The sequence below is a fragment of the Ornithodoros turicata genome, chromosome 8, assembly GCF_037126465.1.
Source record: "Ornithodoros turicata isolate Travis chromosome 8, ASM3712646v1, whole genome shotgun sequence".
Classification (NCBI taxonomy): Eukaryota; Metazoa; Arthropoda; class Arachnida; order Ixodida; family Argasidae; genus Ornithodoros; species Ornithodoros turicata.
Genome location: NC_088208.1, coordinates 16,824,273 through 16,967,343, shown reverse-complemented (window position 1 = coordinate 16,967,343; position 143,071 = coordinate 16,824,273). Strand labels below are relative to the sequence as shown.

Genomic DNA, 143,071 nt, shown 5'->3' with positions numbered 1-143,071 from the left:
ACGTCACGACTAACGCCCTTGAGGAATGTGCGTCCTGGGCCGACTTCTAATGGAACTGTGCCGACATATGTCTGAAAGCCGTGGTTGGTGATTTTTCTCACGTATTAAATGCCCCACTGGAAGCAAGAGAAAGTTGAAAACTTGAAACAGTCTTCTAATCGCAGGTCACCGTTACAAACCAGTGGTCCTCGACTACAAGGCGTCCATCTATTACGGTTTCGCTGAGAAGAAGCGACGGAGCGCAAAGCGACGTCTGCTCATTGCCAGCATGCCGTTACTCGTGGCGCCATTGCTGGGACTTCTTATGAGTCCCCTCAGCATTCCCATCATGGCAGGAGGAAGAAGAAGGCGGCGAAGAGATGCCTCCTCTCCTCTTCAATTTGTGTCTCAACTTCGCGAAGCTGAGCTTACAGCTGCCTTGCTAGAGCGGCTTCAGGTACGTTGTGGGTAGTGGGTACGTACGTCTATACCATCACATTTTCCCGCGTTGTATTCCTCTTTCGTTATAGGCTTAGGGTACAGGTCCCGGCAAAAGTTTACGGAAAACCGGAGTGGTGTATATAGCCTTCGCAGCGATACCTTTGCTGCAAACACGAGCAGATAGACTAACAAACCGGTGGCAGGGTACTCCATACACCTCTCAGTAAGTGCGTCCACTCCCGCTGGCTGCTACACTGTAAACTTTATCACACCTTCAAAGGTGTGCGCTATGAACATTCAACCTGGTTGCGTAACATTGCATCTCCAGGATGATATTTTACAAAATTTGGAAAGCATTACTAAAGATCAAGTGTCAGTGCAAATCTTGCTTTCATTATGTCTTGGATATCGTAGGTACGAGCTAATGAATATATGCATCGCTATCGATAATCGAGCACGCGCAAGTGTCTACAATACCGTTGAACAATGTTCAGATGTTGCGAGACTGAATTTTTGGAGGGCAGACAACACTCGAGTAAAGAAAATTTGTGCGAAACCGTGCTCCATTATGATGTTACCAAAATTACACCTAAAAAGGCGTGCGCCACGCACGTTGTTACACCTTTAAAGGTGTGAAAAGATTTAGAGTGTATAGGGTCTCGCTCCGATCAAGAAATGTGTCGCTCTGGTTTTCCGTAAACTTTTGTCGGGATCTGTACCACCGTAATATGCGGCGAAAGGTGTCGTTCATATTTACGTTGGAACATTTGGGGAGACCGGAATAAAATGTGGAATAAAATGTACAGTGTGGATTATAAGAGAGGGTATTGTTAATGTTGTTCCTACACTTCGAAGCTCTACGCTATATCGCACACTTGTTGCTATCACTGCACGATGAATGAGAATTAAGTTAAACACATAATGACGCTACGATGCGGTGTCAGACTTGCCATAATCGGCACGAAACGTTCGTGCACCAACGAATTCTGTTCCTTCTGTATTGTTCTCAACGTAAAGGCATCGTCGATCCATCCAGTGAGGAGAAATTTCTGCGCTTTAGTGCCCCTCTAAGACGTTTTTTTTTTTTTTTTTTTTAGTTAAATTCGAGCAGCTAGATGTTTTACCTTCCTTATTGCTTTTCGGATTTTTCTGGAACCGTATCTGTGACATATGAAGTGTCTCTACGCGCAGCTGAGTGAAAGACAGAGGGACCGGGCCGTCGCTCAGTACCTGCTCTGCGGCGGATTCCTGGGCCAAGATAACAGATGCGTGGAAAGACTCGCTTGCGAGCTTGCGGCTCGGGAACATGAGACTGATGACTTCGATGATCCTGAGAGCCAACTCAGTGGCATGTAAGTACACATGGAGACAAGTAACGCCCGTATATAGGCGCTACACAGATCGCAGCACACTGGTATAGAGCAGTGTTTCCCAAAGTGTGGTCCGCGGACCCCTGGGGGTCCGCGAGAGTGTCCGTGGGGGTCCGCGACCGTCTCTCACATTTCAGTGAGGATTTTCGTCCCGACAAACACGCGCTCGTACATGATGCCCGATTTCCAAAGACCGAGAACTTCCAAAATTGCTACGAGCATGCTTCAACGGCTAGCTTCTAATTTCTGATAGAAATGTCCTGCAATGCACGTTTGTCCGCGTCATACACATACAAACAAGAAGAAGAAACCAGTCCGGAATCGTTTCTGAAGCTGTATCGATTTTTTTCTTTATTCACATCACATCACATCACATCACAAGCTGTATCGAAAGCACACAGCAGCTGACGAGGTTGCTAGTTATGCACTGGTTGTGACGGTGTGTGTGTGTGTGTGGGGGGGGGGGGGGTTCGTGAATTGGTTCTCATCGTTTCCGGGGGTCCGTCACCGCCAAAAGTTTGGGAAACACTGGTATAGATGTCTTAATTTTTTATCATTTACAGAATCTTTAAGAAAAAGCTACGAGAGCAGCACATATGTCGTTTTTGCAGTTGAGTTATACGGCCAGGCGCACACCCTGTGGAAGAGTGTGTGTGTAACTACAAGATGACTAATTACCTAAAATGCGTTAATTAACTCTTTAATTATGAAATTTTGGGCAAAAGCGAAATAGTAGAACGGGATACAATCCTCATTGAAAGCCATTCTATCTTTTAAAAAACTCCAGGAAAGAGCGCGTGCCGTGAACTGTCCATCGTTGAATCTCGGTGTGCAAACGAGCGGAAACAGAAAAAGCGGGCCTCAAGAACGCATCGTCTGCGCCGGAAAGCGGTTTACCTGGCCAGCGGATCGGCACTTATCCAATCATCTCCATCGCTACAAATCACGTGGCCCTCTGACATGAAATGAGCGCTGTGCCAACGTCACCTAGATGCAGAAGGCCTGCATATTGCCTCCTCTCCCCCTCTCGCTACGTGGACATATATAGTCGGAATTCGTCTGCTACTGCAATTCGCCGTTCTGCGAATTCAAGAACCCGCAAATGATTCCAGCTTACTTGGAACCTGCAGACCTGAATATTTAGACGAAAAGTGCAACACGCTTTCCAGAAAATGAATTTTGAAAAAGATTGGGGCCATTTTGGGCTTTATTTTGTTTGTTTTTTCCGCATTTTGTACGCGGGGACGTTCAATCACTACTCGCAGATGATGGTGGTTCGTCTTCATGACCGCGACCGGTGAAAGCACGTTCGTGATTGGCTGTCACCGTTGAAAACACAATCCTGATTGGCTCATTATTAGTTGTTACGTCACGTCGACGAATAAGCAGGCTTTCTCTATCTAGGTGGTGCTAGCTGTGCAGCCTGCGTTCCCGGTCTCCGCGGTTTCGGTTTCGGTTCCGGTTCATTTGCATGTGAAAATTCGGGGATGGACATTTTAACGCACATGCGTGTTACAGGGTTTGTTAGACGTGGAATGGCTTTCAACGAGGATAGTCTTTCATTCTGCTATCGCGCTTTTGTCCTTAATTAATAAATTTCAGGTAATTAGTTCTCATGCAGTTGCATACCTTCTTCGAGAGGATGTCCGCTTGGCCGTATAACTCAGCTACACAAACGACATCTGTGCTGCCTCTCCTAGCTTTTCTGTAATGGATAAAAACAAACGGCACTGCATTACACAAGTGTAGACATTCGGGGCCAGGCTAGACATACACCGGAAGCAAAAAGGGTGCACGTAGACGAGACTAATAGGGGCCCTGTATCCGCGATTGGGCACGATCGTGTCACGTGGTTTCTCTTTCCAAGAACGCGCCGTCCGTGTTGGGTCCCCTCCATCCAAAACCGGTTTCCTCGGTTGCGAGCTGGCTCGACTGCGCGCTGTTCTCCGGCAGAGAAGGGGAAGAATGGCGTCCCATTGCTAGGCGATGCAGCCGTTCCGGACCCAAGATGGCGCTCTCGCTCGTCGGCGTGGCTCAGTGTCGCTACTCTGCTCCCTATATTTAGCGACTCTAGACGAGACAACTGCTAACTGGAATCTGACGTTTATGAGGTCATAGAAACAAGTTTTGGACAACACAGTCTTGAAGGTGGCATACGCGTGATAACCTCGCAACACAAGCAGGGCTCGCAGGCCCCTATTTTGTCAGAGTACGCGACCACAGCGCGCCCTCAGTCAGACTGCTTCACCCAGAAGTTCGTTATGTGCGATTGACTAATCAGTCGTAAATATTGGACAGGCTCTGCGGTCGCATGCTCTGGTAATATAAGGGCCTGTGCGCCCTTCGCGTTTCACGAGGTTACCATGTGCGTGTTTCTTTCATGATTGTGTTGTTTGAAACTTGTTTCTGTTGCCTAATAAATGCCACTTGCGAGTTAGCGGTTGTCTGGGATATATTGTACGCTTTTTGCTTGCTACAGTGGCGCGCAGAGTTGCCTTGAATAGCGGAGCTGCGTGTCATAGGGCGCTGATAGACAGCTGGAAACGAGATTGGGATCATCCACTATCCCCTTGAAGGGAGGGTCGGTACGCACAAGGGATGCGGTTCCCTGGTTTCCGATACAAGCCCGTTATCAAGACCACCCGAGGTACAGCCCCCGTCAACTTTAATAATAACACCGAAAAAAAAATATGGTCGCGTGTCCGAGCGCGATTACAGCAACACTTGGGGCCACGAGGAAATGTTAATTGAACAAAATTATTCTGTCGGTTTAAAGCAAGAATTTTGTTCACTTAACAATTCCCCAGTGCCCCCAGGGTGACTATTATCGCGCTCGGAAATGAGACCGAATTTTTTTCCAGCGTTATTGTTAAAGTTGACGGGAGATGTACATCAGATAAACGGCGCCATACACGGGCTCCTGGGAAGCCGAAACGCATAGGCATCCGTTGTGCGTACCGACCCTCCCTTCAACGGGATAGTGGATCATCCCAATCTCGTTTCCAGTTGTCTATCAGGCCACTGTACCTGCCAAGAGTGTTCGCCGCCCAGCAGCCGCTACCGGCTGCGGTTTCCGCGGCTCTCCAGATGTTGACGCTGACAGTGTGCTGCAGACTGCAGGGGTGGCCGGAAGAAGAAGAGAGCGTGACGCGATCTCCTGTTCGCCACCTAAATGGACGAAGGTGCGCGGCTTGCCGCTAAAAATGGTGCATTGCGCGATACCGGGTACTTGGAAGTACCTGGGTTCGAATCCACGTGCCTGTTGTGCTGTCTGGGGTTTTTCGTGTGTTTTCGTCTGGCGGGCGTTCAGACATATGTCGTCACAGCTCCCTTAGAAGTCGGCCCAGGACGCACATTCCCCCAGGGCGTTAGTCGTGACGTTGCCCACCTCTGTGAGGCCGACAACGATGAGCCCTTTCACCACCACCGCCACCATCGTGCATTGCGCGGTCGAGGAAAAGCGGAACGCGGATGCGGTTTCTCACGCACCGCGGCAAGAATTTTCCGCTCGGCATGCGTGTTACAGTGCGCTTTTACCTTATGTGGGTGTGCGGCCCAACGCGTACGCGGAGCCGCAGTGCGGGAGAGCCGCGTTCGGCTTTTCCTCGACCGCGCAATGCACGATTTTTAGAGGCATGCCGCGCATCTTCGTCCAATCAGGTGGTCGACGGAGATTGCGTCACGCTCTTGTCTTCTTCCGGCCATCCACGCAGTCTGCAGCACGTCGTCAGCGTCAACATCTTGAGAGCCGCGGAAACCGCAGGCGGCAGCGGCTGCTGGGCTGCAAGCAGTGTTACTTTCCTCCTTCTTGCACGCTTTCTTGCCGCCCAGCGGCAGCCCACAAGCGGTTTCCGCGCATGTGTACCGCATGTGGGTACGGGCGCTTACTCTTAGACACGGAACAGGAATGCACTTACGATATACAATTCGCTAATAAATGACGTGGACGTGTGAATATGCATGCTTTTCGCAGGCTCTTAGCTCACGTCATTCGGAATCCATTTGTGCCTGAGACATTCAAGAAGAGGCTCGACCACGCCACTTACACGGGGAGAAGAACTTCAAGCTGCCATTATGTCTGCCCTTCGGAATAAAGACCTTCACGGACAATTCCGTATCACTGGTTACTCGCGTGTGAATATTCGAATTTTCCTAAGCCTTCTTTATTTTTATTTATTCTTTCTTATTTATTTGTTTATTTTTTATTTATTTATTTTTTTTGCAATTTAACGTGTGCACACAGAACCAAAGCATTGTTTTTCTCACTTTTACCCGAACCGGAACTGAAACGAAATAAATTTAGGCGGTTACCGGTTCGGCGAAACTGTTCAGACGGTAGTGCGCGCTGTGAGAGATCGGAACTACGATTTACACAGCGGATTGAGCCGCGTTGCGAAACAAATTCGAAACCGAAACTGAACAAAACAAAAGTGCAACCCAAGTGTGCGAGGTATTTGCTCCTCGCAGATATTGCGCTCGTTCAGTTGTGTTTAGTTTTGAGGTAGTCCTTTTGGAAGTTGTAGGCTTCCTTGTACGCGATTTTCGTCGTCCAGCAACCTGAAGTTTTCATTTTGGGCTGTGAAACTAACGGCCAGTCCCCGAGCAGGATGTAATGGGATGTATACGATACGTGAACAGAGGGAGTAGAGTATGGTACAGTAGCGTTGCACTGAAATGTAACACAGTGTTGCTGTGAACCGCTGCTGTGTCGGCAACAACAAAACTACGTTTCTGTTGTTTGAGAATCGTAAGGATGTGCTTGCTGTTAACTTATGGCAATCTGCTCACAAAATCACTTTCCTGAACCGGTTCCAACCGGTTTAAACCAGTTCGAACTCTGTTGGCCGGTCGATCTCCCTTGGCCTATTGCCTTTGGCTGTGCGCCACAGCAGTTAGATGAAGAAGAAGAACAATCTCCCCTGGTGGATAACGACCAGCGTCTGAGGTGGAAGAATTATCTGCTGGATTACGGCCTGTATCTGCGAGGACGAGTAAGGAGAAGCATTGCAGTAGTCATAATTCCGATGCTGTACGCCTGTCCTACACTTGGAGTGGCTGCATTATGGTGCAAAGTTACATATTTAGCTCTAATTTGCTTCCTCGGCTTGATGCCCGACACAGATGCATACCAGGTAGCGTCACCAGAACCAAAGCAGGATCGCATCAAGCTCGTCAAATATGGCATGTTGGAAAGCGGCACCTCACCGATGATGTGCTACGCCGGAAGAGCAATTTTGGGCAGCCTTTCTCGGCGGCCGACGTCTGCGCAACCCCTGGTGGACGCTGCCGGAAATCCAAGCTACAGTGGATTCATGACAATCATAGCTCGTCATCAGAACGGTGTCAACATTTTTATTTTCATTCTTCTGGTGTTCCTGCTTATCGTCATTGCGGTGGTCATCATCACAGTTGCTGGACGTTTCCTTGGTTGTTGGAGGTACCAGAGGACGCAGAAGGTGACTGGAAAGTACAGGACGGCATATATCGCATACGTGACTTGTCTCGTCATCTTGCTGGTGGCCCTCGTGATGACGCTGATTTCCGTTATCAGCACGAGGGACGGCATGGAACGAGCCCTTAAAGATAAGGCTCCGGATCTCTACAGCACACTATTCGGCAACCTGAGAGCTTACGTGCACATAACATTTGAAGAACGTGGACAGGCTTCAAACAAGTCTGGGAAGGTGCGAAAGTTACAGCGCATCAGACAACTTTTCGCCGAGGGCTTCACGGACAAATTTCAGAAGTTCATCAAGAAGAAGCTACTCAAGAGTGATAGTTGGCTGCGAGACTGTAAACACGACTTAGATAATTTGAGCAAGCAGACGACAGGTGGCGGGTCAACGCCAGTTGGGAACGTGCTTCGACCTTCGAGAGAAGATTGCACCGCACGTCGAAGGCAATATGAACGACATATGCGTTGCATAGTAGAGCACGTCGCAGAGTCAACGGCTGTTGAACGGTTCCGCATAGCTGACGCCCTCTTGCCAGCTAGTGACCTGGACGGTGAACGCAAGACCGCACTTGATGCCGTCGAGACGTTGGAGGCAAGAATAGAGAAATACGAGGAGCAACATGGTCTATATCACTTCTTAGAAGATACGTTCATGTTTCTGTTGCTTGTGTTAAACATAATGCTTCTCGTATCCGTCTGCGGATTTGCCACGGGTTTGACAGCCGGCTTGTTTACCCAGGATCTGAACGTTGAGCCGCATCGCAGAAGCGGCTTTTCTCACTTCCTGGCGCACGTCTTCTTTGCGGCGGCCACCGCTCTTACCATTTACATACTCTGCGCGATTCCCACCGCAATGTTTCTGACGCCGTATGGCACAATGCCGGAATGCTACCTATGTGCGCCGTATCGGTCTGGGAGGTACAGTATTATGGACGAAGCCTTCAACAAACTATGGCCTCCAACAGAAAGGTCAAAGCTCTTCGAGAGACTACTTCCCAGCGAAATCTACGGGAAATGTAACGGCGAATCTGCGAAGCCCATTTGGGACTCTGTCCAGAAATCCGTCGAAGAGGAATCTTTCGCTCCAGCGCCTGGGCTGCTGTCAATGGTACGTTTTGGCACGCTCTGTGCTTCTGCGGTTGGTTCCAGAAACGCTTCAAGCAACAGTAGCGTATCGACGCCTCCTGTCCCGCGAGCGTTCGGCAATACAATCAGAGCTGATGGACTCAACGTCTCGCGTTACGCGTTCGCACAGCGTTACAACACACGGCCCGATTTCATGGAGATGGTGTTACAGAATCGTACTGTCGCGGATAATAACGGGCTGGAGTCGACGGTTTCTTCATATTATTCGTCCTTCTTGAAACGCCTCATTGCTAGAGCTAGAAAATTAGTTTCGACCGATACTGATATCACCGATCCCTGCGTATTTCCTCTGAATATGTTCTCAGCAGTTTTGGATGTTACCTGTGGGATGTTCACAACAGAGCTCATCGGTCATTGGTTTGGTCATTTTATCGCTGCTTTACTCAGCTGGATAGCCGTTCCGTTGATCTTAGGTCTTTCCAAGTACTACATTAGGACGGACCCACCCGACAAGTTGACATTAGCCAATCGGGCAGTGAACGAAAAGTCGACGTCCAAGCAAACCCAAATTACGCATCAAGAGCACACAGCACTGAACCGTGAGCTACCGGTGCGGTGGTCCCCACAGTTTCTTACCGCTGCGCCTGCTCAGAGACAGTCGACCCCTACACAGGTACTTTCAGCTCTCACCGGCCCTCCACCTGCATATCTGCCCAAGACAGCACGTGTGCCTAATTTAGGAAGAGTTACACGGTTTTCGTGCAGTATGGCGTCCCCTAGAACTTCCCGAGCGCAAGTGGTCCGTTCGCACGACGAAAGTTCCTCGTCATCATCATTGGAAGCCAGCTCATTGTCTTCCGAAATTCAGGTGAACTCGATGACTGCCAAAGGGGATGGCAAAGAACGGGTTGTGAAGAACAGTCACGAATCGCCTTGCTTGCACACCCTCAACTTAAATATTGGTCACGCCTCCAACGGTGCTGGTACATGTCACTCCCAGCCGTGTGCGCAGCACTCGTATTTCGCGACGCCTCTATGTCAGCAAGCTACCATTCCTTGTCCTGCTGCGCACATGCAATCCTACCTGCAACCCCACTGTTGCACGCAATCTCCGAACACTGTTCCACCCTTCTACTTCCCGTTCACCTATCAGGCGCAGGCAACGCACGGATTCCCATTGATTCAGGAGCCTGCTGTGCCCCAGCAAGTTGTACCTCCAGTAATCGTAATCCAGTCGCCCGCAGAACAAGCTGTCCCTCAAGAACCTCCTCGACTGTCGTCACAGAAAGGTGCCTGTCAACCGACAGGCACAGACTGTGCGTCCGTGGAGAACGAGAAGGCAGGCGCGGCACGTACCGTCATCAATTTCGTAGGCGTTCCAGGGGCAGAGAACATTCGCGCATCAGGGTTTATATCGACCACAGTAAGGCAGGTCTCGAAGGATGAAAATATAACTTTTTCGTCGACGGATGCTACGGATCCGCGTCGCTCGCATGGGCATGATCAACGTCCAGGACGATCATCTTGGCACTGGCGTCGGGACAATGGTCGCGATCCACAGGACGGCATGCCAGATTAATTTTACGTTAAGTGATGACGCGGGTCGAACCTATAATTATACCAAACATTACAAAACATGCTCCAGCAATGATATTTAAATGAACTGAAACAGAATTGAAATAAAAGCATTCTCAGTACGAAGGCTGCCTGAGAACTTCCGCGAAACGCGTCTAACAGTTTAGTAAATACACTAGAAAGCCTGCATTCTTGAACGATCCTGCACTGAACCCTACACTAGAGTTGATCCTCGGGGCCGGTTTTTGATTCTCAAAAACCGACCTGAACAGAAAGGAGGATTCGGCTAGGCAACCTGACCTGAGCGCCTTGCAATGATTCCCGGTACTGAAGCCTGGGTAACTGGGTAGCTGGGAACTGGGTAACACTGGGTAGCGGTTATTTAGCTTCGGGGGGGGGGGGGGTCTCGTCGACACAAATCTTCTAACCCGCATGATGGAGAAGAATTCTGAGATGGCTATGCTTCTTCGTGCAAACAGATTGTATGCAAGTGAAGTATGTAAAGAAGAAAAGCAAACAGCTGAGATAAGTTGCTCGTTCCAAAAGTTCTTCACAATGTAGCTGGTGCAAGTGGTGTGGAGTTGCTGGCCTCACGGTGGTGATGCCGAAATCTCCATTTTATTTTTCCTTAAAATCAAATCAAATCAAAAGTTTCTGATTTCTTAGTGTGTGCTATATGGTTAGTGTCGAGTCTATTTTATTGGAATAAATATGTTTAATGGTTCGTGTCTGAATGTGTGCTCGCAGAATCCATAATCCATAAGAAAGAAAAGAAATCACATCATGTAACCCAAGATAACCTGCTTTACTAATCGTAATGCAACCAATCGGTAAATCAACCTGATCAGTGAGCCCAATCCAACCCAAAAGCTCAAAAAGTAACTCTGAAAGTACTGAGTACATTTTTGGAAGTATCCTGTAACTGGAGGCAACTGTATCAGTGTACTTTCTTCCATTGTGCATCTATCTGTAACTCAGATACTTTTAAACCCGTTCATTTGTAACTAAAAGTCAGATGCTTTGTAACTAGTAACATTAACAACCTTCTCAACCACTGTCTGTCTCATTACCAACTATCCCTGGACAATCTCCCTTGGTGGAGAATGTGAGAAAGAAGAAGATCAGTGGATGACGTTCTGTATATTTGGATGAGAGCTTATACACTACACAAAAGCCATGTTCACCAATCAACCGTTGATCATGGAGCAGTGCAGTAGGAAATATCAAAGCCTTCTAGACTCCGTCGTACGAAGGAGACGCAGACGGCGCAGGGCTGGACAACTCCTGAAACGGCTTCGACGGTTCACGGAACCCGACGGTATGGTCGCCCTAGCGTCTCTGAAACGCGATGCTCTTCGACTGGCCAAAGTGGATGACTTCCTGGACGAGGTAGTCCTCGTTTTGCACAATTATCTCTTCAGGTGAGAATTTGAGAGTCTTGCGTCCATTGTTTTCTTTTTTCGCTATTATTATTAGTATAAATATACAGGGTGTGTGCAGAAAAACATGACCCGCATTTAGGCACATAGCTTGTTGCCTACCTAACTAACGAACTTCCGGTGGCGCACGATGGCGCATTTATGCGTGCGAAATCTCCAGAAAAATTGTGGAAGCCATACTCAGCTTAAAAAATAAACGGAACAACGAAAACTTCGGCTTCCGTGCATCAGAATAGGGCAACATGGTGGACAACAGGGTGTGTGTGAAAGGGCAACACGGTGGACGTAGGAGAGTTGTGTTCAAGTACCGCTAGGGGAGCTATCGGTGCATAAATCGAAACGATGTCCCACATGGATGCTCATCGGCAGTACCCCTAGCGGTGCCTGCACATAACTCTCCTGAGACCGAAATCCACTACCATGCACTGTCATGACCGCCCTATTCTAATGCATGGAAGCCCATGTTTTCGCGCTCTGTTTATTTTTTTACACTGAGTATGGCTTCCAGGATTTTTTTGTAGCTTTCGCACGCATAAATACGCCGTCGTGCGCCACCGGAAGTTCCTCGGCTAAGTAGACAACGAGTTACATGTAAAAATGCGGGTCATGTGTTTCTGCACACACCCTGTATATAGCGTTGACTTGGAACTACATGGCGTGGATACCAAAGCGTACCGGTACCACTCTAGAAACACAACTTCGCCCCATAATTAACCACCATCCAGATATCGTTTCTTTCATGGGAGCCGTACGATGTTTGGAGTAATAATTGCCACACAGAAGGCGTACGGCCCAGTCTTCAAACCAGAGGGATAACTTTGTCCTTAGGCGCAGTGATTGGCGCAGAGAGTCTTGTGCGGTGAAGTTCTGCTTTTAGAGTGGGTACGAACAGAACTTCATCATGTAGCACGCTTCAGACTAATACACTGAATGAAGCCATTATCAATCCCGATTTGAGGAGAGAACAGGCATACGAGGCATCCTACTTTGGTAACTTATAGTGCGCTACAGAGAAGGATAAGAGGTACCTAGTGGTACAAAAGACGGTTAGCGTGACTTCCTATTTGAGGTCTTTTTTTTTTCCTTGTATAGCGCCAACGAGAATGTGGTCAAGCTGGCTCTGGACGTCGTCACAGGCCCAATCGCTCGTCACTGTTACAGACTCAAGCTTTGCAACATGGAGCACCTCATCACTTCCTTGCTGCGGACTTTGAGGCAGCAGTCTCCTGCAGAGCACATATTTCTGCTCACAAGGTCATTTTCGCCGTACAGTAATCTTACACGCTGCAAGGGTGGCGTTCTTCCCTGTTGCCTTGCGATTTCGTCGGTGAACTGGCTTCGAACATGGTTTTGATTCGTAACAAGAAAAAACCGGGCGAGTTGGCGAGGCATGATAGATGAGAAAACTCCCAGAGAGCTTAGCGCCGCGCTTTGAACTCAAGTTCAAGTAGCGAATGTTCAGTACGGCAATATGTGTTTATTGTCCCTGCCGCATGAGGAGCTTCTGTTCTACAGACTAGGCCCTGAACTGTGGCTATGGGCCAGACTTGTGCCCGTTACTCAAAAAAAGTAATTGATTACCGTTACCGTTACTTCTACGGAAAATGTAATTGATTACCGTTACCAATTACTCGACTCCAAATGCAATTGAGTAACGAGTAGAAAAGTAACGCGTTACTCCGGTCGTTACTCTGCATTCACGCAAAGTATACCCGTCTTTGTGTGCCTCAGGTGTAGCAGAAAAAGTCGAGAGACAAGTCCAATTTCTTCTCTTTTTTCCCTTACAGACAAACAAACAAACAATTAAACAAACAAAAACAAAGGTCCAACAGCGGAACAGCTGAAATAACACGAAAAACGAAAACGCTTAGGACAAGTAGATCTGTACATCTGTATTTATGACGTTGACCCGATTGTGGAAGAGCATTGCGTGGAACTTCCCCATGATTCACTAAACCTCCAAAGCATCAGGTACCACACTGGTGTAGGAAGAGATTAGGGACGGAGACCCTGAAATTACATAACGTTATTACAATGACCTACGCTTGCTGTAGTAGAATGACCCAACAAAGGTTGACGGCACAAGGGGCTTGACTTGGGGCAGAACACCTGAAAGATAAGTTAATCTCTGCCAGAAAAGTAATCAATTACTGACTAATCGATTACTCAGAAAAGTAATTGATTACTCGAAAAATTACTTTGACAGTAAAGTAACTGATTACTCGAATAATTACTAAAGAAAGTAATTGATTACAAGTAACGCAATTACTAGTAACGCGTTACGCACAAGTCTGCAGTATGGGCTGAGATGTTCTCAAACACATCTTGCCCTCCTGGGGCTCTCCGTGCTCAAGAACATGGAATCTTTTTTTTTTTTCGTATTAGCGCCGCGAAGCAACTGTGTATATGAGCGGCGCACGGAGCATAGCTATGGATACCTGGAGAGAGGACAGCAGGAAGGGGCGGGGGACAGGGTTTGGTATGTATCCTGGACCGGCTTCAGGGGGGGGGGACAACATGGAATCGTGTACAGAGAATACAATCTCCACACGTACACTTCAAGATGTTATCTCGCAGTATACTGTCTTCCTTAGGAATCGCACCGAACAGATACTAGGCAACCTCACAGTGCTCCTGGTATCCACTGTTAAAACAGAACGCCACGTAACACTGCCTGGAACCAACTCTCATTCAGAGTAATATCGCCCTCTGACTTGTTGAAAACAGTAGGGGTACGCCTTTTTTAGACAAAAAAATTCAAAATTCAAAGCTTCAAAGAGGCGTAGCCCTCCTGTCTTCAGCAGATCTTGGTGCTGGGGGGTCAAAAAATATCGTTCGGAATGATGATCGACTAAGAGAGTGATGTTATGCGTTGAAGTTTTATTTGAGCTGTATACACTCTGAAAACAGAAACGTGCGTAACAGGTGCCTAGCCAATTAACAATGTAGTAAAATTGGAAATGGTGTTCCGTTGGGTTCTTCTGGAGACCGAAGACGAGTGCATTTTTGTGACACTTATGTGGCATTTACCTCAATTGTCACAGAGAAATGTATGCCCTTCTCTCTCGTCGAAATACTGGTGTGAACGCTGTCATTCTGTACAGTGGCTGCCATCGAGGGTGTTATGTAACGTCTGAACACTTTCTGCATGGGAAGCACACTGGCAACTTTAGCAACTCTAGCAATCGCGTTCTTTCATAACACACGTGAAGGGATTATGGTGCCATCAAACAAAATCATCGTTCAAATTAGTCTTGCTTTTTTACCCGTTTTACGTAAGTGTCGGACGGGGAGCAAAATCGATGAATGACAATATACTTCCAAGACGCTGTTGTGCTGGATATACGGTGGTGGGAGGAATAGCCTGAATTACTACTCCGACTTTGATAACAAAAGCGCAAAACATTCCAGTTTTTCATACTAACAACTCTAAGAACGCTGATCATAAAAGCTTCTTCTCTGCTCCAGAAACAGGGCTATACCACTTGACACTCTCGCGTACAAACCACTTGCGACGAATGATACACTTGTGGCTTCTGATTTGTGTTATTCAGGTACCTTAAATGTCTAGAGAGCATTCCACTAGTGGGGAGGTTACAGGACGTAAAACCTTTCACAATAGACAAGTTCAGAAAATCCCAGTGCTCTTTGCGCACGCATTGCATCCTGGGCGTTTGCTGAGAGGGGGAACGAAGCATAATCCTTCACATTTTGATTTCGCTTATCCTTGACACGTCGTGGACAATGGACCGGTAGGGGAGAAATCGGAACCGTTTGGAGGCCACTCGTTTCTTTCGTATTAGTAAACTCCCACAGTTCAAAGCGGCGCTAAGCACTCTGGGATTTTTTGAACTCGTCTATTGCTCACGAAGCCAGCACATGCACGTTTGCCGTAACTCAATATACCTTGCGTTTGGAGTGGACAACCACTTCGTCACATGGTATCTCCAAACTTTACCATCTCCCTGCGCAGACATGAACTGTCTTCGCGTATTGTTTCCGACTTTGGCAGAGAAAGGCACATACTCCCTTTTGTACCTGTTATCATATATCCAGACCAGCACAAAGGCCTAAAGAACAATACCACTCTGACCTACCGTTGGTTTCCAGCGTATTATGCTACGAGGTTCTGTCTTTCTAGTGTGTATAGCATTTCTTTCTCAAATTTTTCGTCTTTATTTTTTTTTTTAGGTGTGCCATGCAGCAGTTACTGCAAGCCGAGCCGGAGATGACGACGGCAGTTCTGGGTAAGGTCCTCCGAGGCGGCAGCGAAGAAGCTAGTACTGGAACGATTGTCGAAATCTATGTCCACTTGATATCCTACATACTGACCTCCGAAGAAATCTTCATATCCGTGCTGGACCGGCTCGTGTCCGTCAGCATCCGCAGCCTGCTTCGAGACAGCATGGCGCACCGCTTCTGTGCATTTGAAGCCCTCTATGCCCTCCACTACAGGCGAGCAGCTTTCTATACTTGTATGGGCAGAAAGAGATGTACGGTGTAAACGCCAGTGATGGCCACTAACTACTCCTACAGTAGTTTAACTATAACTACTAACTACTTTGTGACTGAGTAGTTTAACTAGTAGTTCAACTACTTTTCAGGGGGGTAGTTAAAACTACTTTTTTAACTACTGCAATGTAGTTCAACTACGTCTATAACTACTAAACGTTGTCCACCAAGACCAATCCCTTGTTGTGTTCTTGGACACCTAAATATGAATCACAAGCAATAATAAACTTTGGCTCAAGCCATTGCTACGATCGTCAAATACAAAGCTTGCGGCGGGATTTTTTCTGTGCCTACGCGATAAACTAAACTGCAGAATTATTTCACAGCAAATCAAATGAGGCCTCACTAGACAAGCATTAAGAGTGAAGATTTAGTACACATGCACGACACAATTGCTCTACACCTCCGTTCTCATCAAACAAGTAGGTCAAGCTAAACACAAGTCGGAAGCACAATCGTGCCGTAAAGCTTGCGGCAAAATCGGAAGTAGTTGGCGCCTTCAGTAACCGTAACTACCGTAGTTAACTACTTAAAATAGTAGTTTGACTAGTAGTTGCCACTACATTTCTGCAAGTAGTTGATAACTACTTTTTAACTAAAATCAGGTAGTTTAACTAGTAGTTTAACTAAACTGGTAAACGCCATATCACGTGGTGGGTCCCCGCAGGTATCTCAGCTTGCAGGACATGGTGACGTACGCTGAAGAGATTGGTCTCCCAGCGCCCCTGGTGGAAGCATTGCGGAGACGACTCCAGAGACGCTACGTGCCGCCCTTCAAGGCAGACCGCCTGGTTCTTGTGTTGATGAGCGACGCCGACTTTGATTGGATCAGTCGCGGTGGAGAACCAATGTAGCGAGCACGGCAATGACTCTCATGTATTGATAGCACCTGATACACCGTGTATGTGGCACGGTGTATCGGGGTTTCGATGAGAAGTAAATAAACCGAAAGATATCATAGTTTGTTCTGCATTGCGGTATTGAGAGAAGACGCAGGTGAGATGATTGAGTGAATGCAGCGTTAGTATTGTAGACGATGTCGATGTGGGTGGCATAGAAACCTGGTAATGTAGTAATTTATACGTAAGTAACAGAGCGCGATGCGTCAGATGTTTACCCACAGGTAAAAGGTTTAATACAGGGTACAGGTGTGCCTCTAATCTTCATGATGGTTCTAATGCAGTTATTCTGGGCTACCTGGAGATTGTGTAGTGATGATTGGTAGGTTATGCCGTAGACAAGCGCACAGTATGATATTCTCGAATGAATCAGTGAGTGGTATAAACAATAAGTAGTGAGGACAAAGGAGATATGTCACGGAGCCTAAACAATACTGTGTTTGAAGAATAGATACTTTTGCATAACGAATCAATGTGGTTTTCCCAGGAAAGTTTGTGATCAATGGTGATTCCGAGAAATCTTGTATGATTTACTCTATGTATGGTCCTACAAAAAAAAATCTCTTTTTCTGTTTTAAGGTGTTTATTTTTAGGGTGGAAGATGATGTATGTTGTTTTATTGATTAGCTATCAGTTTATTTTGTATTAACCAACAGGATAGTTGGAGCATAACGTTGTTTGCAATGTTACATAGTTCATCAACGCTTTTGTTGGTTATAAAGCGGGAGGTTGTTGATATAAACTCGAAGCAATACAACGGAAAGCTATGAGTTTTATTTTTCATGCATACGGTAGATGAGTAAAAACAATATTCCGCCCTTGAAGACAAGAAAAATTTCGCGACAGAAGTTTTTGTCCGATACGTCGAGAAGCAATTTTAGATTACAGTGCTTTTCGTATCTAGAACTCCTCCAACCACGATATACGCGCCATCTTCACCCCTTTTCCTTTAAAGCAATACTCGCTCGTATTGCATCTTACACATACTTAACATACTTAACATACATACTTAAACATTCAAACTCACAACTTAGACACACAATTTGTTCATTGCTATCATGACGTGTTATTTCAGCGATTCCAACAGAGCACAAACAACACGTATTCACATAACGACCAGAGCCGCCCTCGAAAATTACGTTTCCGTGACCGCCTTCAAGCGACGTCGCCGTCAGCACCACCTTCGGGCAGCGGAGACGAGGCCACATTTCTCTTCGTAACACACTCTTCGTTCTTCGTAGTCGAAAAACAACGACGTCGCGACCACGATCTCACTTGCGTTAGCGCGTCTGAATCGCAGACGACACTGAACGCGACCAGGCCGGCCACCGCCCATATCAGGACCACCACGACGCTCTCTGTGAGCAGTGAAACAGTAGCGACGAATGCTAGCCATAGAGAGCAAATCCGACTCAGCCGTTTCATCTGCTGGTTGTTGCCAAACTTGAATGCGAACACCGAAGCCATGATGGATGTCAGTATGACCACTCTAAGCACTGTGATGGGCCATTCGGAGGAGTCCGTCGCATTGTGCTCGGGGGTTGTTACTGCAAGGACGTCATGGAGTCTTTTACGGAAGGATATCGACGCTCCGAGATCGGCTCCTGTGGCGTTCAGCTTGACGGAGGTAGAAGAGCCCGTCGATGACATCATAGGAACGAAATTCGAAGAGTACAGGAAGTCTTCGTCTTCGTCCGTCAAACGTGCATCCCATAGTGCATCGCTGTGCGCAAATGGGACCCCAGATGACGCTATTCAGACTTCGATCGGTCATCGAATTGTCATAATGGAACAATGTTCAATGGAACAGTTGTCCAACACATGTTCTGGAGTACACGTTTGGCGCATGCCCAGTACACTTACAAACGCACATTTTTGTCCTCTCACTCATAATCACAATAAGCTCTCAACGGCGTAAATACCTTATATATTTTATTATGGCTTCCGATTGGTGCTTCCGGTGATTGCCAGTTCACTTTACATCTTATGAACACAGTAGTACTGCTTGCGACGCGATTAGTGAGTTTTAGTACAGCCAATCACACTCTTTCTTCGAGGCGATCGAGTGACGTCACATTGCTAAGCTTGGATTTGATAACGCCTTTTATCGCATCGTTTTCGTAGAATTACGGCAAGCCCTTTCACCATCACCACCACCACCACCGTAGAATTACTTCGGATGCAGCGAGACCCCCACTAGGGACGCCACTGTGCCGCCCGTTGGTGGGGATCCTCGTTTCGGTTTCGCAAAAACTGTCATTTTGGAATGAAAATGCCATTTACTTGGAGCACCTATATGTCGTGTTCGTCAGGAATCACCAGGAAATATCAACGCTGGGCGGCCTCTTACACGTACAACGCCTTGATACGCAATGCAATGTGCGAATACCTGGAACCACGCCACGGTTGTAGTGCTGCTGCACTTGGTAGTTGTGACATATAATTAGACGATTTAGTACTAGGTGTCAGATTTAGATGTTGGAAGGTATCTATCATTAAACCAAATGGATTTCAAGCGTGCGGTATTCACGCAATCATTTACACGAACTGAACACAGTTGTGAAATATCTCATTTGAAAACGAAGGTGGAATCATAAAAACGACTTTTCGAAATTTGAAAAAGTTTGGCTCCCACCGAACGTCGATGGAAGTACTTCTTCTTTTCTCTGCTTGGCCGACGTCACCGTGCATTAGTCATTCCATTTCTGCGCTTTTTTTTTTTTTTTCGCTCTCAGAGAAGCAGATGACCGTTTTCTTTTTTTTTTTTTTTTCATCTGTGTCTGAGTGATCTGATCCCCAATCTTCGCCCATTGTTTTGTTCCGGGAATGTAACGCAGCGGCTACGACCGGCGTGGTATACTACACTCTTAAAAATGAACTTCACCGCATAGCACGCTCCTAGCCAACCATAACCTCGAATGATATCGTTATCTGCCCTGATTTGATGAAAACGGGAGGCGTACGCCATTTTTGTGACAATTATGAACCGCATAAGTGTCACAGAAAAGGCGTACGCCTACCGCTTTGAACAAATCACGGCACATAGCGGTATCATTCGAGATAATGGTTGGCTAAGAGCGTGCTATATGCGGTGAAGTTCATTTTTAAGAGTGTACTTGCCCGCTCCATGCAGGGTGACGTAACGCGCTGGCCTTCGGAAGGGAAAGGTTTCGCGAGACTTCTCTCCACATTCCTGTTTCGGTTTGATAGCTCGCTTATTTGAGGCATAATTCGTCACACGAGAAAGAAACAAAGTTGATGAAAGGTATACTGTTGATGTTATGCACCATGCAACTACCATGTGCAGCAATTTTTTCACCGATCGTTCCGAAGTACCCCTCACGACTTGACCCGTTTGTCGAGCATGTGACTTCATGACCAACATTTACCTTATTTAATAAATAAATATTTGATCAGCATAAACGCCATGGTTGTGAACATGGAATAGAGCGTGGTGTTGTTCTATGTAGTTCAACAACAAGAAGTCATTTTCGTTTTAACTGTGTGAGGCAATTCACACACGCAAACACAAATAAGATTTTTTTATATATATATTCATAGATGATGTCCCATTCCCGTGTTCTGGCACGACTAATTTCTTCTCTTACTATCCCTTGTGCACGAAAAATAATTTTCAGAAATGCGGCGTCTGTGAAACGTATGTGGAATAGGCGTGGTCAAATATGACATGTACGTGGAACACGATGGGAATTGATGTTCTGAGGCTGGAACACAGTAGAGAACACGCGTAGAGACCAGGGCCAGCGATGGGGGGGGGGGGCGAGTAAGGCGACCGCCTTAGGCCCCGCGCACGAAGCCCTCAACCAGGGATTACTTCTTTTTTTAATATCAAGTATGCACTTAATCGCACGCGCGATCTTACCGTCCCGCGGTTGAACGAAGTGTACATGTGAGATATGTTCCGACTTTACTGTGCAGGACATTTGACTTTCGGCCGATGCTTCGTATAGACACAGACGGCGCAGGGCCCGAAACTTGGTCTCTGCCGATATATTTGCATTGCCATTTATTCCCTTTACATTATGGCCATGGTTAATATTGCGCCGGCATTGCTGGCTGAGGTTTTCCGGACGAATGTCGGTCCAGGTCGTACACTAACCCGCGATGTCTCCCCCGTCTGTACACGTCTTTACGCCCCCATTGACACAGCTGCTTCGCGGCGCTAGCTTGGACATACAAAACATACCAGGCTCCCCTGTCTCCCAATTCTCCCTGCTGTCCTCTCCCCATCAGTCCACGTTTGTCCATGTACGCCACTCGATAGCCACAGTTGCGTCGATCGCGACGCTAACGCAGAATTTTAAAAGAGAAGCAAGCATTATCCCCGTTCTTGATCCATTTTGATCCTCCATTGGCTTACACGTATATAAGCAAAGCATAGCTCGACCACAAACTTCGTTTCCTGCGCTATCAGCCTTCGCTTTGTGGTAATTTTACCGACAACGCTTCCCTTGTCCACTGTTCAGAGCAGAGGGACTGGCCACGAAAGGCAGACAGAAACTGATATTCGAAAACTTAAACGTCGTAATTAAATCAACGTACTTGCATGACTGCTGGTGTATTACCAGTAAGTATGTTATCCCCAGGGAGTCCTGCGGAGAGGAGAACCCTCGGGGACCTGAGAGAGTTCTCACATCTTTTGCTTCCGATTTTGCCTCGATGAAACACTTCCGTCAGGCTGACGAGACCAATGCTGGATTTTAGCGTGATCTTTTGGCTAGGAAACGCACATAGTACAGTTGGCTTCAATAGGACCTTGAACATAAACAAATGTAACAATGTCTCTTTCTCACGACGATGACTCTGCAGCCTTCCCCCATTTTCTTACACAATCGATAACGTCACTCTGCCACGAGCAGATTCTTACAAATATCTAGCATTCATCTCTCAGCAAACATGACCTGGAATACACGCATTGACAGAGCCGTAGCGACTGGGATGCGAGAGGGGCAGCCGCCCAGGGCGCCCTCGCCAGAGCGGGCGCCGAACGGCAGGCCCTGGCAGGTTGGTTGGACAGTATAAAGCGGGAATGAAGAGAATTTGAATTTACGATCTCGGCAGTGCAAATAAGCGTATTCTTTTCTTTGTTTACAGGGTTTCTGACGGCAGGGGGGGCGGGGGGGGGGCGCTTCAGATTTGCCCTTCCCTGGGCGCAAACTCGCCTCGCGGCGGCCCTGAGCACTGAGTACATAATCTCGAACGCTAATCGTTCACTTGGCATTATCCATCGAACCTTAAAGCAGGCACCTCCTCACATAAAGCGTCTAACATATCTCGTTCCCATTCGCCCAAATCTGGAATATGCCTCCGATATGCCAATATCGGATCCTGCTCAAAGAACCCTCATTGACAGTCTTGAACGCTTCCAAAACAGGGCTACACGATTCATATTCAACAATTTCTGTACCACGACGTCAATAACTGAACTGAACGCTGACCTTAACCTCTCGACCTTAGCACATCATCGTACTATTTCAAAGTTATCCCTCTTTCACCGATTTTTCTGTACCATTCCCACAGGTCAACCACCAATCGTTCGTGCTCTTTTCTTTTGTTTTCTCCCAATTGCAAAATGTTCACTACATTTTATTTTGATTTGTTGATTCTACTGCAACTGTGCAATTACCGTAGTGCAACAGCAACTCCGTTTTTCCCACCCCCGTGTAATACCCGTAAGGGCTCTTGGGGTAAAATAAATAAATAAAAACAAAAATAGCCGGCATGCACTACCTCAGGAATTCCTCGACAAATTAAACACCCACGCAGGTACCATCTTTAGCCGGATTAGACAACGATTTTCGGACATATTTTGAAAACTTAAAATTGCAATTGTATGTAGGATTCATCACAGTTCATATTGGCAAAGCGCCACAGTTCTGTCACAAGGAAAGGTGTTGTCTCAGGAAAACGCAGGCGTTAAATTACCTTATAAGATAAGATAAGATAAGTTTAACTGGGTTATGGTGTATTGGAGCTAGGTGGCTGCCCTAAGGGCGCCTGCAGCTCCAGTTCTTACGCGTTAAAATATGATTGGGAGGGATGGCATTTAGAAGCGGTCTTTTACGGCGCTATCCTTTTAAGAAAGCGTATGCATTTCTATATATCTTTCCGCGCTATCGGCTGTAGGGCGCTGAAATGTATGTTGTCCGATAAGGCCGCTAGGGCTCTCAAACGCGGCACCACTACCACCAATGGACGGTGGTGGTTCTTACAGAACTGCTTGCTCGAAAGTGCACACCGTATAAAGTGAACTTCTATTAAAAGAATGGATGAGAGCAGTGACTTACAAAACATGTGTCGTTATCCAGTGGACTATCAATCGTAAATCGTTACAGTGGCTGGTGGTATTCAGGATGTTGTTCGAGTCTATTTGAGATGCTGCAGGAAGCCTGCCCCTGTGGCCGGCCTTCCATTTGATGCCAATACACACTCTCTCTCAGTGTCTGGTCTGCAGCCTTCCCCCGTTTTCTTACACAATCGATAACGTCTTTCTGCAACGAGCAGATTCTTACAAATGCCTGGCATTCATCTCTTAGCAAACATGACCTGGAATACACGCACTGACTGGCTCTCGCAGCCATGACACTGCATCTGATATAGCGGATGTGCAGAGGCGCCTGATGGCCATGAGAATGCGCTCCTGGCGCAATTTCGCAGCGCAGCGAAACGTCGAACGCTGGTGTCGGGTGAAGCATACTGCTCCCGCTTACTCCTCCGGTGCTATGTGGCAGGAAACACGGCCTCGGATATCGCCGTTGTCCGGTCAGCGGACGGCTCACTTCTCACACAACCAAGAGTCATCATCCAACGAGCCGGTGGTTAGCCCAGAGTGCCCACTCCCGGTGAAACAAATTATGGAGTTCGCAGACTCAGGGCCGCTCACGCAAAATGAACTTTTTGCCGCTGTTTCATCAATACCGAGCGGGAAGTGCCCGGGCGTTGATGGCCTACCAGTCGAGTTCTACAAACGTTTCTGGAGGGTAATTGGCGGTGCTTTAACTCGTATAGGTAATCAATGCTTGTCGCGAGGCACGCTCTGCTCCACAATGCAGAGTGGCATAATTGTCCTTCTCTGCAAAGACGCGTCAAGAAAGCAGGACCCGGATGCGTATCGCCCCATAACACTTTTGACTTGCGACTACAAAATTCTAGCCAAGGCGCTTCTCCTATGTGTTTCGCCGCAGTTGGAGAAGGTGTTGCACCCATGTCAAGCCTGTTCAGTCCCTGGCAGGTCATCGTCCTCCACAGGATGGCCATCCGTGACACCATCCAGTGGGTAAACCTGAGACAGCTAACAGCGGTGTTGGCCTCGTTCGACCAGGCAAAAGCTTTTGACAGAGTGCGTCATTCGTGTCTGTTTTCCATGCTTACAGCTTACGGCTTTCATGAAGCGTGGATTCGCGTTGTGGAAGTGTTGTACCGTGGTGCGAAAAGCCTGGTCTCCGTTGCTGGTGGTCTATCGCGTCCAATTGAGGTTACGCGCGGTGTGCGCCAGGGCTGTCCGCTTTCTCCTGGGTCTCCTGCTTGATGACAATACACACACGTACTAATCTTTCGCGGTGGAGGGAGGCGAAAGTGAGCCGGTCCTTCATATTTGGAGAAGGGCCCCTTGATAACGCGGTCCGCCCCTGGGTGGACCGTGTCTTTGAACGGTACGGCCGATAACAAGGTCGTCGGGGCAGCACCGCTTGCGGTGCTGTTCCGGGAAAGAATTTTGCTGTCGTCTTGCTTTAGGTACAAATGCCATTTTTTATGCCCTGGGTGAACCTAGCCATCCTGCACATGAGCTTTTACACAATACCTTCTTGGCCCGGAGATTCGTTTCTTTTGTTCCTTTCTACAGAATAGGCCGCGCTCAGAGTTTACAACTCCCCACTTAAAAGGGTACGTGTGTGTCATCAGTCCGTCGCCTGGTCCGACATGGTCAGTGAGGCAGTTCTATGTGTTTCTGCTGGGCGCATACTTCCAGCACTTACGTGTGCACCAGGGCTATCTGTTCCGCGTCAGATGGCGTGGCGCTACGCTACACCACAGGACGTCCTGCCACTCAGGGATCGTTTGTACCGCTATGCTCTCACCTCGCCTCGCTGTCCTTTCTGCTCTAGCCATGAAACTGCGCAGCACGCTTTTCACGAGCGTCTCGTTCCCGACGTTTTGTGGCACAGAGCTGACGAGCGGTATGGAGTTCCACAGATTCGCTGGAGCCCCATTCAAACGCTCCTTCAACTTCCCGTTCCAATCCGGGATAGACGGCAGTTCATTCTTTTAGCCGTGGAGATCAACTACCAAGTGTGGATAGCGCGCTGCATAGCGGTACACAGCGGTCGTGCTCGGGGGCCGCCACACGTTCTAAGCCTCGTTCGAGCGGGTGTTCCCCGGGTTCTACACAGGAGAGAGCAGTTCTTGGCGCTGTGGAGTTAGAAAGACGCTGGCTAACTTCGTCTGTGCTCTCCGAAGAAACTCATGGAAGGTACGTTGTCCACTACTAAGCATTACTTTCCTTCGTGCTAGCTTGTTTATCTAGCTTGTGGGAGTGCAACGTGCAGTATAGTGTCAGTGCAAAGGGGACTACCTCCATAGGTAGTTCTCCTGCTTGATGATAACACACGCCTAAGTTGCAGCGGGCAATAACCCGGTCGTCGGGGCAGCATCCTTGCGTTGGTGTTCCCGGGAGGATTTTTTCCTACGTTGCAGCTAACCTGAGACAGCTAACAGCGATGTTAGCTTCGTTCGACCAGACAAGCTTTTGACAGAGTGCGTCATTTGTATGTGTTATCCATGCTAACAGGTTACTGCTTTCATGAAGCGTGGATTCGTCTTTTGGTAGTGTTGTACCTCGGTGCGAAAAGCCTGGTCTCCGTTGATGGCCGTCTATCGCGTCCGATTGAAATTACGCCCCGTGTACTGCAGGGCTGTACCCTTTCTCCTGCACTATACGCTGCCGCAATCAAGCTCCCTCCCTGTTCTTCTCCTGGGGGTTGCCCCCTCCTGTTTTCGCGTACGCAGATGATATCTCCCTCATGCTACCAGGGGAAGCTTGCCTTGAACCTGTACTGAAGGCTTTCGATGATATTGGTAAAGTATCTGGCGCACAACTCAACCGGCCTAAGAGCGGTGCCCTCTACATTGATGCACAACCTTCTCGCGTTGCCCCCTATGGCGTACCCTCAAAAAACCTAGTGAAAATCCTCGGTGTTGTCTTCGGTGGTAGTGGGGTATCATGTATGAACTGGCTGAGAGCGCACGTTCCTCCGCTGTTCTCCGTGAACTCAAATATGTAGACCTGCCCCTCACTTTGACTGTGGTTCCTCGCTGCTGTATGTCTGCCCCCTGTAGTAATTCGAGTTGTCATAAGGCCTTTTGTTTCCTGTAGGCTGGTTCAGTTGAATGGGTCAGGACGTCACATCGGTATCTCACGCGTGATTGGGGCGGGTTGGGCGTGCCGGTTGCGGCACGGAGCGATGTTTAGCACTTCAGATCTGTGCTCTCTATGAGGCGCTTCACAGTCCAGCGTGCGCTTTGGTGACCTATTTGCTCGGTCACGCCGTCCGGTGGTTCACCGATACCAATGACAGCCGTCCGCGAGCAGAAGTTCGCCTTCCCCCCTGTTCGCAGCTTGCATAGCTGCCGTCAGACGCGTACGCGAGATGTCCCCGGACGCTGACGTTTCTCTTTGGGAAGCCAGCGATTTCTACGCCGCTCTCACGGAAGCACCGCTGGTTCCCTCCCTGCCTGGTGCCGTGGGTGGTCCTTCCGTGAGGTCACATCTGTATCTCACGCGTGATCGGGGAGGGTTGGGCGTGCCGGCTATCACGGAGCGATGTGTAGCACTTCAGATCCGTGCTCTCTTTGAGGTGCTTCACAGTCCGAGAGTGCCTCGCAACGTATCGTGGCCAGCTGGTTGGACGCTCGTCGGGCGAGCCTCCAATGGAAGCTGGCTCATGGTGTCCTGCCGCTCCATATCTGTCGTACGGATCACTGCCCGTCTGGCGGCACCTCGGAGTCGCCGGAGCACTGTTTCCGCCAGTGTCAGATTCCGTTGCTTCTGTGGAGCAGAGCGGTGGTTGTCTTTGAGCTTCCAAGAGCCGAATGGGCCATCATAAGGTTCATGGAACCACTGCCAGTTGCAGCAAGGGATCGGAAACATTGGCATGTTTGATTGCGGAAATAAATTTGCAAAGTTGGTCACGCCGGTGCCGGTTAGCCTTCGGTGACCCCGATGCGGGGGTTTAGGTCTGTTTCAGGCAGTTCGTGCTGGACTACGGGCGCTCATCGCCAGGGAACACGCAGTGCTCGGTTCAGTCGAGTGCTTCCGTCGCTGGCTTTGCTCCACTCGCATCTTCCGCTATGATCAGGCTGAGCGGCGCATTCTGTTCTAGCCAGTTTGTTAGACTTGTACTGTCCTCCGTCGCGACACTCCCGTATATCATGAATTGTTAGCAAGGCATGGCTCGTACAGCAATCTCCCTTAGGAGCGTTGTTAACTTTTGCCTTTCAGAATAGTGCGCTTTTAGTGTTTCTGTTTGTGTAAAGGAGCCTACCTCCATAGGTAGCCCTCCTGCTTGATGACAATACAAATTGCATTATATAAGAGCCTGCCTTCGTAGACAGGTCCCTTACTCTATGACAATACACGCCTAAGTTCGTTTGCGGTGTTATGGGGAGGTAGCCTCTGTGGTTAGTCTTTCACTTTGATGCTAATACAATACAAATGTCGATGTCCTCTCTGCTCCAGCCATGAAACTGCGCAGCACGATTTTCACGAGTGTCTCGTTCCTGACATTTTGTGGCACAGAGTTGAGGAGCTGTGTGGAGTTCCACAGGTTTGCTGGAGCCACCATTCAGACGTTCCTTCAACCCCCCGTTCCAATTCGGGATTGACGGCATTGCATTCTGGATCAACTACCAAGTGTGGATAGCGCTTTACATAGCCGTACACAGCGGTCGAGCTTGGCGGCCGTCACACGTTCTAAGCCTCGTTCGAGCGGGTATTCGCCGTGTTCTACACAGGGAGAGAGCAGTCCTTGGTGCTGTGGAGCTCCGAAGACGCTGGCTAACTTCGTCTGTGCTCTTTGAAGAAACGCATGGAAGGTACGATGTTCACTACTAAGCATTACTTTGAAAAAGACTGCAAGTGGCATTCTGCCACGAACAATGTGATTTTGTCTGGTCGTTTTGTTATAGGCAGGCTCGACAGTGAACATTAATCGACAATTTAGTGCATAAACAAACACTTGTGCTTAAGAGGCTAAAAAAGGTGAATTTATTCTGTGGTACAAAAAGTGATTCGCATAACTTTCATATAGCTCTCTCATTCACAGGTTAAAATAAAGCACATCAATCGCACATCATAGCATCCTTGTCATTTCTTGATTACTGCTGCTGCTTATAGAATCTCAAATTCGTCATCCGAATTGTCGAACTTCCTGTCTCGATCCAGGACTGTAAACTCTGTGTGGAAAGCGAACAAAAATTGTATCAAGCATGGTTTAAAGAAAACAGACTTTTTTTTTTTCATAAGCATTACAGTTTGCTTGCCCGTAACCATACACATGGCAAACAGCGGACAGCATTAATGAATCAACAATGATGGCAAGAGGCGCAAGCGAACTGGTGAACAAAATCCAGGACGACGAAAGCCTGAGCGGCCTGACCTAACCTAATCTAACGTAAGAGGCAACTGTGTGTTACATTACATCCTGCTGCTGCTGTTTTTGTGCCCAAGCTCAGGCTCTCATAGAGACCAATACCTATTTGACCTCCCTGGAACAATGATTTGATTAGAAACGTAGCAGGGGCAAAACAGGCAGTTATCACAAGGGTATCACCTGGAGGTACTGTTCCTGTCAGCGGTAGTTATGGTCTGCACAAGTTATGCACCTATGGTCTGCACCTAGTTAGGGTCTGCACCTAGTTAGGGTCTGCACCTAGTTAGGGTCTGCACCTAGTTAGGGTCTGCACCTAGTTAGGGTCTGCACCTAGTTAGGGTCTGCACCTAGTTAGGGTCTGCACCTAGTTAGGGTCTGCACCTAGTTAGGGTCTGCACCTAGTTAGGGTCTGCACCTAGTTAGGGTCTGCACCTAGTTAGGGTCTGCACCTAGTTAGGGTCTGCACCTAGTTAGGGTCTGCACCTAGTTATGGCCTGCACCTAGTTATGGCCTGCACCTAGTTATGGCCTGCACCTAGTTATGGCCTGCACCTAGTTATGGCCTGCACCTAGTTATGGCCTGCACCTAGTTATGGCCTGCACAAGGAAGGGTGATAGATGGTTTGCTAAATGCACTCCGGAGCCATGAGTACAGCTGCAATGCCAATGACTACACACGTCGAATACTGTGACATTTGATAAAAACATTTGGTTTCCTCCAGAGCTGGGACGCGCCCAAAAGCATGTTTTGCCGACGCAGAATTTGGCAGCAGATTTCTAACTGAATTCCTATGTTACCCTACCAACTACATACATACTGTTACATGTTCGGTTCTTCTGGAGCTATGGCACAAAGGACACAGATAGAAAGGGGGTTCTCCTATTCTCTCCCCCCCCCCTATAGCAGAACATTTCTGGGTACCGAAGTGCGTTAATTACGCGAGCAGACACATGGTACTTTTCCAAATAGACAAACAGACCAGTAATACTGTTGCTGTGCTCACCAAGACTGGCACATTCGAGATCCTTTCTCTGCTCTTCCAGCGGCGGCCAACCTGGAGGCCTCCGGTTAGTCACTTCGAATAGTGGTTGCTTCACCTTATCGACCAGGTGCTGTTTGAACACCACAATGTTGTAATTATTATGCTTTGTAGTCATGAGGATAAGGAGGCATAGTCATGAGGGTAAGGAGGCGTAGTCATGAGGATAAGGACAAGCGTGAACTGTTGCAGCGACAGTCTCGAAGCCTCCCTAGGCAGCAACAAGTAGCATGCTATCTGGCCAGTAGTTTGTGACAGCTTGTTTCATGTTCAATGCTAGAACTTCAGTGGCAATTCAGTTCACGAGGAAATATAAGGGAACCTGTTGGATTTTTTAAATTTATCGAATGTCTGACATGTGTATAGCTGGTGACGACGTAAATCATGCACTTGACCCAGCCCCCACGGAAGAACTGCTACGCGCACGCACAAATGTGGTGCGGCACGGCCAAGTGGGGACTGGGGAGAGGGGGAGAGAGAGAGAGAGAGAGAGGAGGCCAGCACTACATCGCGAAGCGGAGGCGTCGTGCAAAGGCTGGTAGCCAACTGCAGGAGCCTTCGACGGATGAGTGGGCGGTCCCAATTGTAGGACTTAAGTCATGACTGACTATAGTACATAGTTATGCGTTCAGACCACGACCTACTAGATTATAACAACCACGTCAGGCGCACCCCTCCCATGCGCCGCATTTTTGGAAGGCAGCGGTGGCGCTTCTGATCGTCCTTGTTATTGCTTCCTCAACTTCTACAATACTTTGTACTTCAGCTTACCTCAGTATTTCTGTACAAGCTGTGGACTTCCACAGATGTTTAATTCTGAGGTTGATTATTATCATCATTCTACGCGTTTTCATAGGAGCTATCGCTGTCGTCTGCTACGGTTGTCGTACATACGCTTCTGCGAGTTCAGAATTCAAATTTCCATCGTCCAATCGTGCGCCAGTCTGCCAGGGCGCGTCAGTAGCGCCGCTGGCGGATCGTGCGGACAGGCACCTCATAGGGTTTGCTGATTGTGACATGGTCGTTATAATCTAGTAGGTCGTGGTTCAGACTGTCTCTCTCAGGAGCAGTTTATAACTTAGAGAGACGATCGCATCCGGAATGCCATCTATGAAACACGTATTACCATGTTTGGCACCAGCGAGAGAATGCCGTTTTCCCGAGAGGGAATTTCAGCACACTTGCAACATCCTGTATCTGCTTTTGTGATGTAGTATTCCATCGAATAGCAGTCAAACTATGCCACTGTTTCATGTGGAATTTTCGATACCATGGTCACTGGTCAACGAGGATGGCAACCAACAACCAGATGGACCAGATGCGGGGTTTCGAGGCAGCTACGATATTTACCCGCATAATTTGCGCACTTTTTTTACCGAAAAATGACGCGAAGGTTGGGGGTGCGCAAATTACGCGAGGCATTAACGAGCCGACTTGAAAAATGTGCAAAATATGTTAAAAGATGGTCCTTTAGGTGAATAATACAACACAATCTCGGTGATAGGAATCTCACGGGGTAGCGGAAGACATTCGTATCGTCTGAAATTCGTATTTAAAAAAAATTACACCAAAATAAAAATTTAGGCAAGAAAATAGACAGTGACTGTTCATTTTCTATAACTGTCAGTGAAAGACGTCGGTCGTAAGGATTTTCTCTCTTCGTTTTTGGCCAATGCTGTAAAAATTCGCGAGATGATTCAAAAAGGCCCAGCACGTGCTTTGCAGGCTTTTTCTAAAGCGAGCTTCTCCTAAAGCACGCATGCGTTAGGTGAAGCCAGCTTGCGGAATGCTGACGCGCATGTTGCCGCCAGAAGTTTTCCTGATATGTTCCCTCCCCGTGTTCTGGTCGTTCTTTCCTAAGCCAGCGCGATGTCACACAGCTTGGCTGTTTATTGTAGTGAGGGGATAAAAGGTCAAAACAGAGATAAGATTCCATACCGGGTAATCCCTTTGATCTTATCTCCTCCACCCAGGGAGAGTCGTTGCTTGCATTACGCAACATGATGTCGGGAATTCGTGGTGAGGATCTCCCTCCTTTTTCGAAAGAAGGGGCAGCATGCGCCCCGTGATGCGAGAGCGTCGGGGGGGAACGACCTCTGTGGCGCACGAAAGTAGGAGTGCGCAAATTATGCGAGTTTTTATTTTTTTCACAACTTTTTCAGTGAAAAAGTGGGGGTGCGCAAATTACGCGAGTAAATACGGTATACGTGGTGAAGTGAACGCGAAGTAGAGAGAGGAAAATATGGCGGTTTCGGACGGTATAGGCCATAGGAAATGCATGGGGTGAGAATTTGCTCGGCTTCTAACTTTCTTTTTCTTCAAAATGATAGTGTTTGAAAAAAAATATCGATAAAACACGAGACAAACGACTATAAGTGTGCAGAGTTTGAAGCGCCAGAGACGTCACCTTCTATTTTTACGACGCGATCGAAATGTGTAACCCTTGCTAAATTCGCACGGTAGATACCTCACACTCGGTACTGCCTCTCGATGTCTCACGTTCCATTTTTTTTCTTTTCCACCCTATAATCTGCTCTCTTCACATGATGCCACCATAGGTTTTGCCCTACACCTTCTAACGTGAAACACGATTCTTACTCCCCCCAGATTTGGCAAAACATAAAATCCCCAGAATGCAAGGGTCTACTTCTATGCAGCATTCACTCACCTTGTGAGCAGACGTACACCAGCAGTCAAAATCTGTTTCCGTTGCAAAGAAAAAGCACTGAAAACAGAAAATTTCTCGTATGTAATTAACGGTCGTTTAAAGCGGACGAAAAAACTACGACTCAGAGCCTACACCAGCAGAAAGGATGTGTTGTTCTATTGTCCACACATTATTGTCCTTTGTTTGTCAAATTCCTTTGGTTATATGGTCAATACAGAGACAGCCAATAACGCATGACAGGTGACGATGCTTGACCAGAATTTAAAGGAGCACCCAACCATAAAAACAACATGTCCTCTGATGACAATGAGATGACCTGATGACAGTTCGTGCACCAGGGTTGTGGAATGGCGTCTCCCATTCCGTTCCAATTCCATTCCAAGGAATGGAGATTTGCGACAAATTCCGTTCCTTTCAATTGCTCGGAATGAAAAGGTACGGTCAGTTCCCACTCCTGGAATGGCTTGGCAACCCAATTCCGTTCCGTTAATTCCCTCAATAAAAGAAAAGGACCGGTAACCGTACTGGCAAGTCCAGCAGTGCTGGAGGAGATTGACATTACCAAGCACGGAAAAAAGCACAAAGACAAGGTTATTTCACTCTTGACCGTGAGTAGGGGCGGTGCAAGGGGCGCGAGGGGAGAAACCAGCACTTTGAAGCCAAAACTGCCACCAGGGGAACCCAGACCATTCCATTCCCATTCCTAGGACAGTTTCCGACATTCCATTCCAACTCCATTCCGGGCTCTGCTAAATCTGGAACGATTCCGGAATCATTCCAACTCCGGAGTGGCAACTCCGCAACCCTGTCATGCACTTTCTGCTTACGACAAAAAAACAAAAAAAAAGGAACGGTGAGGTCGACTTTGCAAATTCCGGAGTTCAATTCAGACAATTCAATTTTGTTTAAATTAAAATTGATAAAAGCGCTCCGAAGTTGCAGCAAAAGCTCTCCCGAGATAAATAGCGTCGACCACACAATTTTTTAGGGCTGCGCGAACATTCGAAATTTCGAATATGAAACGAATATCTGATGCTATTCGCAACCTATTTTCAGTATTGAGAAATTTCTAATATTTTTTTCAATGCGTAGTACTGAAGTAAGATCTCGCGATCGCCATTCCGCAAGTGGGCTTCGCCTTGTTACATCCAAGAGTTAGGTGACACCCGCTTCACTTTACCTCCATTCCGCAAGTCGGCTTCACTTCATTACACCCGAGCGTTACGTGAAGCCCGCTTTACACTGTTCACAAGATTCTGTCACTAAAGTCTACAAATTTTGTGAGTTCATGGTCAACACTCTACTCTAGGCAGGTTCCAGCAAATACAGATTGAATGAAGATGTAACAGATGGAAACACCATGTGCAGTTTCTAATAAAAGTGCAGGAAATTTACAATGTAAACATAGAAGTGAGGAGATGCACACAAAGCAGGCTGCATGGAACATGTTGACTAACTCTCAATGCAGTTCATCCCACTAATGCAGTCTACCATTCACAACACAGAGGGACCCTTCTCTCACAATATGTTATGCTGGATGAAAAGTCCCACATGTTTGTAGCAGAACACATCTAATGAGCACAACACCAAAAAATATTTCACCATGAGGTATTCGCCATTATTCGAATTGGGCCTTTTCTGATTATTCGGATTCGATTCACAGTACAAGCGAAATATTCGTAAACTATTCGCAATGGAAATTTTGCTATTCGCACAGCTCTATAATTTTGGGACGAATAGATTTTGAAATAAAATTTCATGGCACGTTACGTGAAACGCCCTGTACGTATATGTCAAACAAACACGTATTATATAGGTAGCAAAATATTTGGGAATTCGGGTGAGCAATATGCTTTCCTGGAGCCGTCATGTTGAATTCTTAGTTACAAGGCCAACTGGTCGTTGAACTTTATAAATTAATTAAGTTTGTAAAGTTATCATCTATGTTATAATCTTGCTATTCATTTTGCTTGTGCATTTATATAAATGTGTTTTTGTACAACTGCATGAGTATAGTGATGGTCGTGGGGTGGTGCTGAACAAAAAAAATAGGTCAGTACAATTTTGATAGGAACTGTGTAACTGAATGAAAAATTTGAGTTATAACAACAGCTACGAAATGAACAACGCCTTTGAAGTAATCTGAAGCAAACTTGTGATGGGTGCTATAGTGTTCCTCGCGTACATGTGTACATACGAGGCATCATTACCTACCAGAGCAACAGAAGGGTCAAGCTGGCCAATGTCCATTCGGCTAGCATACGGACAATGGTAGGTTTCGTCAGTGCAACATTCCTCGTCCAGGTCACATACCAACTGTGTCGTATGGGGATCTAGAAACACAAGCTCATCCCCTGTGGGTAAACAGAAACAATATGTTCAAATATAAATAACAGTACTCCAGGATAAGTACAACAGAGCTTTGCAAATTGTGCAGTGCTTAGACACCGCACAATGTAAATGTTCTGCATGGTCACTCATGATAGACTGCCTTACAAAATGGTTTTTGAGCAATGCTAAAAGCGCCATTTCATGGCTCCTTAAAGTGCCACAGTGGGCTGAATCTCGTGTTTTCAGAGTCTAACCGAACTGATATCATTGCAACCCACATGTCTCACAATGTATTGTCCCAAAACAGTGTTCCTCTATGTGAAGTAGGAGCACCATAAAATTAATATCTAGTCTTGAGAAATATGACTTCAAAGAGTGCAAAATCTGGAACGCCTCTGGCAACACTGCTCCCCAAAGGTTGATTTCCCTCTCCTCACCACAGCTGCTGGCTGAGTTCCAACGTTGGGTGAAGGGCGGAGACGTTCACGCCGTTGCTGGGAGAGACGTCAACTGGCAATGGACTTTACCTACTCTTTGGGAATCCTTGTCTATGGAGTTTTGTGTGTTCTTTCAAAAATTTACGTAAGCGTTCACAGATCAATGTTGAGAGACGGCATTTATACTTTTCGTACGAATTCTTTGCGCAAGGTTGATTTATGATTTATATTACGAAATAAAATCAAGGTTATTTTTTAGTTTGTATGCACTGTTCAGTCTGTGGCACTTTAAGGTGTCCTATAACATGTCAATACCTTTGAGCAATACATCGCCCAGGAATACAATTGTCAACGTCGAAAAAGCATCACAAGAATATTTCAACCTGAACTTAATCACTGGTCCACAGAACAATGACACATTGTGACCGCTCTAACCGAAGGATATCTTATCTTGGCCAAGGCACATAGACACAATTTAAATACTGTTCGCAATGCTTACATTGCAAGGATTTTTGCAATGATAGTTCCTTATCTTTCTTTCTCAAATCCTCCTCAAATCAAAAAAGCAACAACAAGTGCATAGAAGAGAAGAGAAGACAACGGTCTAAACGTTGGAGATAGAAATGATAAGTTCATTGTTTGGGAGCAGGGGTTCCCAGCCTTTTTTTCGCTCACAGAACCCCTGATCGACCACAGTAATGAGTTGAGGTACATTAAAACTGGGTGTAGTGGACAGTAAAACAACAGTTGGGCTGGTTGGTACAGGTTCATCAAGGAAGTAACAGCTAATACATAAGACAACTCAGGACTATTCGCGAGCGGTCCTGTATCTTGCATCGTGACTGTCCCGCTGCATCTTGGGCTGTCTTGTGTATTTGTTGTTAGTTTCTTGATGAACCTGTACCAACCAGCCAAACTGCTGCTCCACTGCCCACTACACCCGGTTTCAGAATGCCTGGGAACTGGGAGTGGGAACTATGAACTGGGAACTGGGAACTTCCAAGCAACGACTGTATCATTTCCTGTATTAAAGTGTTAACTACAGGTATCCGAATGAGAACTCACAACCAAAAACTAGACCAACATAACTTACCAGAAACTCCTATAAAGTACAGGGCATGGTTGGGCTTTCCTCCAATGAAACCCAGGGACTGCTTCATGGCAAACGTTTTCTGTAATACACATTTATCATGCACAACATGTATCAGGCTTGCATACATGCCAGCACTACAGGGGTTAATGCGGTAACAATAGTGAATATAGTTGGGGCCTTCCAGCAAGTTGTATGGAAGCTGAATGCAATAACACATATTTTGGAAAGACAGGTAATTATCAGAGTTTGGTACTGTGAAACAAAAACAGTTTTTAATTAACGATGACGTTCCTCAAGTAGAGTTACCCTATACTGTTAGGGAGATCCTTCCCCAAGCTTGCACCCTATTTAGGGTGAAACCCAATATTTACCTGGCAAATTGCCCTCACTGAGATGTCTGTAGGAACGCACACTAACTTGTTTGGCAGCAAACGCAGTTACATCACTATTTGTACCGAACAAATTGGAGTAGCTCAGCCTGATTTATCCCCAAATTTAGCGTACTGGAAGTTTTTCCACCCAAATTTGCATGAATTTTGCATGAATTTAGAGCACACGTTTATTTACCCGATTTTTACTCCCCAAATTTAGAGAGAAAAAAAATTTCCCAAAAACTTCAGGCTCTAATTATGATATTTCAACATGGCTGTATTACTGCATCCCAATTCCCTTTTTGATCAGCCATCTCACCTTACTGCAGATGTTGGGACGCGGAAGACAGGGACTGAAGGAAGCACACAAACACAAGCGTCACTCGCAACTAATATGTATTGCAGGCAAAAGAATGCTTTTAAAACACAACCGGTAGGCGACACGTGCCGGGTTATAAGCCTCAAACCGTGCTGATAGACGCACATGCGTCTATCAGCGTGCATCTATCAGCGTCTATCAGCACGGTTTGAGGCTTATAACCCGGCACGTGTCGCCTACTGGTTGTGTTTTAAAAGCATTCTTTTGCCTGCAATACATATTAGTTGCGAGTGACGCTTGTGTTTGTGTGCTTCCTTCAGTCCCTGTCTTCCGCGTCCCAACATCTGCAGTATGCTGTCTCACCAACTAGCCCAACTTTCTGCGCATCTCACCTTAATTCCAGAGAAGTAGATGGGATTGATCTCGCTAAGGCCAAGTCTCAATGGAATGAACAGCAGGAGCGGCTGCCACTGTGGTGGCTCATCTGAGCGCGCGGAGCAACTGGGCCTCTTCCGTAATGGCTCCTCCGCAGGGGGGACTGCTGCCGACACACTTTTCAGCTTGCACACATCTTCTGTAGAGGAAGTAACACACAATAAGGTGTCAAGCAGGACAAGAGTTTCTTGCGCCTACAGTGGCGTGCAGACTTGCCTTAAACAGCGGAGCGCGTGTCATCGGGCGCTGATAGACAGCTGGAAACGAGATTGGGATGATCCGCTATCCTCTTGAAGGGAGGGTTGGTGCCCACAATGGATACGGTTCCCTGATTACCGATAGTTACAAGCACTTGAATAGACCCTGAAGTTTTCGGGTTTTATTTTTTTCCAAATTCGGGGGGTAAAATTCAGGTCAATCACTTGATGTCGAAAATTCATGCAAATTCGGGCGGAAAAATTACCATCAGACTGAATTTGGGGATAAATCGGGCTCTACTGTCGAACAAACGTTCGTTGTACAGCCTATGCAGAGTATCAGACGTTGAGATCAACCGTGTATTTTGTGAAAAATTAGTATGTCATTGCCGTGAGGTGCCTAGCTTAGGTGCAGTTTTGCGGGTAGAAATCGGGTTTAACCCTAAACCGGTGAACCTCGATTCGGGGTGCAAATTCGGGGAAAAATCGGGTTTAACCCTAAAACTTCAGGGTCTACACATGAACAAGGCCACACAGGGTACATTACGGTGCAGTGCTCCTGAGAAGCCCAAAACACCAACGCATCCATCGTGCGTACCGACCCTCCCTTCAACGGGATAGTGGATCATTCCAATCTTGTTTCCAGCTGTCTATCAGCGTCCAACGACACGCGCCTGGCTGTTTAAGGCAAGTCTGCGCGCCGCTGTAGGGTGCTGTGCTGTGGTCACAAGCTGTTAACTTACTGATTTCACTGATGATGACAGTGTTGTCCATGGCAACGTGCACTGCTAGGGAACCTCGATTGTCAAACATGGCTAGTTTCCTGGAAGGAATATCATGTCACCAAGGCAGTCTGCTCGGTATTATAAGAGCCTGGTATTTTAGGGTTATGCCCTGTAGAACCGTTTTTTTACTCCGATTTGCGTAATCATCATTCCGGGTAAAACCCAGACGCCGAAGTGCAGGTCCAGCCATCCGCATACGCAATCGAGAATGCTGAAAACTTCACGCTGAGTCCACTCTCTCAGTCATCTCGGTTCATGTGAAATGTGGGAAGCTGAACCTCAAAATTTGCTCTTTCTCGTATGATACAGCCTGATTGTACCCTGTTCTAGAGCTCCTGTTGTATACCACCAAATTTGCAATGTACAAGCTACACAGGCACTGGTGAATACTAAATAGTACTACTTTGCAGGTGGTGTTTGCGCTCGCCATCGCATGCGTTTTCTTTACTTTTTTTTTTTACACCCGAAAATCTCACCTTTCACAAAATATCGCCCAATTTTACTGTTTCACGGCTCTTGAAATAAAAACAAATTATGAAAAACATAAAACCCCAAAACTCAAGGGTGTACGTATTATAAATGCAGGGAGGCAACCAACATACCTAAGGGCTTGAGCTACAGTATTTGGTCCAAACCATTCGCCAACGGCTTTTCCTTCGGAGACTCCCATCTGTGCTGAATAACAACACCCCGCGTTTCTCCATTACTATGCTGTGACAAAATGCAGCAACTTAAGACAAGACTGTACAACTATACCCAACTATACAACTATACCGGGGGTTTCTGTTTATTTATTTATTTATTTAATTTATTTAGAGCACCCCAAGGGCTCATAAGAGCGCTACATGGGGGAGTGGGGCGATACAAGCATATCAGCAACACAAAGATTATCAGTAAGTATGAAACACAATGAAAAACAATTATCAGTAAGTATGAAACACTGAACCAGTCACATTGCCTGGGTGGCACAAAATCCAAAGCATATAATAGAAAAGACATAATTAAGTAAAATAAAAATTAATTACTTAATTAAAAATTAATTAAATAAATAATAAATTAAGATAAAGTTAAATCCTCGCGCTGAATAATTTGCAGGTGGGTGCACCAATCCAAGAACTTTCTTTTTTACAAGTATCCGTCCGATAACATCTACAAGCTGCGCACCGTGTGAATGAGTGCGAGGCACTCATTATTTAAATAAAAATTCAAATGAGTTGCGTAAAAAACGTAATTTCCAAAGCAGGGCGCTGTCGGCATTAAAATGGGTACTACCCCTTTTAGGACTTTCAGTGAACACCTTTTAGGGAAAAATCTGCCACCGAAGTGGGTCATTTGTTGCTGTAGTTAATTGGGTTCGGTTTACATATTTTGTCGCGGCTGGTCGCAGCACAGCGCAAAAGGACGTAATTAACTGGTGTAAGAACATAATTGATTGGTGGATAAGGAAGTGGAAGAGCGTCCTTTTGCTTTTCTCCGCGAGCCGCCGCGACAAAAATATGTTAATTGAAACCAATTAATTAAGCAACAAATAACCCGCTTCGGAGGCAGATTTTTCTCTAAGAGGCGTTCACTGATGGTCCTAAAAGGGGTAGTACCCATTTTTAATGTCGAAGGCACCCTGCTTTAGAAATTACATTTTTGCAAAACTCATTTGAATTTTTATTTAAATAATGAGTGCCTTCCATTCGTTCACACAGTGCGCAGCTTGTAGGTGGTATAGGACAGATACTTGCAAAAAAGAAAGTTCTTCGATTGGTGCACCCGTTTGCGAATTATTTAGCCCGGGGATTTAACTGAAACACCCTGTATATGATGGCGATTGATGTTCTGAGGCTGGAACACATTGAAAGGACACATACATACATAGCCTCAAGTGCCTAAGAAATGAATGATGAAAGAAGGAAGTCACTGAAAAGGTTAGCCAGCTGTAGGACTTGACTACCCTGGACCGGTAATCCAGGAGATGTGGGTTTGAGTCCAACAGCTGGCTAACCTTTACAGTGACTTCCTTCTTTCACCCTGTATATCTTTTTGCTACCTGCCTGCCTCATACTCAAAGTATACAAGAAAAAATTGCACTTCCTGCTCAGGGGTGTAGCATAGAGAGTGGCTTATGGGACTTCAGATGTGCACTCAGGCACTACAATGCATACTAGCATGACTAACAAAATAGTGTCCTATCAACCTTTCTCACCTATTTGGTGTATCGAATATGGACATTTCTTCTTGTCTTGAAACATACGCAAAATATCCATGTATTCCCTGTCGTTCCTGCTGCTTTCGGGGTTCCATCTCCACCCTGTACCAAAACAGACATCGATACTTGGGATAAATAATTTGCTCAGTATCACGCAAAGATATGTACTGATCTACACTTTTTTGTAAAATGACCTGGTAATTAGTGTTGACTGCTTTTGAGGTTTCGTTATGTAAAAACTTTAATGCGGCTGGCGAGAGGTTACTATTTCTAAAACTTTCCGAAAGGTCGAACGGAAGTAGAAGCAAATAAAAAAGTCGAAACGAAATTGCAATACGAGGTCAGAACGCCAGTATTTGAGTGCCACTAGAATTAAAATGTTGGTTCTGTTGGATATTTGGAGCGTTTTTTTTTTTTTGTTGTTGTTGGTTTTATTTCAGAATGATCTTGTACAATGGGAAGGAATTTGTTATATTTGTATTTATTTATATTATTGGTTATACTTAGATTACAGGCTTCATTTACTTACATTTAGTTAGTCACGCTACATTTAGATATTTATATTTAGTAGATACACCTTAGATATTACACCTTTCCACTAATTTAATAAATTTTCATTCCAACAGCTGAGAAGTGGCAGCAATCTCAAACAACAGAGCTTTCAAGAAATTTTGGTTTACACGAGCCTTTACAGGATAGGACTCGTTAAAATGCTGAAATTTTTTAAGCATCTACAGACCCATCCACGATACGTCGCCTACTTGTAAGACAGTTCAACCAAACAAAACTGTGCATCAATTAAAGGCATTTCCACCGAAGCTGGAGGGAAAATATGAGCGTACACAAAACACGTGGCACCATCGCGGCATGAGGAAAGACATTAAAGTGTAGTTACCTCTACCAAGGTGACGCCTGATAAGTGCCTGTGCCAGGACCATTTGGCCACAGCGGAGCATGCAGCCCCATCCTGAATCGGAAGTTGGGCCTGTCCCACCTGCGTACACCACCTCACTGCTGAATCACTTCCGCGTATCTCGTTAGCATCGTGCCATGTCAAGCTTCTAATGCAGCTGCACCACTGCTGCTACAGGTTGTGTTCAAGTACCATAGGTCAAAGATGAAAGTCACCGAAAAGGTTAGCCAGCTGTAGGACTCGAACCCACATCTTCTGGATTGCCGGTCCGGGGCTCTACCAATTGAGCTAAGCTAACACGCCTTCTCGGCGACTTCCAGGGTGCGTCATCATGAAGGGACAAACCAGCCACTCTCTCTCTCTCACTCATCCTCCTTTCACTCTTACATTTTTGCTCACTCACGCACACACATTCATACGACGGGAGCGACGCAGGCGGCAACTGATGAACGTGAGAGAACTGATGTTCTGAGGCTGGAACAACATAGAAGAGACAAGTACATACAAAGCCTCAATATTGAGCCTATGTATTTGTCCCTTCTATCTTGTTCCAGCCTCAGAATATCAGTTCTTTCATACCATAGGTCAGCTCACCATCAGATCGTCTTTAAGAAAAGCAATGATGGCTCTCCGGGAGGAATCGCTAACTTTTGATTCGCCTCATTTTTTAGAGCAGCGTCTGATAAGCTTGTGTCATCGTGCATGCTCGTTCATGTCGATTTTAGTCCCATTCCTGTTTCGTACTCTTTGTCGTAAACTCTTCATGTGATTTTGCAGCTAGGCCAATCGTTTGAAGTGGCTCTATATACTAAAACGGGCAATAAACAGGTATGCAAGGTGCACTTTTTTTCTAACGCGGTGCGATTCGTTTCTTACAGTGACGTTTAGAAAAAAACTTTTGTCGCAAAAAAGTAAATAATGGCTCCAAACCAACCAAATATTCGCTGCACCTTTTCGCACTCATGCCCTGGCGACAATAGCCACACGTTGTTTTGACGTCACGCACCTATACATTGATTTTGTTGTAATATCGGGAGGTGAGGTCAATTCTGAACATATTTACACTCGCCAATCCCAAGGTAGCCAGATCACTAGGTACCAAAAGCCCGAATATTCGTGGAGCTGTTTAGTGCCTCTTTAATATCTACTGTCCGAGATATGTCCAGGTTTAGTCTTCTATTTCTGACACTTCCCACGATTAAAACATGAAGCAAAGACAAAACGTAAAACAATAATTTAAAGAATGGGTTAACTTCTATGTGGTGAGGTCAAGCGATCAAACTTTATTCAGCGACACCCGATAATTTCTATAGCCAGTGAAACCAAGATCCTTATTTTATTCATTTCAACTCACCTATTGCTGGGAAGTTCTTTCGATACGTCAGCCATATTCGTGACTTGACATCGGAGCGTAGTTCCTCGAGGTCTGGTTTGTAGAAAACCATGTTAAGAGTATAACAATGTTATAGAGAAGACTATAATGGGACAATACCAAGGACATATCATGCATGATAAAATTATGTTAATAAAATAAGCATCCCACTGAGGACACCCCAGGAAGGGGTCATTAACATTAATTTATTATTCATTGATACCTCTACACTTGTCGTCTACAAACAGAGGCGGGGGGGGGGGGGGGGGGGGGAGCGTGCTAAAAAGAAGTGAGAAAATTCTTGTACTTGCCATGTAAGGTGCTGTATTTTGTTCCTAAGATGAAAACAGGTTCAGCTGATGGCTGGAAATCTTCATATTCGACTATCCCCGGCTCGTATGATAGACACGCTGTAAAACGGTTTAGTGTTAGATTAATGAAATATCATCGGGACAACACTGACGCTGTTGTCGCAGACACACCAGTGCCACCAAACAAATTACAGAGTACAATAAGTGGAGGGGGCATTAGAAGGTGGGGCGAAGGGCAACCCAAACCCCACCCACACCCTTGAGCTTTGGCTTCGGATGCCTATCCCCATTCACGTATGCAGATTGGGCAGGGTGTCTGATATTAAGCCCTATCAGGCAGATTTTCACCGATCCTGCATGTTAACGCATGTGCGTAGTGCAATTAACTCTGCAATTAATTCTGTGCATGTTAACTGCATGTGCAATTTTACATACTGCTGGTAACTTTTTTTTAACCGATAAGAAAAACACTCTAGTAATCGTATAACATGTTTGTAAATATTCTGTGTTGCGTGTAGCCTGTGTCATTCTAAAACGGCTTTTTTCTACACACAGAAAGTTCCAAGTGTACCAGTCCGCGTGCACACCCCTCAACCCCATGTGCCAAGGGAGCTCTGACACCCCCGAGCAAGTGAACGTCATGCCCTTCGAAATCCCACTGTATTTGAAACATGTGTCAAAATTTCCCCATTTTTAGCTGTTATGCAACATGCGAGCATGAATGCGAGCATGAATGCGAGCATGAATGCGAGCACACCCTTCCATCCATGTATGACCACCGTAAGCATGCCTCGGGACGGTGATAGCGGCGTGAAATCACCTCGAGCCCTGCCCACCAGAAAGATAAGGGAAAACATTTTAAAATGCGACTTCTGTCAGCATAGGGTCCTTACGCTTCGGCACGTTTTCATCTGTGCGCCTCTGGATATAAGAATGTGAATGCTTCAATTATGGACCCACAGACATTGTATTGTCGCGGTGACAATACTCACAGAGTTAATGCTACAATATTGACCGTGTGAAAACGATTTTCAACCAAGTACTAATGTTACTAGAATACCATAGATCAAAAACAGCAGACATGTTCTTTACTCAACATCGAATGTGATACGTACCATGTGAATGGATATATTCGCGAGAACACACATTCATTATTTTTTAGGGACGCGAAAAAAAAATGCCTTTTGCACCAAATTTAATTTGACAAGCGCCTATTAGCACACATGGACTACAGGCAGAAAGTAAGGACACACAGTCTGCAAATGAATACTAATTTTGCGATGCAATGATAAGATAAGGGTGTCAAAAAGTAATGCCAAAAGTATTCATGCGTTAGTGGCGAAACAACTGAGCCTCCCACTCCGTTGCCATCGGCAATACTGCATTGTCCCCTCTTCCACCCTCTCCGAGAGCGAAATTTCGTGATAAAGGTATTTTGTAGATGAAGCGAGGCGCGTACAACGTACAGCCCTCAATAAATAAGGCAGGAATAGTCAGCTGATTACGTCAGCTGACTCGTGATGTCATCTCTGTCACAAGGACAACACTGCTCTGGCACGAATATAACATACGTGAGGAAGCGTTGCACACTGTTTATTCTGCGTTATGCCATAACCCATGCACACCGCCACGACTGCCCAAAGCACGTGTAAGCAAGAGCAAGAAGAAAACATCTGGAAACCGAAGTGACAAGGCAAAATTTATGTGACGTACTTGCACTGGCGTTGAAGGTTCTATAAAAATTCATGACACCCACGCGCACGACGGTCATATGACAGGTGCCTAGCCGTCCTCAAGCGAAACCGGGCCTTTAACAGCACACGACGCAATACAATAAGGACAAACTGAGACATTTACATGGTCACATACTATTTTGACACAAACGTACCATTGAAAACATCAGCCATCTTAGAACACTGGATTTGGATCGGACTGACTTTTTGAAACGTGTCGCAAAATCGCCTTCTGACAGATTCAGCGTTCGTGGTGTCTGCCAGCATCGCTGTTTCGTTTTCTGGTTTCGATTTCAAATTGCCACGGCTTGCGCACTTCTGATGATGATCAACGGCATGCAAAATGAGACGTGTGGAATTAGGTACTTACATCCCATTGCGACACCTTCACTCTTCAGAACAAAAATCGATTTTTCTCAATCAAGATATGCGTTGGTAATTCAAAGACTAGCACGTGAGGCGTGCGGATCTCGCCAAGCACGACTAGGATATTCGTTGCTCACCCGAGCTATAATGTGGTGTCCATGGTACGTCATACGATGTATTCACTGTTGTGGGGTATTGTGAGTATTCAGAGCACAATGATGTTGTCAGCTGCCCAAAAATGTGAACACGCGTGGAGAAAAACGTGCCATAAGATAAGGAGTGGCACATGTTCAAAACCAGATCTCGTGTGCATGACGTTAACTGACAACGCCAATGTGAAAGACATTCCGATTGTGACTTCTAGGAGATAACAGATTACCTACAGTACGGACACGTGCATGGGAACAGTTGGAAGCATGTGCTGTTGGGTAAGTCATGCCACTCGTCATTTCAACGCCTAAATTTTCTTCGCTTTTCCGGAAGGAAAGTTGACCAGCTTTCCTTTTTTTTTTTTTCTCATTGCCTTCAACAGTGCAGCTTATTTCCCAGGCAGCACAATGTACTGAAAGCCGAGTGCAATGGGGGTGGACGGTATATGTATCTTATCAATGTTCTTTAGTTTCACGGGTCTGTTGCTGTTCAAGGCCTTCCACCTACCCTTCCACCAGGGGCGGATTTAAGGAGGGGCGGGCGACCGCCCCTCCATACGGTCGTGTTCCCTATGTAAAAACCCTATCTCCTGGACGATGCTGCGCCGCAAAGCACTAAATTTCCTTAAGACCGCCCCCAATGCGCTCGACTTTGAGTACATTGTACTGTGGGATTATTAATGAACACTCTGGGTGGGTACGCATAGTTTAGGACTTGCCATTGTCGCTCCAAACCACGATGTAAGCACACTCCCTACCCTCGCCCACGGCGCCAGTATTCCTGCACTGACTATATAGTCCTCTACTTTAGTCTTATCCACATTCCCGCTCCGATGGTGCAAGATAATCGAGAAGCGTTGTTTAAGATTGCAGAATAGCCAGCAGAAAAGAAAGGAAAGCACAGAATGTACGCATGTGCTGTTCTCCTCTCCCCCCCCCCCCCCCCTGGGAAAGTTTCGGGAGCTCAGGCTCCCCGCAGTCGACGCCTATGCTTCTGGCTTACACCACTGGCCAGGTGTCTCGGGCGTTACACATTTCATCTCGTCTTGTAAATCATGCTCGTTGGAAGACTAAGTACGCAAAACATAACTGCCGTCAGTGGACATGGCGGACTTCCAGGCATTTTCCAAAGAACCGCAAAACTACTTTCGGACTCTCCAAGAGTAGGTGACGTCACCGGAAGCTGTGGCGTCTGTTTCCTGGCTGCAGCGCACGTTACCGCTTTCCCAACGCTACCTAGATACAGGAGGATTGCTTGATGCTTCCTCTCACTCCTTCGCACGTAGACGTACAAAGTCCGCCAATCGCAGCAGTCAGCCCAGATCTCAGCCAATCGCCGCACACGACATTGAAACGGTTTCTGCGGCTGATGGCGGCACCTTTCCATAGGTACGGCCGCAGAGTGCAGCGTCGTGCTTGGCGGACTCTTCATTGTTACGTCATGTCGCTCAATAAGCGATCGGGCTTTGTGTCTGCGTGGTGTTGGCTTTCCGCCCCACATGAAAGGAGCAATGAGGTGACATGTAGCATGGCCCCAAACCCTGGCTTATTCGTCATGTTGTCCATCAGGAGTCACCATGGAAAATATTTTCCTTGTGCGATGTATTGTCACTGCGCAATGAAACTTATGAAAACAACTAGTCGAAGAGAGCAGCCGCATACTTCGTCGCGTGACGTCCATAAGTCCCCGCGAGTCTTCTTTCTGTTCCTTTCTTCTCATCTTCTCAGCCGATGTCACGAGTCACGTGCCCCGGGATCATAGTTACGTCACGACGTTCTCTCATTTTCCGATAGGCTTTTCCAAGAGTTGAGTATCAATTTTGAAAGGTGTGCGGAACAGAGGCCTCTCTGCAGGTCACCTGTGCCCATCGTTCTTTAGCGGGAGCTCATTTTATTCGTTGCAGAGCCGTTCACGAGGAGAGAGTGGCCATTCTATGATGTTTTGCCGCCCGGAGGTGGGGGACCCGCCGTGACGTCAGAACGTCATAGCTCCGCCCACTTGTCCGAAATGAAAGGCGAGCCGCAGTGGTAGGGGGGATTTCAAGGCTGTGTCTCTGCTCCAGAGAGTGGAATGGGAGATTTCAAGGTGGTAGCTCTGATCCGAAATGTGCCACTGGCCTCGGAACAGCCCGTCGTGTGATGTCAAATGACGCGCTTTGACACAGACTCTTCCCAATGGTCAAACTCTCCTAATAAACGGCTCTGGGGGCTTAATCACTTCCATCGTTCGCGAGCCAACGAGGGGCGGAGCTCTCGTTAACACGAACACGTGACACGTTTCACGTGACGCGTGACGCGCTTTTTTCGTTAACGGGACAAAGGCGTAATCTCTTGCTCGCGCAACGACCGACGGTGTCGTCTGCCTAACGAATGTGTTCACGTGCTCACAGGCTTCATTGCCTACATGGCTCATGATCTAACGAGGCGCGAGGCACTCGGGACCTCGAGCACGTGGTGTATGACGCGCTTTTTACGTTAAAGTGACAGGGGCGTAATCTCTCGGTCCAGTTACGATCAAATTAGATCGTTTGCCTAACGAGTGGGTCTACCCACTCGTTAGAATGTGAAACATCTTCATTTGGAGATTTGCAGAAACGGAATTTCTGCAGAAACGAACATGTATTGCTCCACGACTGTGTACAAAATGACATGTTCCCCCTTTCATCGTATTTACACCAGTGGTTACATGAGGGCTGTCAGATATTCTCGAGAAGATGCAGATGAAGACGAGAAAGAAGACGAAGAAGTGACAACGACAAGCCATAGACAAACCATAGACAAACCATGCGAGCAATCCAAACAAAATTAAACATCATCATTGGTCGACCAGATTACAGCCTCGTTGGCAGCTGTAGTTGGTTCAGGGCGGTGACATCACAACACGTAACGGCTCGTTACGAGCACGATAGCCTCAACGAAGAAGCTAAACGAGGAGCAGGGATTGCGCCACAGCAGGGCGTCGATATGTTTCTTCGTTTCGTTATTCGTAACGACACGCTGACGTTGAAGCTGCCCAAGAAAGATGGCGGAGTGATTCTTCGCTTGGGCGACCACACAAGCACCTAACTGTGCCCCATGGTCGTGACGGCGTCAGGATGCCTTTCAACTGGACGAGACAGATTCTGTAAAGTTCTTCCGTCCGCCAAGAAAAGCTCTCCGCACCGTTTGTGAGGACTTGTGACCGTGTACTTCAATCCGTCTTGATAGCTACGGGTGTTGTGATGAACAACAAAGGCGAAATGGATGCATATAGTCGTGTCTCTTTAATAGTACATTGCGGACATAGTGTTGATGTAGCAATGAAAGGAAGAGCAAAGGATTCTGTGGATTTTCTGAGGTCGATTGTCTTGAATAGTTTCATAACATTCTCTTGCTTCGGGCTGCTAACATGGAATTAAAACAGTTCACTGATGTTCTGTTCAAGCTCACTAGAAAACTGTTGCACTGCGAATTTATTTTATTTTAGGCGTCAGGATGCCTTTCAACTGGACCAGATAGATTTTGTAAAGTTGTTCCGTCCGGGAAGAAATGCTGTTCGCACTGTTTATGAAGCCTGACTGTAAGGTTGCGCGTTGTACTTCCATGCTTGAAGAAAAAGTTACATAAAGTTAATGAAATAAGTGTACACGTTGAGGAGAACGGGCGGCCCCCTCCTCTTTCTTCTTTTGATACTTCTGATACCACTACGTCTTTCCTTTCTGGTCTCGGACTCCCACGTGAACTAGAACTCAGCACACACTAGTTCTCGTATCATGCTTAAGACAATTCTCACCCGACACCATCGTCAGGGTATGAAAATGATTTACATTTTTTTTGCGTGTAGCTCGACGATTATCCTTACAGTGATGAACATGTTTGTTAATTATTTTCACACGACTAGCGAGCCATATATTGAGACGGGAAGAAAAAGAAGATGACGAACGAGCCTGGGAACGAACATTGGAACGCAATGAGCATGTATGAGAGCACGCGAATGCGAGCTATCGGAACAAATGAAACAGTCCTATTGGTCAGAGAAGATGCAGCCTCGCTGCCAGCCTGCTCTTCGCTCAATGCGATGACATCACAACACGTGAGCACTCGCAACGTGCAAAATAACCACAAAGAAGAAGCTTCACGAGGAGCAGAGATTGCGACCACGCAAAGCATCGATAAAGTTGCTCGTTTCGTTAGCCTGAACGACTCGTTCAGCTGTCTCGTGCCGTTAAGTTGAACGTGTGAAACGATTAAGCCCCCTGATTCGTTGCAGAACACGACGCTGCTAATCACAATATTTTTATTTATTTATTTTTTTTTGGGGGGGGGGTTCCCCAGTGCCCCCCTTTGAAAGCCTTGTCAGCAGCTGTAGGCGAGGAAACGAGAACCGACCTTCGAGGGGCAATGTTGACAGGCGCGTGGATAGATTGAACACCCGATGACGTCATACCTCTCAAAACTAGATATTGATTTTAAGATATACTTCCGTGTCACACGAAAGAAAACAATGTTTTGGGGAGACATGAGCTTTATAGTGCCGTAGCGACACTTTAATTTCTTCGTTTGCGCTCAATTCAGCCATGCAGATCGGAACCTGAACACCAGCCCTTCTATCAGCGTTTGCCACCACCGGCAAATCCTGCGCCGCAGACCAGCACGTTGAATGAAAACATGTACGATGACGTTGCCTTTCCGGTGAAAGACGTCCCGACACCCCCGCCTCCTAGACGACCGTTGCCTCCAGTGCCTCAGGAAATGTACTACGAACCGATCTATGACGATGTGGCTGTTCCAACGAAAGACAGCAAGCGTGGCACGGAACCAGTAGAAGAACATTACGGATCACTCGTGCCTCCGGAGAACGATGAACACATCTACGAAGAGGTTGGCAAGCCTTCTACTTCCGGTGCCACCTAGCCACTACCACCTAAATAAACAAAGCCCGAAACGACGTGACGTATAGTCATTAATGGACCGCCAATCATGACCGTAGTTTCAGCGGCTGTAGCCAGTGGCGTATCTGGAGCTACCTGCGCCCATGGCAACATGGTTAACATGATGTCCTTGGGGATGCGTTTTCGTGTGGTCCGCACTAGGTTTCACACTACACCCTCCCTAGTGGCGGGTGCTTTAGATCATTTATGAATGTGCCAGGTTGAGTGCCCGACCTGGCACATTCACACCCGACCACATAATGGTGCCCCTGTTCACCTGGCGCCCATGTCACCTGTCCACACCTGCCACACCCTAGATACGCCACTGGCTGTAGCTATATGGCAAGAATAGATCTCTACCGAAGAAACGTCACCGTGACGTATTCATGACGTTGGTACAGACGTGTTGGCGGACGGAGAACGCCACTGTTGCTCAAAGCCGTATTGTTTCACGAAGTTCAAGGGTCTCTTCTTCGAGGCTGTGAACTCTACCAAGCTAGCCCGCCGACTGTGTCGGCTCTAAACGGTGGTTTTAACTTGTTGTTGGCTGTGACGTCTTTTGTATAGATGAATCTGATAGGTCCGTATCTTCACCACATATGGCACGCTGCTAGCCAAGCACCGTCCCCAATGACAACGTTCGCGCTCCTGATTTGTTGATAACGGAAGGCGGAGCCTGTTATGTATCGATTATGTACGACAAAATAGGTTCCGCTTCCCGTTTTTAACAAATGAGAACGAGAACGTTATCATTCGGGATGATGGCTAGCTAGGAGCGCGCTATGTGGTGAAGTTCATTTCTAAGAGTGTAGCTGCACACATGTCACACACACACACACAAAAAAAACGTTTTCAATAAATTATTGGTTTGGATGGTTGGCTATATGCGCGTGTTACGCGACGAAATTCTCTTTTATGAGTACCTCCGCATTGGCGTCTGACTGGGTGCCACAGCAAATGCTCAAATGACGTAACAATGGATAGAGTTACCCGGATGGCTGTACGTCTACTGGCCGGTATCCGAACGTTATGAAGGAGATAAGTATTGAACCATAAAGTGTAAATACAATTACGAAGCGTAGAATAACAATATTAACACCTACTACACTACACTCGTAACTAAATGTACCTGCAGATAGGAGTTCTTACCTCCTACACACAAATGAGGTCAGGTTTTTAGTCGCTTGTCTCCATTCGCATTCGCAGACCACCGCGGAAAGAAAAGAAGGCGCCCCCGAAGGGTTGGTTGCATCCTCTCGGAAGTCGAAAGTGTTGTAATCCTGTGCGGAATGTGGTTAGTTATTAGGACTTACTTCGTGCTCGCTTTGCATAGAGACACCACGTGCACTCCGAGAGAAGCTCCGTGCCGTTCAGGTTCCTGAAGTTGAAAGCGCCCGGTAGCCATCTTTAGAAAGGGCTACAGAAAAGAGATAGGGCTACCGGTAGAATGGAGCAGAACGAGGCCATACAACTAATAATATGTAAGGAACTGCATAAAAACCTTGCAATATGAAAATATACATTTAGACGTGGCTTTCTTGTGGCTTGCTGATTTTTTCTTTCTTTTTTTCTGTAGTATAGTTTCAGTCTACCAAGTTGGTGGCGCTGTTGTACCATCTGACGTCATTGAGTCTTTCTCTACCACGTGTAGAGTGTGTGCCGTCCTATCACGCCATCCTTCTGGACACGGATTGGACAGAACTGGTCCATGAGTGCGTATATGTTACACTGGTCGCTTCAGTGCAACGTGCGTCACGTTTCATTGGTCGTTCCGTTCGTTTCTACACTGAACCTACACCGGCACACTGCACGCATCCTTCGAACCTCAGCTCGCTCCAGCCCTGTGACGGTGGACCTCTGACGCCCATTCTCGAAACCGCGATCGAGATATTGTAACAGAAACCGAAACCGTAAATAAACGGGTGATCGAACTGGCCGCAGAGGGCGCACCGGGATGGCGACTTTTCGGCTCTTCCCTTGTACAGACGGCCCAGACGGCAGTTGGGGAGAACTAGCAGGCAAAACTGGACGCTGAGTTGGAGGTCTGCGCGTGGGCGGTTGTACACGCACGACACACGGGTGCGAGTCGAGATTTACATACGTCCGTAGCGGCGCCTAGTTCTTTCCTCGTGGCGTCCACGGAGCCTTTACTTGCGCCCCCTCCGCGTTCCCACACTTGCTCCTCGCGCGGCCAGTCCGATAACACACTCCAGTACGTGGGTCGTTCTCATAAGTGTATTGTCCTGTCGTCCTCCTCACAAAGTAGTAATAGCCTTCTTTTGCCACCGCTCTTCCGTACAGTTTTCATAACCCAAGGCGCCCCCACATAGACACGTCTGGACCTGTCGACCACCACAGCTGCACCGCCGACGCGCCGCGTCTCGCTCTCCACCCGTCCTCTCCTCCCTTCTCCCCTACCGCGCATACGCGCCGCGCCGTGGCTACAGACAGACCACGCCGCGATTCTTTCGTAGCGAGTAGAGTCGCTAAATAGGGAGCAGAGTAGCGACACTGAGCCACGCATGCGAGCGAGACCGCCATCTTAAGTCCGGCGCGGCTGTGTCACCTAGTAATGGGACGCCAATCTCCCTTCTCGTCCGGAGAACAGCGCACAGCCCCATCGCGGACGCCGAACGGCGGCTCCGGCGCGGAAAAAGGAATGCGATACTCTGTACCCCTATTTAGTGACTCTAGTAGCGATGACTCTAACGCTAACGCATTAATACATAAATAAATAAACAAAAAATGCCCTTTCCCGAAGAAAAACTTTCACCGAACTCTGCCAAAGGAGTAGGTAGCTTGAAGCGTGCAAGTTTGTAACGCTTTTGTAACGCCCACGCTTGGTCGCACTGATAATGTTTGCCACATGGGAGACGGAACGCGACATGAAGGTCGCTTCTCGGCTGTAGTTCTTGCTGTATGTTCTTGTGTACGCAGAGCTCTGAAATCGAGGCGCGCGCGTAGTTGCGCTCGCCTCGTGTCACGTGGTACACTTTCGGATTTCGCGCGCGTTCTTTCTTACCAGGAGAGAGAGAAAGGGAAAGAAAGAAAGGAAGAAAAAGAAACGCAAGTCGCACGCTGTAGAAAACAATTGCGGTGGGTGCTTCTCGTCACGCTCACAACTTTCCAATAGACCTCTACCCGAGAAACGTCATCATGACGTTGGTAGACAGACTGAAACCGAAACATATCGAAACGGGAGGGCTGGGTTCCACGAATGGGCACTTGTTCGCTGTCTCCTATTGAAAGAAAAGTAGGACCGAAGGTAGCGACCCTTTCATGAACCATCGTAATCCCCTCATGATCGTGGCCTTTGGGCGTGACCTTGTTTGCCCCTAGCTTCGAGCGTAGTTCAACTCTACCAAATTGGTGGCGCTGTCGAACAGTATGACGTCATTTGTTTACAAACAGGGAGAGGTCTATCCACATCTCGGAGGGAAACCGAAACTCAAAAAGGGCTGACTTGACGCAAGTGACCGCCAGAGGCCCAGAGGTGTTGCTTAATAATATGTCTGCCCCCATGAATACTCACCGGTAAATCACCGCCAGTAAATGCGATGCTCCGAATGTGCCATTGGTGCTCCACGTTACTATCTACAGGTTGTCCACAGTGAACTTTGTTGATGTTCTGACAAATCAGCAACATGGAGCAGTTTCTCAACACTGCAGACCAGAAACCCGATCACGTCAAACGAACGAGTCTCATCGGCAAGCTCGCTCTGCTTGCTTCTGGAGCAGGTGCATTTGGCATCTGCGCTGTTGCACTCCCATTCATATCGCCGGCTTTTAGAAGAATATGCTTGCCTTACGTGCCTGCCACGGACACACAAATCAGGAACATTGCGTCCGTGCTACGGAAACGCCAGACGAAGGTCAACATTGTGGACTTGGGAAGCGGGGACGGCAGGGTCGTTTTCGAGGCAGCGAAACTTGGTTTCTCCTCGGCTGTGGGTGTCGAACTAAATCCCTGGCTCGTCGTATATTCCAGGGTTCGGTCGTTGTTGCACAAAAGGAACGCTCAATTTATACGCTCAGATTTATGGAGGTTTTCTTTGAGTCCCTTTAGTAACGTAGTGATATTCGGCGTGGAAGAAATGATGTCCGACCTTGAGAAAAAGTTTTGTGCAGAACTTCGCCCCGGAAGCTGGGTAGTTGCCTGCCGTTTCCCAGTGCCCGGCCTGAAGCCGATTTTAACCGAGGGGACTGGTATCGATACGGTCTGGGTGTACGAGATGCAGTGAAGTGAGCATCTAATGTAGTATTAAATCGTGATATGTGCGTCCTTATGGGGGTTGTGACAATTTGATGCATGTGGTTGATTGAACCATGCATGTTTTACTGCCAGGCCAGAGTAGTGAAGGAAGAAAAAAAAACCTTTACCATACTTCTTAGCTCTGATGTCGGGGGACCGTGAGCCTTCACCACATCGTGATCTCTTCCGCAGACCTTAATTGGCAGAACTGTTAGCCGCGAGTGTGGCCAAGGGATCGTCAGTCACAAGCTTCAGCATTCTGTGTGTCTAGTTCCTACCAGAGGTTGAAACCGGAACTGAATTGTAACTGAAAAACCGTTTTTTTTTTGCCGAACCGTAAACATGTTTTCTCTCCCCTTGAACGAACCGGAACTGAACCAAAAAAATATGACGCGATAACCGGTTCGCCACACGGTAAAAACGCCTATACCTTCCCACTCGACTGCTGCTGCGCACCAGCTCCCTGCATCGCTCGGAATCTTGCCGAATTCGTAGAGCGGACAAATCGATAAACCTAGAAGTGATGAGACCGTGCACCTCCTACAGCCTCACCTCCAAAAGGTTCACGACATCCCAGCACATTTTTGTGACTCGAGGTGAAAAAAAAAAAAGATGTGCTACATGACAACTACACTTTGCATTGTTGCCTCGGCTGCTTCCTTTCATTCAGCGTCTCAGTATGAAGGTGATGTAAATTTTAATAGTTCACACCGACAGCCACAAGAAAGGTAGACGTCCTCTAGCAACCATGGGGAAGAGGTTGGCATGTGGTCAAGAGCATGGAAGACTGAAACGCAAGAGTGGCCCTCTCTTAAACGGGGAGCAGCGCGCTGGGCTGCGCATGGGACTCTGGGATGCTCCTATCCACCTCCTCCTTTTTTTCTTGAGAAATTGGCGATAGCCCTTCGCAATGGAGTTCAATCATACGCTGTACGTCATTTCCCGGCACTTTTCGGTACAGTAAAGGACGATCTGCTGTGAACTGCACTTTGTACCTATAAAGTGTACAGGCGAGGGAGGAAGAGTAAGGATGGATGAGCAAGGCATCGACGGAACCTGATGTTACATCTCGCATGTGGTACACTGATTAGCACAGCACACGTAAACCGGTTCGAACAGATTAGTATCGGTTAAAACTGTTATTTTGGTTGCGCTGAACCCGAACCAAACCGATAACCTTGAACCAAACCCCAAAAAATAAAGGTTCCGAGCCGTGGTTTCTACATGTCCCATACCCCCTTTGCTGAAAAACTTTTGTGTCATGCAGGTTCACGTCAATGCCAATGACCTGGTATAACTGGGGGTGAAGTGTGGTGACCTAAGATTCGCTGATGAGAGAAGCACAGTTCGAATGGCCTGATTGGTTGAGAACCACCCAGCTTCCTCAGCAATTACCCCTGTCACACCTTAGATCTGCAACTGGTACATCAGGAAAGTGATGGATGAAATAAATGCCAAATTCTTTCTATGAAGATACCATTACCAGATTTTTCATAGGAAGGCAACAATTACTGAAGACAGTAAGCGGTACATATAAGGTAGACACTCATCTGCTCACGTTTGAAAGAAAAGTTGCGTTTGTCTCCTGTGCACCATCTTCCTTACACATTGCGAATTTGATCATTTTCCCACAATTATCGGAAGCGACAAGTCGTTAATAGCAGACGCCAGCTGTACGCCGCTCCCGAAATTCATGCACCATGTGGATGCTCCACATAAGACACTGCGGAACTTTTACTCAGATTACGCCAATTCCTCCGGCACTTTTCGAGCAAAGGAATAACGAAGAACTGGTGTGTCCATGAAAGAGCTGGATGTAGCACACAAACCTTTTCGTAAACGACAACGGACAGCATCCGAAACAAACACGATTGACAAGCACTGGCTCCCCCGATTTTGCGCTTTATTCGTCCCGATCCTTCTCTATCTGGAAATGTTCTCTGGAGGCTGCCGGCGCCGAACAAACCGCGCCGACCGCGCAACTGCACACACAGACACAGAAACGAGATAGAAGCAACCTTCTCATCCACTTTATTCTTTTTTTTTTGTATGTCACAACTCTAACTGCGGGACCAAAACCAGAGAGAAAGGGGGGGAAGGAATACACGGTATTTACAAGTGTTTGTAGCACTGGCTCTTCTGACAACGAAAAAGAAACTGCATAGGCACAAGCTCAGGGAGATTGTGAAGAAAACGTGAGCCACCTCTTGCCCGAAGGATGGGGGCACGTTCTTTTAGACCCAACTAATCGTGCGGGCAGGCCGAGCTCCCCCAGAGTTACGTCCACGCCCACAGACGCACCGAGGGAGCCCAGTGCACCCGCGAGACGCTGCCTATTATGGATACCTAAGGTTTTTCTTCGTTACGTATTAAACTTTACCTTTCTTTTTTTTTTTTTTCAAGATAGGAAATAACAGCCACACACCTCTAGGGAAAAAAAAAAAAAAAAAGAACTCTTTCACTGGTTGCACGGTTAACAATCGTTTTGTTCGTCCCTGCACGGAAGACACATGCGGAAGTTTTGACAAAAATAGAAACATGCACATTGCACTGGCCGTGTTTTTTTTTTTTTTTTTTTTTCGCTCAAAATCGACAGACTCCTGGACGCCCTGGAGAGCCGACTCCTTTTTACCCTGGAAACAGCTGCCCTTTATAAAAAAGAGGACCACGGTGCATCTTTCCACGAGAGAGGAACGCTAGCGCCCTCTCTGCTTTACCGGGAGGGGGCACGGATACGCTAGCCACAAAACCACCTTGCTCGCTTCCCCACTGCTACACAAGTTATCTTTTTTTTTTTTTTTCACCTTTGTATCGAAACACGCCTACAGCACGAAAAAAAGAGAAAAGAAAAGAAAAAGGGAAAAGAAAGCAAACTGGGAAGGAAGGGAAACAAAGCCTAGTTGACTCTAGTCGGCTCTAGTCGACGATAAGATGTGCAGAACAGAGCGCAGAAGCTCGAAAGAGAAAAAACATGCCCCTTCGGTAATGACTAAACGCAATCCAAAAATCCAAAAACGTGTCTGCCCATTTCCCGAAGACATGGCAAGGAAACCTTCGAAGTGCACGATCGACACTGCCGACTTTCCCGTCGTCTGCTACAACGCAACGACTCGTGCAGATAGGGGAGACGTGCTCCCGTGAAGGGCAATGGGAGGGGGGCATCCGTAAGGCAGCCATCTTGTGCAAAGTCTCCGTACTCTGCTTTTTCTTTTTTTCTTAAAAAGAGGAAGATTGGTTCCCGGGGGTTTCCAGGAAGATTTCGTGGGGGGGAAGGAGAGCACGCTCGGCTTGTTATTCGGCTAGAATCGGCTACAACAGCTAGGGTGGGGGGCGCGGTTAGTCCCACTTTAGGAATGGTCAGTGCTGTTCGCCCGGCGTTGTGCTGGAAATGTCGAGGGGCTTCAGTTCTCGGATCTGCTTGATGAGGTAAGCCTTCTCGTCGTTGAACTGCTCGTCGTCCGAGCGGTCCGTGTGGAACTTGGTGAGGAAGTCGACGAGCTTCTCCTTGTTGCGGAGCAGGATGTCCAGAATGGGCTTCGGCTTGTTCGGGTTCGCCACAAACACCTGCAACACAAAGCAGCCGGGCTGTTTTTTTTTTTTTTTTATGTCTCGTCAACACACAGAGCCGATGGGTGTATTAATAGACCCTGATGTTTTAGGGTTAAACCCGATTTTCCCCCGAATTTGCACCCCGAATTGAGGTTCACCTATCTAGGGTTAAACCCGATTTCTACCTGCAAAACTGCACCTAGGCTAGGCACCTCAAGGCATTGACATACTAGTTTCTCACAAAATATGCGCCTGCCCCTTACTTCTGGCACTCTGGATAAATGGTACAGTGAACGTTTATTCTACAATAATGCCCGATTTCTCCCCGAACTCAGTCTGATGGTAATTTTTCTGCCCGAATTTGCATGAATTTTCTACATCAATTTAATGACCCGATTTCTACCCCCCGAATTTGGAAAAATATAAAACCCGAAAACTTCAGGGTCTATGTATTAATAGGGCCCTCAGTTTTCTGGTTTTATTTTTTGTGAAGATCAAGGGGAGGGGGTCAATGTAGGGTCGAAAATTAGGACCTACCAAACAGGGTAAAATCGGGTGATGTACTGAGAAATGATGTACTCCCAGTAAAAAATATATATATATATTTTTTTCGTGTTGAGAAAGTGAAAGAACGTTTATGAAGCAACAGGTGGACAATTCACTGTATCACCACTAAGGCTTGCACTGGCCCTGTTTACAAAAAGAATAAGTTGCATGTTCAGCAAAGCATCATCCATCGATGAGCGTTGAGAGCACGCTCGAGGCTCCGGGTTGATTCCGCTCTAACAAAACGCCAAAACACAAGCGTAGATTCCGCCGCCTGTCGTCATCTCATGCTCCAACAAATAATCGCAGAGCAGGGACCAGAAACACTTCTACATTTCAGATAGTATGTTAAAAGTGGAGCTGTGCGAATAGCAAAATTTCCATTGCGAATAGTTCATAAATATTTCTCGTGTACTGCAAATCGAATCTGAATAATCAGTAAAGGCCCAATTAAAATAATTTTGAATACCTCATGGTGAAATATTTTGTGGCGGTGTGCTCATTTAACGATGTTCTGCTCTAGCCTTTTCACTCAGGATAACATTATCGTGCCAGAAGGGTCCCTCTGTGTTGTGTATGGTAGACTGCATTAAGGAAACTGACAGGCAAAAATGGGAGAAGTCTAGCACTCGCAAGCGGGATGAACAGTATTGAACTCGCAAGTGGGATGAATAGTGGGATGAACAGCGTTGAGAGTTAGTCAACATGTTCCATGCAGCCTGCTTTGTGTGCATCTCCTCATTTCTATGTTTACATTGTAAATTTCCGGCACTTTTATTAGAACCTGCACATATTTCCATCCGTCACTGAAGATAACTCTGAAAGTGAGAGTACATTTACTGGAACATACTGTACCCAGAGTACAGTGTTGACCATGGGCCTCCCAGAAGTTGTAGACTTTAGTGACAGAATATTGTAAACAGTGTAAAGCCTGCTTCACCTAATACTCCAGTGTAACGAGGTAAAGCCGACGATGAAGCCGTACGCCAAAAGAACAATGGCGGTGACGTGAAGCGGGCTTCACCTAACGCTTGGATGTCATAAGGCGAAGCCCACTTGCAGAATGGCGATAGCGATATTTTGCCTTTGTATTATACGAAAAATTCAAATACTAAAAATAGGTTGCAAATAGCATTTTAATAGCATGAGATATTCATCTCATATTAAAAATTTCGAATATTCGCACAGCTCTAGTTAAAAGAGAATTTTTTTGGAAGCATACGGCACCTTAAAGACGTGGAAGGCTTCAAACTGTATGTTTCTACTTTTCTCTTTCAGCATGTTCATCATGAGCTTGAGGTTCTCTGGATTGCTGATGTACCGCGTCATGATGCTGAAGTTATGCCGGTCCAGCAGAAGTTCACCTAGCAACTGCAAGGAGTTGAGCAAAAACACTCCTGAGGCGCTACACTTCAACAGCTACATCACCTCCGAATAATTTTCAGAGTTACCCAACAAAACATAAGTTATGGGGTCCTGATGATAACACAATTTAAAAGAATGTTTAGGAGCTAGATTACATGTTCGAGGATGCATCATGGAATAAAGTTTAACATAACGCTACTTGGTACAGTTATTTGTGGACAAATCCTGGAAACATTGCCCTCTTAACATTTCCAGTGACCAAAACCGCCTCCTAGGCCTCGTGTGTATGCACGTTTACGTAGTTTCGTAGCAGTAGGAACTGTGTTACGGCATTTATCTTTACGAGTTTTTAAAATTTTGAGACATAACACACACTTCTGTTGTTCAACTTCCAGTAAACATGCCTTCTAGATTTAATTTCGAAGCATCACCGATGCCGTGACAGTTAAGGAAAAGGCGAACTCCATTTCTACGGAGTGGCAGCATATAAATTTTGTGACCAATGCGGTGCCATGCTCAGCAATTACTTGATGCTGAGTTGCTCTACGTAGAACAGCGCAGTCAGCACAACGTATATGGTTGGTGTTGAGAAGTGCAGTTGAGGTGCTGTTTCCCATACGGCAACATTATGCACAACACCGAACAACTGGGAACCAGTGATGGGCAAAATACCTCAAAATTGTGTATGAAGTAAAGTACCTAGCACCTGTTGTACTGGTCCCAACAGAAGTTTACGGAACATAGGAGTGGCATATATCGTCATTGGAGCGATACCGTTGCAGCAAACGGGAGCAGATAGACCTAGACAGGTGACTGGGTATCCCATACACCTCTCAGTAAGTATGTAAGTATGCCACTGCCACTCAGTAAGTATGTCCACTGCCGTTCATTGCTAGGGTGTCGCTCCGATCAAGAAATACGTCGCTCTAGTGTTCCGTAAACCTCTGTCGGGATCTGTACTTGAAGTACAGCACAAAGTACCATGCTACTAATATTCTTAAAGTAAAGTACAAGGTCCTTTGCAAAGTACATTAAAGTACTCATCAAGTACATTACAAACTTAGATCGTATCGCTAGACGTTTCAACACTTTGTAGTGATAAAACGTGAGGTATTTATGCTTCAACTGTTATCTTTAGAAAGTTTTCAGCTAACATTTTTGCCAAGTGCTAGTTAGAAAACACGAGATAGTTTACAGGTGACTCATTAATATTAACTGAAAGAAATGATTTTGTTCTTCGCTTTGCTGAAAAAAAAAAAGTTTTGCTAATTCGGTACTTGGCAGGAAAATACCGAAGAAATGTACGTGAAGTATACAAATTGAAATGTACTTGAAGTAAAGTACAAGTACGTACTGAGAGTACTAAGTATGTCCAATCAGAATGTAGTGAGCTCTTCTGCAATGACAGCCGCTCCAGTGCTGTGCGTCTAGGCAGCAGCGTCTCAACTCTTCACATCACCACCATTCTGATGGCTTTGATCGTAGGGATCGTACATTTCGCATTGTAACCCGCGCTGCGATGCTCAGTCACCTTGAAATCTACTCGAACTGAATCGTCTTGAGAGCTTTACATGTAGACAACATAGTGCATCGAGTTACTGTCGAGCAAGCTTTTATAGTACCCTGTATAAAAGGAGAGGAGGATTGGGGCTGAACCGTTACCTTAAGTGACTGCCGCCTTGTGACGTAGTTCTCAGAGTTAAGGAGGTTTTGGTAGTGAGAGAACACCTTGTCGTAGTTCTGCTCCAGGAACTCCGCACACATCATCTTGTGACGTGTTAGCAACTCCTGCGGAAGAAAAAAAACAGGCTCGTGACATTGCTGTACGTGTTACTACACTCCTCTCAAGTGTGCAAACAAAGGAAACCCGTAGTAGACCACCTCGATCTATCCCACATTCCACATGCATGTGCTGCCTCGTGCAACGAAGCCGTAGGCGGAGGTGTGGAACAGGTTTTTAAAGCATGACTAGTACTCTCATGTTTTTGGGTTTTATGTGTTTCCAAAAAAAAAAAAAAAAAAGTTTGTATGTTTGATGCTGCAAAATTCAGGTGATATCGTACAAAGAGGTGGTCTGATTTCAGGCCTAAAACATGAGGCTCTCTATATAAATAATACCCTCAAGACTGGTACCTTGAACGTAGAGAACGCATCCGACGCGATGTCAAACGTTGACACCTCGACGTAGTTGAAGAAGTTGAAAAACTCGTCCGAGGATAGGATGATCTTCGCTAGCGCCTCGTACCTAGCACATTCCCGCAGCATGGTGCCGCAGTTGAGAGCTATGTCCTGCTTCTCATACCTGGAATCAAGCATTGCAAACAAGATAAAACAGAAGACAAGATATAGGATGGAGGGCATCACACATCCAACAATTCGAAAGGGAACCGTACTTATTTTACAAAACATCAAAGACTTCCCGAGCGGTACTACACCATAGGGTGGAGTTAACGTTGACAGAACATAAACATTAGTAGGCGATGTGCAAAACACAATAGTTCCGAAAACACATTCCGTAACGTGAACTCTGACGACTGCAATATACTGTTGGCTTGATACCGGCAAGGCTTAAATTGAAAACTGCAGTTAAACGTGGATGATAAATAGGGCTCTTTGCATATTGTACGGGTATCACTTGGTAAGTACTATGTATATTCAAAACACACCGAAACATTTTGAATGTCTCTATGAGGTTCAAAAGGCACCAAGGCTACACCACGGTTACACCAAGGCTCTTGCGGCCTTTCTTGGGCCCAATAAACTTATTCATTCATTAAAAAAAATATATATATACATAATTTATATAGGACAAATAGGTTAATATATCAGACGGCTACGAAGCTGAATAAAAGTGAAATAATAAGACTTGGACTACACATTACAGGAATGTTAACAAAAACTAATTTATTTAATAGGCAATTTAACACAGATTAAAAAAAAAGAATGGTCGACGTTTCGACAGTGGCACTGTCGAAACGTCGACCATTCTTTTTTTTAAATCTATGTGTTAAATTGCCCATAATTTTTATATATATATATATATATTCAATAATGCATAATTTGAGTAACCATGAGACATTTCAAGATATTTCAAACGTATTTTCACACAATCCCTATTTGAGACGGATTGTATAGTTGCTCACAATAATGGGTGTGACTGCAAGCGTAGGAACTAACCCTTGTATTAGCGTAAAAAGAATTTCCGGCTTGGTGCAGATGTAGTCCACCGTGGGTGAGCGCGTGCCGATCTGCCGCCGTAGAATGTTGTTGAAGATCTGGGCCACATCTTTCTTTCCCTGCATAATGGCGAGGAAAAAAAAAAGAGCTCCTGTTAAACACACCGCTCTTACGTGCACATTTTTCTGCTACTTGCAAAGCTCAGGGAAAGAAATGCATTTGTACAGCAGCGAAGCGTAGAGCTTCCGGTGTCAATCACTTGCGCGGAAGCGCGATATCAACAAGTGCTGGGTTATCTTGAACAGAGGAGGAGGGTACAAGCAAACCGGTGCAGGTTCAAAGTCAGTGTAATTTCTTTGGGGGCTGAGGCAGAAGACAAGAACACGCTGGAAACCAGGCGCCTTATATCTTTCGCTTTCCTGATTTGTTGAAAACGGGAGGCGTACGCCTTTTTGTGGCAATTTGAATTGCCACAAAAAGGTGTGTGCGACCCTCTCTCTCTTCATAGACATGACATAGCACATAACTAGACCTCTGCCTAGACTGTTTTCTCAGGTTTTATGTGTGTTTCTTTTTTCTTTTTAAATAAGGGTAAAATCTGGATTTGATGCTTGAACCTGCAAAACAGGGCAAGCTAGGATGATACTGTATAAGTGGTTAAATTCGCGAATTTGTGAGAAGTCAGGATCAGGCAATTATTTGCGGAACCGTAAATTCGCGGTACCGCGGTGCGTCGAGCCTGCATCTTTGGGGTCCTCCACCTTGAACGTCGTTGAAGAAGCTAATAAAAAGTATCACAACTGGGTAACTCGTTCAATTTGTCTTCCTTTTGAGCACTTCTGAATGAAAGGGCTGCGATTAGGGGGTCCTACTCAGCTTGTATCTGTGTCATTGCCGAATTGACCTGTCTCCCGTGATCGCATCGAGCAGGTTAGATTGGCACTGGATAGTGATGCGGCAAATTTTATAAAGGCCTATCCGCGTGGTAGAGTGCGTACACGCTTGCTGGAGGATCCAGGCTTACAAGAAACTGGAATCACGGGACGCCTACATCCGCGCGGGATTCGTACGTGAAGGCTGGACTATACTGTCTCCAGTTGCAGCGGCGAACCGAACACTTTGCGAGCCAGTGCAGTCTAGTAGCGTAAGAAACCCCGTGTACACAAGTTCCTCAGAGTCCTGGGTCAAATTTCTGACATATTTCGTTCTCGTATTTTTCTGTCGTTGGTTCCAATACTTCGCGGGACTTTAAATTCGCGAAAAAAAGCGCGTTCGCGAATTTCGCGAAAAATAGGTCCTCGCGAAAATTACTACTTATACAGTACATTGTGAAGGAGTGAATTTGTGGGTGGAATGAAAGAAACAGAAACGGAAGAGACAAACACATGAGAGGCGGAGTCGAGTGCGAAGTGTTTAGTGTTCGCTCCTGCTCGTACGAGTGGCTGACTCCATGTTTTGGGCAAGCTCCATTTTTTAGTTTTCCAGGTTTACCCAGTGCAACGACGATGCAAATTGGAAAGTGACAACTCTCGTTTGTGACGAACAGAAGCTGCCAAAATACAAAAAGTGAATAACTCCTCCATAGATTTTTATCTTTGACTGAGGCGGTTCATGGAACGAATACCATGCATGTAAAAAAAAAAAGTAAATAAAAATAAACGTGACTGACCTGTAGAACACACACGTGAATCCTCTTATCTACACCTCCCCCACAGGCTCTCATCTACTCATTCCAGTGTATCATCTCACTTGCCCTTTAATGTTTTCACTTCCGATTACCAGTTTCTGGTATATTCCCAGAGTACTTCATACTCAGTGTTCTGCCACCATCTCAGTCTCGAGGATATACTACTGACTCACACAGCTCACATTCAGAGCTGTGTAATATCCGTGCCACACGGACACTCCAAAGGCTTGTCAGAGGAGGACATCTACCGGAACGACATTTTTTTTATTTTTTTTATTGGGTGTTAGCGCCGCGAAGCAACAGTGGCTATGAGCGACGTACAGATGTGGACAGACGGAGAGAGGATAGCAGGAAGGAGTGGGGAACAGGGGGGTTAGTATGCGTCCTGGGCCGACTTCAGGGGGAACTGTGCCGACATTCGTCTGGAAAGTCTTCGGAAAACCCAGGGAAAACCTCAGACAGCACAGCCGGCGGTAGGATTCGAACCCACCACCTCCCAGTCTTCAGCACGACCTTGGTTACCACCAACGAGCGGACGCCTTAGCCCACTCGGCCATGCCGCTGGTGGAACGGCATTTGTACATGCTGACACAGGATAATGGAGATTCCCCTTTTAGATAACTGGCCTTTTCGAAAAAGGAGATAAACTATGCCCTTTCCGACCAAAAAGGTATATCCTCGAAAGCGTCATCCGCCGATGATTAACAGATCCCAAATATTTGGCACACAGATGCCTATGTTCAGCATTTTTATCATTACCATAGCTTTGGAAAACTTACAGGGGCCTTATCATATCTTTTTCGATAATCAATTCAATAATCTCGCACCCTAAAAGTCGAGCGTACAATGGCAAGAAAGGGATACATGGACTGTAATAAAGTTATGCAAAGACAATCTAGGTGACCTGGGTGGACAAAATACGCAGTGGTGAGGTATACGGCCATATCATCGAGGCCTTTAGCAATTTTGGAGTACGCTACGAGATACACCAATGAGAGATTGCCATTGTTATGTGTTAGTGACGTGAACTCCTTTCCTCAAAGGGGCCCTTCAAAGCTGTAAAGGACGCCTACTTCAAAGAGGACGAAACCTGAGACCACGAAAAAACGCGCACGCAAATTGTGTGTGTGTGTGTGTGCCTCTTCCTCGTATCGGGTATCATCCTCTTCACGGTCGTGCACCAGCTAGTCAGCACCCTCCTACTCCTTTCAGTTAAAGCCCTGCTGGAGTGTTATATTTTAAATGTACAGTAAAACCTCCAAAGTCGGACACCTCCCTACCTCGGACAACTCCCCATGTCGGACAAGATTTCATTGCACGGGCAGGCTCCCATTGAAACTACATGGGGACGAAATTCGCTATGTCGGACACCCCCCTATCTCGGAAGTAGGACAGTGTTTTCCCTGCTAAGTCGGACAAAACCCTGGCCAAATTACCTCAATATGAGCCCACCTTTGCACCAGAAAGACCCAAAATGAGCCAGTGGTCTTGACTTTCGCCCTTTTTTTCCCCTATACTGGTCTCAGCATTTTGTTGCTTTAGTTTTTAGAGTCCAAAAACAAGTGCTGTCAGTCTACATTGTAATTCTTTGTGTAAGCACTTGTCTTCGGTTTGTCTAGAGGCTTTGAACGCGCACTGCACCAAAGCAATGAAAAGCGGGCTGACGCTTCAGAGACAAGTCGTAGCTGCTCGAAAAGCTCCACAGGTGGTGCCATTGAGTGGAATCTGAGTGGAATTGAATCTACTAAAATCAGTAATAATTATCAGTGAAGAGTGGGTAGAGGTACCACTACAACCAGTTACCACTAAGGACCATAAATTGAAGAAGGGGGACATTTCTGGCAACACAGCTGTGATCTTTTCCACTTTTTGTTTCCCTCATATTCTGTAACTCGGACACCTCTGTAAGTAGGACACATTTCGGCTGCACCGCGGGTGTCCAACATAGGAAGGTTTCACTGTATGCTGAAATCTGTACACAACAAAGAGCTATAAGAAAAATGGGAACCCTCACAGTAATGAAAGCTGAGCCTTTCGAAAGAGACAATACTGCGGACAGAAATTTACAACAGAATCGTTAAGCCAAAGGAGAAAGTAAATGTCCCCTCTGCACACTCTACAGACAAAAATGTAATTAAATAACAATTATTGTTGAAAGTATTTAGGTACAGTAAAATAATTACTCTAAAGGTAATGAGGCAAAGCGACTTAATTACGCGTAAATAATTACCTCGCAGCTCCGGTTACGTTCACCCGAATAATGTGTCAACCGCGTGGAACCTCACCTCAAAATCAATCTTGGACAGGTTCTGGATGAGGAGGAGGAGCAGGTTGGTGTTGTAGAGCTCCTGCGCCAGTTGAGCCACCACAATATCTGTCTGCGGCTCAGTGTCGCTCGTCCCGTACAGCATGTTCTTCATCATCACCAAATGCTTAGACACATCTTCTTGCGCCTGCATTCCATCATCAACACCACAAATGACAGCGGCTTCACTTTCACAGCACTCCACGTGTAGCAACGACAAATACTAGTCCAAGATGCACAGGATTCCTGCACAAGCATGCTCTAGAAGATACACTGTGCATGTCGCATCATTTATTGCTGTTGGGCCTTCAGAACAGTAGTAACCCCCGACACACAGGCAGTCTTCGATAATGATTGAAGCCAATGACCATTGAAAATGCACGTAGCGCCACCAAGCGTGGCAATGAGCACTGGATCTAATGTTCTTTGAGAAGTTGGTTTGAATGATGATTGCAGACTGCCCTGTGACCAGGCAGTCTTCAATAATCCTTGAACCCAATGGCCATTGATGCATGTGGTGCCACCAAGTGTGTAACATATCAACCTGTCAGAGTGCATTGGATTCAATGCACCTGGAGAAGTTGACACGTTACGTGTTTTGTGGCGCTACATGCATTTTCAATTGTCATCGGTTTCAATGATTATTGAAAGAAACTTCTCATTAGATCCAATCCAGAACATTAGTTCCAATGCTCCCTTACAGGTTGACCCATTACACACTTGGTGGCACTACGCACATTTTCAATGTCAGTCGGTTTGAATCATCATCGAAGACTGCCCATGCAACGGGGGTAAGTCATTATTTGAGCAGGTCAAACTGCCGTTCACTATTGTTCTTTACTACCGCAGGTCTCATTGGTTCAGGGAAAGCCCACACGTGTTCGGACTTTAAAGGCAGACTGTAGGCTGTACAGCTCCGGTCAACCTTAATAATAACACTGGAAAAAGATTCGGTCTCATTTCCCAGCTCGATAACAGCCACCCTTGGGGCAGAGGGGGAATGTTAAGTGAACGAAGTCCTTGCATTAAACTAACCGAATAATTTTGTTCAAATAAGGTTTCCTTATGGCCTCAAGGGTTGCTGTAATCGCGCTCGGGAACGAGACCACATTTTTTCCAGTGTCATTACTAAGGTTGATCGGAGCTGTACCTGTATGTTTAAGGCAGAAAAAATAAACAAATAAAGAAACAAAAAAAGAAAACGAAACTGGAGATTCAGCACGAGCGATTTCAACTTGATAGACTTCTGGCTGGCAATTAGTAGCACGAACAGATACTTTTAAAGGTAACAATTTCGTCAAACTGTGTGTATTTTGCAATTGTCGTTCTTACGCTATATACTGGTAATAACGACAGAAACCCAACGGCACTGAAGGGGTACCAAACACAAAAAAAGAAATGATAATGATTCCTCATTCTGCTCCTGACTTCAAGTATCGAACTGCCTATCACTCCACAACACCGATAAGAGAGCACATCCGTTAATAAATGCTCGCAAAATAAGGAAGGAAATTAAGGCACAGACACAATGCTGGCAGCGAGGGAACAAGTTGGAACCCAGCTGGGTGAGTGATGGCCCTCGGCTGATAAAATAACAGCACACAAGGGAGAGAGAAGGGAAAAAGAAAGAAAAGGCCATTCACGGGGAACTGCTAACGGCGGGAACCAGGAGCAACAAAACAATAGCGGGCGTCTGAAATGAATGTCACGTCACGTTTCATCGCTCCTGTCGAAACGACGACACGGAATCTCGTGCGGATAATAAATGGACGGCTCACGTACTAGAAATGTGCAGGAAATGCGCTTTATAGATGCGTGAATTTCGGCCGAGATTAGTGAGTGCTGAAATATTTTTTGTGGGAACCTCGACTTCACGGCGCACGCCGTTTACGGTTGAAGCCCGTTACAGATTTGAAGTGCGGGAACTCCGGCTTTGCGGGGAAAACGGGAATGTGTGCTTCCACAACACCACCTGTGGGGACAAGAGAGACCCACCCTTTGGCATACTCGATACTGACACTTAAATTTACGTCCGAGAGTTGACAGCGAGCGTGGGATGACGAAATCGTGTCGGGAGGAGTGCAGAATCGACACTTAGCGGTGACCGAAATGTGAGGTAGATCAATCAGAGCGGTCACTTTAACTCTGTGAACTGATGCATCGCAAATTCCTGTTTGAATATTTAGTCACTGTTACAGAGATTGTTCATATGAATTTTAGTTTTGCAGAAAAACCATCGCAAAATTTGTGAAAAGTGGGTCCTCACTACTTTTACAGTGCTCTGTGGCAACATCCTGAGTACGAGGAGATCAACGCCTATTAAAATTGTGTGGAAAACAAAAATAAATGCGAAAAATACGGCTGAAAGCCTTCTAAAAAAAAATTTAATGAAGCCAAACAATCCAAAATTGATCACACCACAGGGTGGTGAAACACACACATTCCGACTGCGCCAGAAATAATGTAATAATACTGAGATAAAAATGAACGTTATTGGTCTTGCTCCCGCACGGCTTCCCAAGATAATGGCCGATCAATCGCCTTACAATTCACGGAGATACGCACCTCCGCCGAAACCCATTTCCCCCGAAAGGCTAGCAAAAACGAGTTCTTCAATAACGTGCAAACTTGCTCCACCCAAACACGTCAAACAGAGCCCCGTCACTGACGTTACGGGAAGAACCTTGCCCCAGATATGAAAGCTGGAGCACTTGGAACACTGGCGTACATTTACAGAACTGATTAAACTAGGTTTAACCTGAGCGGTGTGTCCATGCATGCAAGCAGGAGAAGTATGATTAAGTTAATTTAAAAGGCCCAAGTGGGTATGTCAAATGTGTTGTGGGTGCACTAGCCTTTCCGAAAAATAAATAAAAATAAATAAATAAATAAAAGTGTGCAATCTATATGTCACCACCACAGCTGTTCTCAGAAGCTGTACAATATATGGAAAAGGCACAACCCAAGAGTAAGATGTCCATTAGTTACAAACACACCCTTCTGCACTGGAATACCATGGAGCATGGTTAGCAAATGTGTAGGAAACAATACGAAAATTTAACAAACAAGTAAAGTGGTAGCATAATACGAAACTAAACAGTTTGATTTGCATCCACATTTGGAGATTTTTTTTTTTTTTTCATTTCTAAGTTTCAAAGCGAGAGCAAACAACAATACAGGAAAAATTAAGAGGTACAAAAAGGAGTAATCGGCATTCTGTCCGACCACAACGTATGCCAATGCAGAAAGGAAAGTGCGACGGAGAACGACGTCTGCTAGCTTAAGGGCGAAACCGAAACCAACTGCCAGAGCAGACAAAAGTTTAGAACATGCAGGTACCTAAACCTACGTATGCGTAGCACACCCTTTAAAAAGCGTGCCTTAGGTGTTTTGTTACTTACACGGAGTGCTTTTCCCAGTGTAGTGGGCAGCTTGCGTGAACCAAGTGAGGCAATACGTTAGGCTTAAACCACGTCTACAGTTACGGGTTCAACCGTGCTTTTTTTTTTCTCCACACATTCAAGAAGAGATATATTTAACATGCAATGAAACTACAAAGAGGCAGATGATATGTGCTGCTGAAACAAACACGTCCGCGAATAATATTTACAGATTTACCGCATTAGAATAAGAGTTGCGAACAGAAGATCTCACCTTTTCCGCCTTTTTGTCCCCTCGCTCTAGAGCAAGTACCGCTTCGCGCAACACCTTTACCAGTTCATAGGGGCTCTTCTGAGATTTACCAAACAGAGGCATAGCAAAGGTTCTGCCTCTTATATGGCAACTGCAACAATGGAAAGAGAGGAAAGAAAAGGGTTAAACTACGGTGCCAGAAGAACCGTCTCTCTTTCGGGAGTTATATTTTCGTGCACCCAACGTGAGTGTGTTTTGGTTTGGATGTCAGCCCATGAACATCCACAGCATCACACGTCGCCTCGTGTTATGCCCCCCACGCGTTCACCTCAACCATGTACACAATGCACGGGACACAGCGCGAAGCTGCATGGAAATGATATTCACCGGATTTTGTTACAGAACCGTCACCTTTGACCACCAGTGCAGAAACGTCCGTGACCAACGCTTCCAAGCCGTACCCGTTCGTCAGGCTAGGTCGACAAACGGCGCATCGCACGCAAATTCGGGGGTAATAATCGCAATCTCTGTATAGAACTTATCCGTTCTCACGAGAATAACGTTTTAAGAGCAAACCTTAGGCTTAAAGTGCGACAATTATTAAGCCTAAAGTTATTTACTAACCGTACTGATGCCCAGCGAAGAGCACCTCGGCTTGGCGGCACACAGAACATATGTGCGGTCTTGAAAAAGGACCACTCACCTTCCGGAAACAGGAAATGCACAGCTTCCAGCTGTTAAATGATGCGCGAGTATCCAAATAAATTATTGGCGTAAATACACTATTACATCGCAGACTTCACCATGACTGACGCAAAGAAGCTTCAAGGATATGACGTTATGGACGATGAGTCAGCCGTCACTCGTTTGGTATTTCGACTAAGATGATTGTGCCATTGACATCACACAAAATTCCTAACTATAAATAAATAGTACCACAGAAGTTACTATAAACAGATTGTTGTCATTTTATGTCTAGTTTGAGTACGAAACTGCGACATGAAGTGGACGGCTTAGCGTCAACGCCGAGATGGGTGGAAAACAAGAAGAAAAAAGAAAGATGTGCTGCTGGAGACGCTGACCCATAAAGAAAAGGAATGTAAATGATCTCAATTAATTAAGATGGATTTACTAGGAGCACGACAAATTTTAGGCAGTACAGAACGCGTGTAGGCCTTCCGACCGTTCCGATCTACGAGAGTGTCATAGTTAAAAGCATCAATTTCAAGTAAGCGTAACTCAGATATCTATGCGTTGTCTGTGTTGTAATCGACAATCAACCTAGTGATCTTAAAACTGGCACGTACAAACACGAAAACCGGAAATTGTGCCAACTTTTGATTTCTGACGCATACCGTCCATGTAGTGAGGAGAGATCCGTTTTCTCTGCTTTGGTAGGAACTTTGCGGGGCCATATGGTTTGTATTTTCGGGTTTGTGTTTGAGAGGTGTACTGAAGGGGTAAACGATTATTCCCGCAGCTGTGGAGGAATGTTGTTGGCTGTCCGTTGTTCCTGAACTAGCGGAAATGTCCCAAGAAATTCTTCACAGAGGTAAGCACTCTGACTTCAATTTCCGCTCTGACAACCACTCTGACAAGGAGTTTTGTTAATACTGTCGAGTTTTTGAATGATTGAAAATCCTGAAAGAAGTAGAAAAAACAAAAACAAATGAAAAGTGCTCGAATGGTGTAGGTGCTGAAAACCAGTGGATAACTCGGGAGTGCCTCCTTTAAATATGCAACAAAATAAGAAAAACTGAGGACATGTGTGTTTGTATAGCCTTGATTGTGAGTGTTTTTTTTTAATTTTTTTATTCCAGCATAAGTTTGCTTTTGTGTATTTCACTTCATCGGCACGAATGTCATTAAGTGGGAATGGATTAAGGAAACAACATGTCACTCCAGGCATTGGTTCCGTTTCCTCCCACTTACTACTTTTTTTATCTCGGAGGAAAAATCCGCAAACACATTTTCCTGAGTTTGGTGATCGCAACAACAACAAAAGCACGCATGAGGTCAGATCTAGAGGTGTGTAATGGCCTTGGACAGTACCAGACGGATTCCTGATCCTATCATCCGTAGTACATATGTAAACGTGCCTCGTGGCGTCCTCAGTGCTTCATTTCGCATGCGCGCTGTACTTTTTGCTGCATTGCTCCATTTGCAGTGCTGAATGTTTGGCAGCTCCATTTCCGTAGTACCGCGAGAGTTCTCGCAAGGTCACTTCCGGTGGTGTTGCCGTGGGGGGTTCGTGTGTCCAACCCCATAACCGAAAAAAAAAAAAAAAAAAAAAAAAACTGGTACCTTTGGTAGTGCATTTGAGAGAGGGAAAACGAGGGGCATATCTTTCTGGCTTCGGTTCTGGTCACCACGGGGCTCCCACATCTGGTACACTCCGCGCACCAAAGCTTGTGACAATGGGCCCAGCTTCTCGGCTACGCTGTTCAGATTCAGATTTTTTATCATTACAGTTGTGCCTCGTTAATATGGACACTTTCGACCTAAATCGTCCATAAAGCGAATCGCCCTTATTATCGAATACCAAGGAAGTAACAAAAACAATGCTGCAGGTTTATTGAAAAAAACATTCCTGAATTTGTGCCTGTTTGAAGCAGTGTCTGGAAAAGTTACTTTGAAAAGTAACTGGTTATAGTTACAATGAACCGAGCCAAAAAGTAGTTAAGTTTATAGCTACAGTTACATCGCGAAACTAGTAACTAGTTAAGTTACAGTTACTATAGTTACAATTATAAATTACAGTTACTTTTAGAAAATTTAGTAATGAAGATGACGTATCAAGTTTTATCGCGGAGTTACTTTTATTACACATATTATCTGTACATAATGCACTTAAGGAGCAGCTGCTGCTCGAAGTTCCCGTCACTCTTAATTGCGAAAATAACCTGGCCCACGCTGAAAAGCCGCTCAACTGGGGCGCTGGAGGGAATGCCGGTGTTATATCTTAACGAATCTTCGTCTTATAATTGGGAGATCATTCTGGGCAGCTCGGGTTCTGCGGCTGCCTTCTTTCCATCTCTCGAATGTCTCGGCCTCCTGTACAGTTCTTCTTTGTCCCGTCCTGATTTTCGTTGTTTCTTTCGCGTGTAGAAACTCAAGGCGGTCATATGACACATGCTTCTTTTCCGTGGCAGCCTAGGCTGTGCCACATTTATATTCTTCAAAGATGGCAGTCCTTATTGTTTTGACAATGAGGTACTACAGCATAACCGCAGAGGCGGTCAAAAGGTCGTTAGAAAGAGAAAAAGGAAAAGAGAAGACAAATGAAGTGTCATGCGAGGTGGCTCCGAAATGAAAAATCTGCGATTTCGAAAAGCAGTTACTAGTTACTGTAACTAGTTGCCCATAAAAGTACCTAGGTACAGTTAAAAGTTACATTTCCCGTAGCGGTCACTAGTTATAGCCAATAGTTACATATTTTGTAACTAGTTACTTGTATCTAAATTACTTCCCGAGACTGGCTTGAAGGTATAATTTGCTGCACGTTAGCAAAATGTCGGCAACACGTGAAGCCTTCCGCTCGTTGTCCTCAAAGAATTGAAGAGCCGTTTGTGGTCCCGCTTGAGCCATAGCAGACGTGACCGTTGGTTCGGTGTTGCTGAAGTCGTCGACGCCAGAGCCTGACAGCTTACCTTGACAACGGTACCGCCTCTGTTCTCGTAATCTGCCGAACGACTGCACTACGAATGCAACAACTCGGGGAAAAGAGGCGCTGACGCCAGGAATCGAACCTGGGTCTTCTGATTTCCGGTCAGATACGCTGCCACTACACATACGAAATCTATTTTCGCATCAAATTTCCATCTGACCGGAAATCAGAAGACCCAGGTTCGATTCCTGGCGTCAGCGCCTCTTTTCCCTGAGTTGTTGCATTCGTTGATTTCCGGGCGTACGAGGCTTACTTGTTTGTGTCGTCCCTAAGTGTGGTCTGCCTCGGCCAAACCTCGTCGTTGACTGCACTACGTTTAACTAAAAGCGCAACTTCTTGCACGAGGGTCAATCTCATGTCGGCGTGTTCGGCGTGAGCTTTTGCTTGATTTTTAATCTTGTTTCTACATGACCATACTGCTTACAAAAAATTGCAATGAAACTTAAGACAAAATGGCTATCGGACTTCAAAGTTTGGGGGTAGGCTAAACCCCGTCTTCTATTTTTACGATGCGATCGAAATGTGTAACGTTTGTTAGACTAAATCTGTAGTAGGTCGTGGTTGTAATACTCTTAGAGTAGAGATTAATTTGGTGATACTTCCACATCTCATAGAGGAACGATATCGCGGGAGAGTAGAGTGCAACACACGTAGATCGAAATCCCATTTTTATTTATTTATTTATGTAAATACCTCAAAGAGCCCTTAGGGCGATACAAGAGGGGGATACGTACAATATATGCAACATTAGTACATAAAACAGCACAAACACTGCACAAAATAGTTAAGGTAATAACAAAATTCACACACATACAAGAGATGAAATAATGCTTTCTCACTAAACGTGTAGATATGATGCCAAGTTTCTACGGAAAGTTTGATGGTTAGGCGAGGTGACTAAGGACTGAGGAAGGTCATTCCAATCGTCAATCGTATGTGGAAAAAAAGAATACAAAAAGTGGGAAGTGTGACAAGTGATTGGTTCAACCTTACATGGGTGGTCTAATCGGCCTGTGGTCTAATCGGCCCATAAGTGTGGTACGACTCCGAAGACGCGAACTTCGGCCAGTGGCGTATCTTCAACCCCCCTCCCTCGATTGTGTTTTTCCTCAGAGTGGACCCAGCTTCAACCAGCACCACGTTCAGCCGGCGACGGCATGGAATCTTTGGACCACCAGGGGACCATCCCCAGCCGCCTTGGCGCCACCAGCTGTCACACCACTGCCAATGACATTGGCAGCAGTTTCGACCTCCCCAGGCCGACGAAACGGCGCGAACCCAAGTTTGTCCCGTACGAGCCGTACAAGGCCGCGGTGGCCCCCATCTTGCCGACTCGGACGCTTTCGACGGCGGAGAAGAAACTCGCCACAAAGTTGGCCACGCTGGAGATTCCGTTCCCGCTGCAGGCCGAAGTAAGAAAAAAGAAAGGCAACGGCGACGCCTGCCCCGTGATTTCGGTGGTGAGGGAGGTGCCGGAGGGCATGGTGGGAAAAGACGACGGCGGTGAAGACTGGCAAGGTCGCCTCGGCCTCGTGGAGAAGAGGGTGGAAGCGCTCCAGAAGGAGAAAGAGGACGTGGAAAATCAGCTGAGAGTGCAACTGCAGGTGAGCGTAGTATTGACTCGTATAGTTAATGCATAGAGCTGGTTCAACCCGATTCTTCCCCGAATTTGCGCCCCAAATTAAAGTTTGCCTCTTAGGGGTGAAACCCGATTTTTACCCGGCAAATTGACCCCACTGGGACGTCTGTAAGAACGCACACTAACTTGTTTGGCAGCAGATTCAGTTACAGCACCATTTGTACCAAACCAGTACAGTTAGTTTGAGTAACTGAGCCAAATTTCTCCTCAAATTTACCATACGGGAAGTTTTTCCATCCCAATTTGCATGTATTTAGAGCACGTCTATTTACCGTAATTTCACGCGTATAAGCCGCACCGCAGATAAGCCGCAGGACTCGTTTTTAGACACATTTTGAAAATGTTTTTGCAGATAAGCCGCACTCGCAGATAAGCCGCGGGTAATACGACGCGACTGCTTTGTGCGCTAAACCAGTGATGCACATACAAAATCAACAGAGACGCTCAACGCTTGTCAGCGCCGTACTCCTTGCCAGCTGCCCTGTTCCCGTACTTGTCCGCGAAGTCGACGACTTTAAGTTTGAAGCCGTTGTCGTGGTTGTGCCTCAGCGTTGGAGCCATGCCTCACCTCTAACTGCCGTGCCCGTGTCCACGAATGCTGCTGCTCTCGTCAAATGAGAACTGACGCTTAGCTGACCACGTTTTATCCCGATGACGGGTGTGTGAACCCTTCCTGTGGGTCTGCCGACAAAGGAGGCCGTGGGGAAGGCCATAAACCCTGTCCACTTTCCGGTGTCGGCATGATGTATAACAAAGGAGGTCAGTTCTAGTGTTCTACTAAGATCGGATTGTGCCCTTGTTGCGTGTTTTTCGTGGATTCACGGGTTAGTCCACTCGAATGTGTAGTGGACCCGCCCTTGTTCGGTATTGTTCGTGCACTGGCAGGGCGGGCCTGTTTCGAAAACCATGAGGCACTGTAAGCCCTTTCGTTTAACCCAAGGTATGGGGAAAGTACCAGGGAAAAATAGTCACCAGATAAGCTGCACCCACGGATAAGCCGCAGAGCGTCCGCGAAAAAAATAAATCGCGCATAAGCCGCGGCTAATACGCGTGAAAATACGGTACCCACTTTAACCCCACCCCCCCTCGAATTTAGAAAAAAATATTTCCCGAAAACTTCATGCTCTATTAATGCACTGGTGCATCATTTAACTCGCCCTTAACTTGGGTGGCCAAATGCTGGTAAGTAGAACCTCTCTGTGAAGTTGGTCAGACCACAAAAAAAAAAAGCTTCACTGTAGCAGTAGTTCTCGGTTTAGATTTCAACACATCGGGACTTCTGGTTCACTTTTCTATGCCCATATCTTCACTATATAGAGGTTGTACTTCTTTTCTTGCATATTTTAGTAGCACTGAATTACATGTCAGCAGCATGGCTGACAATGTACAGCTTGGGACAAAAGTTTACGGAACACTGGAGCGTCGTATTCCTCCGTTGGAGAGACACCCCAGAAGCGATCGGTTAGGTTCCGGTTCAGCTCCAAGATGGCGCTAGCAATTACCATTCAGTTCCGGGTCAGTTCCAGCTAAAAATTCCGGTTAATTCCGGGTTTCGGTTCCGGTTCCGTTCGATGCTCTGGTGCTAATTATGTGAGTGAGCGCAGTGTCTTGTATTGCATTACACAAACATTATAACTACATGGATCACTAGAGCCTGTGTAGACGGAAAAGTACTGTTATAGTTCAAGTATCTATTTGGGTCAGCAGAACAAGGAGGCTTGAATGCATAATTTATGAGCCACAGCACTGTGCAGCTGTGTGCAGTGTGCAGCACAGCAGTGTGCAGCTGTGTGTAGGATGTGTCGCGCTACTTTATTTTTGCTTAACTGATATGTACAGACTGGATCCTTGCGTGCTTACTGAAGCTGATTAAACTGTGAAGCTAATTAAACGGAAATTGAGATGAGTGGATGAAACACTTGTCTACTTTCAGAATTGGGGAAATCGATTGATTAGCGGGACAAAGCGGGGTAGTTGGAACACGTTCATGGTTTTCTAATACGCAGCATAGAAGACACGGACACAATTGGTTATGAACAAGATATGCATAATTGATTGATCTGGAATCAATCAATCAATTATGATCAATTATGATCTCATGAGGTCTATTATGAGGTCTATCAATTATGATCTGGATCATAATTGATAGACCTGGAAATTGATTGATCATTGATTTCACTGTGCACTCTAAAGGGACTGTAAAGTGAAATACAACCACCATGATTTTATGAATAAAATAGCCAGTAGCAAAATAGTAAAATTGTTGTAAAATAGCCACCTTGTAGAACTCTGTTTCGTGACGACACGCACACACACAAACAAGCCATTACGTCTCAGCTCTTCATACTTTGCACATTAATGAATTTCTATGATTGACAGCTCCACGATCTCTGCATTCACAGACGTCTACATTCGTCTACAGACGTCTGCATTCACAGGCGTCAATTTGGGACGCCCCAGATTAACGGGCAGGTACCACGTGATAGGGAAGTACTAAGTGATGCGTTTGAGACAAATTACTTATTGTTATTAAACCTGTTTAAACGAACTAGGGAAACTCTCGAGGCATTTCAGTTTAAAGGCTTGTAATGTTGTAACCAGCATGGACATCGGCGCCGTCTGTTGGCCTCTCTGTTCTTGCACGGAAACCGTGACGACAACACCACTCAGCAGGAAAATCTTGTGACATGAAATGTGAAGTAAACAACACCTCCAGGGCAACCACAGACATAATTGCTCTACACTAGGCTAGCTGCACAGTTTTTGCACCTATGGTGTCCTCAGGATACCTGCCCTGAACCTGAACCTGAACCTGAACCTTTGCATATCATCGCATCATTCTTTACCCCAGTGTGATTGGTGGGACACTTATACAGTGTAGTGGCTGCATAGTCACCAGAAATCTAGCATGACTAGCAGCACCACTGATTCCGTACACGAGAGTTCTACTTACGTGCTGCTGCAACATTTACTCTGCAGGTGAACAGTGAGCTTAAGAAGCTCCTCGTTGCATCATTGGGAGAAGATGTGCAAGCTAGGGTGCAGTTCCTCAGTGAGGACAAAGCTAAACTTGCTGACGACATTAGCTTCTATTCAGCAAAACTCGAAGAAGGAATGGAAGAGCTGGACCGCCTCTCTATTCAGTGTGATGTCTGGCGGACAAAGTTCCTTGCAAGCAGGTACAGTAATTCGAGTAAACGGGTTAACATTCGTGAAAGTCACACTTTTTATGTGAACAGACGCCGATCAGGTGCCGATCTTTAGTGGATCACTGTTCCCGTCTGACCCTTCGTACTGATTTTTTGTTAAACTTGCTTGTGTGGCACATCGGTTAGGTTTCACTAGATGCGAAATATAGAGCCAGATATAAAGGAGGTGTCAGATATCCAAAATTTTAGGCACTAATAAAATATTTGTCATCTTTCAAGTAGCTGTCAATGAGGGATTTTTTTCTTAAAAGTTTGATTTCATTCATCGATTTCACATTCGTGGCTTTCGTATAAACTGAATACCTTCGAATATTCGAGCTTTCCGCGCTCGTGACGTCAGTCTCGCGCAAGCTCATCAAGCTCTTCCGCAAACGATTTCTCGACGGCTTCTCGCCAGTCCCGCAGGATGTGCGTTGTCCAGATCCGCGCATGGGAACGAGCCTCCACTAGCGAAACCCACGCAATAGATGGCTGAAAATTTATGTGAGAAATCCATATAGAGCGCATCGGTGCATGAATAAAACTTGTACGATACAGAACACAAAACTCTGCAACAGCGGGTTGCGTGCTTGTGTGCAATCGGTATCGGTTGTCGGCTTAATTTCGCCATTGGTTATTGTGCATGGGTTTGTGTTGTGATCACGTAAGTCACCTCTCTTCATCTGATTGAGATGCTCAGATGCTGCTCCTAAACAACGTATCACTTTCAATGCCCATGACATGCCAGCCGAAGGCTGGATGTGCATTATGCGTAGAGCCTGAAGTTTTAGGGTTTTACCCGATTCTTCCCCGAATTCGCACCCCGAATTGAAGGTTGCCTCTTTAGGGTGAAACCCGATTTTTACCCGGCAAATTGCCCTCACTGGGATGTCTGTAGGAATGCACTAACTTACTTGTTTGGCAGAAAAATGCAGTTACATCACCGTTTGTACCAAACCGCTACAGTTAGTTTGAGTAACTGAGCCACATTTCTCCCCAAATTTAGCGTACTGGAAGGTTTTTTCACCCGAATTTGCATGAATATAGTGCACATGTTTATTTACCTGATTTTTACACCCCAAATGTAGGAAAAAATATTTCCCGAAAACTTCAGGCTCTAATTATGCAACATGTGAACATCCAGACTGCCAGTTGGTGAAGGCGCCGCACGGGGGGATCACCTGACACTCAAATAGCCGGTGACGGGATGGTTGCTTGAAGTCATTATTCAATTCGATATTCGAAGTCAAATATTTGCAATATTCGTATTCAATTCATATCTGACGTTTTTACTATTTGCACAACCCTTTTCTAACTTATTTCGAAGGTATGGGTTCCGTTAGCTATGGGTTCTGATGGAGTGTTGAAAGGTTCTTTGGAAGTGTCCACCAGAGTCAAGTGCAAGGTTTACAGTTCTTTTCATGTCTCATTTTGGCAGCTTGGTGATTGACGAACTGGCCAATTGGAAATCAAGGTTAACCCATCAATGTGAGGACTTCCAGGAATCCCTGCAGTGGCTCACAAACGAACACCAGCATCTAGAAACAAACGTCCTTACCACTTACAGGTACGTGCCAATCATTGAGGCATACTTGAAACTGCAAAGAGACGAATGCATGTGTACCCAGGCTTTTCGTCTGCTGTTGGGCAGGTGCCCTGCAGCCACCCTGGACAGGTTTGCTTTATGGGTTGTGCTGCACAAAGGGAGTCTTAGTCATGTGTGTACAGGTTTGCTTTATGACTTGCACTGTACAAAGGGAGTCTTAGTCATGTGTGTACAGGTTTGCTTTATGACTTCCACTGTACAAAGGGAGTCTTAGTCATGTGTGTACAGGTTTGCTTTATGACTTCCACTGTACAAAGGGAGTCTTAGTCATGTGTGTACAGGTTTGCTTTATGACTTGCACTGTACAAAGGGAGTCTTAGTCATGTGTGTACAGGTTTGCTTTATGACTTGCACTGTACAAAGGGAGTCTTAGTCATGTGTGTACAGGTTTGCTTTATGACTTCCACTGTACAAAGGGAGTCTTAGTCATGTGTGTACAGGTTTGCTTTATGACTTCCACTGTACAAAGGGAGTCTTAGTCATGTGTGTACAGGTTTGCTTTATGACTTCCACTGTACAAAGGGAGTCTTAGTCATGTGTGTACAGGTTTGCTTTATGACTTCCACTGTACAAAGGGAGTTCTGGTTCATGTGTGTATGTGCAAAAATGTCATGCATGACCACTCGCTGTAGACTGCACGTACGTGTCGGTGGCATTTTCAAGAACATGCACTAACGCACGTGAAAGAGCAACGCACTTTCATTTCTGTCTGTCCCACTACTCGCTTTATCACGTGACACGCTGCTGTAGGTGAATCACTGCTGTGCTGGGAATGGCAGATAGCAGATGCAGAGGGCGAGAAGCCTTTGCTTTAAGGGCTCATTTTCGAGGTACAAAAAACCTCTCATTATATGTGGTCAAATACACGTTGTACATATACATATTTTTATTCACGATGCAGTAATCTTCGCGAATCGCATTTGAGAAGTTATTCTCGAACATTTAATTTCGCGATTCCAAGTGTACTTCCTTCAGTGGGATCAATGTAAAGCTGCGTTCAGGAGTGGATTTTTCGCGATTTTTTAGCGGTCGCAAAATTTGCGAAAATTCATACATCGCATATCAAAATACATTTACAGCAAATGAATTGAAGTGCAACAGCCCCACTGCTCCACAGACGACATACGCAAGTACTGAAAGCCGAAAGAATTCTGTTGTTTCAGGAAGCCATGGAAATGAAATGGTTTGCAAGCATGTCAGTAAACCTTCAACATATCTATCAGGGAAAAATTGAGAGGTTTCCATTGATTGGTACAATGTAAAGAAGAGAACCCGTGAAAAAAGATCAACATGAAATACGTGAAAGAAAGGAGGGGGAAAAGAGGACGCAGATAAGAGTGGTTCTTCGTCTTTTATATTCTCGGCGCTGGGAATTTCACAGTTTTCAGATGCACTGGCAACCTGTCCAGATTTCAAATATGCTCGCATGCTCAAACACGTCCACTGTTCCCAGAATTCTCATGAAGCTTCAAGGCACGTTGCTCTCAGACGTCCACAACGACAACTCCGCAAAAATCTCGACTGGTACAACTTCACCAGACAACACTCAGCCCAGGGACCTGCTCCAAATTGCTGCTGCCACTCAGCAAATGGCTCGTGCGCTCTACCACAGGGTGCACGGAGGAAGCAATCTAAAATTGCCAGCGTGCCCACACGTCACCAAGACGCCTGCAGAGAGGTTTGCGTGTCGAGCGGAACAGGCTTTTGAGGTAATGAGGTCTCTCGTGTTGCCATTCATCAATCAATCAATAAATGGATCAATTAATGAACAAATCAATGAACGAACGAATGAATGAGTCAATGAACGAATGAATCAATTAATGAATGAACGAACGAATGAATGAGTCTATGAACGAATGAATCAATTAATGAACGAACAATCGATCGAATGAACAAACGAGCTTGTTTGTTTGTTTGTTAATGTGTCAGAAAGAATGTGCAAGTTGCACTTGAATGAACATGGAGAAGCGTAGAAGTCTGAAAGGCACGGGGTCAAGGCATGCTATTTCTTATGTGCAGAAGTTGAGCAGGGTTTGTGAAATGTGGAATGGTTGAATAATTTGTAGAATTGGTAAAAGCTTCTGGATGATGCAGGATGTAAAGTCCAATTTAGACTTTACTACTCTGAGTATAGAGTAATGTCGGACCGGCACTTGCCACTATTTACTTTTTTTTGTGACAACAATTTTTTTTTAAACGATCACCGTCGGCAACATATCACAATGCATATAAAAAAAAGTTCACCTCATATACCCGTTTATTGCCCCTGTAACCCAATTTTGCAGCTCCGGAAATAACTACCGATTTCTACACCCCGATTTTTGAAAAACATAAAACCCACAGTATACGTGCGTGACGGAATGCTCCTCCAGAATACTGTACCATCCCTCGGTTCCCACTCTTTCTTCGCGCAGGACCTGAAGTCATCATTTGCAGCTTCATCCACGATTGAAGACACCCTATCATCCAGCATCATGTCGAAGAAGTGTCACATCAACGGCAAACCGTTGCACGATTATTCTGTCATAGCCTGTTGCCGTCACTGTTCGGGGCACAAGCTCGAAATTGTTTGACGACAGTTTCGCCCTCCAGGTTGTAATTTTTATTGTCTCTATGACGGTTGCGATAATACAATAGTAATTTATAGTTTTTTATACCCTACACATTGTAGTGCATCTCGCGTGGCTGATATTTATTGTGATTTCGCGATTATTAGTGGAGATGATTGATTTTATGCTGAGATATCTACGTTTGCTGCTGGAGCCAATTACATCGTTTTACTGTGTTTCGAAGTTATCCTTCAACAGAGGCAAAATTAATGCTTCATTAGTTGCAGTGCTGTGACAAAAACAGCACTGAAAAATGATAACAATTACGCAGCCTAATTGTAAACATGTTTACGTGAAGAAGTAACGTACCTTCTGCAGACAACTTTATCGATAGCTCTTCGGACATATTTGGTAATTTAAGGAGCAGCTGAGTTTTGTACCTTGTATATTTTTTTTTATTTTTTTTAATTGTGCATATATTTTGTGTTGTGATCTGCATGGTCGTATCGCAAAAGCGAGGTGTTGCATAATTACCTCACACGGCGTATCACCTTGATGTTAACACATGTTGATGTCCCCTTTAGGGAGACAAGCACTGGTTACATGCTGGTGAGTGGGATGCATAAATTGTCATAGTCTGAAACTCGTACAATACAGGTTTCAGTTTCCATAACTTTCACTTACCCCTTGTTACAACTTCTCTCTTTGGTAAGCCATACACTCTTAAAAATGAACTTCACCACATAGCACGCTCCAAGCCAACCATCATCTCGAGTGACATCGTTCTCTCACATGATTTGTGGAAAACGGGGGGCGTACGCCATTTTGTGACAATTAACATTTCTGCATAAGTGTCACAAAAAGGCGTACGCCTCCCGTTTTCAATAAATCAAGGAAGGGAACGATATCACCCGGGACTTTGGTTGGCTAGGAACGTGCTATGTGGTGAAGTTCATTTTTGAGAGTGTAGTATGGGTCACATAAGCATGTGTGTAGGTATCTTGTTGACATTGCTCAAAGTACATGAACAACACACAATAGATTCGCATTGTAGTGTTCAAAACATTTTACATCTGGTTAAGACGTTTGTACGAAGCGTCAGTACTACACGGGGCCAAGAGCGGTCGCATCTAAGGACGGTACGCCAACAATAGTATGTACGGTAAGGTGTACAGCGTATGTTATAACGAGATGCGTATACAGCTTGATGCGTGTGAAATTTTACGCTGTCCGTACCATGACCTACTAGATTATAGCAACCATGTCATAATCGGGAACCCCTATGAGGAGCCCGCCCGCACAATCCGCTAGGGGAGCTACGCATCGGCCCGCGAGATCTACATCATGATTGGACAATGGAACTTTGAATTTTGAACGCAGAAGCGTTTTTTTTTGTCGTCTGCTACGACTACCGTAGCAGACGACAGCAACTGCTCCTATGAAGACGCATAGAATGGTGTCGATAATCAACTTCAGAAAGAAGCATCTCTCTTGGGACATCCACCGCTTGTGCAAAAATACTAAGGTAAACTGAAGTACAAAGTGTTGCAGAAATTGAGGAAGCAATAACCGGGCCGATGAGTAGCGCCACCACTAGCTTCCAAATGCGGTGCTGGGAAGGGGTGCCTATCGCATGGTCGTTATAATTAGGGCCTGACTTTTTCGGGTTTTATTTTTGGCCAAATTCGGGGGGTAAATATCGGGTGATATTTTTCATTTGAAAATTCGGGTGTATTCGGGTTAAATCCCGTTACGGCATATTCTGTCGTCAGGAATTCGGGTGTATTCGGGTGATTTTTTTTTTTTGTTTAATAAAAATTTGTCTTAACATGGAACTAATGTTATCAAACTTTATTTTAATGCACGCTTATGAGTGTGCCACGCGACCCGGATGTTTTCGGGTAGATTCGGGTTAAACCGGAATTTTACAGATTTCGTTCGGGGGGTAAATATCGGGCGGATACGGGTTTAACCCTAAAAAGTCAGGCCCTAATCATGATTGGACAATGGAACTTCGAATTTTGAACGCGCAGAAGCGGATGTGCGACTACCGTAGCAGACGACAGCAACTGCTCCTATGAAGACGCATAGAATGGTGTCGATAGTCAACTTCAGAAAGAAGCATCTCTCTTGGGACATCCACCGCTTGTGCAAAAATACTAAGGTAAACTGAAGTACAAAGTATTGTAGAAATTGAGGAAGCAATAACCGGGCCGATGAGTAGCGCCACCACTAGCTTCCAAATGCGGTGCTGGGAAGGGGTGCCTATGACATGGTCGTTATAATCTAGTAGGTCGTGGTCCGAACACAGGTTCCGTGCTTCAACTATTTCTTAAGAAACTTCATTAAAAAAGCAGAATTATCTGTTATTTGTGATGTTACAAGAGGAGCACTCAAATAACACAAGATAATGAGAGATTATCAGAAACAAATTTGATCACACAACAGTTATGTAAGAGGCAGTGCAGTGGAAGGTTGCACGGATAGAAACATGTGCCAGGTTTGAAATCCCAACTCCCTCCCCTGTTTGATATCTAAATTGTTGACGCTATTGTAGTATACTTTTCATATCATACCTACCTTGTAATCGTCGCCATTTCACAACGTAAGACCTTCAGTTGTCTGACCATCTTGGAGGCTGAGTTACTGAATAGGGGTGTACTCACGTTACGTTACGTTACTTGTAGGGGAGGGGGCGCCACTGTTGCTTGTGGATTTGCTGCCATGATGCGGGTTCAGGCCTTCACCTTCATTATATTCACCGTTCATGCTGTGCTTCTAAGTTACTGTCAGTCGTGTTTCCAGGTGTGGGGTGGTTTGAGTGTACAAACCCACCCCTCCCCTCTTTGGGAGGGGGAAATGAGGGTGAAATCCTCCTCTCCCATGTAAAATCCCCATAGAACTCCTGCTGAGATATTTTTTGGCTATGCCACTGGTCCTTGTATTATGTGGATATTACGTATACTTGGGGCCCTGTGTTTCAGGGAAAAACCTGTTTTTACCCGTCGATTTGATTTGCATCGTCGGCACTTACGGTAAAACCCAAAGACTACCTTGGCGAAGTACAAATTCCGCCACCAATACCAGCACTAGAGGATGCTATTTTCCGCATCTCGTGTTCACGTAAAACGTGAGAAGTACTCCTTTTCTTTATTTTTCACCCTATATAGTGCCCGATTTTACCCCATCGTGCATCCACTGAAATACCGTATTTTCACGCGTATTAGCCGCACCGCAGATAAGCCGCAGGACTCGTTTTTAGATACATTTTGAAAATGTTTTTGCAGATAAGCCGCACTCGCAGATAAGCCGCGGGTAATACGACGCGACTGCTTTGTGCGCTAAACCAGTGATGCACATACAAAATCAACAGAGACGCTCAATGCTCGTCAGCGCCGTACTCCCTGCCAGCTGCCCTGTTCCCGTACTTGTCTGCGAAGTCGACGACTTTTACTTTGAAGCCGCTGTCGTGCCTGTGCCTCAGCGTTGGAGCCATGCCTCACCTCTAACTGCCGTGCCCGTGTCCACGAATGCTGCTGCTCTCGTCAAATGAGAACTGACGCTTAGCTGACCACGTTTTATCCCGATGTCAGGTGTATTGAACCCTTCCTGTGGGTCTGCCGACAAAGGAGACCGTAGGGAAGGCCATAAACCCTGTCCGCATTCCGGTGTCGGCATGATGTATAACAAAGGAGGTCAGTTCTAGTGTTCTACTAAGATCGGATTGTGCCCTTGTTGCGTGTTTTTCATGGATTGACGGGTTAGTCCACTCGAATGTGGAGTGGACCCGCCTCTGTTCGGTATTGTTCGTGCACTGGCAGGGCGGTCCTGTTCCGAAAAACATGAGGCACTGTCGGCGCTTTCGTTTAACCCGGGGTATGGGGAAAGTACAAGGGAAAAATATTCCCCGGATAAGCCGCACCCACGGATAAGCCGCAGAGCGTCCGCGAAAAAAATAAATCGCGCATAAGCCGCGGCTAATACGCGTGAAAATATGTTAACTTCTCATTTCTACCCCCGATTTTCAAGAACCGTAAAACTGAAAGCACAGGACCCTACTTATACCACATCCCAGTAAGCTGCATGTTTTCAACATGAATACTCATCTAAATAGCATATGGCAGCAAACGAAAACCGGAACCGAACTTTTGCCGGACATGCATCACGGCGGCAGACTTTCCTTTTCAAAGCCGACATCGTCTGGAGTGGTGACAAGAGTGATTAAACATTCTATCATAAGGGTATAGATCAGCCTTTGAACCGATGTACCCTCTCGGATACTTAATGCAATCCCCAACACAGACGCTTCAAATCTCTGAGCATTTTTTTCCCTCATATTTCGCACCCTGACTACAGCAGCACTGCCGACACTGCTGCACGGTGACGGTCACTGTAAAATGGAGTGAGTGTCGGTTCTCCTCGCATAATTGACACCCGGCACTTTAGGGTGCACAGTGACGGTCACTGTAAAATAGGGTGAGTGTCGGTTCTCCTCGCGTAGTTGACGCCCGGCACTTTAGGGTGCACAGTGACGGTCACTGTAAAATGGGGTGAGTGTCGGTTCTCCTCGCGTAATTGACGCCCGGCACTTTAGGGTGCACAGTGACGGTCACTGTAAAATAGGGTGAGTGTCGGTTCTCCTCGCGTAGTTGACGCCCGGCACTTTAGGGTGCACAGTGACGGTCACTGTAAAATGGGGTGAGTGTCGGTTCTCCTCGCGTAATTGACGCCCGGCACTTTAGGGTGCATAGTGACAGTCACTGTAAAATAGGGTGAGTGTCAGTTCTCCTCGCGTAATTGACGCCCGGCACTTTAGGGTGCATAGTGACAGTCACTGTAAAATAGGGTGAGTGTCGGTTCTCCTCGCGTAGTTGACGCCCGGCACTTTAGGGCCCAAAAAATCCTATTTCCTTTTCTTTTTTCTTTTCTCGTATATTCCTGATTGTAGCTGCACCATCGGAAAATGACGCCGTAGTGTAGGGTGAGCACCTGTTTTCCGCGCATAATTTACGCACTATGTTTTTGGGTGTGAGTAAAAGCGGTGTAGATACGGTGTTCGGATTTCCGCCAAATCTTTCGCCAGGATTGCTTGACCCTGGTAGCGGAGAGCTGAAGGAACATATGAGATGTACAGTGTATGACATAATAACCTGTATGTACAAAAACGGAGTTTTTAGTGTGCCGATCGCATTTTTCGGGACAATGTGTTCTCTGAGGTGTGCAGCCTCTCATATGTGTGAATGTACGATCAGAATGCAACATTGTATGACATGTTATACCTTTCCTTTGTGGATGTTCGTACGATCTCTCTGCAAGGTGTTGGGTTTGCCTTCTACGCTTGTTTCTATCATTTCTACACCGTGATGCGCAACAATTCTTACAGTAATTCTTAAAGTGGAACTCCATTTATTATTGTGGCAGACATTTTTTTTGTTTGTTTTTTCTTTAAAAAAGAAACTGTGTTTACTGTGCTGCTTCTGGTCGAAATATAACTCCCCTCAGGGTGGCAAAAGTGTTACGCAAAGACGTGAGACAGGGACCAAAACGCAACGTCAGGACGATACCCGATCCGCCACAAGCTGCGTTCCGGCCATGAGATCAGCAGCGGGGCAGCAACAAACGGTTTAGCAACATTCGGTTTTAGGGCGGGTACTCAAGTGGCTTTTGGGCATCAACAAAGTAAGGGGTTGTTAGTGGGTCCGCCAAGAACAAAAACTGTGTACGGTACTCAATTACCCTATTCTGAAACTCTCTGACAGCAGAGCAGAGTGCGTGCACTTCTATGGGGACTTTGGGAGAACGCTGCACCTGTCATAGTTCCCCAGGTGGCCCCCGGGGGGTCTCAGCTTTGAGAAACAGCAATAGCAGTGGCAGATCGGGGGGGGGGGGGGTGATCGCCCCCTCCCATAAAAAAACGAACAAAAACGTGGTAGTTTAAACATTGGGTGTACCTCACTCCCCAGCACCATCCACATACATCGAGAATGAAACCACCCCCTGTCCTCACCATCCACCCCTGGGAAAAATACACAAAGTGTGAAGCTCCTTGCATCCTCTTATGTTCCTTGGCATCTTCTTGCTGGCAGTATACTGGAAGTTATTCCGAAACATATTCCGAGGCTTTTTCAAAGACCCTTTTCACATGAGTCGTTCCATCTTCCGTCGCCTGACATGCAAAAGTGTCCGGGGTTCCACTTTAATGCTCGTGACACATTCCTAGTTCAATCTTTTCTCCTTTTCCTTGTTTTAATTGTTTACGAGGTATTTATCTGCTTCGAGGCAAAGTGTGTGTTAGCATTCTCGATAGGAACAAGCCTTTTACTTTGGGTAGCATTGGTACAAGAATACTCTTTCGTCATTGGTAACCTTTCTTCAATTTTTTTTCATGCTTTGTAACCAGCTTGACATCTTTGACACCAATTTGGTATATCAGCACTTCAATTTCTGTCTCATGGTTAAACAGATATTTCTCAATCACAAAGTGCCTTAGGGAATGTAAATCACTTTTCTGCCAACAGTTCATTAAAGGAATGCCATATTGCACATATGTGTTTTATGTAGTATCAATCTACATAGTCACGCTCCTAGACACTTGGTAGGCAAACGAAAAACAAGGCACATATTTTGCTATGTACGATGACGCCTTTTACATTATCATGTCCAGAGTGTACATGCCAGAAATGATTCTACAAAAAGCCCCATGTGTGCTCGGGGAAAGGGCATTGTAGAACCGCGGCCCCTACCATCTAACACATTCGCGTGACTGTGGCATGCTCAGTTGTTCCTGGCACGTGAAAAAGTGTTCGCGAGGTAAAATGCATTGAAATATAGAAATGCGTTCCACCCGTATTGACATTTAATGCATCAGATACTGGGAATGACCAAACGCACATGGAATGTATTCTCCTAAAAGGAAATGAAAAGTAAAGGGACAAAAACAAAATATTAGGCTTGTCTGTGGACTGAATGTTACGCGCAAAGAAGAAACAGGCATCGTCCGGTGGTCGTTCATATCCCTTCTGTCCATAGAGATGCCACAGAAGCGAGGAAACACACAAATAAGGAGTAAATAGAAAATTTTTCGTATTTATTCGCATAATTGACGCACATTTTTTTAACCCAAAAAGATGGAACCACAGAGGGGTGCGCTGATTACGCGAGAAAAACTCTCTCTCCCTCTCTACGCTACGATGGCTGTCGCCGTACGGTGTAGTGCCTGAGGCAAGAGTTAACACATTCCAGTTTGGGGGTGCGTCAATTATGCGAGTAAATGCGATATATGGCTCTATAAGATGCCGCTGTTATAGGCACCGTAATCGTTAACTTAATATGCGAGGAAATGTAAGTACACGCTGCCGTTGAACTGTCACAAAATACCTCCTGTGCACATCCACCTTCACTAGCGCGGTCTCAGAATCCCCAACTTTCACTACGCCGTGCGTTTTGATAACCATCCGAAGTGCACCGTTGGATCACCTTCTTCAGTTGGAGGAACGTTGGTATTTATCTAGATTCTTCGTTAGCGCAGCGTGATGAAATGTCACAACGTTTCTTATACAGCGGTCTCACACAGGAGATAGGAGAGACCTAACGTCACCATCAACTTTACTGTTTCCAGTCTCACACGCAGGACTTGCAGTCAAGTTCGGCGAAAATTGCACAAAGAGCGTCGAGACCTCGTCGGCAACATCATAATTGCAACTTAATTCTTTCCTGACTGTTATTTTCACGTGTCGCGTCACATATCACGTGGTCACTTTTGGTAACAAACACACGCGCGATCTTGTTTGTGCTACTAGACGATGGTTGTAAGTCTTGCACGTCTTGATGGTAGTTGTGAGAAGAGTCACCAGGATAGTGCAGCGGGGAATGTCACTTGCACACGTTGATTTCCATCCAGGAAGTGCAGGTCTTGCATTCGACGAAGCAGCACCAGTGGTACCTGCAGTGACAGCGCTCTGACACCTTTTTACGGATGGTCGTATACCCTCTCCCGCAACACATGGAGTCGCATCCCAGCGTACCGGCATCCGTGCTGTTACATTTCCTGCAATGTAAATTGTCTTAATAATGGTACTCCTAAACCATCAGGCAAGTTTCTGACGGAGCCTGTAATTTGGGACCAATCAGACCATCAGGTGCGATGGCTTCAAGGACCATCAGCTCGCCTGGGGACGATAGCTTCACCAGAATGAATGTAGCATGGCTTTGTGGTCCATCAAGACCTTGATGGATCAATGGGACCACATATTTTGATATGCTACTATCAGGCGCATGTGTGCAATATATTCTTTAAACATCTTTTGTTTTTTCGTTGTTGTTGTTTTTTTCCACTGCCTTCTGCGGGATGGATCCACTACTCTACGAATACCCTCGTAAGTCCAAGGAAGCCTTAGAGAGGAAAGATTTTCCTCCCTGACATGTATCTGTATAATTCACAACGTATTTAAGAGCGATAAAACCCCCAGTGCAGGGTACAACGACTATATCATAATAATTCGGGGCTTTACGTCACGAAACAATGATAACAATGATCATGAGCTACGCCACAGTGGCCGGGTCTGTGGACCACGCGGCAAACCACGTTCGTCCTTCGCGGAAGACGGCGTGGCGCATGTGAGCAGCTTGTACCCTTCCACGAGGTTGCTACCTTCCTCGATCGGCCGGGTTTGAACCACGACCTACTGGATTATAACGACCATGTCACAATCAGAAAACTCTATGAGGAGCTTGTCCGCACGATCCGCCAGGGGCGCTACTGATCGGCACGCCACGATTGGACGATGGAAATTTGAATTCTGAACGCGCAGAAGCGTGTGAACGACTACCGTAGCAGACGACAGCGATAGCTCCGATGAAAACGCGTAGAATGATGATGATAAGCAACCTCAGAATGAAACATCTGTGGAACGTCCACCGCTTGTACAGAAATACTAAGGTAAGCTGAAGTACAAAGTATTGTAGAAGTTGAGGAAGCAATAACTGGGACGAAGAGAAGCGCCATCGCTATCTTCCAAAAATGCGGCGCAGGGAAGGGGTGCGCACGACATGGTCGTTATAATCTAGTAGGTCGTGGTTTGAACACGCGATCTTGGGATCAGCGGGCGGACACGCTATACTGACTGAGCCACTGAGAGCGGCACAACGAACAGAGACGACTGACGCGCACAACGTGGTACCTTGCACTACATGGGCCTCTGTTCCGTTTCAGAGGTCTTCCAGTGAATGACAAGCAGAGCGTCAATTTGGACACACGCTATAGCGGGTAAAAGATATGCAGTGAAATGACATTTTAGGCTCCTCGAAACGGATTAATTAACCGAGTAGTCTAGAATATTTTTACTGAGCGCTGTATTATTTATAACTGCACAATTCAGCTGAAAAAAAGGAAGAACAAAGGGATAGAATGCTATATGGAGCTGGTGTAAGCTGTGTGTGCGACATTATCCCGAGTCTGGTGTGTGCAGAGGGATCCGACGTACACAAACCCTAGTAACACATATTGTTGCCACAACGTTGCTGTAACGTTGCGAATGTTGTAAATAGTGGAGCAATGTTTTACAATATTCAACAATATTGTGGCAACGTTGCTAGATGTTGGTCAACATTTTTCGTCACACGCCATCATGTCGTCACGTCACACTAAAACGTCTACCGAATATTGCTGCCAGGAACATTGCAGCAATGTTGAACAATGTTAAAAACATGTTGTCCTTATGTGGCAGTATCATTGCAGCAACGTTGCAAAGCTAATTTAAACATTGTGGCAATGTCGGAGAAATGTTCGCATGTAACGTTACTAGGATGCGGCTTCAAAAGGACATCAGCCACGTTTTGACAACGTTTGGGGGCAACATTGCAACAATGTTCCGGCAACATTTTGTGTTGCTAGGGAAGTGGACAGGGCGAAGACTCAAACCAGCGATCAGAGAGCACAGGGGTGGCGGAAGAATATATAAGGTCTCTTTTTCGTAAAATCTTTAGTTTCTTCAGATACGTCGGGATTGTCAGCCTGTTGTAGCTTCACACATTCACACACGCTCTTCATTAGACTTCGTGTTTAATTTTAAATAATCTCACCTCATCACTGATTTGGCGCACTGACCCATAGTTTTCTGTGCCCCATAAAAAAACTCAAACCAACCGCAGCAGCAAGGGAGCTGGTGTGAGTTAAGTGTGTGTGACATTACCTTGAGTCTGGGACTCCAGACCACACCTTTAATTAAAATTGAACCTTACCATATTCGACTGGTGCAGTTTTAAAAATTAGTTCTGTTTGTCAAAACCAGTGATAGCCAGTAGTAGTTAAAAGACTAGTTAAGCTACCTGATTGTAGTTAAAAAATAGTTATCAACTACATGCAGAAATGTAGTGGCAACTACTAGTTAAACTACTATTTCGAGTAGTTAACTATACAGTAGTTAGGTTACTGCAGCCGCCAACTACTTCCGATTTTGCCGCAAGCTTTACGGCACGATTGTGCTTCCGCCTTTTACCTTGAGCTACTTGTTTGATGAGAACGGAGGTGCAGAACACTTGTGCCGTGCATGTGTACTAAATCTTCACTTTTATCACAGCTTGTGATTCATATTTAGGTGTCCAAGAACAATATAGTATGGGATTGGTGTTGATGGACAATGTTAAGTAGTTAGAGATGTTGTTAAAATACATTGCAGTAGTTAAAGAAGAAGTTTTAACTACCTCCCCTGAAACGTAGTTGAACTACTAGTTAAACTACTCCATCGCGAAGTAGTTAGTAGTTATAGTTAAACTACCGTGTAGAAGTAGTTAGTGGCACCACTGGTCAAAACTAGGGATGGGACGAATCCGGAATTTCCCGAATCCGAATCTAAGCAAGGTTCTGCGAACCCACGAATCTCGAATCTTTTGAATAATTTTTTTAAAACAAAGAAAGAAGCCATAAAAAACACTGCCCTGAAAAGTGACAAATTCACTTTCAGTTCACTTAAGTTCACTTTCAGAAGAAAACGTACCCATATACTTCCTAAGTGTAATTTATTTAACATGTTGTTCACCACAGGAAAGACTGACTTTCGAGTCTGAATTCGTTCTATAACACTAAGAAACTATCAAAAGCAAAACCGTGTTACTTTTAAACTTGGAATGTCGACGCTTTATGCTGTGGTTTTTGCGCGCCCCGTGGGCCAGCCGCCCAATCAGGCTTTAGGCGGACTCCGGAGGCACCAATTTTATAAAGAAACTAACAAACGTGGTTGGTGGGTTCGAAAGATGCGATTCGCCGTTTTGGGCACTGGGATTCGAGGATTCGCGGATTCGGTTGGCCAATCCCTAGTCAAAACAATACCTGAATGTGAAAATGTTCCAGGCGACCTTGTCATCTCTTAACTGAAATTATTTATGTGCCTTTTTATCCCCTGCATGATCATTGTTGGAACTTAATTTTTGTAACTGATGTCTTTTCAAGTTGCTCCGGCGTTTTTCTTTGGATTCCGTGTTCGCACCACGAAGCAACTGCGGCTATGAGCAGCGTACAGACGCGGACTAGATTGAGAGAACAACAGGAAGGAGTGGGGGACGGGGGGTTAGTATGCGTCCTGGGCCGACTTCAAGGGGAAGTGTGACGACATTCTTCTAAAAAGTAGCGGAAAACCGAGGGAAAACTTCAGAAAGCACAGCCGGTGATCAGGATTCGAACCTACCACCTGCCAGTATTTCAGCACGACATTGGCCACCGCCACCGAGCGGACGATTTTACACCACCTTGATACAGAAAGCCAGCGCGCTCGTCGACGTAACAATTAACAGTCAGCCAATCAGGATCGTGTTTTCAACGGCCGTAGCCAATCACGAACGTGCTTTCAGCGGTCGTGGCCATGCAGACGAGCCACCGTCGTCTGCGAGTTGTGGTCGAACGTCCACGCGTACTAAATGAGAAAACTTGGAAATAAAGCGCAAAATGGTCTCAATCTTTCTCAAAACTGTTTTTCTGGAAAGTGTCTCGCACTTTTTGTCTAAATATTTAGGTCTGCAGGTTCCAGGTGAGCTGCAATCATTTGCGGGTTCTTGGATTCGCAGAACGGTGAATCGCAGCAGACGAATTCTGACTCTTAATTGAAAGAGGCAAGGCGCAGGCTTTCTCTATCTAGGTGGTGTTGGTTTTACCCCCTCGGTCATGTGCTATGCTGGTTTGCTCAAGTGTGACTGCAACGTATTTCCCTATGTATTCCTCCTCTCCCCTACAGTGTCCCGCGACCCCAACAGGTTGGGGTTGAACAAGAAGGTTTATCGAACAGCGAAAACTATCGGGCTCGACGGCGAATCTCGTGTTCCCGAAAGTGTTCTCGTGTTCCCGTGTTCGTGACGTCATTAGGTACTAACTTAAAAACCAGAATGAGCTTAAATAAGCAAGTAAGGATTATCTTCGATGAGAGATGGATTAAAAAATAAAAAGTCTCGCAAAGGCATCGTAAGTAAATGATCACAGCTGCACACAAATGTTAGCCTCGCATTCTGATACGTAAACTGTCGCACAGATCACGTTGATTTACCGTCATCTTTAAAGCGACTAGAAACCAACACGAGCACATTATAATTCTCGCCACATACCGTACCTATTTAGCCCACATGGACAGGAGGTCAACCCATATATACGTAATGCACGGAGGGGGGGGGGGGGACGCAACAAAGAAATATACGAATACCTCCGCAACCTGCAGAACGCCCGTAAAAGCAGCCGGTATCCCACGATAGCACGCGGCAGCAAGGAACATCGCTGTAATAAAGTCTATTCGCAGCGTTCGACGCTAAATGTCAGAGTTATACAGGCATAAAACACGTGAACTTGTCAAGATATCGTTTTTCTATATTGCTCTTCTTGATAGGAGCAGACGCGTTAAGCCTAAACAGGGAACACAAATCAGAAAAACAAAGCAAAAAACGAAGCAGACGACGCAGAAGCAGAAACACCTCCGCGGATTAGCGTCGCCCTCTCGTGGAAATATAGCTTGGGAGGAGACAGGTATTTCACGGAATGGAGGGTGTTAATAATCGCTCAAGAATGTGGTTCGCCATATACTCGTCGTTTTTGACCAGAAGAGAGGGCGAGCATCGGGGAATATGTATAGCAGCAAGAGCACGATGTTATCGCGTGTTCGCGATACTGATAATATATCAGATACAAAGTGAATAAGTTGTAATAGATGTACAGTGTTATTCCTGGTGTGGTATAGCGGTTGGCATATCTGACAGGAGATTAGAAGACCCAGGTTCGATTCCTGGCGTCAGCACCTCCAACAACGAGCATCCTCTGGGTGTACGAATATAATGTCCTAACGGATTCGCACGTCCGATAGCATATCTGAGTAACATCCATCGGACGTACGAATTCGTTACGTTTCCAGTAAATTATACGTCTTCTAGAACCAATTTTGAAAGTGTCACTGATGCGCCGACAGTTCAAAAAAGAATATATATATACAGGGTGCGGCAAGATCTTCGGACACATTTCAAAAAACCGTTAAAAATCGTAGGCATGTCTAATAACAACGAAATTTGGTAAACTATCGTAGTTTTGTCAGAAGTTTCAAAAAACCTCAAGCTTTCATTTATGCTGCCAACATGTTCCGAGATATGAGTGGAAGAATGCCGGAGCCCATGCATTTTGATTGCCGTACACCGCTGCCCCAAGGCTTTGCGCGGGAGCAGTTCTCTCCGTTCCATGCCGTACCGGATGTGTTGGCGCTGTGCCCGAAAATGAAACCAAAGTTGCAGATGTCGTCAAGTGACACGAAAGACATCGTCACGGCCCCATCGCAATGAAGCAGACTGTCGAAAATTTCGGATATCGTTCACTCCTCGTTGCTCGAGCAGATGAAGCTAGTCTACGAAGCAGACGACACTGTCGTCTGCTTCGTAGGCTCGCTTCATCTGCTTTGATAGTTCGGGCTTCCGATCAGCTGCTCTTCTTGTTTCTCATATTATTGCTCTTGTATTGTACAATATCAAACTGGAGGCAAGCATCATGAGGTCAGTGTGGTGGTCGGCTCATCACCTTCAGCATAACCACTACGCTCGTACAGCGTTGAAATGCAACGATCTAACCCATGTGCATGTGGTGGACTCCGTGAGATTTTGTGTTGTGCTGTGTTAACTTTCCCACTCCCCACAATATCAGGGTATCACTAGCGGATTATCCTCACCATCAGCTGGCTTGTTCGCCGCTGTGTCTGTGGCCCAAGGTAAGTTTCGTTTTTGCGCACAGCGCATAGCACCCGGTACGGCGTGGAACGGAGAGCTGCTTCCGCGCTAAGCCTAGCGACTGCGGTATACGGCATTCAGAATGCACGGGCTCCGCTATTCTTCGACTCGTTTCTCGGAACGCGGTTGCCGTATAAATTAAAGTTTGTACTTTCTGGAAACTTCTCACGAAACTAAGGTGGTGTACGGAATTTCGTTGTCATTAAACACGCATACGATTTTTAACGAATTTTCGAAATGTGTCCGAAGATCTTGCCGCACCCTGTATATAAAAAGGCAGAATAGGGCATACTGACGATACAAACGTATAGGAGAGGAGGGTTTTTCCTTTTTTTTTTCATTTTTCGTAATCAACTGAAACAGGCGTGGAAGGTGAAAACTCTTGACACGATCGTTTGTTTTTGTTTAGTAAATAATGAAAGCTGAAAATGACGGACAACACTGTGTCGAAGTGTCCACCAAGTGCGCATTATTCGTCAAGTACGGCGGCAAAACTACGTTGCGTGCGCGTAACACTGTGTCAGAAACAAAAGAAGTCGGCTGCGTAGCCGTGAGGAGCAGCAAGCCACTCGCGGGAACATAGATTACCGTTGCTTGACAAATTGGAGATTATGTTTCCCAACAGACGTCGCCTCGAGCCGTTTTACAGCTAGTAAATTAAAATATTTAGCATGCCCCGTCACGTGCACAACTTGTTACAAGCAACAAACTGTTAAACTACGCCGCCAACATAAACGCCATCTAGAGTGTAATTCGTCAACCTGTCCGAGAGTGTCGAATCCAATACTGTTTGAGAAGTTGACACGTGGCGTGAGAAGTACACGCTAGGTGGCGCTACGCACATGTTCAATAGCCGTTGGTTTCAATGATCATTGAAACCTGCCTGTATGACAGGGGTATAGAAATACGTAGTAGGTAGTTGAGATAATCAAACATGTAGAAGGACGAACGCAACACTTAAACTGTCACCGCGGACTAAAAAAAAAAAAAAAGACATTTAGTTTATTTCGTATGATAAGTCGGGTCAAAGACCCCGAACACGAAATACAAATTAGTAGCTTCGGATTCTGCGAGAGCATAGGTGACGTTAATGAGAGCTCTGGGGTTGTGTCACCTATAGCGACTGCGCACGTCTCCGCTCTCCACCACACGTTGGAAGATTGCCAACACCTACAGTGAGGAGCTCCGCTTTCTGCGTGACACGGGCCTCCTGGGCTCCCTGTGAGCCGAGTGTCTTTTTCAATTTTTCTTGTTTTCATTTAGTTATTTATCTTTTTGTTATTTCCTTTTCTCTCGTTTATTTTGTTCCTTTCTTTCTTTTTTCTTTTTTTTAGGGAATAGCAAACCGGCGTGCTGCATGGCTGACCTTTTCCCCTTTCTTTTTTTCTTATTTTTTTCTGCCAATAAATCCCCCCCCTTGTAATAGCTGGGGCATCTAGTGACATCATACCTCTCAAAATTATAAATTATAAATTATTATAAAATTATAAATTATTATAAATTCATTTTATGATACTTCCGGGTCACATAGGGAAACAATATTTTGAGACAATACAGTGGAAGGCACGTGGGTTGCAATAGCATAAATTCGGTAAAGACTCTAAAGACACGAGACCTAGTCCTCATAGAGTGTGCTTTCGAACCCGGTTGCTGATGCCGTTTCATCGACTGACATTCTTTAATTTGGAGTCTGCAGACGCGATTGAAAAGCGTAACACTTACGCGTATAGCTCCGGTCTAATGAAAGAAAAACCGCAGGAACGACGGACAAAGTACGAGTATATATATATATAAGCTCTCCCATGAGAACACTCCTTACGACGAAGTACATGCACGAGTGCAGCGGCAATACATCATCGCTACCCACCTAAGTAGCTGACGGAGAAAATAAAGCGACGGCTTTGCGCAAAAAAAAAAAAAAAAAAACCGCAACAACACTTAAGAAAAAAAAAAAACCTTAGAAGAAAACGCTGGTTGTTTGAGCGTATAATAATTTGCCCGTCTTTTATCATTCCTTCTCCGCTATACGTGTAGCGAGGCGACGATGACCAGACTGGCATTTTTCCAGCAGGCCCAAATGCCTGGATTATATATACGTGAGTGAATTCTCCGCCGGCCCTCCCCTCGCCCGAGGTGTGAAGAAGAGGTGACATTTGGTGTCGGCGGCGAACGCGGAACAAGAAAGAAAAGAGAGAGAAAAAAAGAAAAAAAAAAAAAAAGAAAGCCCGCGAGGAAGTATAATACCACCCTCCCTCCTTCCATTCTAATGAAGACATCTGCTTGACTCACGCAGGGAAATTACTTGGGCGAGACTTCACCTCTGTAATTTGGAAGGCGGACCTCCCGTACAGCCTTTCCAGAACACACACGACGACCTGCCCGGCTGCAACCGGGGGAACCGCGCGTCTCGGCGACTCTTCGTTCCGTAATCGATTATCGTGAACTTCTCTCACATATATATCGCTGCTGCTTCTCTCAAAGTGCTATCACGAACGCCTTCAGCTTAAAAAAAAAGAAGAAAAAAAAGTGAGAAACCCGGCCACGAATTTGCCGTAATGGGACAAAAGGGGCGCGAACTGTCAGGAAAGCAATTCCGAATCGCGTTTTTTTTTTCTTCCCGTTTTTTTATTATTTTACATTCCTTCTTTCTTTTCTTTTTTTTTGTTCTCGCGTGTGTATACCTGCGGTTTTAGTGTTGTACGTTGCGGCTTCTTGTATGTTTTCTTTTTCTTTATAGAAAACGTGTCCGGCGTTTCGTTATTGATTTATCTCTTTTTCGTTATCAGTTTTATTTTGCTTTGCTAAGCGCCGATACCGGATGCGTAATTCGACCAGCTGGGGAAAAGGCGACGAAACGGAACGCTACCGAACTGTTTCTGGACAGCGAAAAGAGGAAGTTCGGCACGAATGGTGATTGAAGGGGGGTCACTATTTTACTTCAACGAAGAAGAGTGCGGTGTTTCATCATTACAACCGATACTGTACTAGTCTGTTTTTAAATTGTTTAATTTAAAATGACTATGGGACGCGTAGCGACCGTAAGAAGAGCGGTCAACGCAGAAGTACGAGGGAAGCTAGGGGACGAGGGGTTAGTAAGCAACCTAGGCCGACTTCAGGACGAACTGCGCAGACATCCGTCCGGTAACTCTGGATAACCGAGAGGCGACTCGTTTATACAGTCCCTCCCCCACCCGCGCCCCTCCAGAAACACGGTGCGGAAGCGATTTCGCAAAAGTAGCCGAGATAATATTTAAAGCGCAGAATACATATACGTACGTGCTCGTCATATATTTAGCTAAAGTTATGAGGCAGCGCCTTGGCCGTGCGCCATCTCGGACCTTTGTACATCATATGTAGGAAGTGACTTTTTCGGGTTAAATGCCTTTTTCAGATTCGGGGGGTAAAAATCGGGCACTCTTTTTATATTTGTAATTCGGGGGAAAATCGGGCGATAATTGTGCCTTCGGGTGTTATCGGGTGATTTTGTTTCTCCTCTCGTCTATTAAGTATTTTCCTAATCTCTCTGTTTTGTTTTTTGTAGTTTTCTTTGCGGGATCGTGACCTTCCAGCGCTAATCCCTGAAGGCATAGACAGTGTTGACACACATTGGTGTATTGCTTGGAGCGTAAGTGACCCATTCTTACATGTGTTACAAGTGGCGACCTTTGTTCGCCTTCAGTGGAAACGTCACTTGAGGATTTCATAGTGACTGGAATTCGGGGAGAAATCGGGTTTGACCCGAATTGGGCGGAGGTCAGTTCGGGGGGGAATAAACGGGCGGAATCGGGTTTAACCCGAAAAAGTCACTCCCTAATCATATGCAATGAACGCGCTGACCTGCACCACCTACTTATGGACTGTACTGACTTCCAGCGGGAGCGCGAAATCTCGCAGCACGGACCGCATGCAATCGACCACCGCCCCTTTACCATAGGCAAGGTGCTGGGCCCATAGTCGAGTAGCGTTCATATATGCACCGAGGTCTCCGTCACATTTGGGATTTCCTGTCATGAACAGGCCTCTCCGTGCACCCTGCTTTGATCACCTGAATCCTCATCTCCATCATCATCTCTCACTATCTACAAATGGCACTGGGGGCAACTCCCAGCCTGCTGGCCGGCGTCAGCCCCGTCTCTCTCATCATCGTATCTTTATGTATGTGTGTGTGTGTGTGATAGCTGCACACGTATAACAAGTACTGCTTTTTTTCTTTTCTTTTTTTTGCGTAACGGTTCTGCACTTTAAAACCGTGTTAGGAAATTCTAAGTAATAAGAAGTGGCATAGAAGTATTATATTCCAAATTCTACAATGAAAATTCCGCTCTTGCTGTGTTACCCACGACGTAATGAATTCCCAGGAGCTGCCACACGGCAACTCTCTCGGAGAGCTGCTGCCCCCACACTCTAAGAAAAAAAGGAGTACTTTTACTCCTTTTGGGGACTAAATGCATTGCCACAAAAAATAGTCCCTTTCGGGAGTAAATGCACGGGAGTAAATGAATGTTACAGAGTGGAGACTGCATTTCACGCGCTGCTGTAAGAGCCCCAAGTACATAATTCGGTGTATGCATAAAAATACTTTGAAGCAAACCGTCAACCGTGATATATCGAGTGATATAAAATCTTGTGCCATACGTAGTGCACAATTTGCGAAGAAAGATGCGCTAACTGTTTCTTACTCTGTGTGGCTGGAAAATTGCTACATCGGCGGAGTTATACACCCTTATGCCGTTCAAATTGATCAAGGGCACATATTTACGCAGACTGTTGCATTCAGGAGACCATTCGCAAAGTTCAGTGACAATTTGCAGTCCTGGGGAGTAAATGTCGGGACTAAATGTCGGGTTAGGGGACTAAAATGGGGAGTAATTGCAGACTAGGGGAGTAGAAGCTGCGATAACTCCCCGTTTTACTCTTTTTTTCTTAGTGTGTGTGTGTGTGTTAGCTACACACGCATAACAAGTGCTGTTTTTTTTTGCATAACGGTTCCGCACTTTAAAACTGTGTTAGAAAATTCTAAGTAATAAGAAGTGACATAGAAGTATTATATTCCAAATTCTACATTGAAAATTCCGCTCTTGCTGTGTTACCCACGACGTAATAAATTCCCAGGAGTTTGCCACACGGCAACCCTCTCGGAGAGCTGCTGCCCCCGTGCGGCACAGCTGAGTTGGTAGAAGCACCCGCTCGCTGCTATGGTGGTATCCAATGTCGCGCCGAAGATCTGGAGGTGCTGGGCTCGAACCCTGACTACTGGCTGTGCTGTTTGAGTTTTCACTGAATTTTGACGCATATACTTTCTAGAGTGCCCCCTGAGGTCGGCCCAGGACGCATACTAACCCTTCTGTCCTCCACTCCTTCATGCTACCTACTCCACCACTATCTGTCCAGGTCTGTATAGTCCAAGTTGCTTCGCGGTGCTAACACGGAATACAAACAAAAAGGTACTGCGGCTATAGCCCCTGATTGTGCTGGAAACGCAAGGTGCTTGAGTTTGGGGTTCATGTTCCAAGAATCTCCAAGACGTCGTTATTGTGCATTGCACCGCTTAGGTTCCAGACAAGGATGGCTTCGTCACGTCAAGATCGGGTCACGCAGTATATGTAAGCCAACCTGCACGCCTCCAAGAGTTACCCTTCGAAGTTCGCCAAACTTAGGCGTTACGGTGCGTGGAAGGCTTCAGGCAATTATTGCATAAAGTGTCTTGGGCGAAGGACCGTCAATCCTGGACCGCACAAAGTCCCACAACTTTGTCCGAGTTCCGTGCGAATCCGAGCTGTGAGTCCGTGGATGCTTGGCCTGATCGTAACTGTCCATACGCACTGAGCCGTTCCGAATCCGAACTTTCTCGCCAGAGGAAAAAGGACGCTCCGTCGTTGAGTCAGTTTATATTAAAAGACCAGCGGAACATGTGAATCCAATCCGGACCGACCAGTATACAACACGTATAGGGAGCAAAAAGAACCGCTCTGGATCTACCAGTGGAATTCGACATCAAGTTTCTTCTTTCAAGGAAATGATGCGTCGTACATAGAGCAAAACTCTGACAGCATATAAGTTAGCTTCGCGTCTCCGTTATTAGTAAAGGGTGGTTTAGAGTGCGGCGTAGTCTTCGCCCATCGCCGCCCGTGTTCCGCCACGACAGCCAGCGTCCGCTACGCCACGCTTCCTCATCCTAGTCCTCATCCTTAGTCCGACACGTACGATTCGGCGCAGCGCAACGAAAACACCACTGGAGATATTCACATTCCGTAGTGGGGAAGCAGTTGCAAGACACTGGACAGCGTAAATATAGTGCATAGTGGTTTCTGAGCGGATACTCGATGGATGAAGCTGGGCATCCAGGGATGCTATATGTCACGTCCTTGCTCTTTTAACGGCAATTTTGCCCATCGATCATTTCAACGCGCGACAGAGAGTCGTCTGCACTTGTGTTAAATATACGCATTTCATCTTCTCCTTGTGTTGCCAACGGGACGAAGCATTGCATTGTCAATAATTAGGTATAGGAGAAAATGGTCTTACTAAGACTTGTAACACTCTGCAGGCCTGATGTAAGTTTCGCTTTCGTCAACCTATTACGCGGATTAGTCTGAATACTCTGACTGAGACGGAACATACTGCCCAGGAAAAGAATGTTGATAGACTCACCTTCCGTGGGTGCCGACAGAGCCCGCTCTTACATCCGCTCCACAATAATCGGGCGACTTTGTCCGGTAGACGAGGTCTCCTTTCTGAAGGCGACCAGCATGGACGCTGACCGGCACTATCTTTCCCGTTCGGCCCAGGGCTGCGGGGCCATAGGCAGCCACTTCAACGGCCACTTGGTACCTCCGCTTGAGCCTGTGACTGACTTGACGCAGAGACGCCAGGCCTCGCCAGCAGGTCTTCACGTTGCAGGCGCCGGACACACCGTGGCACTTGCACTGGGTCGTCAGGCTCTCGTGGATAGCCTAGGTTAGGACACTACTACATTTAGGGAAGCTATACATTGAGCTCTGAAGGCACAAACATTCTCTGGTAACCGTCATTTCTCCTCTGGCGCAATGCATGTGAATTGAAGTAACCCAGGGCGCTTACACTTTACTACGCATCGACTATACTTTCGGTTTCAAACAACACATGTTTCAAACCGAATATTGTGAACCAGTCCTGTTACTCACGCAGAGTAAGACGATTATATTACGAATTTGAGCATCCCCGTAAGCGAAAGCTGTTGAAGGGACTATCGCATCCGGAAGGCATCCGCTCATTTCATCGAACGCGTTTTCGTCGAACGCCATTTCATCGACGCCTTACCAAGGTTAGGTCAGGAAAGCCTTTTACGTATTTCACACATTTTGGAGACTGACCAAGGTTAGGTCAGGAGAGCCTTTTACGTATTTCACACGTTGCCGCAAGAAAAAACGGCGGCCACCGATTCGATGCATCGGCGTTCGATGAAACGTCCCTTTTTCGACGGAATGGCGTTTGATGAAACGGCGTTCGATGAAATGTCATGGAACCCATCCGGAAAGGTGTGTATGAGGCCAATACGGTAATGTTCGACATGATTTCACTGACCTGGCCAAGTTGTCATTACGAAAACAGCTTATTTATTAAATAAACGAGTTTTCAACATTCGCACTCTGTTTGATGCTGGTCGCTTACCAGTGTGAGTGCTGACTGACGTGACCATGTTCCGTGGAACACGGTGTTACGCTCTGGGGCTGTACAAACACGTACGTCGCTAACCAGAAACAGCATTCCACGAGCCGATCTCAGACCTCTCCGCGACCTATGCAGACGTCATCACTCCCGCACCGGCGGTCGGACGCAGAGGTCTCTCTGCCGCTCTGGTTTTGGACTTGATCTCATTGGACTCGTCCTCGCCAAAGGGCACTCACTGATTGGCCTTGTCCGAGTGACGTTTACAGAAAGGGAATTCCGGAATGCTCTCAACATCCGTCGTCTGCTGTTGCCATGCGTTACATCAAATTGCACGGGAACAACTCCACTAATTCGTGTCGGATTTTCGGCGTCATTGTCGATGATGAACGAGGAGTAAAATGACACTGGAGTTTCAGAATCGACCGCGACGGATGCGATAGACCGTTTAAACATATTTCGAATCATTCTGTACTTGCGTATATACTATAGCATGTGTGTCTCCATTACGCCCTTCTTCTGCAGTCCAGTACAGAGAGTTCTGAACGAATTAATCCTTTAAATTTCAACTTGCTTCCCTGTGGCGAGGGACTTGTGACATTTTCCCGGATATGGAGTCACAACAACCTCATTCTTCACGTATTATTGACGCACGAGGAATGCTTTGTGTAGCACGAGGAATGCTTTTTGTTTGTTTTTGTTTTGCCTAAAAGGAAAGCCACACGAAAGCGTACCTCCTCGAAAACACCTTGGTCGGGTGTTTTTCCAACGGTCTAATGGTTTAAATAAATAAATAATAATAAATTCTATCGGTTTAATGGTAGAGGTGTCGATTGAAAAGTTGTATATACAACTTTTCAATCGACACCGCGACCATTAAACCGATAGTTTACTTTGCTGCGCATGCTCCTGGCGTTGGGTCCAGTGAAACAAACCCTCAAGTTTAGGCGGTAACGATCTGTCTCCCAATCGGAACGTTTGACTGCCATTTATGAAAAATAAAGCTTAATAATATTTTCGTCTTTAGGGCGAGGGCAGTAGTATTTTTGAAACACAGTTGGCAATACGAGTGGTATTTTTTGAATGTGATGATTTGAAGACTTGCGGCTTGTCCCATCCTACAGTTGGCAATAAGACGGCGAGAAATGTCTCCTAAGAACGTTCAGTTGGTTTCGTGCGCGCAGAGCAGCAGCGTAGCCATAAAAATATTTCGGGAGGGGTTATAGGGTACCATTTCGGAGGGTGTTCGAACTCGTCCCCTCCCCTTCAGGCTACACCAGCGGCGCAGAGAGATCCCATCTTTTTATAATCTTAGAGCATGTTAGCTGGAATACTCCTGCATCGGTTATACATGCCTTCGCTTCGCATTCGCTTCGGCGTTAAAGCGACTATTCGCACAGAACTCTATTTGTACCATCTGGACAGAAATAGCTTTGGAAGTATCCGATGTAGTAGTGAAGTTTGCGCCCATCGCCGTCAAAAGAGCACTCGCACGCACGACCTATACAGTCAACCCTCGATTTATGAACACCCTCGGTTCCCCGAAAAAATCGTTCATAAATCGAGGGATTCATAAATCGAAAATTCAGTTAACTGAGTACTATCGAGCAAATGCAGTAGTATTTCCGAGTTAGGATTGTGTTTATAATGCCATATATTGTGTGATTTTGCTTTTGACCATGCCTTCTGCTGTATCAATCTCACAAAGAACAGACCTTAGCGCATTCACACTCTGTTTATTATGCAATACTAAATTGTTTAATTTTGCTTTGGACCATGCCTTCCGCTGTGTCAATCTTGGAAAGAAGAGATGTCATCACATTCGCACTGGACTCGTCTCGAATTTCCTCCGGGATTTTTAACCTCCGTTTATTAATCTCCGGGTGACAGCGACCACCTTATTCATCAACTGAAGTCAGGAACACTTGGTCGCACCTTGTGCGACCCCGGAAAACCCGTTTGCTGTTCGGATTTCGAGGGGTTAAGAACCGAGGGTGCAATACCTGGAAAACGTTTTGTCCGTTCAGGCGTCATTCATAAGACCACGGAATTATCCCTTTGAAGGTTTCTGTTGACCTCGGAACGATCCGTTCATAAATTGAGGGCAAAAACGCTGGGCAACTCCTAGTTGGTTCCCAGAAATTCTGTTCATTATTCGAATATCGAGGTTTATAAAACGAGGGAAAAATGAATGGAAAAAGTTTGGTTCCCCGTGCTCGTGTTCATAAAACGAGGGAATTCATAAATCGAAGGTTCATAAATCGAGGGTTGACTGTACTAGATTATAACGACCATGTCATAATCGGCAACCCCTATATGAGGAGCCCGTCCGCACGATCCGCTAGGGGCGCTACTCATCGGACCGCGATATCTACATCGTGATTGGACAACGGAAATTTGAATTTTGAACGCGCAGAAGCGGACGTGCGACTACCGTAGCAGACGATCGACAGCAACAGCTCCTATGAAAACGAGTAGAATGATGATGATAATCAACTTTAGAATGAAACATCTTCAGTGGGACATCCACTGCTTGTACAAACATACGAAGGTAAGCTGGAGTACAAAGTATTGCAGAAATTGAGGAAGCAATAATCCTGCCGATGAGTAGCGCCACCGCTAGCTTCCAAATGCGGCGCTGGGAAGGGGTGCCTATGACACGGTCGTTATAATCTAGTAGGTCGTGCGTATACATAAGTGCAGTCATCCCTTACCTGTCTTCCAGCCTTGTAATTGTGCCTGTTAACGAGCGCTTCGAGTGTGCCCCTAACGGGAGCCTTCTTCCAGGGTGAGTCGGTGAAGGCCCGCGCAAGCCGTGTGCCGAAACGGACGTTGTCTGCACATCCACCCCACTTGAAGTCTCCATGCGGCGGCTCTTGGGGCAACTGACCGCAACCGCACGAAGGAAGTTGGCCCTGACCGCAGGCCCTGGCCCACGTGTGCGCCAGGCTCGCGGACGAGAGCGCGTACACGAAGGCTTGCTCGCGGTTGCCTGATGGGAACGAAACGAGGCAAGGTTAGAAATCACGCGTCTCTACGAGAACCACGAGAACAAAGGGAAACAACAACAGCAGCTTCTTTAGCTCGGCTGAATTTGATGTTGTTGGGGCTCTGGGCCCTTGGACACCCGACCATCAGTTCCACGCCATGCAGGCATTTGTGCGAGATTTTGCGCGGACTCCAAGTTGGTGGACACAGTGTGACTGACAGTGTGTGTGGACAGTGTGTGTGAGCGACTGACTGATGGTCTTAGTCACTCATTGTTCTTACTGTAGTTGGCCATTTTTGTTTTTCTAACTGATCTGGAGTATATCCGGCTCTCGTAATGAGTGCTTATTTCTCCATTTTTTTCTTTTCTTATCAACTCAACTAAACTCAACAACAATAAATGCATGTGATGACGATGACACGGGATGTTTCACCGCTGGAGTGGTGGAGTACCCCACCCATTACATGAGAGAGACCATGTGACAATGTGAGTGATATATGGAGCTGGAGTATACTGCCTTTCACTTTGTACCCCTCAATAGGACACCTTTCGATCATCATCACTTTCTCATCCCTTCCACGAGCGCAATGGGACAGTGTACCGCCATAACGGCGGGGAATGACCCAGCACATCATCATCCCATTTATGTGTATGTGCGTTTGTACACCTCATCCTGCGCACTGCTGACGAGGACCGAAATGGCAGTTCAGCTAACTGAATTATAAAGAGCATAACAAGCATAACCATGACGAGAATATAATTGAAGAAAATGTATTGTTTGTTTCCCGAGCAACAACAACAGCAACTTTATTTTGGTGATGATGGCCGGAATGTTTCATCGTTTCATCGCCAGAGGCGATACTCATCCCCGAATATCCCAAATAATAGACCTCTCCCTGTTTGTAAACAAATGACGTCATAGTGTTCGACAGCGCCACCAATTTGGTAGAGTTGAACCACGCTCGAAGCTAGGGGCGAACAAGGTCGCGCCCGAAAGCCACGGTCTTGAGGGGATTACGATGGTCCCGTCGGTCCAAAGCGAACAAATGCCCATTCGTGGAACCCAACCCTCCTCTTCCGATTTCCTTCGGTTTCAGTCTGTCTATAGCAACGCCATGATGACGTTTCTCGGGTAAAAAGGTCTATTATTCGGCGTATCGTTGCTAGCGCAGAGGATGTGACGAAGCTCTGTCTTCTGCACTGCCAAGCAGCACATTCCCCAACGGCAAGCCCTCCATCGCCGTCTAATACAGCTGGGCTGCAACACATTGTCCATGGCCACCCTCCTCGGTCCCGTCCCTCGGCCTACTCAGTGGGCCATCACCACAGCCCTGCTCCGCTTCTTAAATGACTCTGGCCTTGCGTCTGCCCTCTGACTGGACATTCTTGGAACTTTCCTTCGTGCCTGTACTGCACTGCACTGCGTACCTCTTTTTCTTTCATCTTTTCCTTTCCTTTATTTCTTTTGATTATTCTCAGTTCCTTTCTTCATCTCTCTATTTGTTTATTTTTCAGTTCCTTTCTTTTTCGGAATAGCAAGCTGGCAATAGCCTGGCTGACATTTCCGTTTTTTTTTTTACTCTATTAATAGACCCTGATGTTTCAGGGTTAAACCCGATTTTCCCCCGAATTTGCACCCCGAATTGAGGTTCACCTATCTAGGGTTAAACCCGATTTCTACCTGCAAAACTGCATCTAGGCTAGGCACCTCAAGGCATCGACATACTATAGTTGCTCACAAAATATGCGACTGCCCCTTACGTCTGGCACTCTGGATAAACGGTACAGTGAACGTTTATTCTACAATAATGCCCAATTTCTCCCCGAACTCAGTCTGATGGTAACTTTTCTGCCCGAATTTGCACGAATTTTCGACACCAATTTAATGACCCGATTTCTACCCTCCGAATTTGGAAAAATATAAAACCCGAAAACTTCAGGGTCAATCTATTAAACATATCCCCCCCCCCCCCCCCTCTGTTTGTGATGTGATGTGATCACGTTCCGTTTTTAAAGTGTAGGGATGAAACGCGCATGCATGAATGCGAGTGGTGACGCACCGGTGGTGAGGTCCGGCAGGAAGTTTGGCGCCTTGAGGACTGACGAACAGTTCCATCGGCGGTCGTGGAAGGCGTCCTGGCAAGCAGCCACGGCACGGCGAGTCGCCTCCACTGCGTGAGGCATAGCATCCAGTCGGGCCCGACACAGGCGGGCCTGCCGGCCTTGCAGACCATGATGTCGGCGGGCCAAGCCGCAGTGGATGGTCGCGTTCCATGATAAGCGGGTGGACCAGAGAGATCTGGAGAGGAATAGGAGCTGAGATTATGCAACATTGTGGACGCATTGTGCAGTCACTAGGCTGTGAACGTTCTGGAACTCGCGCTGTGACGCAGTTTAGGCGTCATGTATTTCCACCTCTTTGGCTTTACGGATCACGATATCTATGTGCGTGCTCCAGCATGCAATGCAGACTAGATTAGACCCATGCGGATTAGATTAGACCCAAGTAGCAGGGAGAAGTAGCTAGATAGTTGTCGTCTAATTAAGGTGTATCTATAATTTTGTACTTTCCTCCTCAGAGGTATAGGTAAAAGTAAGCATTTACCAATCCTTCGTTCCATTCGCCTGTCACTAGCCCATTTGTGTGCAACCACCAGATGGCTGATAATGTAATAACAACCAGATGGCACACTCTTAAAAATGAACTTCACCGCACAGCACGCTCCTAGCCAATCATCATCTCGAATGATATCGTTATCTTCCCTGATTTGTTGAAAACGGGAGGCGTACGCCTTTTTTGTGACAATTATGAACCGCATAAGTGTCACAAAAAAGGCGTACGCCTCCCGTTTTCAACAAATCAGAGCAGATAACCATATCATTCGGGACTACAGCTGGCTGGGAGCGTGCTATGCGGTGAAGTTCATTTTTTAAGAGTGAAGACGATGACATTATGCAGTACCGATTTGCCATGCACTCTTAAAAATGAGTTTCACCACATAGCACGCTCTTTAGCCACCCATTATCCCGAATAACAACGTTCTGGTCCCTGATTTGTTGAAAACGTGGGGCGGAGCCTATTTTGTGACACTTATGCTGTTCATAATTGTCACAAAAAAAGGCGTACGCCCCCCGCTTTCAGCAAATCACGGAAGATAACGATATCATTCGAGATTATGGTTGGCTAGGAGCGTGCTATGCAGTGAAGTTCATTTTTAAGAGTGTGTTCACAAGTGACCAGTGCGAGCTCTCGTCCTCCCTTTTTGATTCCGTGTTAGCGCTGCGAAGCAACTGTGGCTATGAACGGCGTATACAGACGTGGATCGACAGACGGAAAGAGGACAGCAGGAAGGGGTGGGAGACAGGGGGGGGGGATTAGTGCCCGTCCTGGGGCGACCTCAGGGGGGGACTGTGCCAACATCCGCCTGGCAAATCTGGTGGTAAAAAAAAGAGTGCAGTGGTAGGATTCGAACCCACTACTTCCCAGTCTTCACCACCACCATGGCTACTATACACTCTTAAAAATGAACTTCACCGCATAGCACGCTCCTAGCCAACCATCATCTCGAATGATATCGTTATCTGCCCTGATTTGTTGAAAACGGGAGGCGTACGCCTTTCTGTGACAATTATGAACAGCATAAGTGTCACAAAAATGGCGTACGCCTCCCGTTTTCAACAAATCAGGGCAGATAAAGATATCATTCAAGATAATGGTTGGCTAAGAGCGTGCTATGCGGTGAAGTTCATTTTTAAGAGTGTACACAACCTTGACTATGCTGCTGATCACCATTCCGTCTTTGGGAGCGATAGAAGAATCATTTTTGTAGCGGTGCCATTCACGGTCAGATTATTTCGTTCATTCATTCGTTTTACTACCTCAACTACCCCTTGTGGGCTGTTACATAAGGGGGTATATAGCAAACAAAAGGCTGAAGTTTTTCACGCAGCAGCAGCAGCACACACACAACGTGCACTTATAATGTATAAAATTCGAAATAACGTTCTTCTTTTTCTTCTCATTCTCTTTCTTTTAAAAGTAACGTTCTTCCCCACCTTGGCATCAGACTTCAGAATGGAGAGCAGAAACGAAATTCCTTTACTTCCATGGTCGTATTTGAGGCAATTTTTTAAAACGCATTTTGGAGAACGACAACATCTTTTTTTTTTTTTTCAGTACAGCATGACCTATGTCTGCCAAAGGAGATATTTTGTCTGATGAAAAAAAAAAAAAAAAAACAGAAAAAAAAACCCGTCAAAGTAATGCTCATGGTGAGCTTCACATTTCTTCACGTGCCCTTTCTATATTTAGGATGAATAGTTATTTGCCTCCTCTCCGTCTTACCCTGTGTTATCCTGCTATGCACCGTCGCTATCGAAGCTATGCCGTCGTTATATCCTACGCAACGTGCCATATGTGTCATAAACTAGTGATATGCGATGTCAAAGCACTGTACAGTCGAGTGCGGTTGTGGAATGCATCTTTAGCGTCGCTGGCAACGTTTTTCAAATAAAAAGGAAGAACAACGGTAGTCAGTTCGAAATGCAGTTGCTACTGCAAGCTAATGCAGAGAATCTATAGTAAACTTTTTACGTTCGATAATTAAGTGTCTTGCTTTTGACGATCTCTATTACCCTACACTTTCAGAAATGAATTGCACCGCATAGCACGCTCCTAGCCAACCATCATCGTAAGCCTCTTCTGTGACAATTATGAACGGCATAAGGGCCAGTTCTCACTTGGCGAAGTCTATCTTTTTTTTTTCCATTTCGTGTTAACGCCGCGAAACAACTGAGGCTATGAGCGGCGCAAAAATGTGGACAGATGTAGAGAGGACAGCAGGAAGGAGTAGGGGACAGGGGGTTAGTATGTGTCCTGGGCCGACTTCGGGTCTATCTGGTGAAGCCAGGATGAACGCCTGTCGGCTTGTAAACAGTGCCTTGTCTATATGTCTTCTGTCAGCAATTTCAAAAGGTTTTTGACATCTGACCTAGAATAGGTTACGAGGCGTTCCATTGATGCTAGGTGCAGACTTGTACGTATCTTGAGTACGTACTCAAAATACAGTATTTTAAATACTTTTTCCGGTATTTTAGTACTCTACTCAATACTTTTTGCGACAAGTATTTTTAATGTATTTAAAATACTTTTTTCGGTATTTGCTACTCAGTACTCAAAATACTTTCCTTCCTCGACAAGCCATATCCAGCACGCTTCCCGCCGTGCCGAGATTTTCAGCTCACTGGAATTTAACCCCCTTTTTCTTCATTTTCCTTTTTCGGGAATTCACGAATCTGTCATTTATCCTCTTGTACAATAGGTTGATCCCAAGCCTGGCCTTGCTTGTCAATAGCCAACTTCGTCAGAAAACCGTTCCTATTCATATTGAAAGGTGAAGCACCAGGGGATTAAGTACACGATAATCCCGGCATTTATTTCCTTGGTCATCAAAGCAATAAACATGTGCCAGAGGTTGAAAAACCCGAACCGACATACAGGAGGGATTATGAAGTTTTGGGTCAGAACACATCAACAAAGTGTACTTGGGTTCATCAAAGTTCACCAAACATTGCTTGACACCAAGACGTTGCAAATGAAAGATATGAATGGCTGATGAAGTTTATTCCCTTCATTTGTAAGGCCACGTTCAGAATACGCGTTTCACTTACTGCTAATACTAAAGTACTTTAGAGAGTAACTTAAATACTTCTTAGAGTATTTAGTACTCTACTCAAATTACTTTCAGTTTTGAGTATTTTGTACTCTATTTTAAATACTTTTTCCGTAGAGTATTTAGTATCTTATTTTAAATACTTTTGCACAGTATTTTGTACAAGTCTGGCTAGGTGCGCTACATCTGCTATACAGTGAACCCTCGTTATTATGACCATGGTCGTTCCCGAAAATTTTGGTCATAATGCGGAATTGTCATATTAACGGGGGGATTTGCAGAGGTTTCACGGCATTGTTCCCCAGGAGTATGGTCGTAAAGCGCGTATGTCAGATTATCGGGGGTCGTATTAACGAGGGTTCACTGTATCTCATCTGCAGTTTCGTTACCCTTTGTGCCTGTATGGCCTGCATCGTGGCGTGTACAGCCTCAACGGCGTTGAGACGCCCACCCCATGCATCATCATCCAATGTATGTGTGTTGTGGCCTCCATCTACTGCTTCCTTGTATACGCGATGAGAATGTCCCGTATACTATTAGCACCATACAGCCACTTCTCAAGGCTGATGTTATGGTTTGGAGACTGGCCTTTGAATCGCAATATATGGCCCGTTGCGCGGGGAGCTGGCGTGCGGCCACATACTGCATTGCAGGCTGCACAGGGGTGACACAAACCCGCCATTGTTGTAACTACCCTCAAGCGGGTGCCTTTGGCAAAACTACCATCTTGTCCTGGTCGCACGTCTTAGAAAACGTCATTTTAAGGTCATGCGATATCTCCGTCGTCATAAAGCCAAAAGTTGAACATATTTGGACAGCGTAAACTATGCGGATGCTTCTTTCGCAACATGGTAGCCCATTTCTAATTAGTTTAAGTACATCGCATCGGCTCAGTGAGTCTTAACGCGCGGTCTTCACCACGTCTTTGGAAGTCGTCAACAGTACGAGGCCTTATGTGCAAAACTGCACGTTTTACTGCGAGATTACGGGATAAAAGTAATTACCGTGATCGAAAGACATCGAAAACACCGCGCAGGAACAACAAACGCATTGTTTACAAACGGTTTGGCCACCGACAACGGACGTCGCCATCTTTAAGGTCACGTATGCCTTGACGTTTGCTGTGACGTGCGACCAGGACCTGTCCAGGATGCATTGCGTTTGCCCAGCATGCTTTCGTCTACGGAGCAATACATTGAGTGCCACCCCTGTGGCCAGCTGTATATGGCTACCAATTCCGCTATTGTCGACGCCGTACCATTCCTTCACTGTGGTGCTGTGGTACAACAAATGTAAACGCATACCCAGATGTCGACGTTGACCCATCGACGTCGACCGACGCATTGGAAGTTGCACATGGTACCCTGAGGCAGACTTTGCAGCTTTTTGATAACACGCTTTGCAGCGTCTTCTCTGGCTTGTAGAGTACACTCTTAAAAATGAACTTCACCGCATAGCACGCTCCTAGCCAACCATAATCTCGAATGATATCGTTATCTGCCCTGATTTGTTGAAAACGGGGGGCGTACGCCTTTTCTGTGACAATTATGAACAGCATAAGTGTCACAGAAATGGCGTACGCCTCCCGTTTTCAACAAATCAGGGCAGATAGCGATATCATTCAAGATGATGGTTGGTTAGGAGCGTGCTATGCGGTGAAGTTCAGTTTTAAGAGTGTATTTCAGTTAAATCCCCGGGCTAAATAATTCAATCATCAATCCGGACACCAATCGGAGAACTTTCTTTTTTAAAGGTATCTGTCCGATATCACCTACACTCTAAAAACAGAACTTCACCGCATAGCACGCTGCGCGCCAACCGTTGCCAAGGATGATAGTGTTAATGCTTCTGATTCGAAGAGAGACGGGGGCGTACGCCTTTTTGTGGAAATTTTCATATATCCAAATTGCCACAAAAAGGCGTACGCCCACCTCTCTCTTCGAATCAGAAGCGATAACCCTATCATTCGTGGCAATGGTTGGCTCACAGCGTGCTATGCGGTGAAGTTCTGTTTTTAGAGTGTATACAAGCTGCGCACCGTGTGAATGAGGAAGCGCTGATTATTTACATAAAAATTCAAATGAGTTTCGTGAAAAACATAACTTCTAAATCAGGACGCCGTCGGCATTAAAATGGTACTACCCCTTATGGGACCTTCGTTGGACACCTTTTACAGAAAAATCTGCATCGAAACGGGTCATTTGTTGAAAGTAATTAATTGGTTTCGGTTTACATATCTTTGTCGCGGCTGGTCGCAGTGAAGCGCAAAAGGACGCTTTTCCACTGCCTTATCCACCAATGAATGACGTGTTCTTGAGCTTACTTCGCAAAGGGGAGTGTTCAAGAAAACGTAACAGTGTCAGGCAGACTTCGCTAACCCCCACCCTGCTTATCTGACCGATATGCGCCTTTATGATTACACTAACGAAGCCCAGTTAATCACATAGTGCCTTGATATGCTTTCCACTAGCACAGCACTGGCTCAAATTTCTTTTCCTTCAGCACTCCCCGTTGCGAAGTAAGCTCCCAACCTCCCTGCCCCTCATAAACGACAAACAAACAAATACGATACGTAATTCATTGGTGGATAAGGGAGTGGAAGCGCGGCCTTTTGCGCTTCACCGCGACCAGCCGCTACAAAAATATGCAAGCCGAAACCAATTAATTACTGCAACAAATGAGCCGCTTCGGTGGCAGATTTCTTTTTTGCTAAAAAGTGTCCACTAAAGGTCCCAAAAGCGGTAGTGCCCATTTTAATGTCGACGGCGCCCTGCTTTAGAAGTTACCGGTCTTTTCACGAAACTCATTTGAATTTTTGTTTAAATAATGAGTGCCTCCCACTCATTCACACGGTGCGCAGCTTGTAGGTGGTATCGGACAGATACTTGTAAAAAAGAAAGTTCTTGGATAGGTGCATCCGTTCGCAAATTATTTAGCACGGGACTGAAACACCCTGTATGTGTGATTTTGTTTTCGACCGTGTGGTATGATATTGTTATTTATCATATATCGCCTGGTATGGGAAAGGATCAATTATTGGGCCGGGGGGGGGGGGTTGACGCGAAGAGTTCCCGCACCGGGTGATATACCTCGTGTAGCGGCGCCACTGGTCAGAACGAGCCGTCCTTCAGAATGACGTCTTTCTCTTTCCTGATTTGTTGAAACTGTGAAATGAGCGCCTTTTTCTGTCAATTTTCATATCAGTTAATCGATAAGAGAGGTGTACACCTCCGACTTCGAAGGAGAACGATGCCATGCATTCTGAAAGACGGTTTGTTCTGACTTCTGACCGTGTTATGCGGTGGAGTGCTGCTATTTCCTTTTTACAGTGTACATGCACTGTAAAAACGTTCACCCTATTACATGCTCCGGGCCAGCCATTGCGACCGTTACACCGCTGCCGTTGCGAGGTGGAACACCTCATCTCATCGTCATTCATGTAGTTGTTGTTGTTGCGACCGTTATCGCTACCGATTTGTGGGAAGAGAGGGCCGTACACTTTCTGTGACAGCTAACATAGCTGCGCAAGTGCCACAAAAAGGCGTACCCATCCTGTTCTGAACAAATCCGAACGATCTCATTCGAGACCATGGTTGGCTACACTCTAAAAACAGATCATCACCGCATACCATGCTCTGCGCCAACCATTGACAGGAATGATAGGGTTATCGCTTATAATTCGGAGAGAAAGGTGGCCCGTATGCCTTTTTGTGTCAATTATCATATATCCAAACTGACTTCCTTAAATGGGCAAGCGCAGAGGACACCGCGGCCATGAACGTAATCGGGACGTCGTCGTCAGCCAGGAACGTGTTGGTCGCACTTGCGAAAACAAAGCTTCTATGTTATTCAATTCTTACTCGCACATCAGCGTAAGAACCAATAAGTAACAAAACGAGCGTAACAAAATAACGCTTCTACGTATACACATACACAGTGCCATCCCCGGGCTAAATAACTCGAGAACGGGTGCACCAATCGAAGAACTTTCTTTTTTACAAGTATCTGTCCGATACCACCTACAAGCTGCACACCGTGTGAATGAGTAGGAGGCGCTCATTATTTAAATAAAAATTCAAATGAGTTTCGTGAAAAACATAACTTCTACAGCAGGGCGCTGTCGGCATTAAAATGGGTACTACCCCTTTTGGGACCTTCAGTGGACACCTTTTCGATAAAAATCTGCCACCGAAGCGGGTCATTTGGTGCAGTAACTAATTTTTTTCGGTTTACATATTTTTGTCGCGGCTGGTCGCGGTGAAGCGCAAAATGACGCTGTTCCACTCCCTTATCCGCAAATGAATTACGTGTTCTTGAGCTTACTTCGCAACGGGGAGTGCTGAAGAGAAAGTTTGGGCCAGCGCTGGTACTTGTAGAAAGCATGTGATGTCGAGGTAATATGTAATAAATTGTGTTTCATTCGTGCAGTGATAACAGAGAAAGGGCGCATATCAGTCAGATAAGCGGGATGGGGGACTGGCGAAGTCTGTCTGACGCTGTTACTTTTTCTTCAGCACTCCCCGTCACGAGAGGTTGGAAGTGAGATGCAATCCTAAGTACTTATATGTAGTTGCAGGAGGTATGAGAGATCCGTTGAGTTCGTATTTGCAGTTGTAGGCTCGTTTGGAGCGGGAAAGGGACATATGCACACATTTTGATACGTTAAGAGGAAGCTTCCACGAAGAGCACCATGACCTAATAATGTCAAGATCTCGATGAAGAGAAATGGAATCTGACGGGGTACTTATGTGTCGATACAGCACGCTGCCATCAGCAAAAGACGAGGTGACGATGAAACAGAATTTCAGCTATTTCCCAGGTCCATTTGTAAAAGGTCAGCTCCTGCACGTGGTGATCATTGTGCTGGTTCAGGGCTTTCAGAGTGCTCGATTGCCCAGGACTTTCACAATTTTTAAACATTTACGCCACTGAACTCCCCTTCCACACTCATATACTATAGGAACACCATTTTGTCGTTCCACAGGCGTTCGCAACTCGACAATGTTCACTTGATAGTAAACGCCCAAGTTCCAAGTTATATATATACCCTCCCTTCAAAGTGCCAGTCCACACTACAAAAGAGGCTTTGTCAGGCTTCTGTTGTGTCTGTTCTCGGCCTCCTATGTTTAATTACCTCATCTACCATGCACTACGTGACCTGGTTTAAAATACGCACTGGAAGTGCCTTGCAAGTTGTATTTAAACATGAAAACTTTAACTCCAAATAGTTACTTTTCGCGGTGCGTAAAGAAAATGTATGCGTTTCTGTCGTAACCTGATTTCATTCACAGGAGTGCCGACAGTCAAGATGTATTGTTCTCCCGCGACACTTATATGGTTCACTGGTTTTGACAAGATGGTCAGTCATTGATTAATGTACTACTGTCCGTGCCACACATTGGGCAATTAGGTAGCTAGCTTACACAGTCGCTGAGTTACAATTTTTGGTGCCAAACGTATCTCGTGACAGATACAGTTGGCAAGTACTTTACAGTTCATGTTTAAAGCAGCATGCAATAAGGACTCGAATAAGTAGAGATTATGCATGCTCGCACAAAACGCCCCTACTTTTAGTTCCTCTCGACTGCAATTACTCCCAATTTTAGTCCCCATAACCCCGACATTTACTGCCCAGGGCTGCAAATAACAACGCAAATTGTACCCAGCTTGTACTTCACAAGTTTATTTGGTCATATTAAATATCCTGAAGAGTAGCAGTACTTCGCAAATGGTCTTCGAGCTCTTCGTGAATTTGATGGAATAAAGCTATACAGGGAGTTTCAGTTAAATCCCCGGGCTAAATAACTCGCGAACGGGTGCACCAGTCGAAGAACTTTCTGCTCTACAAGTATATCTGTTCGACACCACATACAAGCTGCGCACCGCGTGAGTGAGCGGGAGGCAGGCATTATTTAAATAAAAATTCAAATGAATTTGGTGAAAAACATAACTTCTAAAGCAGGACGCCGCCGGCATTAAAATAGGCACTACCCCTTGTGGGACTTTCAGTGGACACCCTTTAGAGAAAAATCTGCCACCGAAGCGGGTCATTCGTTGCAGTAATTAACTGGTTTCGGTTTACATATTTTTGTCGCGACTGGTCGCGGTGAAGCGCAAAAGGACGCTCTTTCACTCCCTTATCCACCAATGAATTACGTGTTCTTGAGCTTACTTCGCAACGGGGAGTGCTGAAGAAAAAGTTTGGACCAGTGCTGGTACTTGTAGAAAGCATGTGATGTCGAGGTAATATGTAATAAATTGTGTTTCATTCGTGCAGTGATAACAGAGAAAGGGCGCATATCAGTCAGATAAGCGGGATGGGGGACTGGCGAAGTCTGTCTGACGCTGTTACTTTTTCTTCAGCACTCCCCGTCACGAGAGGCTGGAAGTGAGATGCAATCCTAAGTACTTATATGTAGTTGCAGGAGGTATGAGAGATCCGTTGAGTTCGTATTTGCAGTTGTAGGCTTGTTTGGAGCGGGAAAGGGACATATGCACACATTTTGATACGTTAAGAGGAAGCTTCCACGAAGAGCACCATGACCTAATAATGTCAAGATCTCGATGAAGAGAAATGGAATCTGACGGGGTACTTATGTGTCGATACAGCACGCTGCCATCAGCAAAAGACGAGGTGACGATGAAACAGAATTTCAGCTATTTCCCAGGTCCATTTGTAAAAGGTCAGCTCCTGCACGTGGTGATCATTGTGCTGGTTCAGGGCTTTCAGGGTGCTCGATTGCCCAGGTCTTTCACAATTTTTAAACATTTACGCCACTGAACTCCCCTTCCACACTCATATACTATAGGAACACCATTTTGTCGTTCCACAGGCGTTCGCAACTCGACAATGTTCACTTGATAGTAAACGCCAAATTCCAAGTTATATATATACCCTCCCTTCAAAGTGCCAGTCCACACTACAAAAGAGGCTTTGTCAGGCTTCTGTTGTGTCTGTTCTCGGCCTCCTATGTTTAATTACCTCATCTACCATGCACTACGTGACCTGGTTTAAAATACGCACTGGAAGTGCCTTGCAAGTTGTATTTAAACATGAAAACTTTAACTCCAAATAGTTACTTTTCGCGGTGCGTAAAGAAAATGTATGCGTTTCTGTCGTAACCTGATTTCATTCACAGGAGTGCCGACAGTCACGATGTATTGTTCTCCCGCGACACTTATATGGTTCGCTGGTTTTGACAAGATGGTCAATAATTGATTAATGTACTACTGTCCGTGCCACAAATTGGGCAATTAGGTCACTTCAAACTGACTATGTCACAGCTAGCTTACAGAGTCCCTGAGTTACAATTTTTGGTGCCAAACGTATCTCGTGACAGATACAGTTGGCCAGTACTTTACAGTTTATGTTTAAAGCATCATCCAATAAGGACTCGAATAAGTAGAGATTATGCATGCTCGCACAAAACGTCCCTACTTTTAGTCCCCTCGACTGCAATTACTCCCAATTTTAGTCCCCTAACGCCGACATTTACTCCCCAGGGCTGCAGATAGCAACCCAAATTGTACCCAGCTTGTACCTCACAAGTTTATTTGGTCATATTAAATATCCTGAATAGTAACAGTACTTCGCAAATGGTCTTCGAGCTCTTCGTGAATTTGATGGAATAAGGCTATACAGGGTGTTTCAGTTAAATCCCCGGGCTAAATAACTCGCGAACGGGTGCACCACTCGAAGAACTTTCTGCTTTACAAGTATATCTGTTCGACACCACATACAAGCTGCGCACCGCGTGAGTGAGCGGGAGGCATTCATTATTTAAATAAAAATTCAAATGAGTTTCGTGAAAAACATAACTTCTGAAGCAGGACGCCGCCGGCATTAAAATAGGCACTACCCCTTTTGGGACCTTCAGTGGACACCCTTTAGAGAAAAATCTGCCACCGAAGCGGGTCATTCGTTGCAGTAATTAACTGGTTTCGGTTTACATATTTTTGTCGCGACTGGTCGCGGTGAAGCGCAAAAGGACGCTCTTCCACTCCCTTATTCATCAATGAATTACGTGTTCTTGAGCTTACTTCGTAACGGGGAGTGCTGAAGAAAAAGTGAAAAGCATGTGATATCAAGGAATACTATGTGATTAACTGTGTCCGTGCGATCATAACAGAGAAACGGCGCATATCAGTCAGATAAGCGGGGTGTTGGACCTGCGAAGCCTGTCTGACGCTGCTACTTTTTCTTCAGCACTCCCCGTTGCGAGGTAAGCTCAAGAACACGTAATTCATCGGTGGATAAGGGAGTGGAAGAGCGTCCTTTTGCGCTTCACCGCGATCAGCCGCGACAAAAATGTGTAAACCGAAACCAATTGATTACTGCAACAAATGACCCGCTTCGGTAACATATTCTTCTCTAAAAGGTGTCCACCTAAGGTTTCAAAAGGAGCAGTACCCATTATAATACCGACGGCGCCCACTGCTTTAGAAATCATGTTTCTCACGAAACTCGTTTGAATTTTTATTTAAATAATCAGGGCCTCCCACTCATTCACACCATGCGCAGCTTGTATGTGGTATCGGACAGATGTTACTAAAAAAGAAAATTCTTCGGTTGGTGCATTCGTTCGCGAATTATTTAGCCCGGGGATTTAACTGAAACACCCTGTATAACTTCGCCAACTTAGCAATTTTCCACCCACAAGTAAGAAATGGTTATCCGTTCTTTCTTAGCAATTTGTGCCCTATGCACGTCGCATGATTTTATATCAGTCGACATATCACGGTTGACGGTTTAATTCAAAGTATTTTCATTCATGCACATGAATTATGCGCGTCGGACTGTTAGAACAGACGGTGAAGTGCAGTTCCCACTATGTGCATGGCGATGAAACTCGGCAATCATCTATCATAGAATAAAGTTGTTGGTGCCACTCTGTGACATTCATTTAGTCCCACGCATTTAGTTTCGAAAGGGAGTAATTTTTGTGGTAATGCATTTAGTCCTCAAAAGGTTAAAAAAAGCCCCTTTCCTCGACTACCAGTCTGTGACGTCATCTCCTCCGGCCAATTGGGAGGCGTGCGCCTTTTTCTCCCTTTCTTGTTGCGGTTGTGTTTTGCGCCGCGCCAGGTGAAAACGTGGGGCGGAGCCTATTTTGTGACACTTATGCTGTTCATAATTGTCACAAAAAAGGCGTGCACCTCCCGTTTTCAGCAAATCAGTGAAGGTAACGATATCATTCGAGATGATGGTTGACTATGAGCGTGCTATGCGGTGAAGTTCATTTTTAAGAGTGTACATCCCTCTACACTGTTAAAACAGAACTTCACCACATAGCACGCTCCTAACCAACCATCATACCGAATTATATCACTGTGTGCCATGATTTGTTTAAAACAGGCGGGAGGCGCCTACCTGGGACAGATTATCTTGTCCCAGATAGGCGCCTCCCCCCTGTTTTGAACAAATCATGGCACACAGTGATATAATTCGGTATGATGGTTGGTTAGGAGCGTGCTATGTGGTGAAGTTCTGTTTTAACAGTGTAGTTGAACAGCATAGTGTCACAAAAAGGTGCGCTGCTCACGTTCTCAACCGAGAGAACTGCGCCATTGGTGAGGATGGTTCCTCCATACCAGGAACAAAGCAACGAAAATATGGGTTCGGCTGGTATTGAATTGGAGATACTGTCACGAATTATCTCTCTTCGCTTTTTTTAATTTCTTTCTGAGAGGTCTATTCCCTGTAGTAGATGGTGCAACGTGGTATCCTCGCGACGCATCCCTCGCTCGCTCGTCTCAATCAGTACACCTTTGATGCAAACTCCAGGTCCCACACCCTTAAAAATGAACTTCACCACATAGCACGCTCCTAGCCAACCATTATTTTTTTTCAATTCAATTCAATTCATTATCATTTCATTTCATTTCATTTCATCATTCATTTCATTATCTCGAATGATATCGTTACCTGCCCTGATTTGTTGAAAACGGTAGGCGTACGCCTTTTTTGTGACACTTATGCTGTTCATAATTGTCACAGAAAAGGCGTACGCCTCCCGTTTTCAACAAATCAGGGCAGGTAACGATATCATTCGTGATAATGGTTGGCTAGGAGCGTGCTATGCGGTGAAGTTCATTTTTAAGAGTGTACCATACGAGATCATGGTTGGCTAGCAGCGTGCTATGCGATGACGTTCATTTTTAAGAGTGTGGCAAAAGGACCTTTTCGTTTCGCCGTCCACCTTTTCGTTTCAGCTTGGCATACACTCTAATCAAGAGTTTCACCGCATAGCACGCTTCTAGCCAACGATCATTCCGAAAGACAACGTCCTTCCCCCTTGATTTCCCGTTTTCAGCAAATCAGGGGAAAGAACGATGGTACTCGGGATCCCCGCTTTTTCTTTATCACATCACCATCATCATTCGGGATATCACCTATACCACCTATACATGAAATGGAGCTGCAGACGACATATGAAGTCACCACATATAGCTCCAGCTAACACCCAGTTAAGAGAAGAAGAAGAAGATCAAGATCATTCGGGATGATGGTTGGCTAGGAGCATTCTACGTGATGAAGTTCATGTCCCCTTAGAAGTAGGCCCAGGACCCAAATTCCCCCAGAGCGTTAGTCGTGGCGTTGACAACAGCGAGATCTTTCATTAGCACGACCACCACCACCACCTCATGTTTAAGAACGATTGCACTCACTTGTTGCTATAGAGTTGCTTATAGAGTTGCTATAGAGTTGCTTAGAGTTGCTATAGAGTTGAGTTGCTATAGAGTCAGAATCTTAGCAGGGCACTATATACAGGATATGAACCCTTCTCAATAGAATTTGTTCGTTGATTGACTGATTGAGTGAAAAAAAAATGAAGAAATACGGAGATGAAATTGCGACAAAGTCGGGACATTCCACTGCACGTGTAAAGAGAAGAAGAAAAAAAAAAACAGAAAAGGCAAAACAATTTTCGTTTCTTACAACACTTTTCTTCACATTTTCGTGACCTCACTCCTTTTTCCATTTTCGTTTTTAAACGTCATACCTCCCCCTCCTCGTATTTTCGTTTAGATGCCACAAGACAAATTACTGAAGACAAATTACTCGCGTAGGCATCAGGTACTCCGATGCCACATCCCCATTTTTTCTTTATCACGTCACCATCACCCTACTCCGATGCGGGGCTTAGTAAAAAAAATTACAAAGCTCAAGGGTTTGTCCATGTGCAGGTTTATACGAGCAGAATTTCACTTCCCGAGACGGTAACGAAACAGTAAAGAAAACAAAACTGAAAGGCTAGTGCCAGAAAAGTTAAACCATAATCGAAATATGTATAGATAGCGACGACATGCCCGTTGCCACTCCATGATATAGGAAACTTCAAACGGATACACTTCCATGCCTGACTTCAGTGACGTGCGCAAGTCAACGAAGCTAGGTACACTTATTGGAAACGACCCTAGCACATGTGAAAAGGCACAATCAGACTCTGTCCATCATGTCCCGATCACATATACTGCAACAATGGCATGTAATTCCAGAGCCTCTTTCCTAATAAACATATTCCCCCTCTGCGTTCCAAAACTCAAACGCCGCACTGATTCACCTCAAGGGCGTATATATTGCACGTTCAGATGGTCGTTTTAGTACAACTTAAGTTATCTTTTTTTGTATTAGTAAAAGTGTATGGGAGCGGTACTTACAGCCATTGTATTCCTAGGACGTAAGAAGATTGTAGCACGAAGGACAGCAGGATGACTTTCCCCAGAAGATGCCTCATGTCCATTTGTAGATCTGCGTAAGGACGCCTAACCACGGGGACAGCGCTAACTGATCAAAGTATTCCTGTCCGTCAGGTCAAGAATAGTGTTGCTTCTAGTCTTCGAGACCACAAATAATGACCATGATTTGCCATTTTACGCCGAAGAAAACTTCTACGACATCCAGGATACGTGCGATGACGTTCTAGACGTTTGCTGTCGGTCGTCAGTATGACTGGTTATGCGAGACTGTCTTCCTTGCTGTGCATGGTAGATGGACACGCAATTAAATTGAATTAACCACCGAGCACAGTGAGTTCGAAGCACACTTGGACAGGCACGCAAGTCGTCGTACGAAACCTCAAGAGCACATTACGTTGTTACCAGACTGCTTGAATCTCGACCAGCTGTCTCGTTACTGCTGTCCTGCGTCCATACGTAGGAGCCTAGAGGACTTCATTCAAAGGAGACTCGGAAGCAGGACTACGGTCTCAAGCATCACGAAGACAAAGCGCGAACACAATGTACATACGGCGGTACCACGGAGATCATTGACGATCACCGAAAGCAGGTGTCATGCTTGAAGACAGCTGGGGGCGCGAAGCAGACGACACGATCAGATAGCAGACGACACGGGGATAGCAGACGACACGGGGAATCAGATAGCAGACGACACGGGGGCTCGTAGGCGAGGCTTAGTGCTGCGTGGTACAAGATTCTATAGCATCCTACGGGCTACCGATGACAGAAGTGTGGAGACGCACTTGCAAGGAATAAGGTGTCATAAACGGGCAAGGACGAAACGTAATTTACCTGTGGGTGGTCGTGCAGATCCCGCCCAGAGCCCGCAGGGCGGCCAATGGCAGACGGGGCAAGGTGAAACATTCGGCGCTTCACGCCTAGCCAGACCAACGCTAATGGAAGACAGCAGGCGAGACTCCTCTCCGCCGGTATTTGCCCGCCGTGAGAAACGGAGTCGTTTGGGGTACTACACCGCGACGAAGCCGTTCTTAATAGGATGTCTCGACGGATACTTTTCTATTAGCGCTGTTGAGTCGCGGCCGACGTATATGGTCGGTCAAATTGCCCGATTGTGGCGCGAGCTTAAAAATAGTGAACGTGTTGCTGGTAAGGAAGGGAGGGGTGGACGGAAGTGTGTCAATACCAATTTCCGATCTCTCTGTTTGTAGGTTACGTCAGGGCGATTAGCCAACCGGAAATAAGGTGATGACGCTTAAGATACAGGACGGGGCATGTTCTCGCTCTCTGTTTTCTTTTTTTTTTTTTGTCTTGCGAAAGCGGGATAAAAAGTATAGATGAAAGACGTACTCCCTGCCCTTTTATCTGATTATTTTAATGTCGCGTATCTCTTGTATATTGCTTTTTGCGTTGTAATATCGCTTGTATATAGCCTGAAGAAGTGCAGTTTCATGCGCGAAAGTCTTGTAATGAATAAATAGATAGATGCTCCTAATCGTCTTGTTTTCACTTTTTAGTTATTTTGAATTGTTTTTTTGTGTGATCAGTAGCAATATTTGAATTACGACCTGCGGTATTCACAATGCATAGAATTTCGACAGATTGGACACGTAGAGTCGAAAAACGCTTTGCGCGTTCTCGCTCTTACCACGTATACATGGTTGTTATAGGAACTATAAGTCTCAACGGTAACATAACTAATACCTCACGTTTAGAAGCCTTGGCAAGCTTAAATATTTTTTTCCCTCTTCATCTTTTCTTTCTCATACAACAACAATCTTCAAGGGGACGTACAGTAAGTTGTCCCCCTGCGCGAACGCTATACTGTAAGCATCTGCAACTTATCATTTTGCTGTGTATAGATTGCGCGCGAAACTTGAAGGTGGACCAGGACTAGGTGGACTATTATATCCTCAACTGGCTCGGAAGGTATAGCCTCGGCGATTTATACCTCCCACATGGTTTATACGGGGTATATACACTCTTAAAAATGAACTTCACCGCATAGCACGCTCCTAGCCAACCATCATCTCGAATGATATCGTTATCTGCCCTGATTTGTTGAAAACGGGAGGCGTACGCCTTTTTTTTGTGACACTTATGCTGTTCATAATTGTCACAAAAAAGGCGTACGCCTCCCGTTTTCAACAAATCAGGGCAGATAACGATATCATTCGAGATGATGGTTGGCTAGGAGCGTGCTATGCGGTGAAGTTCATTTCTAAGAGTGCACGTTGGTGATGAGGAATAAATATGGTAGTCTAGTCCTAGTTTATACCTTCGTTATACCTCTTTTGTACCTTTTCTTCTAACAGTGTTCAACGAAATACTTGGTGTGGTTGCAGCAATGACGGTGCCGCGCGAACAGGAACAGGGTATCGTCAAATCGTGCGCTTTTCCTGGCCCCGCGAAACCAGAAAATGTACCACGTGACACGTGGCGACGCGAGCGCCTCGATTTAGGGGTTTCCAAGCGTGCCTAAGAACTACTACATAGCCGTGTTCAACATAAGAAGGAAAAGAAATCTAGTCCGCCAACTCTCAGAAATATTACTGCGCCGCAAATAGAATGACGGGACAAAGGGAGGTCACGGTCGTTCATCCGCCAGATAATGTAATCCATCACACACACTCTGCTTCCAGTGGCTGTTTAGCGCCGCAAAAATTGCCATTTTTGGGTGGTCTGACAAATACATTTTTCGTGGCTGACAGTATCACTTCAAAATATGTTGCAAAATAGGAAAATGCAGCCAAATGAATGCCGTATCGAATTATGCAAGTTTCATAAACAAAGCTATCCATGTATTTCCAAAATTAATCTTGGAACACAAAAAAATCGGCGCAAAGAACAGAAACATCATGAAGATACGCCAGTATATCTTGAACAAACATATCGACTAACAAATTCCAAAGTACACAAAATGTGGCAAATTTTGTCAGAAATAGTATCTGCAAATATCAACACTCTGGAACAAAAAGTTCACGAGTTGTGGAGACTGACGTCAACACCCATGTTCTTCATATAACTGAGTGGCAGAGCTTATTGAAGGAATAAAACAGAAATGTTCATCATATAATTTCTGCAGAAAACGTGAGTTCCATGCTCAACGTTCCTGTTTCCTGCCACCAGATTTCCCGCTACCATATTTTACTATTTCACTGCTTCTCCATCCCTCCTGGTTAGTTTTGAGACAGAAGGAACATCGATAGTGCATCAATACTGCAAGAAGTAGGAAGGGAGTTGCCTCAGTTGCCTCATCTCTACCGGTTCGCTGGATTTCTACCCATCTACGATCAACAGAGCAAGGTATACATGATACACACATTCAGGACAAAAATCTGATTGTGTCAGACCTTCAGAGTCGTTATTTGCGTTCTAATAAACGAAATCGAATCCAAATATGCTTCAAATGCAAGTCTCGCGCATTTGCGAAAGAGATCCGCCGCGGGAGATCTATACCGCGGCCTGATCGACTCCCTCTAAGCCCGCTCGGCGTCGTCAGCATCTTCCTCATCGCCATCCTCTCATGTTTCCCCAATAGCAATGGGGTAGCATTCTGCTCAATGAGCGGAAGTCATCATCGTCATCATGTATCTCTCTCTCTCTGTCCGCCGTGGGAACGCGACGCCGCGACGAAAATAAAATCTCCCCACTGCCTCCTTGGCGCAGAGTCAGTTTAATTTATTAAATCACCACCAGGAGGAAAATCTAAAAGTGAAAATAAACTTATGAAGTTATGAAAATGTGAAAAAAAATTATATATAAGTTATGAAAAAAATATAAACTTATGAAAATGTCACCACTTGTCCATACCAACTTCAGAGACCGAGTAGCGCCGCTCGTAAACCGTCGATCACCGGTGATCGACGTTCTGTGGGCGTGGTGGCGCTGCAGTATTTCTCCTGGCGCGCTATTGCGTCTCCCTGTCTTCAACGGCGTATGTAGTTGACGGACTATGTCAGGGGCAACTTCAGTCCTACAATTAGAACCGCCCACTCATCCGTGGAAGGCTCCAGCGATTGGCTACCGGCCTTTGCACGACGCTCCCGCTTCGCGATGTAGTGTCAGCCTCCCGTCGCTCTCCCCCCCCCCCCCCCCATTCCCCACTTGGCCGCGCTGCACTACAAACGCGCGCGCGGAGCGATTCTTGTGTGGGGGCTGGTTCAAATGTATGACTTATTTCTTTTCCTTCTTGGGTTGAACACGAGTACACTCTTAAAAATGAACTTCACCGCATAGCAGGCTCCTAGCCAACCATCATCTCGAATGATATCGTTATCTGCCCTGATTTGTTGAAAACGGGAGGCGTACGCCTTTTCTGTGACAATTATGAACAGCATAAGTGTCACAAAAAAGGCGTACGCCTCCCGTTTTCAACAAATCAGGGCAGATAACGATATCATTCGAGATGATGGTTGGCTAGGAGCGTGCTGTGCGGTGAAGTTCATTTTTAAGAGTGTATACATCCCTCACCTGCCGAGAAGCGACCTTCAGTTTCTGTACTTCAAATGGTCTCTTTCCTGCACACAACGGAGGTGGTCAATCGAGACGCGCGTGCGCCTCGTGCCACGCGGTACACTTTCGGATTTCGCGAGCGTTTTTTCTTACGCAGGAAAAAAATAAAATAAAATAAAACTTCACGCAACGCATAGGAAACGTGTAGGAAACTGTTTCTCGACACAGTCTACAACCTTCTAATTCACACCTTGGCAAGAAAACGAATAATTAAAGAGTGAGCTAATTAATTGCGTCCAATTCATTAATCGGCCACCACGAAAAAATGCAGGCGGCTGGAACACGCGGGTTCGCACAATATTCTGCAGCTCTCATTCGCCTATATGACGCCACGCATTCGGCGGGGCATTAGTCGTGAAGTTGCCCATCACGGTGAGGCTGTACCTCAAAATAAAGCGACCGAAATCCCCGTTGCAAAATAAACAGCTGGAAGTAAATGTTTAGTGGACCGCCCCCGATTGAAAATAAGGTGCTTAGAATGCAGAGTCATGCTCGGGAAAATGCCAATAGCTAACTTAGACTAACCTGTGAATATAAGCTAACCAACATACGTGTCCGCCCTGCTAAACGGCCGATAAAATGTGACTTTCATCGCTAAAATGGCTTCGACAGACGTCGAAAACGAGTGGAGCTGAGGGGTGAATTAATGATATCGAATTTTTAAACACGACATGTCGTCTTACGAAGCAATCGAGCAATTTCTTTGTTTCGAGACCGTGAAATCTGGACTTTCGCAACCGGGAATATCGAGGCCTTTCCCTCCGTGAGGCCGGCAGCGACGAGACCTTTCACCACCACCACTACCACCGTCGTTGTCGAGTCTCTCGAAAGGCCACTAGCACGCGGTCCGAAGGGTGCGAGACTGAATCGGCTGGGTACGGGGCCATTACATCCAACGAGCTGTTACACCCATCGTGTCGTTACATCCATCGATGGATGTAATGGCACGATGGATGTAACAGCTCGTTGGATGTAATAGCACGGTATGGATGTAACGACGCGTTGGACGTAACAGCATGATGGATGTAATGACACGATGGATGTAACGACACGATGGACGTAACGGCCAAAAAATCTGGGTCGCCATGGGGGCGATGGGAGGTAAGAAGGTCGACGGGAGGAGAAGCCCGGATTAGGAATGAGTTTTTGGATGTACCGGCGCGTTGGATGTAATGGCACGTTGGATGTAGTGGCACGGAATCCATGGGCTGCACGAGGGGCGGTCATTCTGTGCCCGGTGCTTCGCGTCTTGAAGCCCGCGTTTCTCCTGGCAGTCGTCGTTTTGTCTTCATTAAAGGGGCACTAAAATACAAAAACAACTTCTTCTCAAATATAAGCCCGTGTTTCAATTAGTATGGCGCAGGGATGGGCATAAACACATTTTTTTGGTATTTATAAACATAAATACAAAGTACTTTGTTGAAAGATATATTGAAATACCCTGCATCTGCACAAATACGTTTCAAAATGAGTATTTAAGTACGAAATATGAATACAGTATTTCAATACCATAACTACTACCATAAATACTGTGAGGAAGATGTGACTCAGAAATTACAGAAATAATGATGATCATAACAAATCAGCAAGGAACAATATATGTAGCATTTATTTGTTAGATTGTCGTGGCGATTTTAATATCAGAAGTTTCTCGAAGACTGCATCTTCTAGCTATCCTATGTTCGGCAGTGTACAACCAGATCCGCAAAGGAGAACACCTATCCACAGGTGCCGATAAAGAAAGTGTCGTATTAGATTTGACGAAGATGCTTCTTACAACAAGGTAGTCGGGACTGCAATAACAGTGGAAAACTCGCCATCTAAAATGGTTTGTCGCATGTATACGCGCTTGCGAAAACATCGCGAAATTTCGCGAACGGGTGCACCAATCGACGAACTTTTTTCTTTTACAAGTACGTATCTGTCCGATACCACCTACAAACGGCGCACCGGCTTATAGAGGCTAACCGTGAACTCCAATCCCATAACAATGACATGCGTTCTGGTTTTGTGAAAGGAGGTCACTGCTATGATGTTAAAGTGGCGTTTCAATCATTGAAATCTTCGACATGAACAAAGTATGACAATAAAGGTCGTCAAGCGCAGAAAACACAACGCGCACAGACACAACGCGCAGAAAACAGTATAGAACAATAGCATAATGTATTCCAAGGTGCACCTGCTCGACTATTACAACAATAACAACATAAAAATTAGAGCAGACGACAGTTGACAAGGTAAGCAGACGACAGATTAAAAGTTACCAAACGACACGCATTCGTTACCGGACGAAGTAGCATCCCGAGTTACTCCCAGTGGCACACGTCTATATGAGACAACACGAGCAAAGCGTACTGCTGCATAATTCCTTGCTTAGCAGACGACAGATTAAAAGTTAGCAGACGACACGCATTCGTTGCCGGACGAAGTAGTGTAAGAGCAGACGACAGATTAAAAGTTAGCAGACGACGCGCATTCGTTTTGGACGAAGTCCCGAGCTACACGCCGGGCACACGCCTATATGAGACAACACGAGCAACGCGTACTCCTGCGTAATTTCTTAATCTTTCCCGCACAGAGGAAGCATTCCTCGTATGAATGGCGGGAGAGAAGAGCATATTTGCTGTATGGGCGTCGTTGCAGAGCAGAGATCTGTTTTCTAACTACACCGTTTTTTTACATCCCTCCCGTCTACGAAAACGCGTTAGAACGTCTTCCTGGGGGCGCAATAGGTAGGAGGCCGTCAGTGTGCCGGTACACTTCAAAAGGAAAGGCTCGCGAACTGACGGAAATGCGAGGGAGAGAAAAAAGAAGAAGTCTCTCTTTTCTGAAAGAGGCGACGCTTTTGTGTTTCGTCCAGCGGTCTGCCTAATAATGATGTGTGGTAGTTCTGTAATCCTCTTCGGAATTCTGTGCACGCGTTGAGTGAGATGTTTTGATTGCTTGCCGTCCTCACAATCCTATTATATGAACTCAATGAAATGTAAAGACAAAAAACAAACAAACAAAACAGAAAAACAGAAAGAAAGAAAAGTGACGTGTAGACGTATACTGTATGCACACAACAATGTTGAATGGTCTTCGACAATGTGAAGTTGTAGGAACCTAAAGCAGTGAATTGTGATGCATGATATCAATACCAGAGCGCCGAACCGAACCGGAACCGAAACCGAAAACCGGAACTAACCGTTATTTTTATAGAGATAATATACTGAACCGGAACTTAACCGTAATTACTAGCGCCATCTTGGTGCTCAACCGGAACCTAACCGATCTAAAAACTTCGCTTACCTGTTCGGGTTGGTGTGTGCCGCCTGATATCTATCCTATCGTCTGGTGGCGACATCCGTTTTTTTGTGACATAATACTCGAGATCTCGCGGTCCATTCAGAAGGGGACACAACGGGGACACAAGGGGAACGGGACACACAAGGCCAAGGGTGAAGCAAGTTGTCCTCTCGTCGCCGCTTATAGAAGAAACATGTTTTGTCATTCCTACCTTCGAAAGTTTGCAGCAGCAGTGCATCGTATCAACATCATGTGGAGCATTAAAATCGTTGCCAAAGGACCACGACGTCCAGAAGGCTGCACAGCACTGCTGCTGCAAAAGTGTGCCGCAACTCGCCTATCACAGCAGTTCAGTCCGACAATTTGAACTTAATTGGAAGTGCCCCGGCCCTGGCGCCGGCAGCGGCTGATGCGGCACAGTTCGCTTAGAAGCCGGCCCAGGACGCACATTCCCCCAGGGCGTGAGTCGTGACGTTGCCCACATACGTGAGGCCGACAACGGCAAGCCGTATCACCACCACCACCACCACCAGCGGCTGATGCGGCGTGGCGTGCTTCTGCAGTTTCGATTTCAGAGACGCTGTAGACGATAGAGACGATTTGTAGACGCTGGCCGGAGTTGTGCCTGTCTGTCAGAACACAGACGCAAAGGCGAAAGGAAGCACCTAGTGACGCCGAGAAGGAAGGACGCCCCTACAGGGCGTTGGAAGATTCATTTGAGCAATACTGACTTGTTCACTTGCCATATGAAGATGCGACACAAAAAATCCAAAAACTAGGTGTGGCTCTGACATCCTTTGTCCTGACGCCCCTTTGTCCTTGTTCAGATGTCATCCTGCCATCTGAAGTATAAGGTAACAACACATGTTTCCTGCTCTAGTCTGTATTCATACGGACGTTCCACTTGCAGATGACGTGTTACCGTTATAATACAGACATATCGTTTTATTTTATCTCCTCGCAATAGACATCTACCCGAGAAACGTCATCATGACGTTGGTAGACAGACTGAAACCGAAACAAATCGGAAAGTGAGGGCTGGGTTCCACGAATGGGCACTTGTTCGCTGCCCCCTATTGAAAGAAAAAGTAGGACCGAAGGTCACGTCCCTTTCAGGGACCATCGTACTCCCCTCAAGACCGTGGCTTTCGGGCGCGACCTTGTTCGCCCCAAGATTCGAGCGTCGTTCAATTCTGTCGTACACTATGACGTCATTTGTTTACAAACAGGGAGGGGTCTATTTAAAGCGTATCCTGTTGGTCGAAGAAAAAAAAAAGAAAAAAAAAAGAACGGACCTAAGAGGTCTTGTATCATTTTTAATGGCTACCCATAATTCTGTAGCACATTACAGAACCTCGAACCGATTCCGAACCGGTTTATGGAACCGAATCGGTTAATGGAACCGACATATGTGAACCCTGGGACTGAACCGGATCCGAACCTTGATGGCCGAACCCGAAACAAACCGAAAAAACGTTTCGGTTCGACGTTCTGATCGAGGCTATACCTGTGCTTTTACAACAGGCGATTTCGTTTTGCAGCACATATCGTAACAAACGTGTATTTACGAGATAGAACAGCAGAAAATGTGTGAGATAGCCGCGCACAATTGCGATGGATGGCTCTAGAAATAAAATGGAAAATATACACCATAGTGTGATTTACAACGATTGCTAGCATATTACATCACTATATATAGCCATGTGCGTGTTCCCATTGCTGGTGGTGTTAGGGTACTACCAACAACAAATCAATGGGGACATTGTTACTATGCAGAAAGACATGGTGAACATTGTTTTTACACCGGGTGTTGTTCTCTATATTTTTTTAATTACTTACTTATCAACTTGTACAGGGTATTCTTTTTATCCGTTGCAGAATTTTCATAAAAAGGCCACGAGAGTAGCATAGACGTCGTTCGGGGTTCTGGTTGGCTAAGAGCGTGTGCTGTGCGGTGAAGCTCTGTTTTAGGAATGAATACGATATCGTATTGTTAAGGTATCGTTATTTTTCACGGGCATTTTAAGAGATGTTTATCAATATTCTGTTTCAGACATCGACACTTAACTATACATTCCCCTCCCTTTCTTCTTTCATGCAAGCCACTGGACTCCTCGAAGAAGTCTAAACAGAGCTCCGACCTGTAGTTGCTTCGCGTTCACCATAATTCATCCTCTCGTATTAATGGGGCAATAAAATGCAAAAAACAAGTTCACTTTCAACTTACGTTCCACGCTATGTTAAAACGGTTTATGTTTAAACGCAAGTCGAATGCGAAGGTGTGTTAGCTTAGCTCAATTGGTAGAGCCCTGGAACGTCAATCCAGAAGGGGTGGGTTCGAGTCCTACAGCTGGGTAACCTTTCAGTGACTTTAATTAATTTCTTAGGCAAATTGAGGCTTTGTATGTATTTGTCGCTTCTATGTTGTTCCAGCCTCAGAACATCACTTCTTTCATGTTAATTTAGTGCTTGTCATCATAATACAGAACTTCGATTCCGTTACAGAGCTACAACCGAAATTATACCGGGCTCTTTCTTGCTTCGGCACTAAGCAGTGAACGTCGTTTCAGCTCGTCCATCGGCGTTTTTAACCCCTGCTCCGACGCGCACGCGCGTGCCACGCCATGCATGGAGCAGTTCCGCCGAAAAATATAGTGCGCGTTGCGAAGCGGACTGGCGTCGCTGTACGAAGGACGTAAAGATAAATGTTGTCAGTAGAACATTCGTGAGAACTGTTGTGGGCCACAGTTCAGTGAATCGGTGTTGAAAAATGCAGCAATGTGCATCATGCCGCGCATATACGGAACACTATACGATCGGACCCAGTCTAAATCCACTGGGCCACGTATGCTCGCGTTTCTCCTGCTGTCTCATTGGATGCCGCCAGTCTTTGCCACCAGGGGAGACCATTCGTTGCCGCGAAAGACGGCTCTGTTTTCATTGCGTTTTTCTTCTAAACGGTACACTCTTAAAAATTAACTTCACCGCCTTGCACGCTCCTAGCCAACCATAATCGCGAATGATATCGTTATCTGCCCTGATTTGTTGAAAACGGGAGGCGTACGCCTATTTTGTGACAATTATGAACAGCATAAGTGCCACAAAAAAGGCGTACGCTTCCCGTTTTCAACAAATCAGGACAGGTAACGATATCATTCGAAATTATGGTTGGCTAGGAGCGTGCTATGCGGTGAAGTTCATTTTTAAGAGTGTACACTGTTAAAACAGAACTTCACCACATAGCACGCTCATAGCCAACCATCATTCCGAATGATATCATTCTGTGCATTGATTTGTTGAAAATGGGAGGAGGCGCCTATCTGGGACAAACTATCTTGTCCCAGATAGGCGCCTCCCCCCTGTTTTGAACAAATCATGACACAGAATGATATCATTCGGAATGATGGTTGGCTAGGAGCGTGCTTTGTGGTGAAGTTCTGTTTTAACAGTGTAGCGCTGTAATTTTGCTCGCATTATTCTAATCGAAACACGGACTTTCATTCGAGAGCAAGTTGTTTTTGCATTTTAGTGCCCTGTGCCTATAGTGGTCCTGTGACTACCACGGGAAAACATCCCATGTCATCACCGCTTCTCCTTCATTCGTTGTTGTTGTTGCTGTTGTTATATTCATTAAAAACAACACGAACAACAACATATTTTTGCACGAATACATTGAACAACAACAAATAAGTAATGAAAGCAATACAACTCCAACTCCAGGTAGTTTTTTGATAGTTTAGCGGTGTTCTCAATTATTCTGTTTCCATTCCGTTGCAAAACGTCGAGTTTTGTGTAGTTTCCCTTTTTTTTTCTTAATAACGCGTCCTGGAGTAGACAGTCCGGAACGGCTTCAAACTAACATCTCTATTTTTTTCTCTTAAAAATCAAATCAACCAATCAAGGTAGTTTTTTTTTTCGCGCGGTCACACGTGCAATATGAGGGAGAATCCGCTTTCACTTTTCCTATTGCCCCTCGGCACCACGGGTGAAAATCCCCAGAGATTGGGCAGAGGAGGTCACGTGATGTGTTGTAGCTCCGCCCTCCTATCACACGTCGCATGCTAATGCTATATCCATCGACAAGAAAGGGGGGGACGAACTCAGTCGGAGGAACCTCTAAAAGTGGCGCCAGCCAGTGTCGGAAAGAGACGACAAAAGCCATTTTCTTTTCTTGTGTGCCAGGTGGCATACAGTCGTAAAGTCGCTATTTGGCTTTCACCTTATGTTTGTGAGCCAAGACCACCTTGACTGTTTCTAGCGTCGCCCAAAAGGAAACGCAGGTACAAGGCCATCAAGCAACGGCTGGCTTTCGGCAAAGAGAACATGTGTTTGCGGTTAAGCGCACATTACATTTGCCGCGGGAGACATCTGGGGGACCGTGCCTCCCAACGGTGGCGCGCATGTCGCCTTTGTAATTTTAGGGAAGACTTCGTTGTAGGTGGCGTGCTTCATCAGCCTTGTATGAGAAGGAGAGAAAAAAGAGAGGTAGAGAAGAAAGAAGTTAAGAAAAATATATAAAATATATAGAGCCGCCCACGAGGTACTTTGGCTACGCAGGTAGCTTTAGAATTGATCCGCGGACTTGAGCGGCGCTCACGACCGCAGCTGTTTATTCAATTACATTCAATTCGAATGACGGCTTTTATTTCATTCAGTGTACACTGTTAAAAAAGAACTTCACCTCAAAGCACGTTCCTACACTCTTAAAAATGAACTTCACCGCAGTGCATGCGCCTAGCCAACCATAATCTCAAATGATATCGTTATCTGCCCTGACTTGTTGGAAACGGGGGGGCGTACGCCTTTTTCGTGACACTTACGCTGTTCATAATTGACACCAAAGAGGCGTACGCCTCCCGTTTTCAACAAATCAGGGCAGATAACGATATCATTCGAGATTAGGATTGGCTAGAAGGGTGCTATGCGGTGAAGTTCATTTCTATTAGTGTAGCCAACCCTAATTCCGAATGGCATCATTCTGTGTCCTGATTGGTTGAAAATGGGAGGCGGTGCTTATCTGGGACACATTATGCATGTCCCAGATAGACGCCTCCCCTTGTTCCGGTACCTCTTTGAGCCAACTATATCATTACAAGTGATGTCGACCTGCGTCCTAACCTGTTGCAAACGGCCGGGAGACGGGTGCCTGTCTTGGACACAATGCAGTGTTCGAAATAGACGTATCTGCAGCGAACTTGACCACTGTCCTTATACACTCTTAAAAATGAACTTCACCGCATAGCACGCTCTTAGCTAACCATAATCTCGAATGATATCGTTATTTGCCCTGATTTGTTGAAAACGGGAGGCGTACGCCTTTTCTGTGACACTTATGCCGGTCATAATTGTCACAGAAAAGGCGTACGCCCCCCGTTTTCAACAAATCAGGGCAGATAAGGATATCATTCGAGACGATGGTTGGCTAAGAGCGTGCTATGCGGTGAAGTTCATTTTTAAGAGTGTATGTAACGTAACGTCCTTTAATGGAATGCCCCGCTGTGCTGTGAGCTCATGTACAAGGACATCATCTCCTCTGCACGTCTTCACATCTCTCCTCCTCTCTTCTACATCTCTCTTAGATCTCATGTACATACCTTCATCTCCTCCACATTTTATCTCTTCACCTCTATATCTCCTTTAGGTCTCTTCTATACATCTCTCTTCATCTCTACATTTCATCTCTTCTCCTCTATATCTCCTTTAGATCTCTTCTACATCTCCTCTCCTCTACATCTCCTCAAGATATCTTCCACGTCTTCCTTAGATCTCCTCTACATCTCCTTTAGGTCTCTTCTAGATCTCTCTTCATCTCTACATTTCATCTCTTCTCCTCTATATCTCCTTCAGATCTCTTCTACATCTCATCTCCTCTACATCTCCTCAAGATATCTTCCACGTCTTCCTTAGATCTCCTCTACATCTCCTTTAGATCTCCTCTAGGTGTCTTCTCTTTCAGATGCATTCCATTTTCAATAAGTCGGGTGATAGGAATATCGTTCCGAATGATGCTAGGCTACAGGAGCGCGTGATGTGGTCGGGTTCTGTTCTAACAGTCTAGATCGGAAGATAGCTGTTCACAAAACACGACATATGTTGTCCGTCTTTTTTGTGTCGTGTCTCTCGGCTCCCTATACCATGAAACGACAAGCTAATGGCGCGCTACTGTTTTGAAGCGCATTCTATAAAGAAAGCGGGGCTTCACTACACAGCACGCTCTATACGCAAGGCACTGCAAGGAATGGTACAGTTGTACCGCTTGTGATTTGATGAAGGAGCAGCTCGTAAACCTTTTTGTGAAAAGTAACGCAACTCCGTAAGTATAAGAGAGTTTCTATGCCTACCATTTTCAACAATTGACGAAAGACAACAATATCATTGATGCGGCATTAAAACTAGACTGTAGACTAGATGGTGGTGGTGGTGGTGGTGGTGGTGGTGATAGGGCTTGCCGTTGTCGGCCTCACGTATGTGGGCAACGTCACGACTCACGCCCTGGGGGAATGTGCGTCCTGGGCCGACTTCTAAGGGAACTGTGCCGACATATGTCTGAAAGCTAGACTAGAAAGCTAGAAAGCTATGTAGACTAGACATCACCGCAATGACACTCTCCTAGCCAATCATAATTCCACATTAATATCGTTCTCGCCCTTGATATGTTGAAAACGGGGGAGTATATGCCACTTTGTGATACTTTATTAGTTGTTACAAAAACGGACTGGTGTAACAAAAGTAATGTTTTTTTATTATGTCATGTTATGTTTTTATATGTTATGTTATGTTGTTATGTGTTATCATTTTATTAATTTTATTATCTTCTTTCATTGTTTTATGTTAGCGCCGCGAAGCAACTGATCCTGTGAACGGCGTACAGACGTGGACAGATGGAGAGAGGACAGCAGGAAGGAGTGGGGGAAAGGGAGGTTAGTATGCGTCCTGGGCCGACTTCAGTGGGAACAGTAGTGCCGACATTCGTTTGGAAAGTCTGCAGGAAGAGCCAGGGAAAACCCTCAGACAAAAGCGCAGCCGGTGGTAGGATTCGAACCCACGACCTCCCAGCCCTTAGGCACGAGAAACCAGTATATAGTGGTAACGGATGTCTTAATAGTGCACTATTAAAACACGTGTACAGACGACAACAACACCAGTACATTTTTTTGTGTTTCAGTGTTCTTTAGTGTTTTAATAGTGCACTAAAGTTTAATACCGAACTAATTAAAACACTAAAAAACTATACACAACACTAAAAAACCTATATAGCCCCGCGATAAAAGTATTTATCCCAGTCCCGTTCCCCGCAGAGTATATAGTGACTCAGCGAGGAAAACCAATAACCCCCCCCCCCCACCCACACACACACACGCACACTTACACACGTCAATTACACGCAGTTTCGCGTGCTCTGCAGATTTTCCGCGGGTCCGCGACTTCCACGTCGTGCTATCCGGAATGTTTCACACTTTTGCTCTCTTTCTTTTTTTTTCTTTCTTTCTCTCGCGCGTTATTATTATTCTTATTATTATTATTTCACTCCCGGAGTCCCACCCCTTGAACTTTTCTTCTTCTAATAGGAAAAGCCCACCCAGAATTCTCACGTCGATTTCCACAGGCGAAAAGAAGAGGGGGAATATATCCCTCCCGTATAGGCCCTGACAGTCGTATATATATATATATATACCTGCTCCGTGTATAACCTGGAGATTATTGGTTTTCTATATGTAGCTATATATAAGAACATGTAAAATATTCGAGAAGATTGCGTAATGCGTGACTACCTTCTTTCTGTCCCTCTTCTTTTTGTTCAATTTCTCGTTTCTTTTTTTGTTTTTCTTCTCTTCGGGAATGGATCACGCCCAGGCGTCTTTACTAGTGGGCGGCCAGTCGTTTCTTTTCGTCTTTGGCCTCTAATTTTGTTGCTGCTGTTCGCACGGTTCGAGATCGCGGCCGATTTTCCGCACTGTCCGACGCCTGCAGAGTGTTAGATTCGTCTTCTACATGCCAGCCAGCGAGGGCCTCCATGAGCTGGGTGGGCTTTCTTTCTTCATATTGTGCGGAGCGTGTTTGAACCAGTTCATGTTTCGTATACGATGTACTACCTTGTAATAAGTGCGCGGAAGACAGAAAAGTGTTACCGATAGAATCAGTGTCGTCGGGAGCCCCCGTCACAGTGGGGGCGAGTCGTATATAGTTTGATGGGCTGGAGCATTAGGAACTATATTTTGTATACGCATCAAAATTCCTTATTACAGAACGGCACTTGTTGTAGGAACAGGGAACAATGACACAATGAGACAACAACGACAGGCGTTCACACAATTAGGCCCGGTTTCACCAACGCTGGTTAATTTCGAACCGAGAGTTGGTGACGTGATGAATACTTCAGAAAACAATGACCCCAGTTTGTGAAGCACAGTTAAGCGTTAAATTCAAATTAAAAGGGCCGTTGATCTCGGTTCAAGCGTTAATCGTGTAATAAGTTCTCCTTTTTACCAAACACGATCGATAGCTGACTGGAATAAATTGCCAGCTGACATTTGTAACGCGGATAAATATGATAAGTTCGCAAACATGTTAGATAATTACTTTAAAAGTGACTAATACATCCCAGCTGGCTCTGCGACTTTTCATGTATTTCTCTACTGCCATTGATGTTGTGTTTATTATGCGTCTAGTTCTCTATATATTGTTGCACAAGTGTGTAGTTTTCTTTCATTCTAGTGTGTGTTCTAATTCAAGTGTGTAGTCTTTCTATGGTTGTGCGTAATTTATTACACCTACTCTGAGCACCGTAAAATTGCGTATACTTGTATGCCACTCCTGCTATGGCGCCTGATGGCGCCCGCAGTATTCAGAAATAAATAAATAAATAAATCGGCGTTGGTGTCTTTCTCCCCTTTGAGGAACAGATATTGGCGAATTTCGATTTGGAACGTATTTTGGAACGTGTTGAACTGCATCGTTTTAACTCATTCATCTGTTTATATACTTTCTGTGAGAGTGGTAGAGTGAGTGAAGGAGAAGAAAAACACGGAGAACTTGGCGCCACCAACGTGGAAGGAGCAGTGCACTCTAAAAAATGAACTTCACCACATAGCACGCTCCTAGCCAACCATCACCCACCCCGAATGACAACGTTCTCGCCCTACATTTGTTGAAAACGGGAGGAGGAGCCTATTTTGTGCCGTGCATAGTGGCACAAAATAGGCTCCTCCTCCCGTTTTCAACAAATCAGGGGCCGCGGTGTCCCAAGGGCCGAGGATGGTCGACAAGTTGAAGGGGCGGCAGCCAAGGGTGGCAAGCTGCGACTGCAGTGTACGCCTCTCGTTGACATAGGTCCGGCAGCGGAGGAGTATGTGCTCAACGTTGGCAAGTACGCCACACTCGTTGCACATAGGGCTAGGGCTGGTATCGATAGGACGGAGTGAAGGCCACATTCAGACGTAGCCTGTGGATGAGTGACTTCAGAGGACGAGGAAGCTTTGCAGGCAGTCGGTATGACAGCGTTGGGTCTACATTCCCCAAAGAGGACATAGTTGGAATGTCGTGTTGCCACTGTAGGGTAGACCAGGAATCGGACAAATGCCTGAGGAGGGATCTTCTGTCTCCTCTCGAGAGTATAATGGGCATAGAAGGTCGTTGTTGGTGTGCAGCGGCAGCGTCGGCCTCGTGGTTCCCAGTTATTCCGCAATGCCCTGGAACCCACTGAAAGGCAACGTAGTGGGAGCGATCTTGTAGGGACTTCAGGGCGCACAGGATGTCTATCACCACTGGAGGCAAGGGAACCGCGGATGCCCGTGTTTTTAATGCACAGGAG

The 143,071-nt window shown here is 45.8% G+C and overlaps 7 protein-coding genes and 1 long non-coding RNA gene across 15 annotated transcripts in view; 5 read left to right on the top strand and 3 right to left on the bottom strand.

Moving 5' to 3' along the window:
• LOC135365997 (uncharacterized) overlaps positions 1 to 5,901 on the top strand; it is a 13,036-nt gene extending 7,135 nt beyond the window's left edge. Inside the window, exons 2-4 of the mRNA XM_064598646.1 lie at positions 165 to 436; positions 1,612 to 1,772; positions 5,764 to 5,901. Coding sequence (XP_064454716.1) covers positions 269 to 436; positions 1,612 to 1,772; positions 5,764 to 5,884 — 450 coding nt within the window. The 5' untranslated portion in view covers positions 165 to 268 and the 3' untranslated portion in view covers positions 5,885 to 5,901. The remainder of the gene's footprint in view (positions 1 to 164; positions 437 to 1,611; positions 1,773 to 5,763) is intronic.
• Positions 5,902 to 11,028: 5,127 nt separating this feature from the next.
• On the top strand, positions 11,029 to 16,817 carry LOC135365995 (uncharacterized). The gene is made up of 4 exons (XM_064598642.1): positions 11,029 to 11,327; positions 12,438 to 12,599; positions 15,537 to 15,800; positions 16,525 to 16,817. The coding sequence occupies exons 1-4, from the start codon at positions 11,083 to 11,085 to the stop codon at positions 16,709 to 16,711; spliced, it is 858 nt and encodes a 285-aa protein (XP_064454712.1). The 5' UTR covers positions 11,029 to 11,082; the 3' UTR covers positions 16,712 to 16,817.
• Positions 16,818 to 28,017: 11,200 nt separating this feature from the next.
• Positions 28,018 to 44,877, bottom strand: LOC135366548 (cysteine protease ATG4A-like). Of its 6 annotated transcripts, none has more exons than XM_064599287.1 (14): positions 44,782 to 44,808; positions 43,787 to 43,814; positions 42,894 to 42,992; positions 42,565 to 42,636; positions 41,193 to 41,291; positions 40,295 to 40,399; positions 38,703 to 38,775; positions 38,059 to 38,138; positions 37,076 to 37,257; positions 35,994 to 36,072; positions 34,347 to 34,486; positions 32,133 to 32,189; positions 29,429 to 29,537; positions 28,018 to 28,228 (listed from the first exon to the last, which is right to left on the bottom strand). In XM_064599287.1, exons 1-14 carry the CDS (start codon positions 44,791 to 44,793, stop codon positions 28,164 to 28,166), a joined length of 1,200 nt encoding a protein of 399 aa, XP_064455357.1. In that variant the 5' UTR covers positions 44,794 to 44,808; the 3' UTR covers positions 28,018 to 28,163. The 6 variants fall into 6 exon arrangements, with proteins under 6 accessions (XP_064455357.1, XP_064455356.1, XP_064455359.1 ...); XM_064599286.1 differs by lacking the exon at positions 43,787 to 43,814 and adding an exon at positions 44,607 to 44,701 and having other exon boundaries at positions 44,782 to 44,799; XM_064599289.1 differs by lacking the exon at positions 44,782 to 44,808 and adding an exon at positions 43,651 to 43,721 and having other exon boundaries at positions 43,787 to 43,805.
• Positions 44,878 to 45,065: 188 nt separating this feature from the next.
• On the top strand, positions 45,066 to 49,784 carry LOC135366552 (uncharacterized). Its single transcript, XR_010414214.1, has 3 exons — positions 45,066 to 45,153; positions 45,357 to 45,420; positions 49,696 to 49,784. It is a non-coding gene; the product is annotated as an uncharacterized LOC135366552 (long non-coding RNA).
• Positions 49,785 to 53,512: 3,728 nt separating this feature from the next.
• On the top strand, positions 53,513 to 54,333 carry LOC135366551 (ATP synthase subunit C lysine N-methyltransferase-like). The gene has a single exon (XM_064599294.1). The coding sequence runs from the start codon at positions 53,696 to 53,698 to the stop codon at positions 54,290 to 54,292; it is 597 nt and encodes a 198-aa protein (XP_064455364.1). The 5' UTR covers positions 53,513 to 53,695; the 3' UTR covers positions 54,293 to 54,333.
• Positions 54,334 to 56,311: 1,978 nt separating this feature from the next.
• On the bottom strand, positions 56,312 to 71,411 carry LOC135366550 (protein Mo25-like). Of its 3 annotated transcripts, none has more exons than XM_064599292.1 (8): positions 71,269 to 71,411; positions 70,587 to 70,716; positions 66,913 to 67,080; positions 62,941 to 63,059; positions 61,897 to 62,065; positions 61,426 to 61,551; positions 59,626 to 59,769; positions 56,312 to 57,867 (listed from the first exon to the last, which is right to left on the bottom strand). In XM_064599292.1, exons 2-8 carry the CDS (start codon positions 70,686 to 70,688, stop codon positions 57,661 to 57,663), a joined length of 1,035 nt encoding a protein of 344 aa, XP_064455362.1. In that variant the 5' UTR covers positions 70,689 to 70,716; positions 71,269 to 71,411; the 3' UTR covers positions 56,312 to 57,660. The 3 variants fall into 3 exon arrangements, with proteins under 3 accessions (XP_064455362.1, XP_064455361.1, XP_064455363.1); XM_064599291.1 differs by lacking the exon at positions 71,269 to 71,411 and adding an exon at positions 71,190 to 71,252; XM_064599293.1 differs by lacking the exon at positions 71,269 to 71,411 and adding an exon at positions 70,953 to 71,093.
• A 178-nt stretch (positions 71,412 to 71,589) lies between these two features.
• LOC135366549 (golgin-45-like) lies at positions 71,590 to 83,319 on the top strand. The gene is made up of 7 exons (XM_064599290.1): positions 71,590 to 71,664; positions 72,046 to 72,117; positions 75,346 to 75,836; positions 78,851 to 79,050; positions 80,498 to 80,626; positions 82,119 to 82,374; positions 83,080 to 83,319. The coding sequence occupies exons 2-7, from the start codon at positions 72,093 to 72,095 to the stop codon at positions 83,236 to 83,238; spliced, it is 1,260 nt and encodes a 419-aa protein (XP_064455360.1). The 5' UTR covers positions 71,590 to 71,664; positions 72,046 to 72,092; the 3' UTR covers positions 83,239 to 83,319.
• Positions 83,320 to 89,517: 6,198 nt separating this feature from the next.
• Positions 89,518 to 126,227, bottom strand: LOC135366547 (protein Wnt-11b-2-like). The gene is made up of 5 exons (XM_064599283.1): positions 125,422 to 126,227; positions 110,149 to 110,387; positions 107,814 to 108,091; positions 104,104 to 104,405; positions 89,518 to 91,261 (listed from the first exon to the last, which is right to left on the bottom strand). Exons 1-5 carry the CDS (start codon positions 125,502 to 125,504, stop codon positions 91,087 to 91,089), a joined length of 1,077 nt encoding a protein of 358 aa, XP_064455353.1. The 5' UTR covers positions 125,505 to 126,227; the 3' UTR covers positions 89,518 to 91,086.
• Positions 126,228 to 143,071: the final 16,844 nt, after the last annotated feature.

What these genes read in the sequence shown, in the direction of transcription:
- LOC135366549 (XM_064599290.1), top strand. Translation starts at nt 72,093, where the DNA reads ATGTCCCAAGAAATTCTTCACAGAG. An exon ending in CCAAGAAATTCTTCACAGAG is followed by an intron (nt 72,118 to 75,345) that starts GTAAGCACTCTG and finishes GTTTTTCCTCAG; the next exon opens with AGTGGACCCAGCTTCAACCA. An exon ending in ACAAAGTTCCTTGCAAGCAG is followed by an intron (nt 79,051 to 80,497) that starts GTACAGTAATTC and finishes TCATTTTGGCAG; the next exon opens with CTTGGTGATTGACGAACTGG.
- LOC135366548 (XM_064599286.1), bottom strand. Translation starts at nt 44,664, where the DNA reads ATGACCGTCGTGCGCGTGGGTGTCATGAATTTTTATAGAACCTTCAAC. An exon ending in AAAGAACTTCCCAGCAATAG is followed by an intron (nt 41,292 to 42,564) that starts GTGAGTTGAAAT and finishes TGGTGTACGCAG; the next exon opens with GTGGGACAGGCCCAACTTCC. An exon ending in TCTACTTCTCTGGAATTAAG is followed by an intron (nt 36,073 to 37,075) that starts GTGAGATGCGCA and finishes TGTGTATTACAG; the next exon opens with AAAACGTTTGCCATGAAGCA.
- LOC135366550 (XM_064599291.1), bottom strand. Translation starts at nt 71,239, where the DNA reads ATGTTCTGTGTGCCGCCAAGCCGAGGTGCTCTTCGCTGGGCATCAGTA. An exon ending in CTTCGCTGGGCATCAGTACG is followed by an intron (nt 70,717 to 71,189) that starts GTTAGTAAATAA and finishes CCATTGTTGCAG; the next exon opens with TTGCCATATAAGAGGCAGAA. An exon ending in AAGCCTTCCACGTCTTTAAG is followed by an intron (nt 57,868 to 59,625) that starts GTGCCGTATGCT and finishes TTTGTGTTGCAG; the next exon opens with GTGTTTGTGGCGAACCCGAA.
- LOC135365995 (XM_064598642.1), top strand. Translation starts at nt 11,083, where the DNA reads ATGTTCACCAATCAACCGTTGATCATGGAGCAGTGCAGTAGGAAATAT. An exon ending in TTGCACAATTATCTCTTCAG is followed by an intron (nt 11,328 to 12,437) that starts GTGAGAATTTGA and finishes TTCCTTGTATAG; the next exon opens with CGCCAACGAGAATGTGGTCA. An exon ending in CACATATTTCTGCTCACAAG is followed by an intron (nt 12,600 to 15,536) that starts GTCATTTTCGCC and finishes TTTTTTTTTTAG; the next exon opens with GTGTGCCATGCAGCAGTTAC.
- LOC135366547 (XM_064599283.1), bottom strand. Translation starts at nt 125,504, where the DNA reads ATGGACATGAGGCATCTTCTGGGGAAAGTCATCCTGCTGTCCTTCGTG. An exon ending in GTCCTAGGAATACAATGGCT is followed by an intron (nt 110,388 to 125,421) that starts GTAAGTACCGCT and finishes ATTCCTCTCCAG; the next exon opens with ATCTCTCTGGTCCACCCGCT. An exon ending in CCTGCCGGACCTCACCACCG is followed by an intron (nt 108,092 to 110,148) that starts GTGCGTCACCAC and finishes CGTTCCCATCAG; the next exon opens with GCAACCGCGAGCAAGCCTTC.
- LOC135366551 (XM_064599294.1), top strand. Translation starts at nt 53,696, where the DNA reads ATGGAGCAGTTTCTCAACACTGCAGACCAGAAACCCGATCACGTCAAA.